General features: G+C 41.7%; 1 protein-coding gene and 2 non-coding genes across 7 annotated transcripts; 1 reads left to right on the top strand and 2 right to left on the bottom strand.

Annotated features, from left to right (window-relative positions):
* Positions 1-37,019: 37,019 nt before the first annotated feature.
* LOC132657159 (centriole and centriolar satellite protein OFD1-like) lies at positions 37,020-121,525 on the bottom strand. 5 transcript variants are annotated; one of them, XM_060408671.1, is made up of 20 exons: positions 121,167-121,525; positions 120,772-120,870; positions 114,460-114,660; positions 112,015-112,083; positions 111,896-111,926; positions 103,962-104,069; positions 102,297-102,433; positions 101,814-101,987; positions 95,134-95,240; positions 92,911-93,027; positions 90,631-90,704; positions 89,320-89,411; positions 88,138-88,327; positions 81,064-81,194; positions 80,430-80,541; positions 51,515-52,111; positions 50,921-51,041; positions 45,017-45,117; positions 38,818-38,975; positions 37,020-38,195 (listed from the first exon to the last, which is right to left on the bottom strand). In XM_060408671.1, exons 2-20 carry the CDS (start codon positions 120,862-120,864, stop codon positions 37,932-37,934), a joined length of 2,877 nt encoding a protein of 958 aa, XP_060264654.1. In that variant the 5' UTR covers positions 120,865-120,870; positions 121,167-121,525; the 3' UTR covers positions 37,020-37,931. The 5 variants fall into 5 exon arrangements, with proteins under 5 accessions (XP_060264654.1, XP_060264653.1, XP_060264657.1 ...); XM_060408670.1 differs by having other exon boundaries at positions 121,359-121,525; XM_060408674.1 differs by lacking the exon at positions 45,017-45,117 and having other exon boundaries at positions 37,020-38,975; positions 121,359-121,525.
* LOC132659089 (U6 spliceosomal RNA) lies at positions 50,487-50,591 on the bottom strand. Its single transcript, XR_009599050.1, has one exon. It is a non-coding gene; the product is annotated as a U6 spliceosomal RNA (small nuclear RNA).
* LOC132659088 (U6 spliceosomal RNA) lies at positions 99,315-99,420 on the top strand. The gene has a single exon (XR_009599049.1). It is a non-coding gene; the product is annotated as a U6 spliceosomal RNA (small nuclear RNA).
* Positions 121,526-144,179: the final 22,654 nt, after the last annotated feature.

Genomic DNA, 144,179 nt, shown 5'->3' with positions numbered 1-144,179 from the left:
AAGAGGCTCCATAGTTCATCTTCACTTTCTGCCATAAGCGTGGTGTCATTTGAATATCTGAGGTTATTGATATTTCTTCTGGCAATCTTGATTCCAGCTTCTGCTTCCTCCAGCCAGCATTTCTCATGACATACTGTGCATGGAAGTTAAATAAGCAGTGTGGCAATATACAAATTGATGAAAGAGTTTTTTCCGTGTCCAGTTCTATTACTTCTTGACCTGCATACAGATTTCTCAGGAGGCAGGTAGCATGCTGTGGTATTCCCCTCTCTTTAAGAATTTTCCAGTTTGTTGTGATCCACGCAGTCAAATGTTTGGTATAGTCAATAAAGCAAAATATATGTTTTTCTGAAACACTCTTGCTTTTTCAATGGTCCAAGGGTTTTTGGCAATTTGACCTCAGGTTCCTCTGCCTTTTCTGAAACTGGGTTGAACATTTGGAAGTTCCTCATTCACAAACTGTTACTTAATGAAGCTTGGCTTGGCTAATTTTGAGCACTACTTTGCTAGCAAGTGAGATGAGTGTAACTGTATGGTAGTTTGAACATTCATTGGCATTGCCTTTCTTTGGGATTGGAATAAAAATTGGACTTTTCCAGTCGTGTGGCCATAACTGAATTTTCCAAATTTGCTGGCCTATTGAGTGCAGCACTTTCACAGAATCATCTTTTAGAACTTGAAATAGTTCAGCTAGAATTCCATCACTTCCACTAGCTTTGTTTGCATGATGTTTCCTAAGGCCCACTCATTCTCATTCCAGGATGTCTGGCTCTGGATGAGTGATCACGCCATCATGGTTATCTGGGTCATGAAGATCTTTTCCATATAGTTCTTCTGTGTATTGTTGCCACTTGTTCTTAATATCTTCCTCTTCTGTTATGTCCATGCCATTTCTGCCCTTTATTGTGCCCATATTTTCATGAAACATTCCCTTGGTATCTCTAATTTTCTTGAAGAGATCTCTAGATCTCTTCTACTGTTTTCCTCTATTTCTTTGCATTGATCACTGAGGAAGGCTTTCTTATCACTCCTTGCTAGTTTCGTAACTCTGCATTCAAATTGGTATACCTTTCCTTTTCTTCTTTGCCTTTCACTTCTCTTCTTTTCTCAGCCATTTGTAAGGCCTCTTCAGACAATCATTTTGCCTTTTTGCAATTCTTGTTCTTGGGTATGGTCTTGATCACTGACTCCTGTAAAATGTCACAAACCTCCGTCCATAATTCTTCAGGCACTGCCTATCAGATCTAATCCCTGAATCTGTTTATCACTTCCAGCGTATAATCATGAGGGATTTGTCTTAGGAACCTGAATGGTGTAGTAGTTTCCCCTACTTTCTTCAAGTTAAGTCTGAATATGTCAACAAGAAGTTCATGATCAGCCATAGTCAGTTCCCAGTCTTGTTTTTTCTGACTGTATAGAACTTCTCCATCTTCGACTGCAAAGAATATAATCAATCTGATTTTGATATTGATCGTCTGGTGATGTCCACGAGTAGAGTCATCTCTTGTGTTGTTGAAAGAGGGTGTTTGTTATGACCAGTTCATTGTCTTGGCAAAACAGTTACCCTTTGCCCTGCTTCATTTTGTTCTCCAAGACGAAACTTGCCTGTTACTCCAGGCATCACTTGACTTCCTACTTTTGCACACCAGTCCCCTATTATGACTCCTCTACCTTCTAGGTGTTTCATCACCTCTTCTTCTGTGAAGCCTCAGGATCCTCTATGCAGTTTATTCTGCCACCTCTTCCTTTTGGAACACCAGTCCCCTCTCTCTGGTGGGTATCGTGCTGGCTCATCTTCCATAGAACCCCAGGATCCTCCACCTTCTAGGCAGGATCTTCCATCCTATCATTACTTCTTATGTGGAGTATAAGAGCATCCTGGAGCTTCTTCCATGGAGCCTCAGGCTCTGCTGTTTATCATGCAACCACTTTTTAATTTGTTGCCTCAAACTCCTTTACTTGCTGCGTATCCTGCCACCCTCTTTGCCTGTGGAGCCCCAGATTCCTCTATCTGTTTTTTATTCTGCCCCCATTTTTTCTTTGTTGCCTAAAGGTTCTCTACCTGCTGTGTATCTTGCCCACCTACTATGCTATCTCAGACCCCCTCTAAATGCTGGATACAATCGCCAGTCTATGTCTGACGCAGGATGCAGCATGCTTGGGGCTGGTGCATGGGGATGACCCAGAAAGATGTTATGGGGAGGGAGGTGGGAGGGGGGTTCATGTTTGGGAATGCATGTAAGAATTAAAGATTTTAAAATTTAAAAAATAAAAAACTAATAAAAAAAAAATAAATGCTGGATACCTTGCTGACCTTTCCTTTGTGCATTCTCAGGCTCCTCTGCCTTCTGGGTATCCTGTTGATTATTCTGGGGAGCCTAAGGTTCCCCTCCCTGCTGGGTTTCCTTATGAGTCGACTGCTGTGATGTGTCAGGCTCGTCGACCTTGGGGGCACCATGTTGCCTCTGCTTCCAAAGAGTTTCAGACTCCTGTACCTGCTGAGTATCTTGTCACCTCTGCTTCTGTGGAGACTCAAACTTCTCTACCTGCTGGATATCCAGCTGCCTCTTATTCTGTGGAGTTTCAGGCTCTTCTTTTCACCGGGTGTATTATTGTCTCTACTTGTTTAACTCCTACTCCTCTCTCTGCTATATATCCTGTTGCCCCTTCTTCTGGGGGCTTCCACCGTGGCTCATCTGGTGAAGAATCTGCCTGCAATGCAGGAGACCTCGGTTCAATCTCTGGGTTGGGAAGACACCCTGGAGAAGGGAAAGGCTACCCAATCTAGTATTCTGACTGGAAAATTCCATGTATTGTATAGTCCAAGGGATTGCAAAGAGTCGGACATGTCTGAGTGACTTTCACTCACTCACTCTTCTTTTGTTGCACTTCAGGATTTTCTACCCCCTGGATATCCTACTGCCTCCACTTACGTGGTTCTCAGAATCCTGTACCTTCTAGGTATTCTGCAGCCTCTTCTATGTTGCTGTAGTGGTCTATCAGCTCAGCTCAGTTCAGTCACTCAGTTGTGTCCAGCTATTTGGATCCTATGGACTGCAGTGCGCCAGACCTCCCTATCCAATACCAGATCCTGGAGCTTGCTCAAACTCAGGTCCATTGAGTCAATGATGCCATCCACCATCTCATCCTCTGTCACTCCTTTCTCCTCCTGCCTTCAATCTTTCCAAGCACCAGGGTTTTCCCCATTGATTCAGTTCTTTGCATCAGGTGGCCAAAATATTAGAGCTTCAGCTTTAGAATTGGCTGGTTTGATCTTCTTGCAGTCCACGGGATTCTCAAGAGTCTTCTCCAACTCAGTTCAAAAGCACCAGTTCTTCAGTACTCAGTTTTCTTTATGATCCCACTCTCACATCCATACATGACTACTGGAAAAACCACAACTTTGATTAGACAGACTTTTGTTGGCAAAGAAGTATCTTTGCTTTTTAATATGCTGTCTAGGTTAGTCATAGCTTTTCTTCCAAAGAGCAAGTGACTTTTAATTCCATGGCTGAAGTTATCATCTGCAGTGATTTTGGAGCCCAGAAAATAAAGTCTGTCACTGTTTTCCTTATTTTCTCACCTATTGGCCATGAAGTGATGGGACCAGATGCTGTGATCTTTGTCTTTTGAATGTTGAATCTCTTGATGAAAGTGAAAGAGGAGAGTGAAAAAGTTGGCTTAAAGCTCAACATTCACTTGACTAGCCAGACCTTTGTTGTTTCTCCTTAGTCTCCTATTTTGAGTAACCTTAGTCTATCTTTCTTGATAGACTATCTTTCTTTCTTTCTCCAGTCTATTCTCCTGAGTCTCCTGTCCACGTTTTTTTCTGCAAAGATTCCAGGGTCTCCTCTCCTGGTTCTCCATGATTTAAATTCCAGATTCTTGTCTCCTAGTCCCCAAGATTTCATCTCCAGGGTCTTATTTCCTGAGACTGCAGGGTCCAGTCTCCTGAGACTCTGGGGTCTCATATGAATGTTCTCCCAAGTTTTAGGCTCTCCTCTCCTGAGTAGGCTAAGTTTCATCTCCTTTCCTGTGCCTCCTTTCCTGAGTCTTCTAAGTCACCTCTCCTGAGTCTCCTGTACAGATTATTGGTTCCTAAGTCTCAAGGGACTTTTCTCCTGAGTTTGCAGGTTCTTGTTCCCTCAGTCTCTATGGTCTCATCTCCTGAGTCTTCAGAGTCTCATTTCCTGAGTTGCCAGGGTCTCATCTCAGAGTCTCATCTCCTGATTCCCCATGTTCTCATCTCCTGAGTCCTCTGGGTCTTGTCTCCTTAGTCCCCAGGGCTTCTTCTCAAAGATACCATCTTCTCAGTCCCCAAGGTCTCATCTCCTTTGTCTTTCCTATTGAGAATCTGGGATCTGAGAAAGTGAGATCCCAGGGTTTCCTCTTCTTTGTCTCTGTTTTCTTGTCTCTTGAATCTCCAAAGTCTTCTCTCCTGAGTAGCCTAATCTCATTTGGTCTCCTGAGTTCACTAAGTCTCCTTTCCTTAGTCTACTCTCCTGAGTCTTCAGAGTACCCTTTTCACAGTCTCACCTCCTGAGTCCAGAGTTTCATCTCCAAGGTCTCATCTACTGAGACGTTGTGATCTCCTCTCCTGAGTCTCAGGAGTCTCATCTCCTGAAACTCCCTGGTCTCATTTCCTGAGTAACCTGTCTCATATCCTCTTCTGAGTCTCCCTTCCTGAGACTACTATCTGGAGTCTCCAGAGTTTCCTGTACAGGATTTAATTCTCAGTCTCCAACTCTCAATTCTTGAGATTCCAGAATCTCTTCTCCAAAGTCTCCTGGGTATTATCTCCTAAGCTCCAGATTCTTGTCTCCAGGATTTCATCTCCTGAGTCCAGGGTTTTGTCCCCTGATTCACCAAGGTCTCATCTCCAAGGTTTCAGTGACTGAAACCCTTGAGATTTTCTCCTGAGTCTTTGGAGTTTTGTCTTGAGAGACTCCAAAATCTCATTTCTTGAGTATCAGTGGTGTTGTCTTGAGTCTCTGGGGTCTCATCTCCTGAGACTCCAGTGTCTTGTATAGTCTCCATGATCTTATCCTTAGTGTTGCATCTCCTGAGATTCTGGGGTCTGGTTTCCTGAGACTCCTGGGCTTTGTCTCTTCAGATTCAGGGGTTTCATCTACTCAGATTATAAGGTGTGGTCTTCATGTGTTGAGACTCCTTAGACTTGTTTCCTGAACCTCCAGGGTCTTGTGTCACTGACGTGTGTTTCTTTTCCTGAGTCTCTGTGGTCTCATCTTGAATCTCAACTATATTGTCTCCTAAGTCTCCACCTAAGCTCCAAATTCTCATCTCCAGAGTCTCCAGGATTTCATCTGTCTCAGAGTCCCATGTCCTGATTATCCAGGGCCTCATCTCTATGGTCTAGTTGCCTGAGACTATGGCCTAAGCTCCAGATTTTAATCTCCAGTGTCTCTAGGGTTTCATCTCCTGAGTATCTAGAGTCCTGTGTCCTGTATCCTGATTCTTAAGGGTCTCATCTCTATGGTTTAATTGCCTGAGAACTTCCAGATGTTCGAGCTCATTTTAGAAAAGGCAGAGGAACCAGAGATCAAATCAAATCCAACATCTGTTGGATCATCAAAAAATCAAGAGAGTTCCAGAAAAACATCTATTTCTGCTTTATTGACTATGCCAAAGCCTTTGACTGTGAGGATCACAATAAACTGTGGAAAATTCTGAAAGCGATGGGAATACTAGGCCTATTGACCTGCCTCTTGAGAAACCTATATGCAAGTCAGGAAGCAACAGTTAGAACTGGACATGGAACAACAGACTGGTTCCAAATAGGAAAAGGAGTATGTCAAGGCTGTATATGGTCACCCTGCTTATTTAACTTCTATGCACAGTACATCATGAGAAATGCTGGACTGGAAGAAGCACACGCTGGAATCAACATTGCTCGGAGAAATATCAATAACCTCAGATATGTGCATGACACAACCCTTGCCGGAAGCCAGTGTGAGGAATCCCGCCTGTGACAAGGTCATGAGGAAGGAAGCTGACATATGCAAAGTGTGCTCAGACTTCAGGGGCCCCTCTGGAAATTCCAAAGCTTGTACCCCAACAAAAATCTGCCGGTTTTTGTGCTCTGCTTTTCCACTCTTCTGACATTCTCTGGAAAAAGTCAATTCAGGGCTTTAGTCTTCTGCATTTGAAAGAGTGTTTCAATCCACAAAAACCCTCTGATGGCTTTCTAGCCTGCCTGCAGGACTCGTACAGCTGCGCCTGTGATTGTTTGAGGCCTCCTGACCGCAGGAGGCACAGGAAGCTTAAAACATCCTAGGAATGTAGGGGCTTCCAAGGAGTCAAAATCTTTAGAATAGGACTGATTAAAAGTTTCATTTGTTGAGTCAATACTTGCTGCCAAATTTTCATATCCTTCATTTTTAGATATAGTTGGTATATAGAAAAACAAGTAGTAGACCTGGTATTAGAAACGTTAGATCTTTGAGTTAAGTACCTTCTTTGTTATAACCCACTGCACCTTTGTTCTATAGAGATGTAACTTTAATGTTTTAAGGAGATGCAGATTAAAGAAAAACACTTCAGGGGAAATGAAATTAACATTCATTAAGGAAGAGAGCCAAAAAGTGTTAACAAGCCTCTTGGCCAGAAGATAATGTAAATTACCTGAGACATTTTGTATACAAAAAGGTACACAGAAAGAGTCTGGGCTGCGAACACTACATAATTTTGTGTTACCCATTGATCTCCATGTTTTATCAAAAGTATAAAAGGCCTTCTGAACAATAAAGGATTGGACCTGTTTCTCAGACTAGTCTCTCGGCCTGGTTTCTTGGGAGTCTGGCTACCCCCGTGTCTCTCTCTCTCTCCTTTTCCCTCCCTTTGCTGTTTACTTTAATTTCAGGCTGAATTTCCATCTGGGGCTCGGAGGCTCACCAGGTCTACTTACTTGCCCTGGCTGTTAAGACCTGCGTGAAAGGGAGCCTAAGGTGAGGCACCCTTAGATATTCAAGCGAGCAGCGGTGGCCCAACATAGATGGTGCAAATTCCTTGTCTGGAATTTTATTGGTCTTCCGTGTAATCCAAGCTATTCAGCCCTCTTCCTCCACTTAATTCTCCTACTACACTATATCATCCTAATCTAATCTTATATCAATCAATAAATAAGTTTTTCTCACGCCAACACCATCCACCCTTTGAATTCCCTGGATCCACCGGGGCTGGACCCCGGCACACCGTTATGGCAGAAAATGATGAGGAACTGAAAAGCCTCTTGATGAAAGTGAAAGAGGAGCATGAAAAAGTTGGCTTAAAGCTCAACGTTCAGAAAACGAAGATCATGGCATCTGGTCCCATCACTTCATGGAAAATAGATGGGGAAACAGTGAAAACAGTGTCAGACTTTATTTTTTGGGCCCCAAAATCACTGCAGATGGTGACTGCAGCCCTGAAATTAAAAGACGCTTACTCCTTGGAAGAAAAGTTATGACCAAACTAGATAGCATATTCAAAAGCAGAGACATTACTTTGCCGACTCAGGTCCGTCTAGTCAAGGCTATGGTATTTCCCTTGGTCATGCATGGATGTGAGAGTTGGACTGTGAAGAAGGCTGAACGCCAAAGAATTGATGCTTTAGAACTGTGGTGTTGGAGAAGACTCTTGAGAGTCCCTTGGACTGCAAGGAGATCCGACCAGTCCATTCTGAAGGAGATCAACCCTGGGATATCTTTGGAAGGAATGATGTTAAAGCTGAAACTCCAGTACTTTGGCCACATCATGAGAAGAGCTGACTCACTGGAAATGACTCTGATGCTGGGAGGGATTGGGGGCAGGAGGAGAAGGGGGCGACCGAGGATGAGATGGCTTGATGACATCACAGACTCAATGGACGTCAGTCTGAGTGAACTCCAGGAGATGGTGATGGACAGGGAGGCCTGGCGTGCTGCGATTCATGGGGTCGCAAAGAGTTGGACACGACTGAGCGACTGAAATGAACTGAACATGCTACATTCCTCAGTTTATTTATCTTTCTAAATCCTGTTTGCCCCTAGCATCTTAAGATGACTATCTCCTAAAAAGGCGTCTAGCTATTCTTAATTATTCCTAAACCCTAAACTCAGTAAACAAAGATCATGGCACCTGGTCCCATCAATTCATGGGAAATAGATGGGGAAACAGTGGAAACAGTGTCAGACTTTATTTTTGTGGGCTCCAAAATCACTGCAGCCATGAAATTAGAAGACACTTACTCCTTGGAAGAAAAGTTATGACCAACCTAGATAGCATATTGAAAAGCAGAGACATTGCTTTGCCAACAAAGGTCCATCTAGTCAAGGCTTGGACTGCAAGGAGATTTAATCAGTCCATTGTGAAGGAGATCAGCTCTGGGATTTCTTCGGAAGGGATGATGCTAAAGCTGAAACTCCAGTACTCTGGCTACCTCATGTGAAGAGTTGACTCTTTGGAAAAGACTCTGATGCTGGGAGGGGCTTGGGGGCAGGAGCAGAAGGGGACAACAGAGGATGAGATGGCTGGATGGCAACACCGACTCGATGGATGTGAGTGTGAGTGAACTCCGGGAGTTGGTGATGGACAGGGAGGCCTGGTGTGCTGTGATTCATGGGGTCACAAAGAGTCGGACATGACTAAGGGAGTGAAGTGAAGTGAAGTGAACTGAACTGAACTGAAACTCAGCAAACTACTTTTGGCATAAATATTTCCCTCACAAACAGGTCTCAGAAAACAATCCTTCCCAAGGCCTCAAGCTGTGGCCTATATGCTCATCCTGACATTCTTTGTAAAGATTCTTGAACAAATGTCAATGGTTACTTCATTTTTTTTTAAATTTTTATTTTTACTTTAGTTTACTTAACAAAACTGTATTGGTTTTGCCATATATTGACATGAATCCGCCACGGTTGTACCTGAGTTCCCAATCCTGAACCCCCCTTCCACCTTCCACCCCATATCCTCTCTGGATCATCCCTGTGCACCAGCCCCAAGCATCCTGTATCCTGTATCAAACATAGACTGGCGATTCGTTTCTTACGTGATAGTATACATGTTTCAATGCCATTCTCCCAATTCATCCCACCCTCTCCCTCTCCATCAGAGTCCAAAAGTCCGTTCTATACATCTGTGTCTCTTTTGCTGTCTCGCATACAGGGTTATCCTTACCATCTTTCTAAATTCCATATATATGTGTTAGTATACTGTCTTGGTGTTTTCCTTTCTGGCTTACTTCACTCTTTATAATCGGCTCCAGTTTCATCCATCTCATTAGAACTGATTCAAACGTATTCTTTTTAATGGCTGAGTAATACTCCATTGTGTAAATATACCACTGCTTTCTTATCCATTCATCTGCTGATGGACATCTAGGTTGTTTCCATGTCCTGGCTATTATAAACAGTGCTGCAAGGAACATTGGGGTACATGTGTCTCTTTCAATTCTGTTTCCTTGGAGTGTATGCCCAGCAATGGGATTGCTGGGTCATAAGGCAGTTCTATTTGCAATTTTTAAAGGAATCTCCACACTGTTCTCTATAGTGGCTGTCCTAGTTTGCATTCCCACCAACAGTGTAAGAGGGTTCCCTTTTCTCCACACCCTCTCCAGCATTTATTGCTTGTAGAATTTTGGATCGCAGCCATTCTGACTGGTGTGAAATGATACCTCTAATGGTTAGTTTTTAGAGTATTTTTCTGGGCACAGCTAAAGAAGGCTTTGTTCTTTCTCTCAAGCACCTTAATATTCTTTCCAGCCAACCTAACCGAAGAAAGGAAAGAACAAGTCAGAATCACAGGGCCTAACTCCTCCATCCTGGGCCGTGCCTGCAAGATGAGAAGAGGGGGTTGGGGCCATGCTTCCATTTTGTCAATAATGCCTAACGTACCTGTAGGAGATTTCTGGAGATTACGAGTGAAATGACATAAAACATACAAGACATACAAAAGACAGACAGGACACCACTCTGGCCAGAGGAACAACTGGGCAAACTAATTGCCATTTATTATTATAAAGCCCCCTAGGCAGAATTCCAGACTGTATGAATTAAGCCTTTTCAGTACAGTGCAGGTGCATACATGTTATCATACAGCAAAGGGGAGTGAAATCCCTGTCTACTGCAAAGTCAGTCCAGAGCCCTATCACAAGAAGGAAAGGTTCCCTTGTTAGCAAGGGACCATTAATCTCAAGGCTATGTCTGTCTCCTTGGCAGAACATCTTGTTTGTAAGCAGCACATCTCCACTTTCCCTATTGCGGCTGCATTAACCCTTCAGTACCTCCCGACAAGAAACAGCTAGAACTGGACATGGAACAACAGACCTGTTCCAAATAGGAAAAGGAGTATATTGAGGCTGTATATTGTCACTCTGCTTATTTAACTTATATGCAGAGTACATCATGAGAAACTCTGGCCTGGAAGAAGCACAAGCTGGAATCAAGATTGCCTGGAGAAATACCAATGACCAAGATATGCAGATGCCACCACCCTTATGGCAGAAGGTGAAGAAGATCTAAAGAGCCTCTTGATGAAAGTGAAATAGGAGAATGAAATGTTGGCTTAAAGCTCCATGTTCAGAAAACTGAGATCATGGCATCCAGTCTCATCATTCATGACAAATAGATGGGGAAACAGTGGAAGCAGTGGCTAACTGTATTTTTGAGGGGTCCAAAATCACTTCAGATGGTGACTGCTGCCATGAAATTAAAAGACACTTACTCCTTTGAAGAAAAGTTATGACCAACCTTGACAGCATATTAAAAAGCAGAGACACTACTTTATCAATTAAGGTCCTTCTAGTCAAGGCTATGGTGTTTCCAGTAGTCATGTATGGATGTGACAGTTGGACTGTAAAGAAAGCTGAGCTCAAAAGTATCAATGCTTTAGAACTGTGGTGTTGGAGAAGACTTTTCAGAGTCCCATGGACTGCAAGGAGATCCAGCCAGTCCATCCTAAAGGAGATCAGTCCTGAATATTCATTGGAAGGACCAATGTTGAAGCTGAAACTCCAATCCTTTGGCCACCTGATGCGAAGAGCTGACTCATTTGAAAAGGCTCTGATCCTGCGAAACATTGAAGGCAGGAGGAGAAGGGGCTTTTGAGGATAAGATGGTTGGATGGCACCACTGACTCAATGGACAAGAGTTTGAGTAAACTCCAAGAGTAGATGATGGACTAGGAAGCCTGGCATCTGTGGTTCATGGGGTTGCAAAGAGTTGGACATGACTGAACTGAACTGAACTGATTGCTTCATGGTTACGTCCGCATCTCTTTCACACACATTTGCACAAACAGACACACTGAGTTAGTAAAGAAGAAAAATCTGTTTATCTGCAGGAGAAAAATATCTAGAGCTCTGTCCATTGTTACCTTGTCCTGAAGAATGTGGGTGAGTCCCCAAGATAAAAGATTACAGCTGCCGGTATACAATGTTCGGATTCATGGCCTCCAGGGGTGGAAACTTGATATGGGCTTGATTACTCTGAGCTTTTGTGGAGCAGAGTTTTATTAAACTATTAAAAGAGCCAAATAATGCTTCAGACATAGACATCAGAAGGTGACAGAAAAGAAAGAGTGCCCCTTGCTAGTTTTTAGTAAGGCTTTATATATCTATTTACAAACTGCTACTCATATTGAGGTCATGGGCAGTGGCCCAGAGCAGCAACCCCACTTCCAAGGAGCAGTGGCTGTGTGGGCACAGGAGGGCCGAGAGGAGCCACTCCACGTTCAAGGTCAGGAGGAGTGGGAATGAGCAGATGTCCCTCGTCCAGGTAAGGAGCAGGTAAGTGGCTGCCCTTTGCTGGAGCAGCTGTGAAGAGATACCCCACATCCAAGGTAAAAGAAACCCAAATAAGACAGAAAGTGTTGCAACAGGGCATCAGAGGGCAGACACACTGAAACCATAATCACAGAAAACTAAGGAATCTAATCACATGGACCACAGCCTGGTCTAACTCAATGAAAGTAAGCCATGCCCGTGGGGCCACCTAAGAAGGACGGGTCATGGTGGAGAGGTCTGACAGAATGTGGTCCACTGAAGAAGGGAATGGCAAACCACTTTAGTATTCTTGCCTTGAGAACCCCATGAACAGTGTGAAAAGGCAAAATGATAGGATACTAGAAGAGGAAGTCCACAGGTCAGCAGGGGCCCAATATGCTATTGGAGATCAGTGGAGAAATAACTCAGAAAGAATGAAGGGATGGAGCCAAAGCAAAAACAAAACCCAGTTGTGGTTGTGACTGGTGATAGAAGGAAGGTCTGATGCTGTAAAGAGCAATATTGCATAGGAACCTGAAATGTTAGGTCCACGAAACAAGGAAAATTGGAAGTGGCCAAACAGGAGATGGCAAGAGTGAACGTCAACATTCTAGGAATCAGTGAACTAAAATGGACTGGAATTAGTGAATTTAACTAAGATGACCATTATATCTACTACCGGGGGCAGGAATCCCTTAGAAGAAATGGAGTAACCATCATAGTCAACAAAAGAGTCTGAAATGGAGTACTTGGATGCAATCTCAAAAACAACAGAATGATCTGTGTTCGTCTCCAAGGCAAACATTCAATATCACAGTTATCCAAGTCAATAATGCTGAAGAAACTGAAGTTGAACAGTTCTATAAAGGTCTACAAGACCTTTTAGAGCTAACACCCCCAAAAGATGTCCTTTTAATTATAGGGGACTGGAATGCAAAAGTAGGAAGTCAAGAAACACCTGGAGTAACAGGCAAATTTGGCCTTGGAATACAGAATGAAGCAAGGCAAAGGCTAATAGAGTTTTGACAAGAGAACGCACTGGTCATAGGAAACACCCTCTTCCAACAACACAAGAGAAGACTCTACACATGGACATCACCAGATGCTCAACACTGAAATCAGGTTGATTATATTCTTTGCAACCAAAGATGGAGAAACTCTACACAGTCAGCAAAAACAAGACTGGGCGCTGACTGTGGCTCAGATCATGAACTCCTTATTGCCAAATTCGGACTTATTGAAGAAACTAGGGAAAACCACTAGACCATTCAGGTATGACTAAATCAAATCCCTTATGATTATACAGTGGAAGTGACAAATAGATTTAAGGGACTGATCTGATAGAGTGCCTGATGAACTATGGACGGAGGTACAATGATGAACATTGTACAGAAGACAGGAATCAAGACCATCCCCATGGAAAAGAAATGCAAAAAAGCAAAATGGTTGTCTGGGAGGGTCTTACAAATAGCGGTGAAAAGAAGAGAAGTGAAAGCAAAGGAGAAAAGGAAAGATATAAGCATCCTAATTCAGAGTTCCAAAACATAGCAAGAAGAGATAAGAAAGCCTTCCTCAGTGTTCAATGTAAAGCAATAGAGGAAAACAACAGAATGGGAAAGACTAGCGATCTCTTCAAGAGAATTAGAGATACCAAGGGAACATTTCATGCAAAGATGGGCTTGATAAAGGACTGAAGTGGTCTGGACCTAACAGAAGCAGAAGATATTAAGAAGAGGTGGTAAGAATACATAGAAGAACTGTACAAAAAAGATCTTCACGACCCAGATAATCATGATGGTGTGATCACTCACCTAGAGCCAAATATCCTGGAATGTGAAGTCAAATGGGCCTTAGAAAGCATCACTATGAACAAAGCTAGTGGAGGTGATGGAATTCCAGTTGAGCTATTTCAAATTCTGAAAGATGATGCTGTGAAAAGTGCTGCACTCAATATGCCAGCAAATTTGGAAAACTCAGCAGTGGCCACAGGACTGGAAAAGGTCAGTTTTCATTCTAATCCCAAAGAAAGGCAATGCCAAAGAATGCTCAAACTACCACACAATTGCACTCATCTCACATGCTAGTAAAATAATGCTCAAAATGCTCCAAGCCAAGCTTCAGCAATACGTGAACCGTGAATTTCCTGATGTTCAAGCCAGTTTTAGAAAAGGCAGAGGAACCAGAGATCAAATTGCCAACATCCGCTGGATCATGGAAAAAGCAAGAGAATTCCAGAAAAACGTCCATTTCTGCTTTATTGACTATGCTAAAGCCTTTGACTGCATGAATCACAATAAACTGTGGAAAATTCTGAAAGGATAGGAATACCAGACCACCTGACCTGCCTCTTCAGAAGTTTGTATGCAGATCAGGAAGCAACAGTTAGAACTGGACATGAAACAACAAACTGGTTCCAAATAGGAAGAGGACCAAGTCAAGGCTGTATATTGTCACCCTGCTTATTTAACTTCTATGCAGAGTACATCATGAGAAATGCTGGGCTGGAAGAAGCACAACCTGGCATTAAGATTGCCAGGAGAAATATCAATAACCTCAGATATGCAGATAACACCGTCCTTATGGCAGAAAGTGAAGAGGAACTAAAAAGCCTCTTGATGAAGGTGAAAGTGGAGAGTGAGAAAGTTGGCTTAAAGCTTAACATTCAGAAAACAAAGATCATGGCATCATTTCATGGTAAACAGATGGGGAAACAGTGGAAACAGTGTCAGACTTTATTTTGGGGGGCTCCAAAATCACTGCAGATGGTGATTGCAGCCATGAAATTAAAAGACACTCTTTGGAAGAAAAGTTATGAACAACATAGATAGTGTATTCAAAAGCAGAGACATTACTTTGCCAATAAAGGTCCATCTAATCAAGGGTGTGGTTTTTCCATTGGTCACGTATGGATGTGAGAGTTGGACTGTGAAGAAGGCTGAGCGCCGAAGAATTGATGCTTTTGAACTGTGGTGTTGGAGAAGACTCTTGAGAGTCCCTTGGACTACAAGGAGATCTAACCAGTCCATTCTGAAGGAGATCAACCCTGGGATTTCTTTGGAAGGAATGAAGCTAAAGCTGAAGCTCCAGTACTTGGCCACCTCATGTGAAGAGTTGACTCATTGGAAAAGACCCTGATGCTGAGAGGGATTGGGGGCAGGAGAAGAAAGGGACGGCAGAGGATGAAATGGCTGGATGGCATCACTGACTCAATGCACGTGAGTTTGAGTGAACTCCGGGAGTTGCTGATGGACAGGGAGGCCTGGTTTGTTGCAATTCATGGGGTTGCAAGAAGTGGACACGACTGAGCAACTGAACTGACCTGAACTCATATTGCAGTTAAAACAAATACCTCAAGACTGAGAGAGTTGCAATAGGCCCCTCTCCCACAATAAGAATTTTGAAAAAGCATTGACAGAAAGTGAGTTTTCCATGGCCATAAATCAATTGACATGAGTCTTGAAGAAAGGCACGTATTCAAGCAAATGCATAGTTTCATGAACATAGGTTAAGAAAAACATTTCCATTAGAAAACTGCACTGGTTTGCTAAACCATTAGCAGGTTTAAGTTGGTTTCAGGAGGAGCTAAGTGTTGCCATGGTGATATAGCCTTAAAAGAAATCTCCTTTAATTTTATGTAGAGAAAGAAAAAACAATCTTTCACTTGCAGTTTATTTCCTACTGCTATTTGGGAACATCTGGCCTCCCTATCAAGTCTGTTAACCTCTTCAGAGTCTCAGAAGATGAGACCATGGAGATGTGACCTAGACTCATGAGCCAAAACTCTGGAAAGTATACTCTGGTGGTAGTAGACTAAGGAGATGAGACATATGAGACTCAGAAGAAGAGGAGAGACAGGCTACTCAGGAGAAGAGACTTCAGAAACTTGGGAAACAAGACAGTGGATACTCAAGGGATGGTACAGAGGCAGCAGAGAGCTCAAGAGATGAGATCCTGGAGTATCAGTAGATGCAACCCTGTATTATGAGACTGGAGGCTCAGGTGAAGAGACTCTGGAAAGTTACAGTATGACAGTCTGGAGACTCAGGAGACATGGTTCTGGAAATGAGACCATGGACTCAAAAGAAAAGACTCTGGAGACTTGGGAGACAAGACTCTGGAGACTCATGAGATGACACAGTGGACATACAGGAGATTAGACCACGAACTCTGTGGAGACAAGACTCTTCAGATTTATGAGACAAGACCAAAGTCTCAGGAGATGAGACCTTGTAGATGGGATCCTGGAGAAGTGGGAGACGAGACCCTGGGGACTCTGCAGATGAAATCCTGGACATGAGAACCTAGAGCTAAGGAGATGACAATATCCAGGACACTCTGGATATGAGACCTTGGAACCTCAGGAGATGAGAGTCTGGAGACTCAGAAGCTGGACAGGAGACTCTAGGACACCAGATACTAGACTCAGGAAAGGAGATTTAGGGGAACAGGGGAAGAGACATGACTTAGGAGGCTACTCAGGAGATGAGAACTGGAAGTTTCATGAGATGAGACTCCTGAGATTCAGGAGGTGAGACAACAGAGTCTCAGGAGACAAGATCCTGGAGACTCAGGAAAAGAGATCCTAGAGACTCAGGATATGACATGCTGAAAATGAGACCCTGGAGACACAAGAGAAGAGAGCCCTAAGAATCAGGAGACTAGACCTCAGAGACTGAGGAGATGAGATTAAGGAATATTAGGAGATGAAACCCAGGAGTCTCGGGAGATGATACCTTGGAAATGAAACCCTGGAAACTCAGGAGTAGAGATCCTGGAGATGAGATCCTGGAGACTTGTAGATGAGACCCCAGAGAATCCGGATATGAGACCCAGGAGTTTTAGGAGTCAAGCCCTAGGTGTCTTCAGGAGATAAGACTCCAGAATCTCAGGAGATTAGACCCAAAAGTCTCAGGAGGTGAGATCCAAGAGATTTAAGAGTCAAGACTCAGGAAATGAGACCCTGGAGACTCAGAAGAGACCATGCTGATGAGACCATGAAGAACTGGAGACAAGACTCCAGAGACTAGACAGATGAGACCCCAGAGTATAAAAGGATCAGTTCAGTTCAGTTCAGTCGCTCAGTCATGTCCAACTCCTTGCAACCCCATGAATCGCAGCACTCCAGGCCTCCCTGTCCATCACCATCTCCTGGAGTTCACTCAGACTCACGTTCATTGAGTCCATGATGCCATCCAGCCATCTCATCCTTGGTCATCCCCTTCTCCTCCTGCCCTCAATCCCTCCCAGCATCACAGTCTTTTCCAATGAGTCAACTCTTCGCAGGAGGTGTCCAAAGTACTGGAGCTTCAGCTTTAGCATCATTCCTTCCAAAGATATCCCAGGGTTGATCTCCTTCAGAATGGACTGGTTGGATCTCCTTGCAGTCCAAGGGACTCTCAAGAGTCTTCTTCAACACCACAGTTCAAAAGCATCAATTCTTTGGTGCTCAGCCTTCTTCACAGTCCAACTCTCACATCCGTGCATGACCACAGGAAAAACCATAGCCTTGACTAGACGGATCTTAGTTGGCAAAGTAATGTCTCTGCTTTTGAATATACCATCTATGTTGGTCATAACTTTTCTTCCAAGGAGTAAGTGTCTTTTAGTTTCAGGGCTGCAGTCACAATCTGCAGTGATTTTGGAGCCCCCCAAAATAAACTCTGACACTGTTTCTACTGTTTCCCCATCTATTTCCCATGAAGTGATGGGACCAGATGCCATGATCTTCATTTTCTGATTGTTGAGCTTTAAGCCAAATTTTTCGCTCTCCTCTTTCACTTTCATCAAGAGGCTTTTTAGTTCCTCTTCACTTTCTGCCATAAGGGTGGTGTCATCTGCATATCTGAAGTTATTGATATTTCTCCCAGCAATCTTGATTCCAGCTTGTGTTTCTTCCAGTGCAGCATTTCTCATGATGTGCTCTGCATATAAGTTAAATAAGCAGGGTGACAATATATAGCTTTGATGTACTCCTGTTCCTATTTGGAACCAGTCTGTTGTTCCATGTCCAGTTCTAACAGTTGCTTCCTGGCCTGCATACAGATTTCTCAAGAGGCAGGTTAGGTGGTCTGGTATTCCCATCTCTTTCAGAATTTTCCACAGTTTATTGTGATCCACACAGTCCAAGGCTTTGGCATAGTCAATAAAGCAGAAATGGATGTTTTCCTGGAACTCTCTTGCTTTTTCCATGATCCAGCGATTGTTGGCAATTTGATCTCTTGTTCCTCTGCCTTTTCTAAAACCAGCTTGAACATCAGGGAGTTCACAGTTCACGTATTGCTGGATAAAACTCCGGAAATGAGACCCTAGAGGTTCAAGTGAAGGGACCCTGGAGACTCAGTAGATAAGAAACTGCAGATATGTCCGTGGAGACTCAGGAGACGAGACCTTGCAAAATCAGGGGATGAGATGATGGAGACTCAGGAGATGAGTACTTGGAGATGATCTCCTGGAGACTCAGGAGACTAGATCCTAAAGATGCAGAAGACTATACTGTGGGGACTCAGGTGATGAGACCCAGGAAAGGATACTCTGGAGACCTGGGAAAGGAGACTTATGAGAGTAAAGTTAGGGGACTTGGAAGAGAAAATGAGAGTTAGACTTCTCAGGAGAAGAGAGTCCAGAGACTCAGAAGATGAAACAGTGGACACTCAAGATATGAGATCCCAGGGTCTTGGTGTTCTAGACCCAGGAAATTAGATTTAGTAGATAAGAACACGCTGATGTGTTCCTGGAAACTCAGGAGACTATATCTTGGAGAATCAGAGGATGAGATGCTGGAGACTCAGAAAACAAGTAGCAGGAGATGAGATCCTGGACACTCAGGAGACTAGACTCTAAAGTTTCAGGAGATGAGTTCTCAGAGGGTCAGGGTACAAGAACTAAGAGTCTCATGAGTCAAAACCTTGGAGACGAGACTCTGCAGACCTATCAAACCTTCAGGGGATGAAAGCCTGAGACCACAGAGATGAGAACCTTGAGACTCAGGAGAAGAGACCCTGGATATGAGATTGTGGAGATTCAGGAGACAAGACCCTGAAGACTCAGAAAATGAGAACATGGAGGTTCATGGAACAAGAACCTGAAGACTCAGGAGACTAGTCTCTGCACAGGAAACTCAGGAGAGGAGACATAGGAGATTCAACAGATGAGACCACGGTGTCTCAGAGGACAAGATCCTGGAACTAAGAACATAAAGACTCAGGAGAAGAGACCTTAAAGACTCAGGAGAGAGACCCTGTAGATGAGTCCCTGAAGACTCAGGAGATGAGGCCCTGGAGAATCAGGAGATGAGACCATGGAAACTCAGGAAATGAGAACCTGGAAATTCAGAGGATGATTCCACGGAGATTTAAGAGATGAGACCCTGGACAGGAGACTCAGGAGAGGAGAGCCTGGAGACTGTGGACACTTGGGGAATGAGATCCCAAGGTCTCATGGGAACAGACACTGGTGTGTCAGGAGACTAGACCCACGGATTCTCAGGAAACAAGACCCTGGAGATGAGATGCTTGAGACCTAGGATACGAGATCCTGGAGATGATATACTGGAGACTCGGGAGTGGAAACACGGGAATATTTGGAGTCTGATGAAAGTAAAAGAGGAGAGTGAAAAAGTTGGCTTAAAGCTCAACAATCAGAAAATGAAGATCATGGCATCTGGTCTCATCACTTCATGGGAAATAGATGGGGAAACAGTAGAAACAGTGTCAGAGATTATTTTGGGGGGCTCCAAAATCACTGCAGATGGTGACTGCTGCCATGAAACTATAAGACGCTTACTCCTTGGAAGATAAGTTATGACCAACATAGATGGTATATTCAAAAGCAGAGACATTACTTTGCCAACAAAGGTCTGACTAGTCAAGGCTATGGTTTTTCCAGTAGTCATGTGTGGATGTGAGAGTTGGATTGTGAAGAAGGCTGAGCGCCAAAGAATTGATGCTTTTGAACTGTGGTGTTGGAGAAAACTCTTGAGAGTCCCTTGGACTGAAAGGAGATCCGACCAGTCCATTCTGAAGGAGATCAACCCTGGGATTTCTTTGGAAGGAATGATGCTAAAGCTGAAGCTCTGGTACTCTGGACACCTCCTGTGAAGAGTTGACTCATTGGAAAAGACTCTGATGCTGGGAGGGATTGGGGGCAGGAGGAGAAGGCGATGACCAAGGATGAGATGGCTGGATGGCATCACTGACTCGATGGACGCGAGTCTGAGTGAACTCCGGGAGTTGGTGATGGACAGGGAGGCCTGGCGTCCTGAGATTCATGGGGTTGCAAGGCATTGGACATGACTGAGCGACTGAACTGAACTGAACTGAACTGAAGTGACAGGAGACTCAGAAGAGATGAGATTAAGGTGAGTCAATATAAGAGACTCAGGACATGAGACCATGGAAACTCAAGAGAAGAGACAGTGGAGAATCAGGAGTTGAGATCCCGGAGACTCAGGAAATGGGACCCTGGTTTGAGGAAATGAATCTCTGGAGGTTAGAAGACATGACCTGGGAACATTTGGAAACCAAAACATGGAGTCTGAGGAAACAGGACTCCTGAGTCTGAATAGACGAGATTCTGGAGTTTCAGGTGACCAGACACCAGAGTGTCAGGATATAAGACACTGGATTAAGATGAGATTCTGGAGGCTCAAGTTATGAGACCCCAGAGTCTCAAGAGATGCTTTGGTTACAGTTTTTAAGTTTGGTTTTGGCATTCACTTAATTTTTCCACGCTAAATATGCAGTTGTATACTTACTCAAAATGAACACTGATTACATGTTCTGGCCTTTGGGGTAACTGTATTTGTCCATAGAGAAGAAAGATCTTTACATTCCAAAATAACTACACAGTGTGTTTCTGAAATTATGCCTTCATTTTTATTTTCTATTTATTTTTAAAAGCTAAATTATTTTAATTGGAGGCTAATTACTTTATAGTACTGTGGTGGTTTTTGCCATACATTGACATGAATCAGCCATGAGGGTACATGTGTACCACCATTCTGAGGCCCCCTAACACCTCCCTCCCCACCCCATCCTTTTGGGTTGTCAGAGCACCAGCTTTTGGTGCCCTGCTTCATGCACTGAATTTGCACTGGTCACATATGTTACATATGGTAGTATACATGTTTCAATGCTATTCTCTCATATCATCCCACCCTCACCTTCTCCTACTTAGCCCAAAAGTCTGTTCTTCACATCTGTTTCTCTTTTGCTGTCTTGCATATACAGTCGTTGTTAATATACTGTATTGGTATTTCTATTTCTGACTTACCTCACTGTTTATAATAGGCTCCAGTTTCATCCACCTTATTAGTACTGACTCAAATGCATTCATTTTTTAGACCTGACTGATATTCCATTGGGTATATGTACCAGAACTTCCTTATCCATTCATCTGCTGATAGATATCTAGGTTGCTTTCCCAGGAAGCTACTTTCCAGGACATAGCTATCCCATGTTCTAGATATTGTAAACAGTGCTGCAATGAACATTGGGGGTACACATGTCTCTTTCAGTTCTGGTTTCTTCAGTGTGTATGCCCAGCAGTGGGACTGCTGGGTTGTATGGCACATGGACATCACCATATGGTCAACACCAGAATCAGATTGATTATATTCTTTGTGGTGAAAGATGGAGAAACACTATATGTTCAGCAAAAACAAGAGAGGGAGCTGACTATAGCTCAGATCATGAACTCCTTACAGCCAAATTCATACTTAATTGAAGAAAGTAGGGAAAACCACTAGACCACTCAGGGATGACCTAAATCAAATCCCTTACAATTATACAGTGGAAGTGAGAAATAGATTTAAGGTACTAGATCTGATACACAGAGTACCTAATGAACTGTGGACGGAGGTTTGTGACAGTGTACAGGAGACAGGGATCAAAACCATCTCCAAGAAAAAGAAATGAAAAAAAAGTAAAAGGGCTGTCTAAGGAGGCCTTACAAATAGCTCTGAAAAGAACAGAAGTGAAAAGCAAGGAGAAAAGGAAAGATATACCCATTTGAATGCAGAGTTCCAAAGAATAGCAAGAAGAGATAAGAAAGCCTTCCTCAGTGATCAGTGCAAGGAAATAGAGGAAAACAATAGAATGGGAAAGACTAGCGATCTCTTTAAGAAAATTAGAGGTACCAAGGGAATATTTCATGCAAAGATGGGTTCAATAATGGACAGAAATGGTATGGACCTAACAGAAGCAGAAGATACTAAGAAGAAGTGGCAAGATTATACAGAAGAACTGTACAAAAAGACCTTCACGACCCAGATAATCATGATGGTGTGATCACTCACCTAGAGTGAGACATCCTGGAATGTGAAGTCAAGTGGGCCTTAGGAAGCATCACTAGGAGCAAAACTAGTGGAGGTGATGAAATTCCAGTGAGCTATTTCAAGTCCTAAAAGATGATGCTATGAAAGTGCTGCACTCAATATGTCAACAAATTTGGAAAACAACAGAACTGGGAAAAGGTCAGTTTTCATTCCAATACCGAAGAAAGGCAATGCCAAAGAATGCTCAAACTACCTGAAATTGCACTTATCTCACATGATAGCAAAGTAATGCTCAAAATTCTCCAGGCCAGGCTTCAACAATACGTGAACTGTGAAATTCCAGATGTTCAAGTTGGTTTTAGAAAAGGCAGAGGAACCAGAGATCACATTGCCAACATCTGCTGGATCATCAAAAAAGCAAGAGAGTTTCAGAAAAACTTCTATTTCTGTTTTATTGACTATGCCAAAGTCTTCGAATGTGTGGATCACAACAAACTGTAAAATTCTGAAAGAGATGGAATTCCAGATCACCTGACCTGCCTCTTGAGAAATCTGTAGGCAGGCTGGGAAGCAACAGCTAGAACTGGACATGGATCAACAGACCTGTTCCAAATAGGAAAGGGAGTACGTCAAGGCAGTATATTGTCACCCTGCTTATTTAACTTCTCTGCAGAGTACACTATGAGAAAAGCTGGGCTGGATGAAGCACAAGTTTGAATCAAGACAGCCAGAAGAAATATCAATAACCTCAAATGTGCAGATGACACCACCCTTATGGCAGAAAATGAAGAACTAAAGTGCCTCTGGATGAAAGTGAAAGAGGAGAGTGAAGAAGTTGGCTTAAAGCTCAGCATTCAGAGAACTAAGAATATGGCATCTGGCCTCATCACTTCATGGGAAATAGATGGGGAAACAGTGGAAGCAGTGGCTGACTTTATTTCTTCAGTGTCCAAAATCACTGCAGACGGTGAGTGCTGCCATGTAATTAAAGGATGGTTACTCCTTGGAAGAAAAGTTATGACCAACCTAGACAGCATATTAAATAGCAGAGACATTACTTTGCCAACAAAGGTCTGTCTGGTCAACGCTCTTTCCATTAGGCTCTTTCCAACACTTTTTCCATTAGGCTTGTATGGATGTGAGAGTTGGATTTCTAAGAAAGCTGAGGGCCAAGAATTGATGCTGTTGTACTGTGGAATTGGAGAAGACTTTTGAGAGTCCCCTGGACTGCAAGGAGATCCAATCAGTTCATCCTAAAGGAGATCAGTCCTGAGTGTTCATTGGAAGGACTGATGTTGAAGCTGAAACTCCAATACTTTGGCCACCTGATGCGAATAACTGACTCATTGGAAAAGAGCCTGATGCTGGGAAAGATTGAGGGCAGGAGAAGAAGGAGGCGACAGAGGATGAGTTGGTTGGATGGCACTACTGACTCAGTCAAGATGAGTTTGAATAAACTCCAGGAGTTGGTGATGGACAAGGAGGACTTGTGTGCTGCGGTCCATGGGGTTGCCAAGATTCAGAATAGACTGAGACTGAATTGAACTGACTGAACTGATGGCAGTTCTAGTTCCAGATTTTTAAGGAATTGTTACACTGTTCTCAATAGTAGCTGTGCTAGGTTTCATTCACACCAATCGTATAAGAGTGTTCCCTTTTCTCCACACTCTCTCCAGTATTTGTTTGTAGACTTTTTTTATGGCAACTTTTCTGACCAGCATGAGATGGTATCTCATTATGATCTTGATTTTCATTTCTCTGATAATTAGTTATGTTGAACATCTTTTCGTGTGTTTGTTACCTATCTGTATGTCTTCTTCATAATAATGTCTAGTTAGTTCCTTGGCCCACTTTTTGATTGGGTCATTGCATTTACCAGTATTGAACTGCATGAGTTGCTTATATATTATGGAGATTAATTCTTTGGCAGTTTTTTTCATTTGCTCTTATTTTATCCCATTCTGAAGGCTCTCTTTTTACCTTGCTTATAGTTTCCTTCATTGTGCAAAAGCTTTTAAATTTAATTAGGTCCTTTTTATTTTTGTTTTTTATTTCCATTACTCTGAGAGGTGGCTCATACAGGATCTTGCTGTGATTAATGTCATGGAGTGTTCTGCCTATGATTTCCTCTAAAGTTTTATAGTTTCTGGTCATATTTTAGATCTTCAATCCATTTTGAGTTCATCTTTGTGTATGGTGTTAGAAAATGTTAGTTTCATTCTTTTATAGGTGGTTGATCCATTTTCCCAGCACCACCTGTTAAAGAGATTGTCTTTTCTCCATTGTATATTTTTGTTTTCTTTGTCAAAGATAAGGTGTCCATCAGTGTGTAGATTTATCTTTGTCCCTTCTATTTTGTTCCATTGGCCTATCTTTTTGTCTGTGTCATATCATACTATCTTGATGACTGTACTTTTGTAGCATAGTCTAAAGTTAGGCAGGTTGATTCCTCCAGTTTCATCATTCTTCTCAAGATTGCTTTGGCTATTTGAGTATTTTTGTGTTTCCATACAAATTGTGGAATTAATTGTTCTAGTTCCGTGAAAAATATCACTGGTGGCTTGACAGGGATTGCATTGTATCTATAGATTGCTTTGGGTAGTATACTCATTTTCACTATAGTGATTCTTCTGATCCATGAGCATGGTGTATTTCTCCATTTATTTGTATCATCTTTGATTTCTTTCAGCAGTGTTTTATAGTTTTCTATACATAGGTCTTTTGTTGCTTTAGAGATATTTATTCCTAAGTATTTTATTCTATTCCCCGTAATTGTGAATTGGGATTGTTTCCTTAATTTCTCTTTCTTCTCGTTCATTGTTAGTGTATAGGATTACAGGGGATTTTCTGTGTATTAATTTTATATCCTGCAACTTTACCATATTCATTGATTAGCTCTAGTCATTTTCTGTGGTGTCTTTAGGGTTTTCTGTGTAGAGGATCATGTTATCTGCAAACAGAGGTTTACTTCTTTTCCAATCTGCATTCCTTTTATTTAGTTTTCTTCTCTGATTGCTGCGGCTAGGACTTCCAAAACTATGCTGAATAGCAGTTGCGAGAGTTGGCACCCTTCTTGTTTCTGATTTTAGAGGAAATACTTTCAATTTCTTGTCAGTGAGGATACTGTTTGCCTTTTTTGATTTCCCTTTTGATTTATTCATTAACCTTCTGTTTATTTAGAAATGTATTTTTTAATCTACACGTTTTTGTGATTTTTACCCCCACCCCGACCTTTTAATTGATATCTAGTCTCATATCATTGTGGTCAGAAAGGTGCTTGATATGATTTCAATACTCCTAAGTTTACTGAGATTTAATTTGTGACCCAAGATGTGGTCTATCCTGGAGAATGTTCCATGGACACGTGAGAAGGTGTATTCTTCTGCATTTGGATGGAATGTCCTGAAGGTTATCAGTGAGATCTATCTCCTCTAATGTATGTTTTAAGACTCATGTTTCCTTATTAATTTTCTGTTTTGATGATCTGTCCTTTTAATGTGTGTAGGGGTGTTAAGGTCTCTAACTATTATTGAGTTATTGTCAATCTCTCCTTTTATGTCTGTTAGGTTTTGTATTATGTATTGAGGTACTCCTATGTTCAGTGCATAGATATTTACAACTGTTTTGTCTTCCTCTCAGACTGATCCCTTGATCATTATGTCATGTCCTTCCTTCTCTCTTGTAATATTATTTAAGGGCTATTTTGTCTGATATGAGGATTGCTACTGTAGCTTTCTTTAGATTTATATTTACTGGAATATATTTTTCCATTCTCTCACTTTCAGTCTACATGTGTCTTTAGGTCTGAAGTGGGTAGGCAGTATATGTATGGGTCTTGTTTTTTAAATCCATTCAGCCAATCTGTGTCTTTTGGTTGGAGTCTTTAATCTGTTTACGTTTAAAATAATTATTGATATATATGTTCCTATTGCTAATTTCTTAATTGTTTGGGGTTTGATTTTATAGATCCTTTACTTCTCTTGTATTTCTCGACTGTATAAGTCCCTTTGACATTTGTTACAAAGCTGGTTTGGTGGTACTGAATTCACTTCACTTTTGTTTGTCTGAAAATCTTTTGATTTCTCCATCAATTTTGAATGAGAACCTTGTGCATTCAGTAATCTTGGTGATAGCTTTTTCCCTTTCAGTACTTTCAAAATATCCTGACATTCTCTTTTGGTCTGCAGAGTTTCTGTTGAAAGATCAGCTGTTAAGCATATGGGGTTTCCCTTGTATGTTACTTATTGCTTCTCCTTGCTGCTTTTAATATTCTTTAAAAAATCTTTGTTAGCTTGATTAGTATATGTCCTGGCATACTTCTCCTTGGATTTATCCTGTATTGGACTCTTTGCACCTCTTGGAATTGACTATGTCCTTTTCCATGTTGGGGAAAATTTCGATTATAATCTCTTCAAAAATTTTCTCATACCCTTTCTTTTTCTCTTCTTCTGGGACCCCTATAAGGCGAATGTTGATATGTTTAATATTGTCTCAGATGTCTCTGAGACTATCCTTGGTTCTTTCTGTTCTTTTTTACTTTATTCTGCTCTTCAGAAGTTATTTCCATTTTATCTTCCAGCTTGCTGATTCTTTCTTCGGCTTCAGAAATTCTGCTATTGATTACTTTGCATGTTTTTAATTTAGTAATTGTTTTGTTTCTCTCTGTATGCTTACTCTTTAATTCTTCTAGGTCTTCATTAATTGATACTTACATTTTCTCCATTCTGTTTTCAAGGTTTTTGATCACCTTTCCTATCATTATCCTGAATTCTTTTTCAGGTAGTTTGCCTATTTCCTCTTCATTATTCAGACTTCTGTGTTTCTAGTTTGTTCCTTCATTTGTACAGTATTTCTCTGTCTCATTATTTTTTTAACCTTACTATGTTTGAGGTCTTTTCCGTATTCAAGGTTTTTTCTTCCTTTTGGTTTCTCACCGATGGTTTGTGCAAGCTTCATGTAGGGTGAGATTTATGCTAAGATTTTTTTCCCCCTCATAGGAAAAGGAGTATGTCAAGGCTGTATATTGTCACCCTGCTTATTTAACTTCTATGCAGGGTACATCATGAGAAACGCTGGACTGGAAGAAACAAAAGCTGGAATCAAGATTGCCGGGAGAAATATCAATAACCTCAGATATGCAGATAACACCACCCTTATGGCAGAAAGTAAAGAAGAGCTAAAAAGCCTCTTGATGAAAGTGAAAGAGAAGAGTGAAAAAGTTGGCTTAAAGCTCAACATTCAGAAAATGAAGATCATGGCATCTGGTCCCATCACTTCATGGGAAATAGATGGGGAAACAGTAGAAACAGTGTCAGACTTTAATTTTGGGGGCTCCGAAATCACTGCAGATGGTGACTGCAGCCCTAAAATTAAAAGACGCTTACTCCTTGGAAGAAAATTTATGACCAACCTAGATAGTATATTCAAAAGCAGAGACATTACTTTGCCAACTAAAGTCCGTCTAGTCAAGGCTATGGTTTTTCCAGCAGTCATGTATGGATGTGAGAGTTGGACTGTGAAGAAGGCTGAGCGCCAAAGAATTGATGCGTTTGAGCTGTGGTGTTGGAGAAGAGTCTTGAGAGTCCCTTGGACTGCAAGGAGATCCAACCAGTCCATTCTGAAGGAGATAAGCCCTGGGATTTCTTTGGAAGGAATGAAGCTAAAGCTGAAGCTCCAGTACTTTGGCCACCTCACACGAAGAGCTGACTCATTGGAAAAGACTGATGCTGGGAGGGATTGTGGGCAGGAGGAGAAGGGGACGACAGAGGATGAGATGGCTGGATGGCATCATGGACTCAATGGACATGTGTCTGAGTGAACTCCGGGAGATGGTGATAGACAGGGAGGCCTGGCGTGCTGTGATTCATGGGGTCACAAAGAGTCAGACACAACTGAGTGACTGAACTGAACTGAAATGATGTGAAAGGTTAAATGAGGTGGTAATCCTGTCTGTTGATGATTGGGTTTGTATTTTTGTTTTGTTTGTTGTTTTGGTTAGCTGTCCTGAACAAGATGCTACTGGTGGTTGGGCGATGCCAGGTTTGTATCCAAGTGGTTTCCTTTGTGGGAGTCTCACTATTTGATATTCCCTATGATTAATTCTCTGGTAGTCTACATCTTGGAGTCAATTCTTCCACTCCAAAGGCTCAGGGCTTCCCCTCTGGTCAGGAACGAAGATTCCTCAAGTGGTTTGTTATGGCATTAAGTGAGATTAAAACACATATCCGAAAATGAGAAACCAAAGAGGAACCCCACACAAATGGCAGTTACAAAATTGGGCAAATAATAATTAAAATAATGGAATACACATATATACATACATATCCTTAAGCAAAATCAAATAAGCCCAACAAAAGTATAGTACAATATGTTGACCCAACAAACAAAGGAAACGAAAAATTATGTCTACCAGCTGAAAACAAAACTGACTAAAGCACAAACTGGAAAGAAATACTAAAGCAAGGTATCAAGTGGAGAATAAAGCAATGAAAACAAAACTAGCAAATATGCTGAGAGGAAAGGAAGGAAAGAAATAAAGAATAGATATGCAAATGAAGATTTATATACATTAAAGATGAACTGCAAGGGGAAAGGACAGTAGGACACAAACAAAGGAATAAATGTAGATTACATGATAATAGGCTTAAAAGTTAAAAAAAAATTTTTTTTAAAGGAAAGCTACACAAAACTACAAATCTCAACATAGAGACAGGTTTATTTCAAAAACAAGTGTGATTAAAAAAAAAAACACCTCAAAAACTTAATTAGATTTCATAGTGCCAATGAAATTGACAGCTACAAAAGTGGGGAGTTTCTTGAGTCACTGCTGTCTGGGATCTTTCTCTTGCTCAGAGTCACAGTTCAACTCATCTCCCTCAGTTCAGTCGCTCAGTCGTGTCTGACTGTTTGTGACCCCATGAACCACAGCATGCCAGGCCTTGCTGTCCATCAGCAACACCCGGAATCTACCCAAATCCATGTTCATTGAGTTGATGATGCCATCCAACCATCTCATCCTCGGTCAGCCCCTTCTCCTGCCTTTAGTCTTTCCCAGCATCAGGGTCTTTTCCAATGAGTCAACCCTTCACATCAGGTGGCCAAAGTATTGGAGTTTCAGCTTCAACATCAGTCCTTCCAATGAACACCCAGGACTGATCTCCTTTAAGATGGACTGGTTGGATCTCCTTGCAGTCCAAGGAGTTCTCAAGAATCTTCTCCAACACCACACTTCAAAAGGGTCAATTCTTTGGTGCTCAGCTTTCTTTATAGTTCAATTCTCACATCCACACATGACTACTGGAAAAACCATAGCCTTGACTAGACTGAACTTTGTGGACAAAGTAATGTCTCTGCTTTTTAATATGCTGTCTAGGTTGGTCATAACTTTCCTTCCAAGGAGTAAGCATTCACCATCTTCAGTGACTTTGGAGCACCCCCCTCCCCTGCCCCCTCCCGCAAGTAGAGTCAGCCACTGTTTCTCCACCTATTTGCCATGACGTGATGGGACCAGATGCCATGATCTTAGTTTTCTAAATGTTGAGCTTTAAGCCAACTTTTTCACTCTTCTCTTTCACTTTCAACAAGAGGCTCTTTAGTTCTTCAGTTTCTGCCATAAGCGTGCTGACATCGGCATAGCTGAGGTTATTGATATTTCTCCTGGCAATCTTGATTCCAGCTTGTGCTTCCTCCAGTCCAGCATTTCTCATGATGTACTTTGCATATAAGTTAAATAAGCAGGGTGACAATATACAGCCTTGATGTAGTCCTTTTCCTATATGGAACCAGTTTTTTGTTCCATGTCCAGTTCTGTATTATCTTGTCCTAAATGGTGGCATTTTTTCTAGCCAGTACAGGGTTAATTTGTTCTTGGGAGTGTGAAAAATCAAAGATTTTACTAAGGTAATTTTTCAAAGTGACTATTAGTATGAACAAAACAACAGAAAGTTTTTAGGAAAAAAAAAATACAAAAAGAGGTCAGTCAGGTTTGGTACAGAACACTGTTTTTCTAAACTGTCCCTCTATCTTCCTGTGGAGCTGTCTATACTTATATACTTAGCCACCTGGGGAGGACTTGAACAGATTCCATTTGGGGGGTCTCTGGGAGGAAGGAGAAGGCAGCCTGCAGGGGAGCCTGTCACATTTCACAGACTGTATTCATATGCAGGGGAGATGATGTGATCACCTGACATACTGCACAAAGAGATGACTTACTGTTGTTTAAACAGACCCTAATCTCATCTGCAGTATTAAGAATACTATTTAGAACTTAAGTTGAGTGACAAGACCAAAAAAAAAAAAAAAAAAAGGAAAGAAAGAAAGGAAAGAAATGAAGCTACCTAACTCCACACTAGAAAACTGAAAGAACAAATATTCAGACAAGGGCTTTAAAAACAGAGGGCTTCTCTGGTGGCTCTGCTGGTAAAGAATCCACCTGCAATGTGGGAGACCTGGGTTCAGTCCCTGGGTTGGGAAGAACTCCTGGAGAAGGGAAAGCGTACCTACTCCAGTATCTTGGCCTGGAGAATTCCATCGACTCTATAGTCCATAGGGTTTCAAAGAGTCGGACAGGTCTGAGCAACTTTCACTTTGAAAAAATAGAATGGTAGGGGAAGAGTAATGTTACAATGTATTAAAAGTTATCTGAGGGCTGACGACTAAGAGAGTGACATAGCAGGCTCCTGAACCTCCCCTCCTGCCATGGACACACTGCAAAGACCAAAACACATCAAGGGTTTTTTTGTTTTTGTTTTTTTGAAAGAAAAGACTGAGATACTCTTACACATCTAGTGGACAAGAGAATATCCACATTGAAACAAGCAGAGAAGGCTCAGATTTCCCATAAACCCTAACTCTGGCATAACACCCCACAATCCAGTGGGCATGCCCACCTCCAGAGTTCACTCTGAAGAGGAAGGTGTTCAGACCCTATAGCTAGCACCCCATTTTTTATGACATCCACTTCTGGAGCAGACTGGGTCCTAGACACCCAGTTTTAGGACTTGGGTCCAAGAAATCCACAAGACTGTGACAGCCAGTTCTTACCCAGCCCTAGAGGATTCACGAACTCCTAGTCTTTCCCTGAAAAGGGTCTATATATATGTTAAAAGGCTACCTACAGTTACTCTTCTAATTTAGGACAGAGGGAACTGTCATCTTCCCAGGGTCCAAGGATCCTCTGCATCCTTGCTTGGCCTGTTTCACTTACCATTGTTTCCAGGGAGAAGACGGTACACACATCTGTGGCCTAGAATCAGCACCTGCCACCTAGGGGAAACATCCCCAGACTGTCTGGCTCTGACAGCCACCAGGGCTGGCATTCACAAGGGCCTACAGGATGTAACAGCAATTCTCACCAGGCAATGGAGCACCCCTGCAGCTATACATCCAGGCCAAGTGCAGAGGGAGCAGGCAAAACTCCTTAGCTCCCAGTTTATTCAAGGAAAGGGCCTGACTGCCCACTTTTCGAGCTGCCATCTGAGGGTTCAGTTTCTCAGTCAGCCTGTATCTACGTGCTGACTGTGGTCTTTCCAACTGCCATACTTCCATACAGTCTTGACAACAAACTTAACTATTAAGAAGCACCAAGAACAAAGAAGGTAGCTTGTACTATCATGAAGGTTTGAGAAGCAAACAAAAGCTTGGGCTGGGCTGACTGAAAAAGTTCTTCTGCAGTAGACCTTCTGCAGAAGACCACTCTGTTGAGACTGGGAGAGGTGGCGGTTTTATCTAATGTACAGAAACCAACACAGACAAGGAAACTGAAGAAACAACACACTATGTTTCAAATGACTCAAATTCCAGAAATAGGTTTTAATGATATGGAAGTAAATGACTCACCTGAGAGTTCAGGGTAACAGGCATACAGGGGCTCACTGAAATCAGAAAAATGATGCATGAACAAAGTGAGAATTTCAAAGAAAATATCAAAAAGCACCAAACAAATCACATAGCTGAAGAATAACAAAAATTCGACAGAATGATTCAACAACACACTAGATCAAGCAAGTCGATAAGTAAATTTGAAGACAGGCTCATTGGAATTTATACAGTTAGAGGAGTAGAAAAAGAATAAAGAAAATTTAAGGAACTTACAAGACACCATCAGGTAAAACATTTATACACATTATAAAGGTTGATGAAGGAGACTAGAAAGGGGCAGAACATTTATTGAACAAATAATGGCTGAAAACTTCCCTAACATGGAGAAGGAAATAATTATCCAGATTCAGAAAGTCCATGTATTCCGCCCCCCCCCCCCCCCCCGCCCCACCAAATGAATCCCAAGACAGAAACACTGAGACACAATATATTTTGTTCATTTGACTGCAGCAAAGTGCATGCAGGATCTTATTTCATGGAACAGGGATTGAACCCGCACTCTCTGAAGTAGAAGCATGTAATCTTAACCTCTGGACTTCCAGGGAAGTCACCAATAATTTTGTATTGTCAAAACTACAGACCAGAGAATCTGAAAAGCACCAAGAGAAAACTTGGTATAGACAATGGAATTCCTATAAGATGATAGCAGAAACTGTACAAGTCAGAGGATACTGAAATGACATATCAAACTGTTCAAAGAGAAAAACTTCCAACCAAGGACACTATACCCAGTGAAGTTGTCCCTCACAGCTAAAGTTGAGAGAGATTTCCTGATAAGAAAATCTCAGTTCAGTTCAGTCGCTTAGTTGTGTTTGACTGTTTGCAACCCCATGAATCGCAGCATGCCAGGCCTCACTCAGACTCACATCCATCGAGTCAGTGATGCCATCCAGCCATCTCATCCTCTGTTGTCCCCTTCTTCTCCTGCCCACAATCCCTCCCAGCATCAGAGTCTTTTCCAGTGAGTCAACTCTTCACATGAGATAGCCACAGTACTGGAGTTTCAGCTTAATCATTCCTTCCAAAGAACACCCAGGACTGATCTCTAATGGACTGGTTTGATCTCCTTGCAGTCCAAGGGACTCTTAAGAGTCTTCCCCAACACCACAGTTTAAAATTTCTTCACAGTCCAACTCTTACATCCATACACCACCACTGGAAAAACCATAGCCTTGACTAGATGGACTTTAGTTGGCAAAGTAATGTCTCTGCTTTTGAATATGCTATCTAGGTTGGTCATAACTTTCCTTCCAAGGAGTAAGCATCTCTTAATTTCATGGCTAAAGGGAGTTAGTCACCACCAGAGCAATCTTACAAGAAATGTTAAAGGAAGATCTTCAAGCTAAAATGAAAAGATGCTAATTATTGACTGGAAAACCTACCAAAGTACACAACTCTTTGGTAAAGGTAAATACATAGTTAAACTCAAAATGCTCTAATGTTGTAATTTAGTTCAGTTAAGTCACTCAGTCACGTCCTACTCTTTGTGACCCCATATACTGCAGCACACCAGGCCTCTATGTCCATCACCAACTCCTGGAGTTCACCCAAACTCATGTCCTTTGAGTCGGTGATGCCATCCAGCCATCTCATCCTCTGTCGTCCTCTTCTCCTCCTGCCCTCAGTCTTTCCCAGCATCAGGGTCTTTTCCAATGAGTCAGCTCTTTGCACCAAGTGGCCAAAGTACTGGGGTTTCAGCTTCAATGTCAGTCCTTCCAGTGAACACCCAGGACTGATCTCCTTTAGGATGGACTGATTGGATTTCCTTGCAGTCCAAGGGACTCTCAAAAGTCTTCTCCAACACCATACTTCAAAAGCTTCAATTCTTCTGCGCTCAGCTTTCTTTATAGCCTAACCCTCACATCCATACTTGCCTACTGGAAAAACCATAGCCTTGACGAGACGGACCTTTGTTGGCAAAGTAATGTCTCTGCTTTTTAATATGCTGTCTAGGTTGGTCATAACTTTTCTTCCAAAGAATAAGTGTCTTCTAATTTCATGGCTGCAGTCACCATCTGCAGTGATTTTGGAGTGACCCAAAAGAAAGTCAGTCACTGTTTTCCCGTCTATTTGCCATGAACTGATGGGACCGGATGCCATGATCTTCGTTTTCTGAATGTTGAGCATTAAGCCAACTTCTTCACTTTCTTCTTTCACCTTCATCAAGAGGCTCTTTAGTTCTTCTTCACTCTCTCCCGTAAGGGTGGTGTCATCGGCATATCTGACGTTATTGATGTTTCTCCTGTCAATCTTGATTCCAGATTGTGCCTCCTCCAGCCCAGTATTTCTCATAATGTACTGTGCATAGAAGTTAAATAAGCAGGGTGACAATATACAGCCTTGATGTAGTCCTTTTCCTATAGGGAACTAGTCTATTTTTCCATGTTTTGTTCTAACTGTTGCTTCCTGACCTGCATACAGATTTCTCAAGAGACAGGTCAGGTTGTCTGGTATTACTCTCTCTTTCAGAATTGTCCACAGTATATTGTGATTTACACAATCAAAGGCTCTGACATAGTCAATAAAGCAGAAATAGATGTTTTTCTGGAACTCTCTTGCTTTTTCCATGATCCAGCAGATGTTGGCAACTTGATCTCTGGTTCCTCTGCCTTTTCTAAAGCCAACCTGAACATATGGAAGTTCACAGTTTACATATTGCTGAAGCCTGGCTTGGAGAATTTTGAGCATTACTTTGCTAGTGTGTCAGATGAGTACAATTTCCGGTAGTTTGAACGGTCTTTGGCATTTCCTTTCTTTGGGATAGGAATGAAAACTTACCTTTTCCAGTCCTGTGGCCACTGCTGAGTCTTCCAAATTTGCTGGCATATTGAGTGCAGCACTTTCACAGCATCATCTTTAAGGATCTGAAATAGCTCAACTGGAATTCCATCACCTCCACTAGCTTTGTTGATAGTGATGCTAAGGCCCACTTGACTTCACATTCCAGGATGTCTGGCTCTAGGTGAGTGATCACATCATCATGATTATCTGGGTCATGAAGATCTTTTTTTGTACAGTTCTTCTGTGTATTCCTGCCACCTCTTCTTAATATCTTCTGCTTCTGTTAGGTCCATACCATTTCTGTCCTTTATCAAGTCCATCTTTGCATGAAATGTTCCCTTGCTATTTCTAATTTTCTTGAAGAAATTTCTAGTCTTTCCCATTCTATTATTTTCCTCTGTTTCTTTGCACTGATCACTGAGAAAGGCTTTCTTATTTCTCCCTACTATTCTTTGGAAAGCCCCCTAAATAACAGAGAGCTCTAAATGTGCTACCAAAACATGAGATGATGCTTTCTACACTGAGTGATAGAAGGATGAAGAACAGGGAATGAAGAGGAAAAGTTAAAATTTTATCTCCTTTTTCTTCTGCCTCTGAAACTCAGCTTGCTTCTTGCAAAGTCTAGATCACATAGGTCTCAGAAAGTGGGGACTCACAATACTAGCAACGGGAGCTTATCTCACTCATCCTTGTCCTGCTCTTTGCATTTGCCCTAGCCCCTGCTAACCTGCTTAATTATGCCTGTCCATGTATAAAACCTGTGTAACTCCTTTGTTCGGGGCTCAGAGCTTAGAGTGTTAACTGCTCTGGGATCATCAGTGTTAATAAATCTGAGTTCTCCAACTCTCTGGGTGTGGTACTTGGTTTCTCAGTAGTGGTTTCTGCAACCTTACCACCAGCACCACCTGGGAGGCCCTAAACCATTTTATGAGAATATGTGTGTGCTAAGTCAATTCAGAAAGAATAATAAACACCCTGGAATATCCTTCCTGCTTTAGTATGAAGTTTAGTGACAAAACACACTTCACCAGCAGAAAGAACTAGCCCAATCTGAATGTGTAAAGAGAAATGAAACCTCTAGGGTTTCACAGGAAAGACAGAGCAGACCAACCCTGCCTGTGTTATGCTCTGGGTGACCTTCAGTTAGCACTGAAAGTCTAAAAAAGAAAAACATGTGTTTGTATTTTCAGGGACAAACCATGAGGAGAGTGTCAAGGAAGATGGCCTCTTGTTTGACAGGTGTGAGCCCAGTCCTGAAGAGGAAGGAACACAATGGAAAGTTTAAAAAGGCAGGCCTTGGACTTGAGCAACGAGGGAAGTTTTCAAGTAGATATACCTAAGACAATAATGGAGATTTTAAAAAAACACACACGCAAAAAAACAGCAGCTCCTTTCATTATAATGAAAGGCCTAAGAATGAGAAACACTGAAGAGGGGTCACTTGACTATTTTTCATTTATACACTATTGAAAGGTTGCTGCTATGAGCTGAATGTTACATGTGACCCCCAGAGGAGATGATTTCAATCTGGGGTCAGAGACAAGGCTTGACTACTTGGAGCTTTTTGTATAGCAAAATTTTATTAAAGATTAACAGAGACAGGGAAAGCTTCTGAGACAGACATCAGAAGGGGACAGAAAGAGTGCCCCCTTGATAGTTTTTAGCAGGTGTTTTATGTCTGTTGAGTGAGTGAGTGAAAGTCGTTCAGTGGTGTCTGACTCTTTGTGACCCCACGGACTGTCCATGGAATTCTCTAGGCCAGAGTACTGGAGTGGATAGCCTTTCTCTTCTCCAGGGGATCTTTCCAACCCAGGGATTGAACCCAGGTTCACTGTACTGCAGGCAGATTGTTTACCAGCTGAGCCACAAGAGAATACCAAAGCTATTAATCAGATAAGAGAGACACCTCAAGGATGAGGCAGTTTCACCAGCACCCTCTCTCACGATATGTATTTTTGAGATTGGATGGCACAAACTGTGTCATTTCCCGGCCATAAAACAATCGACAGTAATATTGGTTTGTTGAGCCATTATCAGCCCAAGGTTTGAGAAAAGAAAAAAAGTTAGTCTTGGGGAACCACTTTGAAGAAAGGCAGATTCCAAAGCAAATACATAGTTTCATTAACACAGTTTAAGAAAAATGTTTCCATAAGAAAAATGCATTGGTTAGCTCAAGGCAGAAAAAGATATTTTCAACATAGAATTAAAAGAAGTCTGTGTGCAAAAAAGGAAAAAAAGATCCGCCACTTGCAGTTTATTTCTGCCTTCTACCTGGGGACCTTTGGCCTTCCTATCTGTTACCCTCCCACAGTAGTAGCAAGTAGAACTAGGAATAAAAATCACACTGGATTACATATGAATTTTTATTGAGCAGGTTTTCTCACTACAGAGAATTCACAGGCCACTATTTACAATCTCAGAGTAAGAAGCTGGGCAGCAAATGTGGTTACCAAATGTCATCTGGTTCTTCATGAGAAAAGCCCACAAAACTAAATTAGGGAAAGAGAAAAATTTTTTTAATCTGCTACATTCTTATCAAGTTTATTCTGTGATTTCTATCATATTCACATTCCTTTTCTGTGGGGTTTCTACCCCTGTTCATGATTTTTATCAGTAATTTTACAGGTTAATAAAATGTACTAGTTTTTTTTTTTTTTAAGTCAGTCATTTTGACTGTTTGTTATAGGCAGGCTCAAATATCTGAATGTTTCCCTGTTTGAGAATGAACTAGCAATATGCTAAATGGTTTGCATAAGAACACAAAATGCTGGGGACACCACACCTTTTGTCTTTGTCACTAGATGGCAGTATGTCCACTTCTGAGCTCTCTCTGACCACCTTTTTGGAACAATGACACAACACGGAGGTAGAGATGAGAATTTTGCAATTAGGTTTGCATTCATTTTATTAAACACTTTATGATTTCTCTAGGAACTATTTTTGAAATAAGTGTGTAACTGAAGATTCTATAAAGGCAGTGACTTTTAAACATGATATTCTGCAAGCACACCAGAATAAATTGCATGGAAAGCATTCTCAACATAGTATATTAGACTCAGATAAAATATTATTCTTAGGACTAACACATTTGTCATTTCATCATAGAGCTTCCAATATATTTAGTTCTTGTTCTTAAGTTATTAAGACATATCTCAACTTCTACAAACTTTGACAAATCATTTACTCAAACAAAAGCCATGACATTTTGTCAGGAGTTACAGATATTGAGAAGGCTGGAGCTCTATGTGACCTTCAGATTTTCTATACTTCTCCCTTTGTCTCTAACAGACAAGGCAGATCGTTATCCCCAGGTTTCAAGTAAACCACAGAAGCCCTCAGTACTCCCCACCCACAGACGCCTGTCCACAGCTTCCACACCTTATCTGTAGTGTCCTGGTCTTGATTCTGTCGTAGGATTTTCATGTATTTCTCTAGAGGATTTTCATCACTAATAGATATAGATTTGTCTTTCATTTCCTGAACACTCATTTTGAAGTTTTTTTCATTTCCAACTTCAATTAGCCTCTAAAATGGGGACCAAAACAGGAAGTATACATATTTTAGAACTTTTAAGTTGAAAACACACAGTAATATAATCCTGATCTTTTACCTACAACCCACATGAAAAGAATTGTTTTTTAATCGAAGTCATCGGTATCATTAAAGTGGGGACAAAAATATGACATCTCAATGAAGAAAGGGATTAATATGCCTCAACTGGGATTCTCTGGTGGCTCAGACGGTAAAGAATTCACATGCAATGCAGGAAACCTGGGTTCAATCCCTGGGTCAGGAAGATCCCCTGGAGAAGGAAATGGCAACCCACTCTAATATTCTTGCCTGGAGAATCCCATGGACAGAGGAGCCTGGCAGGCTAAAGTCCCCGGGGTAGCGAAGAGTCAGACATGACTAAGCAAACACACAGAGAGTGAGAAAATCAACCACAACAGAAGGTCCTGTTTCATGAGCCTGTTTTGAGGACCAGATGAGGATGCATGGGAGCAGGCTGGCCTTGCTATTCTGAACCAGGAGATATGAGGCCTGTGTGCTCTGCAGCTGTCCTTAGGTCATCCAAGGCTGGTTCACTTCCCCACTCCTCCTAGGACTTGGAGACACAGGGGACTCCCTCTCCCACCACCATGATTACCCTTTCCCGATCCAGCATTTCAGGTTCTCCCCACTCTGTCTGCAGAGTTTCCTGCTGTTTGGTCTGCCTCTGCTCTTCTTCCTGCCTTTGTTGCTTGGCCTGCTGTTCCCAAAGTTTATCTTCTTTCTTCCATTCTTCAGGTGGTTTCTGGATGTCATCTAATGGGATAGAAAATGAAGAACCAATAGTTTTCAGAAGCAAATTTTTCAAACAGGGAATAGGTGTGCAGGGCAGAGGATGGGGGAGGGGGATTGCGAAGCCCCAGGTAGATAGTGTGATTCTCAGCTGCCACTGTGCACTTGCTTCAAGGGGCTGCTCTATCCTTACTGTCCTCAGAGCCTCTAAACCCACCCTGAGCAGCGCACCCTACCCACTTCTCAACTGTGCCCTCCAGTCCCACCCTGACTGCAGAGGTGAGCCCTGCATTTGCACCCCTGCATTTGGTTTCAAGCCTGCCGCATTCTTAGGATTCTTTTTTCTGTAGCTTGCACATGCAGATATGTTTTGTCTTTATTTTTTTTAAATTTATTTTAATTGGAGGCTAATTACAATATTGTAGTGGTTTTTGCCATACATTGACATGAATCCACCATGGATGTACATGTGTTCCACATCCTGAACCCCCTCCCACCTCCCTCCCCATCCTCATCCCATCCCTCAGAGTCATCCAAGTGCACCAGCCCTGAGCACACTAGGATTCCTTTGTCGCCATTTATTCCCACAGCACTTTGGTCATTCCCCTCACCCTACTCCCACGAGGGCATGCGAATCTCCTGCCCAAAGGAGGACAAAATCACCACCCTCCCCTTCCTACTCAAGCTACCTGGCGAACACTCCATTCCTTCCAGGCAGATCCCTCCCTGGGGTTTGGGACTGCCTCTGTTCCCATCATTCCCCCATAATTCCTCTTGTCCCTCTCTCTCCTCTCTGGCTTCATATCAATGCTTCTATGGGGCAGTTCCCTGCCATCTGCATATGGCAATCCAACAACGGTGGTTTCCCTCTGGTCCCTGTGACCAAGTTCACTCTATGCTCTGTCTACCAACTCCCAGGGCTTTGGGCTCCCTCCTCCTCATCCTGCTGCTACAGTGAGGGTCCTGATCACCCTTCACCGACAGCACCAACACCACAGTCTCTGTGCTCCCTGACACCAATCTCTCAGCCTTCAAGTCAGCTTGCTTCCTTAGCACCTGTCACCTCCTGAAGAGAAGGAAAGGAAGCACTGCGTGCCGTCTCTGCTCTGGTAGATTCCAGACCACCGCAGCCAAGGCCCTGTCAACTGGCCTTTTTAATTCCTCCACTTTTGCACATCTAACCTCCACCAGCACATTCACTGTCACTTGACTCCAGCTGCTCTTCTCTGCCACCTTTGCTCCCACAGTCTCCCTAATTGATAAGTTCCTTCCCCACCTCTCCCCACAAAACCAGCTAGCCTGTAAACCCCATCTGTGTATACACCCAGTACCCCCCATAGGGATGGGGACCTCTCCAGTGCCTGTTGTGTCCACAATCATGTGTTATCTACTTTCTGTTCCTTCAGGATGAATCTCAGGCTTCCTTTGCCCACTCCAGAGAGCCCACAGCATCTCATAGGTTGAATTACATTCCAAATCTGCTGCTTATGCTTTTTCCTCCAGTTTTGACTGAAAAACCTCAGTACCCACCCCCCAACAGTGCTGAAAAACAGACAAATTCACTGCTTCAACACAGGACTGTGAACCTCTGTGCCAGGACCTGTTTCATATCACCAGTGGAACTGAGCTTGTTCTCCTCACAGGAAGAGAGGCAACACAGGCTTGTCTTACCCTTGATCCTGGCTGTTAACCTGACTACCAGGAGGCAGGCTCTATTTATTTTCATGGGCAGAAAGGCAACCTTCTGCTCCTTGCTGGAGACAAGGGTCACCCCTGAAGGGTGCAGCCACGGTTCTGAACGCTCATTTTAGAAGACATTATTCAGTTCAGCTCATTCAGTAGTGCATGCCTCTTTGCGACTGCATGGACTACAGCACTCCAGGTCTCCCTGTCTATCACCAACTCTTGGAGCCTCCCAAATTCATGTCCATTGAGTCGGTGATGCCATCTAACCCTCTCATCCTCTGTCATCCCCTTCTTCTCCTGCCCTCAATCTTTCCCAGCATTAGGGTGTTTTCTAATGAGTCAGTTCTTTGTATCAGGTGGCCAAAATACTGAATTTCAGCTTCAGCATCAGGCCTTTCAATGAATATTCAGGACTGATTTCCTTTAGGACTGACTGGTTTGATCTTGCAGTCCAAGGGACTCTCAAGAGTCTTCTCCAGCACCACAGTTCAAAAGCATCAGTTCTTCCATGCTCAGTTTTCTTTATGGTGCAACTCTCACATCCACATTTGGTTACTGGAAAAATCATAGCTTTGACTAGACAGACCTCTGTTGGCAAAGTAATGCTCTGCTTTTATATACACTGTCTAGGTTTGTCACAGGTTTTCTTCCAAGGAGTAAGCATCTTTTAATTTCATGGCTGCAATTGCAATCTGCAGTGATTTTAGAGCCCCCCAAAATAAAGTCTGTCACTGTTTCCATTGTTTCCCCATCTATTTGGGATGAAGTGATGGGTGCCATGATCTCAGTTTTCTGAGTGTTGAGCTTTAAGCCAACTTTTTCACTCTCCTCTTTCACTTTCATGAAGAGGTTCTTTAATTTCTTTTCATTTTTTGCCATATGGGTGGTGTCATCTGCATATTGGAGGTTATTGATATTTCTCTCAGCAATCTTGATTTCAGCTTGTTTCACTTTTCATGATATACTCTGCATATAAGTTAAATAAGCAGGGTGACAATATACAGTCTTGACATATTCCTTTCCCAGTTTGGAAACAGTCCATTATTTCATGCCTGGTTCTAACCATGCCTGGTTGCTTCTTGACCTGCATACAGATTTCTCAGGAGGCAGGTGAGGTGGTCTCTTATTCCCATCTCTTTAAGAATTTTCCACAGTTTGTGTGATTCACACAAAGGTTTTGCTGTAGTCAATAAAGCAGAAGTAGATATTTTTCTGAAACTCTCTTGCTTTTTTGATGGTCCAGTGGATGGTGGCCATTTGATCTCTAGTTCCTTTGCCTTTTTAAGATCCAGCTTGAATATCTGGAATTTCATGGTTCATATATTGTTGAAGCCTCACTTGGAGAATTTTGAGCATTACTTGGCTAGCATGTGAGATGAGTGCAATCATCAAGTAATTTGAACAATCTTTGCATTGTCTTTCTTTGGGATTAGAACAAAAACTGACCTTTTCTAGTCCTGAGGCCTCTGATGAGTTTTCCAAATTTGCTGGCATATTGAGTGCAACACTTTCACAGCCTTTTAGGATTTGAAATAGCTCATCTGGAGTTCCATCACTTCCATTAGCTTTGTTCACAGTGATGATTTCTAAGACCTACTTTGACTTTGCATTCCAGGATGAGTGATCACACCATCATGATTATCAGTGTCATTAAGATGTTTTTTGTACAGTTCTGTGTATTTTTGCCAACTCTTCTTAATATCTTCTGCTTCTCTTAGGTCCATACTATTTCTGTCCTTTATTTTGCATGAAATGTTCTCTTGATGTTATTACAATGAATTATATAATGATACAATAATTATAATGAACATAATAGAAGACATTATTATAAGAATTATTACCTCTCACAGGTGGAACACTAATGTCCTCAGTTGGTTTCTTTTATTTTGTTATTTCTATTCCCATCTCTGTCAGAAGGCTCCCACCATTGTTGCTGAGTATCCATCTGAATGGGGCTCCCTGGTGATGGGTTTCTGATCATACCTCACCCCCAACCCAGAAAAGCTCCACAAAGCAGGGACTGCTTGACTGCAAAATGCCCAGCCCCCAGCAAAGTCCCCAGCATAGAAAAGGCTCTGATCAAGCCACCCTAAATGAATGCTTTCCACAATGATTTACAGTGGAATCAGCAAAATCATCCCTCTCACAATCTTCCTTCTGACAGCAATTCTTCCTCTTCCTGAGTATGGTGACTTCATACTGCCTATAAGAGTCTTTGCACAGCTTTGGGGGAGGATGTTTCCCCAAGGTTTGGAAAACACCAGTAGAGGGTTTTACTTGAGGAAGGGCACTCTGGTCAAGGAAAAAAGGACCTGTCCACTGGGCAATGCATGGACAGCCTCTACATGGTGGTGAGGGAAGGGGGAGCCTACAGAAGAGAAAGAGAGAGAAAGGGGGCCACAGGAGGGATTTAATGACCACTATTCCTTCAATATCATCACTGTTCTGAAGACTGAAATAAAACAGATTAACTGTCCTAATTTTTAAAGCATGAAGGAAGCAAAGCGATAGAAAGAAAAATAATACTGAGTTTTATTACTGACATATCTCGTTAGTTAATGAGAGGGAAACTCATCCAGGTACTGAAAGGAGATGGGCCTGGCAGGCACACAGGCTGTGGCACTGTCCATGAGAGGCATGTCACCGGCCTGATGGATACTGTGTTTCTTAAACAGCCTTGGCACACTCCATCCATCATAAGAGGTACAAAAGAGTCTCCCCTAGCCCTCAGCAGCAGCAAGAGAAGGTGGGGATAACCGCTTGCTAAGCACTGAAGTTTTAGAAAAAACAGCTGGGTCATCCTTTTCCTTACAGGGTTCCAGGAACTCACTGGAGCCACTTGCCAATGTATCTGCTTCTCCAAGCATTCTTAGGCAATTCATTTACAAATATTATTTGCTACCCAGTAGGGAAACTGGTCCAGCAACAGCAGAATTCATCTGACGTGGTGAAAGCATCTGAATTCTATTTCAATAGCAGTGATTTAACAGTTAATGAAGTTGGTTCAAAGATTTCATAAACTATTCTAAGCTCTTTATTTCACCTGTTCAAAGTACTAGATATTTAGACTTGAGGATGAAGTTCTCAAGGCAAAGTAATAGGTTAACACACAAATACAAAGACTTTCTGGGGGATGGGATCAAGATGGTGCAGGAGTAGGTCATGGAGCTCACCTTCTCCCACAAACACATCTCAAAACATCTGCACATGGAACAATTCTCACAAAACATTACAGAACACTGGAAGACCACATGAGAGTTAACAAGAGGGCAACACAAGTCTAGGTAACTAGGTAGGATGAAAGAAAAAAGAAAAACCAAAAAGAGAAAGGAACTGAGAAGGTATCTGCAACCATGGGAGGGGCCTGTGAAAAAGGAAAGGTTTCTTCACCCTGGGAGCTGAGGCTCAGGCTTTAGAAGTCAGAACCAGGGAGACAGCCTGAGAGGTTACAGTGTGCAGGAGTGTGGTAATAAGCCTGGACCAGCCAGGTAGTTCAGGGGTTGCAAAGAGTTGCATGTGACTTAGTGACTGAACAACAGCTGACAGATACTTAGGTTATTTTAAGTTTCTGGCTATTATGAATAAAGCTGATATAAAGGATATACCATACATAAAGAAACTCAGAGCTGGTTGACGCTACATCTCTATTGTTTAGTGAAGTAGGCTCTGAGGTTGAAAATCTAAGGCAAGGTCAAAGCCAAGAAAACAATTTCTAGTCTCTTAAGCTAATACTCTTAAATCTCCATTCTGTAACTAAGAAAGTGTTTTCTAAATCTGAGGCAATTGATGGAATCAGTATAGTCCAAGAGTCACTTAACAGTTTCACATTCTACAAAAGTGGGGGGAAAAAGCAAATTTTAAGAAGTCACTTATTTTAAATCTGAGGCAATCCTAACCTTCATAAATTAAAGATTCATTTTGGGGCTTAGCTCTGACTTTGCAGTTATTGTTGTTCAACAGTCACTAAGTAGTGTTCAGTTCTTTGGGCCCCACGGACTACAGCACACCAGGCTTCTCTTTCCTTCACTATCTCCTTAAGTTTGCTCAAACTCATGTCCATTGAGTGGCAAGGTCATTCAACCATCTCATCCTCTGCTGCCCTCTTCTCTTCTGGCCTGGATCATTTCCTAAGTTTGAAACTAGTTATCCTGAAATTAAAAAAAAAAAAAAAGGAACTCAGAACTTAAAAAAATCTTTGTGAAAAAAAAAAATACAACCTGGCACTATATCTGTATCAGTGGCTTTATAAGAGAGCGAAACTGTGTTAATTTGTAGCTGCATCACTTTTTATAACAACTGGTATGTTTTGCCAAAACTGAATGTTCTATATTTTGAAACAAGTTCTACATATAAAAATAAGAATTAATATTTAAACTTACATTCAAAAGATGGTTTAAATTCCTCATTATCCTTAAAAGTTAGCTTGTGAGGATTTGAAAATTCACTTTTGTCTAGAAGCTCTGGTTGTCTCTGATGAAGACTGGATGGGAAGAATAAAATACAAAAATGTGAAGCTTTAATAAAGTAAGAAACAAGAGCAAAGGGTGATAAAGCCTTTTGTGACTCAAGAAAATGCTTTAGAAAATTAATTTTTTGTGGATTCACAGTGATTAGGAGCTACCCTGAACTGGTTGCTTTCCATGCACCAGACATCATTCCAAACTGTTACTGCATATTAACTCAGTCACTCTTTCACATTGCCTCATTCCATGAGGTGGGTATTAATAAAGAATATGCTGGCACTCTCAAAGCTGTTCCGAGGAGGAATTTTTTTAAAAAAATTCTTTTATTTTAAAATTTATGTATTTAAATTGGAGGCTAATTACTTTACAATATTGTGGTGGTTTTTGCCATACACAGACATGAAGCAGCCATGGGTGCACATGTGTCTCATATCCTGAAGCCCAACCCCACATCATTCCACACTCCATCCCTCTAGGTTTTCCCAGTGCATCAGCTTTGAGGGCCTTCCTTCATGCATTGAACTTGCACTGGTCATCTATTCTATATATGGTGATATATATATATCAACATTGCCAGGAGAAATATCAATAACCTCAGATATGCAGAAGACACCACCCTTAGGGCAGAAAGTGAAGAGGAACTAAAAAGCCTCTTGAGGAAAGTGAAAGCAGACAGTGGAAAGTTGGCTTAAAGCTCAACATTCAGAAAACAAACATCATGTCATCTGGTCCCATCACTTCATGGGAAATAGATGGGGAAACAGTGGAAACAGTGTCAGACTTTCTTTTGGGGGGCTCCAAGATCACTGCAGATGGTGACTGCAGCCATGAAATGAAAAGACATTTACTCCTTGGAAGGAAAGTTATGACCAACCTAGAGAGCATATTCAAAAGCAGAGACATTACTTTGCCAACAAAGGTCCGTCTAGTCAAGGCTATGGTTTTTCCAGTGGTCATGTATGGATGTGAGAATTGGACTATAAAGAAAGCTAAGCACCAAAGAATTGATGCTTTTGAACTGTGGTGTTGGAGAAGACTCTTAAGAGTCCCCTGGACTGCAAGGAGATCCAACCAGTCCATTCTGAAGGAGATCAGCCCTGGGTGTTCTTTGGAAGGAATGATGCTAAAGCTGAAACTCCGGTACTATGGCCACCTCATGCGAAGAGTTGACTCATTGGAAAAGACTCTAATGTTGGGAGGGATTGGGGGCAGGAGGAGAAGGGGGCAAGAGAGGATGAGATGGCTGGATGGCATCACCGACTCAATGGATGTCAGCCTTGAGTGAACTCCAGGAGTTGGTGATGGACAGGGAGGCCTGGTGTACTGCTATTCATGGGGTCACAAAGAGTCAGACACGGCTGAGTGACTGAACTGAACTGAACTGAACTGAATATATGTTTCAGCTATTTTCTCATATCATCCCACCTTGTCTTCTTCCACATAGTCCAAAAGTCCCTTCTTTACATCTGTGTCTCTTTGTGGTCTTGCATATAGGGTCATTATTATCATCTTTCTAATTCCATATATATGCATTAGTATACTGTATTGGCATTTCTCTTTCTGACTTACTATGTATAATAGGCTCCAGTTTTATCCACCTCATTAGAACTGACTCAAATGCATTCTTTTTTACATCGATAGTAATATTCCATTGTGTACATGTGCCACAACTTCCTTATCCATTTGTCTGCCAATGCACATCTAGGTTGCTTCCATGTCCTAGCTATTGTAAACACTGCTGTCATGAACACCAGGGCACATGTGTCTCCTTCAATTCTGATTTCCTTGGTGTGTAGGCCCAGAAGTGGGATTGCTGGGTCATATGGCAGTTCTAGTTCCAGTTTTTAAAGGAATCTCCACAGTTTTCCATAGTGGCTATACTATTTTGCATTCCCACCAAAAGGGTAACAGGGTTCCCTTTTCTCCATACCCTCTCCAGGGTTTATTGTCTATAGACTTTTTGATGGCAGTATCTCATTGTTGGATTTTTAAAATTAATTTATTTTTAATTGAAGAATAATTGAAGAATATTGTTGTTTCTGTCAAAACTCAACATGAATCAACCATCAGTTCAGTTCAGTTCAGTTGCTCAGTCGTGTCTGACTCTTTGAGATCCCATGAGTCATAGCACGCCAGGCCTCCCCGTCCATCACTGCCGGGGTCCAGACCCGGTGGATCCAGGGAATTTGAAGGGGAGATGGAGTTGGCGAGGAGAGGTTTATTTATTTAGAAATATAAAGAGAGATTAGGAAATAATAGTATAGTAGGAAAATTAGTAGAGAAAAGAGGCTGAATAACTTGGTTTATGCAGAGAACCAATAAAACTCCGAGATAAGGAGTTTGCACCGTCTACATAGGCCACTGGTGCCCGCTTGAATAGTGGAGGGTGCCCTGCCTTGGGCTCCCTCTTGCATGGGTCTTAAAAGCCAGGGCAAATAAGTAGACACGGTGAGCCTCCACACTCCAGATAGGAATTAAGCCAGAAAAGGGAGAAAAGAATGACATGGGGGAGCCAAGCATCGGTGCCAGACCCACACCTTTATTTTCAAAAGCAGCTTATATACCCCAAGTTGTACATAAAGAAATAATGGAATGTGCAGAGTTATGCAGGGGCAGCAGTCCTGACCCTTATTGACATCAGGCTTTCTTTTTGCATACCTTCCCATATATAAAAGGTCTTAGGTTGTTTTACATCATCTTCTGGCCAGGGGGCCTGTTAACATTTTTATGGCTCTTTTCCTAGACAAATGTCTATCAAGCAAAAAGCTCTTTTTCCCTTGAAGTGTTTTTTCTTAATCTGCATCACCCTCAAAGTACTAAATAAAGTTACATTCCTGCAGAACAAAGGTGCAGTGGGTTATAACAAAGTACTCAACTCAAAGATCTAATGTTGCTAATACCAGGCCTACTACCTGTTTTTTTCTATATGCCAAGTATATCTAAAATAAAAGATATGAAAATTTGGCAGCAAGTATTGGCTCAACAAATGAAACCCTTAATCAGTCCTATTTTAATGATTTTGACTCCTCAGAAGCCCCTACATTCCTAGGATGTTTTAAGCTTCCTGTGCCTCTCACAGTCGGGAGGCCTCAAACAATCACATGTGCAGCTGTATGAGTCCTGCAGGCAGGCTAGAAAGCCATCACAGGGGTTTTTGGATTGAAACACTCTTATTATGCCCAGGAGATTTATAATCTAAAAGCTCTAAATTAACTTTTTCCAGAAAAAGGTGGTTGGGGGACAGCCCCCTGTTAATGTCAGAGGAGTTGGTGAAAGCATAATGCAGTAAGGTAGGCAGACTCTGGCTTTGGGGGTAGATGCTCGAGAATTTCCAGGGGGACCCCTGAGGCTAAATCCCGCCTTTGCATATGCCAAGGCTCCTTCCTCATGACCTTTGCCATGGGTGGGGTTCCTCACGCTGGCTCCCGGCACATCACCAACTCCCAGAGTTTACTCAAACTTGTGTCCATTGAATCAGTGATGCCATCCAGCCATCTTATCCTCTGTCGTCCCCTTCTTCTCCTGCCCCCAATCCTTCTCAGCATCAGGGTCTTTTCCAATGAGCCAGCTCTTCACATCAGGTGGCCAAAGTACTGGAGTTTCATGTTTAGCATCAGTTTTTCCAATGAACACTCAGAATTGATCTCCTTTAGGATGGACTGGTTGGACCTCCTGCAGTCCAAGGGACTCTCAAGAGTCTTCTCCAAAACCGCACTTCAAAAGCATCAATTCTTTGGTGTTTAGCTTTCTTCACAGTCCAACTCTCACATCCATACATGACCAGTGGAAAAACCAGAGCTTGACTAGATGTCTAGGTTGGCTATAACTTTCCTTCCAAGGAGTAAGTGTTAATTTCATGGCTGCAATCACCATCTGCAGTGATTTTGGAGCCCGAAAACATGAAGTCCCACACTATTTCCACTGTTTCCCCATCTATTTCCCATGAAGTGATGGGACCGGATGCCATGATCTTCATTTTCTGAATGCTGAGCTTTAAGCCAACTTTTTCACTGTGCTCTTTCACTTTCATCACGAGGCTTTTTAGTTCCTCTTCACTTTCTGCCCTAAGGGTGGTGTCATCTGCATATCTGAGGTTATTGATATTTATCCCAGCAATCTTGACTCCAGCTGGTGCTTCTTCCAGCCCAGCATTTCTCATTATGTACTCTGCATATAAGTTAAATAAGGAGGGTGACAATATGCAGCCTTTATGTACTCCTTTTCCTATTTGGAACCAATCTCTTGTTCCATGTCCACTTTAAATATTGCTTCCTGACGTGCACACATGTTTCTCAAGAAGCAGGTCAAGTGGTCTGGCATTCCCATCTCTTTCAGAATTAGGTATACACATATCCCCTCCCTCTTGAACCTCCCTCCCATTTCCCTCTCATCCCACCCCTCTAGCTGGATACAGAACTCCTGTTTGAGTTTACTGACACATACAGCAAATTACTGTTGTCTATCTATTTTACATATGACAATGTAAGTTTCCAAGTTACTTTCTACACATATCTCAATCTCTCCTCTGCTCTTTGCATGTCCGTATGTTCTCCATGTCTGTTTCTCCATTCTGCTGCCCTACAAGCAAATTCTTCAGTGCCATCTTTCTAGATTCTGCATATGTGCTTTAGTATATGATATCTATCCTTCTCTTTCTGAGTTACTACACTTATAATTGGCTCTAGGTTCATCTACCTCATTAGAACTGTCTCACATTATTTACGTGAGTAATTGCTGTTTATGGCTGAGTAATATTCCATTGTGTATATGTACTACAACTTCTTTATCCTTTTATCTGTCAGTGGACATCTAGGTTGCTTAAATGTTCTAACTATTGTAAACAGTGCTGCAATGAACAATGGGATACATTTGTCTTTTTCAGTTTTGGTTTCCTCAGGGTATATGCCTAGAAGTGGGATTGCTAGGTCATTTAGTGGTTTTATTCCTAGTTTTTTAAAGAATCTCCATACTGTCTTACATAGTGGCTGTATGAATTTACAGCCTTAAGTGCAAGAGTGTTCCCTTCTCTTCACCCTGCCTTCAGCATTTATTTGTAGACTTTTTGATGATGGCCATTATGACCAGTGTGAGGTGATAACTCATTGTAGTTTTGATTTGGTGTTTCTTTAATAATAAGTGGTGTTGAGCATCTTTTCAACCATAGTCATCTGTATGTCATCTTTGGAAAAAATGTCTGTTTAGGTCTTTTTCCCACTTTTTGATTGACTTCTTTGTTTTTCTGGCATTGGGTTATATAAGCTGTTTGTATATTTTGGAACTTAATTGTTTGTCAGTTGTTTAATTTGCTATTATTTTCTCCCATTCTGAGAACTGTCTTCTCACCTTGGTTATAGTTTCCTTTGCTGTGCAAAAGCTTTTAAGTTTAAAAAACATGGAGTGATTCATGAATTTGCATGACATCCTTGTGTAGGGGCAATTAATCTTCTCTGTACCATTTCAATTTTAGCATACGTGCTGCTGAAGTGAGCACTGCATTTGCAGATTTAGTACAGCTGCTTTATCTTTAATACTAAGTCTATTCATGAAACTATGAAGATGCTTATTAATACCTGAGTACATACACTATACATCATGTTTAGCAAACAAAAAGGAATTATTCATTCACTAAAAGCAGTCTTTTTTTTCCTACAGCCAATAATTCAGATGATTCTCAGAGATTACACATCCTATAATCTGACTGCATATTCTATCCTGCCAGGTGGTTACTAACATCACTTAAAAATGTGGAGCCAGCCATGGCTGAGAACAGAGGAAGCTAATCAGCTTTGGCAGAGGCCAGGCAGAGAATGAGGTACTTACCAGGCTTTCTGCTCTGGAGGGCTGGAGTATGAGTGCACGGAAAGGCTGCACTTGGACTCAGCAAGTGATGGCTGTGACTTTCTGTCAGGACAGGGAGCAGCGACTGGGGACCGGCTCAGACCTACGGGGCAGGAGGATCCACGACAATCATGTTACAGATTGCATGGAGAAGATGGCAGTGCAACTTCTAAGGATTTCTACCACTTTGAAAATGCATTCTATCATCCTTGCAAGAAGTGCAGTAAGTGAAAATCATCCACAGATGATTTTATAGGAAATTAGAACAGTTCAGGTATGAAAATGGAAGTGCAGTGATAATAAGAGAACACATGAAACTAACCAGCAGCCCAGAAAAAGCCACAGTCACTCTCTGAAAACCTCCATGTGCCAAGCAAAATGCCAGCACTTGACTCTCCATCCCACAGCCTCCACACCTCCTGTGACCTGGGGGAGATGACCTGCTCCCCAGTAGCCTGCAGTTCGGAGGCTCCCATGACTCCTCATACTTCCAGCTGCACTCTTATGCAGAGAGGGGGGACAAGGAGCAAAATTACCCCTGTCCAGAGTATCCACAGGCCTGTGTCCATAGCTCACCTTCCAGGTACATTTCACTATCATGGCTTCTTGCGCTGGGGAGTGGCGTAGAGGAGAGCCATCTGGAGACTGCACTCTTGCATGACCTTGAGGCAATACTGCTGGGCACCTCGGACACCACACTTTTGTCCCCTTCACATGTGCTTACCGGAGGCTGCTGAGAGGTGACTCGGTTGTCCACAAAAACACACCTCTCGGGAGCAGCTGCAGTGATGTTCTTGAGAGTCCCTGGCAGGTACAGGGTAGGTGGGCTTCTGACTGCCAACAGGCTCTTGGCAGGGCACCAACGGACCCTTTGATGGTAGTTCTGGAAAGCTTTTTCCAGGTTCTCTGCCTCCTGCTCCAGCTTTCTCACCCTATCCTTGGCACTGGCTACAAACTCAAGGTCAGAATCAGGGGAACTGACCTCTCTGCTGGCATTTGGGTAACTGGGGATCTGTGATGTAACTGGACTTGCTGTTGCCTCCTCTTTTTTCAGAGGGTGTTTCAAGAAATCTCCGTTGATGTTACTCTCAGGAGCCCTGGTGCTCAGTAATGTGCTGATGGAGCAATTTTGAAGAGAGTGCTTCGGGTTGTAGTATACTTCATTCTCTAGTGCTATGGATTACAAACAAATAGTGTGAGACAGGAGGGGAAAAAGTAGGGAACCAAACTGAAAGGTTTGGGGAATATTTTCATCAAAAAATCAATTAGCATGTTAAATAGTTTGTAGGAAGTGATCAAGATGGTGGAGTCATAAGACATGAACCCACTTCCACTCACAAATACGTCAACAATACATCTCTGTGTGGAATTCTGATTCTCACAGAATATCTACTGAACACTGGCAGAAGATCTCAGATCTCCAAAAGGGCAAAATAATCTCCATGGAACCAGGTTGGTTCCAAAATAGTACAACAAAAGAAAATGAAGAAGAATCTGGGACAGGATCTGTACCCTCAGGAAGGAGCTGTGAAAGAGGCAAGGTTCCTGCACTGCAGGAGATCAGTCAAGATGGGGGTGAGCTCCAGAGCCTTGGAGGAGAATGCAGACTCTGATGTGCAGCAGCTGGGAGAGAGACAGACCTGCACAAAAGGTCAGCTCCACTGCCCTGTATTCCCCACCCAGAGACATGTGTCCACCCATGCAGACAGGAGCTGGGTGTCGAAGCTTACACTTTGGAGATCAGACTCAGGGAGAGGGCTAGGGTGGGTTGTGTGGAAACAGCCTGAAGGGGCTGGAGTCTGGAGCAGTCACTTCTGAGGGTGTACATGGAGGAAGCTTGGGCCGCCTTAGAGGCCAGGTGCTACTGATGGTTGGGGTATGTGAGGGGAGTGGTGGGACACACCACTGCAGCCTTTTCTGCTGTGCATGCTGTCAGGCAGTATGACACAGCCTACAGAAGCTCCAGGAGGGATCATGGGCATGGCAACCGCCACCTGCATGCCACAGGCTTCAGGTCGGTTCTGAGCCTCTGCTGCTCTCCACCCCAAGTTACAAAAGCAATCTCGAACTGCTGCCATTGCCACTCTCCCAGGCTCCAGGAGTGGTCTCAAGCTGCCTGTGATCCCATCACATGCTCTAGGGGGTGTGTATGAGATCCTCCACCAATGCCAAGAACCTCAAGACTGGGCACCAGCCACCACATCTGCATACCTGGATTATAAGGGTATAATGATCATGGCCAGCACACATTGAGCAAAGAGGCCACAGGCATTCAAACCAAAAACAGCCCTCATGACAAACAAACATTAAACCCACAGAAGCTACACAGGGACGCTTCCACATATAAACAGTCCCCTGGGACCACAGTAGATATACTTCTTTTCTGTAAATTCAGGAGAGAAAATTAAGTAAAATGAAGCAGAGGAAGCACCCCTAGTTAAGGGTGATTAAACCAAGAAAACTCCTCTGAAAGAACAATGAAACAGACCTCTTCAGTTTAACAGCACAGATTTCAAAAAAGGATGGAAATACTAAAGAAATTAAGAACAAGTTATCAGTATAAGTTCAAAGTACTATAAAAATGGACTAGAAACTATAAAGAGGAAGCAAGAAAATTACAAAACTCATTTGCTGAGATGAAAACCAAACTAAAGGCAATGAACAGGAATGAATAATGCAGAAAAACAGGCAATTCCCTAGTATTGCAGTGGTTAGGACCCCATGCTTTCACTGACAAAGGTGTGGATTCAATCCCTGGTCAGGGAATGAAGATCTTGCAATTCATGTGGCATGGCTAAAACAAAACAAATGATTCAGAAGAATCAGTAAGTGCCCCAGAAGATAGAATAATGAAGATCACTCATTCAAGACAGTAAACAGAAAGCCAAATTAAAAAAAAAAGAGAAAGAAATCTATATACAAGACCTATGGAACAATAAAAAGCATGCCAATCTATACATAATAGGGATTCCAGGTGGGGAAGAAAGAGAAAAGCTTAAAAAAAAGTATTTGAAGAAATTATGGCTGAAAACTTCCCAAACCTGAAGATGTAAACAGATATCCAAGTGCAGGAAACAGAGAGGGTTCCACACAAGATAAACCCAAAGAGACCTACATCAAGACATACTATAAAAATGGCAAAAGTTAAAGATAGTGTGCTAATAACAGCAAGAGAAAGACAGAATTAATTATAAGAGAACCCCCATAAAGCAATCAGCTGATTTCCCTACAGAAATGTTGCAGACCCAAACGGCTTGGCAAGAGATATTCAAAGCACTAAAAAGGAAAAATCTGCAACCCAGGATACTTGGCATGCATGCATGCTCAGTTGCTCAGTCAAATCTAACTCTTTGAGCCCTCATGGGTTGTAGCCTATGATCATTATACTAGACTCCTCTGTCCATGGAGTTTCCCAGGCAAGAATACTGGAGTGGGTTGTCATTTCCTCCTCCTGGGGATCTTCCCAAACCAGGGACTGAACCTATATCTCCTGCACTGCAGGCAGACTTTTTTTTACTACTGAACCATCTGGGAAGCCCCAAATTAACCAGTATAGATATTTTTTAAAAAATCTAAGAAAGTGATGATAATCACAATGAATGTCAGAGAAATGAACATGAAGATGTAAAAGAGGACATAAAAATCATAAAATTTGAGGGAAGAGAGTAAGAAAATGTAGATTGCCCCTACTTCCTAGAATTGTTTGAGTCTATATGGCTACCAGTCTAAGGCAAGTAGATAAAGGATGAAAACAGGGTAACTATAAAACAAAAAAACATACAACAGATTCACAAAAAAACAAAAAGAAGACAATGTAACTATAATAAAAAAAATTCATCAAGTCACACAAAGTAAAACAAAAAGAAATGGACAAAGAAATATAAAATCAATGGGAAAATATTTCTTAAAATGGCAATAAACTATTTCTTTTCAGTCTTCCAACTCTGTCCAACATTCTGTGACCCCCATGGACTGCAGCACATCAGTTGCTCAAATTCACGTCCATTGAGTGAGTCAGTGATGCCATCCAACTGACACTGTCTCTCATCCTCTGTTGTTCCCTTCTCCTCCTGCCTTCAATCTTTCAAGCATCAGGCCTTTTCGAATAAGTCAGCCATTCGCATTTGGTGACTGAAGTACTGAGCTTCAGCTTCAGTATCAGTCTTCCAATACATATGCAGGTTGATTTACTTTAGGAATGACTGCTTTGATCTTCTTGCAAGGGACTCTCAAAAATCTTCTCCAACACCACAGTACAAAAGTCAGTTCTTCAGCCTTCTTGATGGTTCAACTCTCACATTCATACATGACTAGTGGAAAAGCCATAGCTTTGACTAGACAAATGGACCTTTGTTGGCAAAGTGCTGTCTCTGCTTTTATAAATGCTGTCTAGGTTTGTCATAGCTTTTCTTCCAAGGAGCAAGTGTCTTTTAATTTCATGGCTGTAGTCAAATCTACAGTGATTCTGGAGTCCAGGAAAATAAAGTGTCACTGTTTCAATTGTTTCCCCAACTATTTGCAATGAAGGATGGCACTGGATACCATGATCTTTGTTTTTTGAACGTTGAGTTTTAAGCCAGCTTTTTCATTCTCCTCTTTCACTTTCGACAAGAGATTCTTTAGCTCCTCTTTGCTTTCCACCATATGGGTGGTGTCATCTGCATATCTGAGGTTACTGATATTTCTCCCAGCAATCTTGATTCCAGCTTGTGTTTCTTCCAGTCCAGCATTTCTCATGATATACTCTGCATACAAGTTAAATAAGCAGGGTAACAATATATAGTCTTGACATACTCCTTTCCAATTTGGAAACAGCTCATTGTTACATGCCTGGTTCTAACTGTTGCTCCTTGACCTGCATACAAATTTCTCGGAAGGCAGGTAGTCTGTATTCCCATTTCTTTGAGAATTTTCCACAGTTTGTTCTGATCCACAAAGTCAAAGGCTTTAGCATAGTCAGTCAGTTCAGTCGCTCAGCTGTGTCTGACTCTGCAACCCCATGAACCGCAGCACGCCAGGCCTTCCTGTCCATCACCAACTCCCGGAGTTCACTCAAACCCATGTCCATTGAGTCGGTGATGCCACCCAACCATCTCATCCTCTGTGGTCCCCTTCTCCTTCTGCCCTCAATCTTTCCCAGAATCAGGTTCTTTTCAAATGAGTCAGCTGTTCACATCAGGTGGCCAAAGTATTGGAGTTTCAGCTTCAACATCAGTCCTTCCAGTGAACACCCAGGACTGATCTCCTTTAGGATGGACTGGCTGGATCTCCTTGCCGTCCAAGGGACTCTCAAGAGTCTTCTCCAACACCAACTTCAAAAGTATCAATTCTTCGGTGCTCAGCTTTCTTTATAGTCCAACTCTCACATCCATACATGGTGTAGTCAATGAAGCAGAAATAGATGTTTTTCTGGAACTCTCTTGCTTTTTCAATGATCTAGTGGATGCTGGCAATTTGATCTCTGGTTCCTCTGCCTTTTCTAAAACCAGCTTGAATATCTGGAAGTTCACGGTTCATGTATTACTGAAGCCTGGCTTGGAGAATTTTGAGCATTACTTTACTAGAGTGTGAGATGAGTGCAACTGTGTTTGAGCATTCTTTGGCATTGCCTTTCCTAGCGATTCGAATCAAAAATGACCTTTCCCAGTCCCATGGCCACTGCTGAGTTTTCCAAATTTCCTGGCATATGAGTGCAACACTTTCACAGCATCATCTTTTAGGATGTGAAACAGCTTATCTGGAATTCCATCACCTCCACTAGCTTTGTTTGTAGTGATGTGTCCTAAGATCCACTTGACCTCTCATGCCAAGATATCTGGTTCAAATTAAGTCTGAATTTTGCAAAAAGGAGTTCACAATCTGAGCCACACTCAGCCGCAGGTCTTTTTTATGCTGATTATATAGAGCTTCTCCATCTTTGGCTGCAAAGAATATAATAATAGGATTTCAGTAATGACCATCTGCTTATGTCCAAGTGTAGAGTCATCTCTTGTGTTGCTGGAAGATGGTGTTTGCTATGACCAGTGCATTCTCTTGGCAGAACTCTGTTAGTCTTTCCTTTTCCTCATTTTGTACTCCAAGACCAACTTGCCTACTACTCCAAGTACCTCTTGACTTCCTATTTTTGCATTCTAGTCCCCTATGAGGAAAAGGACTTTTTTTTTTGGGGGGGGGGTGTTAGTTCTAGAAGATCTTGTAGGTCTTCATAGAACTGTTCAACTTCAGCTTCTTTGGCATTAGTGATTGGGGCATAGATGGATTACTGTGTATTACAGTTGGATTACTGTGATATTGAACGGTTTGCCTTGGAAACGAGATGACATCACTTGGTCATTTTTGAGATTGTACCTATGTACTGCATTTCAGGCTCTTTCTGTTGACTATGAGAGCCATTCCATTTCTTCTAAGGGATTCTGGCCCACAGTAGTACATATAAAATGAACATCTGAATTAAATTTGCCCATTCCAATCCATTTTAGTTCACTGATTCCTAAAATTTCAATGTTCACACTTGCCATCTTCTGTTTGACCACTTCCAATTACCTTGATTCATGGAGCTATCATTCCAAGTTCCTATGCAATACTGCTCTTTACAGCATTAGGCTTCACTTTAACCACCAGGCACATCCACAACTGGGCACCGTTTCCAAATTGGCTCAGACTCTTCATTCCTTTTGGAGTTATTACTCAGCTCTTCTCCAGTATCATACTGGGCACCAACCAACCGGGGGACTTTATTTTTCAGTATCATATCTTTTTGCCTTTTCGTATTGTTCATGGGTTCTAAGGCAAGAATGCTGAGTTTGTTTGCCATTCCCTTCTCCAGTGGACCCAGGACTCTCCACCATGACTCCTCCATCTTAGGTAGCCCTACATGGGATGGCTCATAGTTTCACTGAGTTAAACAACATTGTGATCCATGTCATCACTTTGGATTTGTTTCTGTGATTATGGTTTTCATTCTGATAAAATCTAAACAACCAGTTCAGTGCAGTTCAGTCACTCAGACTTATGTCTGACTCTTTGAACCCCATGGATTACAGGATGCCATGCCTCCTTGTCCATCACCAACTCTGGGAGTTAACTCAAACTAATGCCCATTGAGTCAGTGATGCCATCCAACCGTCTCACCCTCGGTCAGGCCCTTCTCCTTTCACCTACAACCTTTCTCAGCATCAGGGTCTTTACAAATGAGTTAGCCATTCACATCAAGTGACCAAAGTATTAGAATTTCAGCTTCAGCATCAGTCCTTCCAATAATATTCAGGACTTATTTCCTTTAGGATGGACTGGTTGGATCTCCTTGCTATCCAAGGGACTCTCATGAGTTTTCTCCAATACCACAGTTCAAAAGAATCACTTCTTTGGCACTCAGCTTTCTTTACAGTCCAACTCTCACATCAATACATGACTACTGGAAAAACCATACTCTTTTTAAAAATATAAATTTATTTTAATTGGAGGTTAATTACTTTACACTGAGACAGACCTTTGTTGGCAAAGTAATGTCTCTGCTTTTTAATATGCTGTCTAGTTTAGTATTAACTTTTTATTCCAAGAAGTAAATGTCTTTTAATTTCATAGCTGCAGTCATCATACACAGTGATTTTGGAGCCCCCCAAAATAAAGTCTGCCACTGTTTCTACTATTTCTGCATCTATTTGCCATGAAGTGATGGGACTAGGTGCCATGATCTTTGCTTTCTGAATGTTGAGCTTTAAGCCAACTTTTTCACTCTTCTCTTTCACTTTCATCAAGAGGCTCTTTAGTTCTTCACTAGTTCTTCACTTTCTGCCATAAGGGTGGTGTCATCTGCATATCTGAGGTTATCGATATTTCTCCTGGCAATCTTGATTCCAGCTTGTGTTTCTTCCAGTCCAGCGTTTCTCATGATGTACTCTGCATAGAAGTTTAAATAAGCAGGGTGACAATATACAGCCTTGATGTACTCCTTTCCTGATTTGGAACCAGTCTGTTGTTCCATGTCCAGTTCTAACTGTTGCTTCCTGACCTGCATACAGGTTTCTCAAGAGGCAGGTCAGGTGGTCTGGTATTCTCATCTCTTTCAGAATTTTCCACAGTTTATTGTGATTCACATAGTCAAGGCTTTGGCATAGTCAATAAAGCAGAAAAAGGTGTTTTTCTGGAACTCTCTTGCTTTTTCCATGATCCAGCAGATGTTGGCAATTTGATCTCTGGTTCCTCTGCCTTTTCCAGCTTGAACATCTGGAAGTTAACGGTTCATGTATTGGTGAAGCCTGGCTTGGAGAATTTTGAGCATTACTTTACTAGCATGTGAGATGAGTGCAACTGTGCAGTAGTCTGAGCATTCTCTGGCATTGCCTTTCTTTGGGATTGGAATGAAAACCGACCTTTTCCAGTCCCGTGGCCACTGCTGAGTTTTCCAAATTTGCTGGCATATTGAGTGCAGCACTTTCACAGCATCATTTTTTAGGAAATGAAACAGCTCAACTAGAATTCCATCACCCTCACTGGCTTTGTTCATAGTGATGCTTCCTAAGGCCCAGCTGACTTCAAATTCAAGGATGTCTGGCTCTAGGTGAGTGGTCACACCATCATGATTATCTGGGTTTTGAAGATCTTTTTTGTACAACTTTTTCTTAATATCTTCTGCTTCTGTTAGGCCCATAGCATTTTTGTCCTTTATTGAGCCCATCTTTGCATGAAATATTCCCTTGGTATCTCTACTTTTTTGAAGATATCTCAAGTTTTCCCATTCTATTGTTTTTCTCTATTTCTTTGCACTGATCACTGGGGAAGGCTTTATCTATCCTTGCTATTCTTTGGAACTCTGCATTTGAATGGGTATATCTTTCCTTTTCTCCTTCCTTTTTGCTTTTTCTTTTCATAGCTATTTGTAAGTCCTCCTCAGACAGCCCTTTTGCTTTTTTGCCTTTCTTTTTCTTGGGGATGGTCTTGCTCTCTGTTTCCTGTACACTGTACAATCTAACAATAAAGACATTTAATGTAAAAGGAATGAATGGTCCAAACAATAGACAGACAGTAGTAGATTGGATAAAAAAGAAAAAAGAGCTTACAATATGCTGCTATTAGAGACCCACTTTAGGGCAAGGAACACAGACTGAAAATGGGAAGATACAAAAAAGCTATTTCATCCAAAACAAAATGACAAGAAAGTAAGGGGTCACAATACTTATATCAAACAACACATGCTTTAAAACAAATGTCAAAAAGAAAGGTCATGAATGACACTTTATAATGATAAAAGGATCAATACAAGAAGCGTATTTCACACCAGTTAAAATATATACACCTAATATAGGAGCATCTAAGTATGTAAAACAAACACTAACAGATATAAAGAGAGAAATTCACAAGAATACAATAATGATAGGAGAGTTTAACACCCTAGTCCTATCAATTGACTGAACTGCTAGGCAAGAGAATAGTAAGGCAACAGATCTTAAATAGTACAATAGAACAGTTAGATCTAATTGGTATTTTCAGCACACTGTATCCAACCAACCAACCAACAACAAAAAACCAATAGACATTTCTTTTAGCTGCAAATGGCACAGTCTCTACAACTGACCACATATTGGAGCACAAAACAAGCCTGAACAATGTAAGGATACAGAAATTATTTCACATATCTTTTCTGACTACAAAGGCAGGAAAAAAAGAAAACAACCACAGAAAAAGAAATGGGAAAAAAAAATGACCACATGCAGACTAAACAATATACTAATGGAAAACCAATGGATCCAGGAAACCAAAGAGGAAATTTAAAAATACCTTTAGACAAATGACAATGAAAACAGAACCACAGAAAAAATTTATGGGATGTAGCAAAAGCAGTTCTTGGAGATTCACAATAATATACACTTTCGTCAAAAAACAAGGAAAACCTTAATAAAAATGTAATATACCACTTAAAATAACCAGAAAAAGAACAAACAAAACCTAAAGTTAGCAGAAAGAAGGAATTAATAAAGATAATAGAAAATAAAGTAGAAATTAAAAAAAGAATAAGTCAATAAAACCAAGAGCTGAGTCTTTGAAAGAGTAATAAAATTGATAACCTCTGGTCAGGCTCACCAAGAAAAGAAACAGATTCAAATAAACAAAATAAGGAATGAAAAGGAGATATAAAAGCCAATTACAAATAACTAAAAAAATCCTAAGAAAATACTATGAACAATTATACACCAACAAATTCAAAACCCAGAACAAATGGACAATTTTCTAAAAACACATAGCTCACCAAAACTGAATAAAAAAAGAAAAACAACTAAGTAATTTGAACAGACTGATCATTAGAAGTGAAAAAGAATATGTAATAATAATCATAATGGGGGGCAGTCCTAAGATGGTAGAGAAATAGGATGGGGAGACCACTTTCTCCCCCAAAAATTCATTGAAAGATCATTTGAACTCTGAGCAAATTCCAAGAAACAACTTATGAACACTGGCAGAGGACACCAGGCACCCAAAGAGGCAGCCCATTGTCTTCAAAAGGAGGTAGGACAAAATATAAAAGATAAAAAGAAAGACAAATGAGTTAGAGACAGAGACCTGTCCCAGAGAGGGAGCTGTGAAAGGGGAGAAGTTTCCAAACACCAGGAAACCCTCTCACCAGCGGGTCTGTGGGGGAGTGTTGGAATCTCAGAGGGCAACATAACCAGCAGGAGAAAAAGTTAATAATAATAAACCCCACATATTATGTGCCTAACCGCAACTCCCAGTGGAGAAATAGCCCAGAAGCTTGCTTCTGCCACTACCAAGTGGAGGCTGAACAGGGAGGCGTGGGCTGCATTGCTTAGGGTAAGGACCAGGCCTGAATGCCCTGAAGACAATCTAAGGGAGCTAACCCGAGATAGCAACCCAAACTGTGGTATAGCCAGAGAGAGAGAGAGAGAGGACAAAAAAAAAAAAAGAAAGAAAGAAAGAAAGAAAGAAAGAGAACTTTCCTATGAAAAGCTCTAACCTAGTCAGAGCCTGGCCTGCTCACAAAACGAAGGACTGAGCAAATACCAGAGGAGAGCTAGTCAGTTGCAGACCAGCCCCTCCCCATGCCAGAGGCGATAGCCAGAGCCAGAAGCCAAGGGGAAAACTCGTCCCCAGAGACTGTATCCTCTACCAAACTGCGAGCAGTGTCCCAGTAGCTAACCAAAGTTTTCCTGAGATCCTGTACAGTTGACATCTGCCAGGAAGGTCATAGCCAGAGGAGACACACAGCACACCTGAGATGGCATTCCCGCTGTGCACTCAGGAGACTGAGAGCCTGGGATGGGGGAGGTGATAAGATGCATCACCTGGGGAGAGTGTGCTCACCAAGCACCTGTTCACCTGAGCTGCTTGGACCTGTGAAGGGTACAAAACGCAGGCCCAACCAAGTCTGTGAAATAGATATTTTTCTGGAACTCTCTTGCTTTATCAATGATGTAGCAGATGGTGGCAATTTAATCTCTGGTTTCTCTGCCTTTTCTAAATCCAGCTTGAACATCTGGAAGTTCACGGTTCATGTATTGCTGAAGCCTGGCTTGGTGAATTTTGAGCATTACTCTATTAGTGTGTGAGATGAGTGCAATTGTGCAGTAGTTTGATCATTGTTTGGCATTGCCTCTGGGATTGGATGAAAACGCACTCTGTGAGCGGGGACAACCCAGTTTGACCCAGACACTGCGAGCACTCCCCACACATGCCAGTGATATTTGTTTGTAGTGTTCCTCTCTCACCACAGCACAGCAACCCTAAATAAGTGACCACCTTCGCCCCCTTGTGTCAGCATGGAAATTAGACACTGAAGAAGAGACTTGCAAACAGAGGAAGCTAAAATAAAGAGGGAACTGCTTTGGAAGTGACAGCTGCAACTGATTAAAACCCTGCGGTTAGCAACAACTACATTGGAAAGGGCCTATATACTGTTACCCTGCTTATTTAACTTACATGCAGAGCACATCATGAGAAATGCTGGACTGGAAGAAACACAAGCTGGAATCAAGATTGCTGCGAGAAATATCAATAATCTCAGATATGCAGATGACACCACCCTTATGGCAGAAAGTGAAGAGGAACGAAAAAGCCTCTTTATCAAAGTGAAAGAGGAGAGTGAAAAAGTTGGCTTAAAGCTCAACATTCAGAAAACGAAGATCATGGCTTCTGGTCCAATCACTTCATGGGAAATAGATGGGGAAACAGTGGAAACAGTGTCAGAATTTATATTTTTGGGCTCCATCTCACTGGAGATGGTGACTGCAGCCATGAAATTAAGACACTTATTCCTTGGAAGGAAAGTTATGACCAACCTAAACAGCATATTTAAAAAAGCAGAGACATTACTTTGTCCACAAGGGTCTGTCTAGTCAAAGCTATTAGTCATGTATGGATGTGAGAGTTGGACTATAAAGAAAGCTGAGTGCAGAATAATTGATGCTTTTGAACTGTGGTGTTGGAGAGGACTCTTGAGAGCCCCCTGGACTGCAAAGAGCTCCAACCAGTCCATCCTAAAGGAGATCAGTCCTGGATGTTCATTGGAAGGACTGATGCTGAAGTTGAAATTTTCAATACTTTGGCCACCTCATGAAAAGAGTTGACTCACTGGAAAAGACCCTGATGTTGGGAGGAACTGAGGGCAGGAGGAGAAGGGGATGACACTGGATGAGATGGCTGGATGGCATCACCAATTTGATGGACACGAGTCTGGGTAAACTCAGGGAGTTAGTGATGAACAAGGAGGCCTGGTGTGCTGCGATTCATGGGATCGCGAAGAGTTGGACTCGACTGAGCAACTGAACTGATAGACCTAGAGAAGAAGTATAAGCTGGAACAGGAACTATCTGAAACTGAACTGACCACAAAATTCCTAGATATATTTTATATTATCATTTTTAAAGTTTTATTTTTTATTTTTAAGTCCTTTATTATTCCTTAATTTTCAATTTTATAACCTAAATTGCCTTGCCCAGAAAAAGACCCTATATTTAACACAAATTTCATATATATTTTTAATGATTTTTGTGATTTTTTTTGGCTTTTTAAAAAATATTGTATTTTTGAGAGTCTAACCTCTACTCTAGATTTTCAACCTTTGCTTTTTGGTATTTGTTATCAATTTTGTACCTTTAAGAATATAATCTTCAGTACCCATTTTTAATTAGGAATGTCATTACTGGCTTGATTGCCTTCTTCCCCTTTTAACTCTCCTTTTCCTCCCCCAGTAACCTCTAACTCATCTCTCCCACTTCTCTTCTCTACCCAGCTCTGTGAATCTCTTTGGGTATTGTGGTGAACACATAGGGAACTGATTACTGGCTAGATCTGTCTCTCTCCTTTTGATTCCCCCTCTTCTCCTCCTGGTCACCTCTATCTCCTGCCTCTCTCTTCTCTTGTGTAACTCTATGACCTCTGTGGGTGTTTCAGGCTGTGGAGAGCACACAGGGATTTGATTACTGGCTAGACTGCTCTCTCCCCTTTTGATTCCCCTTCTTTTCCTCCTAGTCACCTTTATCTCTCTCCTCCCTCTTCTCTTGTCCATGTAACTCAGCGAACCTCTCTGGGTGTCCCTCACTGTGGAAAATCTTTTCTCCAATAACCTAGATGTTTTATCATCAGTGCAGTACAGATGAAGTCTTGAGGCTACTGTAAGAATATGACTGAAAACCAGAGGCAGGAGGCTTAAATCCAAAACTTGAGAACAGAGAACTCCTGACTAGAAGGACATTAATTGACAAAAGCTCAACCAAAAGCCTCCATACCTACACTGAAGCCAAGCTCCACCCAAGAGCCAACAAGTTCCAGAGCAAGACATACCATGCAAATTCTCCAGAACTCAGGAACACAGCCCTGAGCATTAATATACAGGCTGCCCAAAGTCACACCAGTCATAGATACCTCAAAACTCACTACTAGACACTTCATTGCACTCCAGAGAGAAAAGATCCAGCTTTACCCCCAGAACACAGACATAAGCTTCCCTAACCAGGAAACCTTGACAAGCCACTCATCCAATCCCACCCTTGGGGAGGAACCTCCACAATAAAGAGGAACCAAAAATTTCCAGCATACAGAAATGTCACCCCAAGCATAACAATCTAAACAAGATGAAAAGGCAGAGAAATATTCAACAGGAAAAGAAACATGATAAATGCTGACCAAACCAAACCAAAGAGGAGGAGATAGGGAGTATACCTGAAGAAGAATTCAGAATAATGATAGTAAAAATGATCCAAAATCTTGAAACCAAAATGAAGTTACAGAAAAATAGTCTGGAGACAAGGATTGAGAAGATGCAAGAAATATTTAAAGAGGACCTAGAAGAAAGTCAGTTCAGTTCAGTTCAGTTGCTTAGTCATATTCAACTTTTTGCAACCCCACGAATCGCAGCGTGCCAGGCCTTCCTGTCCATCACCATCTCCCAGGGTTCACTCAAACTCACGTCCATCAAGTTGGTGATGCCATCCAGCCATCTCATTCTCTGTTGTCCCCTTTTTCTCCTGCCCCCAATCCCTCCCAGCATCACAGTCTTTTCCAATGAGTCAACTCTTCGCATGAGGTGGCCAGAGTACTGGAGTTTCAGCTTTAGCATCATTCCTTCCAAAGAACACCCAGGACCGATCTCCTTTAGAATGGACTGGTTGGATCTCCTTGCAGTCCAAGGGACTCTCAAGAATCTTTTGCAATACCACAGTTCAAAAGCATCAGTTCTTCAGTGCTCAGCTTTCCTCACAGTCCAGCTCTCAATGAGATCAAAACCACTCTGGAGTGAACCACAGTAGATTGAAGCAGAAGTTAGGATAAGTGAGGTGGAAGATAGAATGGTGTAAATAAATGAAGCAGAGAGGAAAAAAGGAAAAAAGAATTAAAAGAAATGAGGACAATCTCAGAGAATTCTGGGAAAATATTAAATGCCCCAACATTGGAATCACAGGAGTCCCAGAAGAATAAGATGAAAAGAAAGACTATGAGAAAATACTTGAGGAAAAAAAAAGCCTCCATACCTACACTGAAGCGAGTATAGTTGAAAACGTCCCTAAAATGGGTAAGAGAATTCCAATACCAATTCCAAGATACTCAGAGAGTCCCAAACAGGACAAACCCAAGGAGAAACACCCCGAGACACATTAATCAAATTAACAAAGATCAAACATAAAGAACAAATATTAAAAGCAGCAAGGGAAAAACAACAAATAACACACAACGGGACTCCCATAAGGATAACAGCTGATCTTTCAATAGAAATTCTTTAGGCCAGAAAGGAATGGCAGGACATAAAAGTGATGAAAGTGAAAAACCTACAGCCCAGATTACGGTACCCAGCAAGGATCTCATTCAAATATGAAGAAGAAATCAAAAGCTTTACAGACAAGCAAAAGCTGAGAGAATTCAACATCACCAAACCAGCTCTCCAGCAAATGCTAAAGGATCTTCTCTAGACAGGAAACACAGAAAGGGTATATAAACTCGAACCCAAAACAACAATGGAAATGGGATCATACTTATAATTAATTACCTTAAATGTAAATGGGTTGAATGCCCCAGGCAGAAGACAAAGACTGGCTGAATGGATACAAAACCAAGACCCCTATATATGTGTGTGTGTGTATATATATATATATATATATACACACACACACACTGTCTATAAGAGACCCACCTCAATATAAGAGACACATACAGACTGAAAATATATTTCACACAAATGGAGACCAAAAGAAAGCAGGACTAGCAATACTCATGTCAGATAAAACAGACTTTGAAATAAATGCTGTGAAAACAGACAAAGGAGGACACTAGATAATGATCACAGGATCAATCCATGAAGAAGATATAACAGTTATAAATATACATGCACCCAACATAGGAGCACTGCAATATATAAGGCAAATGTTAACAAGTATGAAAGGGCAAATTAACAGTAACACTATAATAGTGGGAGCCTTTAATACCCCACTCACACCTATGGATAGATCAACTAAACAGAAAATTAGCAAGGAAACACAAACTTTAATGATACAATGGACTAGTTAGACCTAACTGATATCTACAGGACATTTCACCCCAAACAATGAATTTCACCCCCAAACAATGAATTTTACCTTTTCCTCAAGTGCACATGGAAACTGCTCCAGGATAGATCACATCCTGGGCCATAAATGTAGCCTTGATAAATTCAAAAAAACTGAAATCATTCCAAGCATCTTTTCTGATTACAATGTGGTTAAGACTGGATGTCAATACAGGGAAAAAACTATTAAGAGGCCCCGACATGCACTTTGTATCAGCGTCCCAGCTCCTCTGCACTGCCCCTCCCCACCGGTCTTCCACGGTGTTGGTCCCTCGCTGTCTTCCCACCTCCCTCTCTGCTTCCTCCTGCAGCCCCCCTTGGGTTTTCTTTTGATACCAACTTGTAGCCTTTTTTATAAAAGTGTTTGATTTTTGTAACGGGCGGAGCCCAGCCCCACCCCACATCTCCCTCTGCCCTGCCAGGGTCCCCACAGAAACTAATAATGTTTTGCCACTTGAAACAATAAAAATTTTTGGAAGAAAAAAGTACGAACATATGGAGGCTAAACAACACGTTTAGCCTGTATAACAAACGAATCTCAAATGAAATAAAAAAAGAAATCAAAATATGCATAGAAATGAATGAAAATGAAAACACAACCCCAAACCTACGGCACTCAGTAAAAGCAGTCCTAAGGGGAAGGTTCACAGCAATACAAGCTTACCTCAAGAATCAAGAGAAAAATCAAATAAATAACCTAACTGTACATCTAAAGCAATGAGGAAAGGAAGAAATAAAGAACCCCAGGGTGAGGAGAAGGAAAGAAATAATAAAAATTAGGGCAAAATAAATGAAAAAGTAACAAAGCAAAAGTAACCACAGCAAAAATCAATAAAGTTAAAAGCTGGTTCTTTGAAGAGATAAATAAAATAGACAAACCATTAACCAGACTCACCAAGAAAAGAGAGAAGAATCAAATCAAGAAAATTAGAAATGGAAATGGAGAGATCACAACAGAAAACACAGAAATACAACAGATCCTAACAGACTACTATCAGCAACTATATACCAATAAAGCAGACAACTTGGAAGAAATGGACAAATTCCTAGAAGAGTATAACTTTCCAAACCTGAACCAGGAAGAAACAGAAAATCTTAACAGACCCATCACAAGCATAGAAATCCAAACTGTAATCAGAAATCTTCCAGCAAACAAAAGCCAGACAGCTTCACAGATGAATTCTATCAAAAATTTAGAAAAGAGCTAACACCTATCCTACTCAAACTCTTCCAGAAAATTTCAGGGGAAGGTAAACTTCCAAACTCATTCCATGAGGCTACAATCATCCTAATACCAAACCAGACAAAGATGCCACACAAAAGGAAAACTATAGGCCAATATCACTGATGAACATAGATGAAAAAATTCTTAACAAAATTCTAGCAAACAGAAACCAACAACTTATTAAAAAGATAAAACATCATGACCAACTAGGCTTTACTCCAGGGATGCAAGGATTCCTTAATGTCCAAAAGTCAATCAATGTGATAAACTACATTAACAAATTGAAAGATAAAAACCACATGAATATTTCAAAAGATACAGAGAAAGCCTTTGACAAAATCCAACATCCATTTGTAATAAAAAAAACCTCCAGAAAGCAGGAATAGAGGAACATACTTCAACATAATAAAAGCCATATATGATAAATCCATAGAAACATTCTCCTCAATGGTGAAAAACTGAAAGCATTTCCCCTAAAGTCAGGAACAAGACAAGGGTGCCCACTCTCATCACTACTAATCAAGAACAAGACAAGGGTGCCCACTCTCATCACTACTAATCAACATAGTTTTGGAAGTTTTAGCCCCAGCAATTAGAGAAAAAAAAGAAATAAAAGGAATCCAGATTGGAAAAGAACTAAAACTTTCATTGTTTGCTAATGACATGATCCTCTACATAAAAACCCTAAAGACTCCACCAGAAAATTACTAGAGCTAATCAATGAATACAGTAAAGTTGTAGGATATAAAATTAACACACAGAAATCCCTTGCCTCTGTACACTAACAATGAGAAAACAGAAAGAGAAATTAAGGAAACAATTCCATTTACCACTGTAACAAATAAAATACCCAGGAATACATCTACTTAAAGAAAAAGACCTATACATAGAAAAGTATAAAACACTGATGAAAGAAATCAAAGAGGATACACATAGATGCAGAACTATACCATGTTTATGCATTGGAAGAAGCAACATAGTGAAAATGAGTATACAACCCAAAGCAGTCTATAGATTCAATGCAGTCTGTATCAAGCTACCAATGGTATTTTTCAGAGAAGTAGAACAAATATTTTCACAATTTGTACAGAAATACAAAAAACCTAGAATGGCCAAAGCAATCTTGAGAAAGAAGAAGGAAACAGGAGTAATCAACCTGCCTGATTTTAGACTATACTACAAAGCTGTATTCAAGAGAGTATGGTACTGGCACAAAGACAAATATAGATCAATGGAACAAAACAGAAAGCCCAGAGATAAATTGATGCACCTATGGATACTTTATCTTTGCCACCTCCTTTGACAAAGGAGGTATGGATATACAATGGAGAAAAGACAATACCTTTAACAAGTGGTGCTGGGAAAACTGGCCAGCCACTTATAAAAGAATGAAACTACACTTTCTAACATCGGACAGAAAAATAAATTCAAAATAGATTAAAGATCTAAACATAAGACCAGAAACTAGAGGAAAACATAAGTAAAACATTCTCTGACATAAATCACAGCATGATCCTCTATGACCCATCTCCCAGAGTAATGGAAATAAAAGCAAAAATAAGCAAATGGGACCTAATTAAACTTAAAAGCTTTTGCACAACGAAGAAAACTATAAGCAAGGTGAAAAGATGGCCTTCTGATTGGGAGAAAGTAATAGCAAACGAAGCATCTGACAAAGAATTAATCTCAAAAATATATAACCAGCTCCTGAAGCTCAATTTCAGAAAAATAAGTGATCCCATCAAAACATGGGCCAAATATCTAAACAGATAGTTCTCCAAAGAAGGCATACAGATGGCTAACAAACACTTGAAAAGATGCTCAACAACACTCATCGTCAGAGAAATGAAAATCAAAACCATCATGAGGTACCTCTCATGCCAGTCAGAATGGTTACTATCAAAAAGTCTACAGACAGTAAGTGGTGGAGAGGGTATGGAGAAAAGGGAACTCTCTTACATTGCTGGTGGGAAAGCAAACTAGTAGAGCAACTATGGAGAACAGGGTGGAGATTCCTTAAAAAACTGGAAATACAACTGCCTTGTGACCCAGCAATCCCACTGTGGGGCATACATACCGAGAAACCAGAATTGAAAGAGACACGTGTACCCCAATGTTCATTGCAGCACTGTTTATAATAGCGAGAACACGGAAGCAACCTAGATGTCCATCAGCAGACGAATGGATAAGAAAGCTGTAGTACATATACACAACGGAATATTCCTAAGCCATGAAAAAGAATTCATTTGAATCAACTCTAATGAGGTGGATGAAACTGGACCCTATTATACAGAGTGAAGTAAATCAGAGAGAAAAACATCAATATAGAATACTAAAAATGAAATGCAGAAAAGCAAACGGCTGTCTGTGAGGCCTTACAAATAGCTGTGACAAGAAGAGAGGTGAAAAACAAAGGAGAAAAGGAAAGATATAAGCATTTGAATGCAAGGTTCCAAAGAATAGCAAGAAGAGATAAGAAAGCCTTCTTCAGCGATCAATGCAAAGAAATAGAGGAAAACAACAGAACGGGAAAGACTAGAGATTTCTTCAAGAAAATTAGAGATACCAAGGGAACATTTCATGCAAAGATGGGCTTGATAAAGGACAGAAATGGTATGGATCTAACAGAAGCAGAAGATATTAAGAAGAAGTGGCAGGAATACACAGAAGAACTGTACAAAAAAGATCTTCATGACCCAGATAATCATGATGGTGTGATCACTCACCTAGAGCCAGACATCCTGGAATGCGAAGTCAAGTGGGCCTTAGAAAGCATCACTACGAACAAAGCTAGTGGAGGTGATGGAATTCCAGTTGAGCTATTTCAAATCCTGAAAGATGATGCTGTGAAAGTGCTGCACTCAATATGCCAGCAAATTTAGAAGACTCAGCAGTGGCCACAAGACTGGAAAAGGTCAGTTTTCACTGCAATCCCAAAGAAAGGCAATGCCAAAGAATCCTCAAACTACCACACAATTGCACTCATCTCACATGCTACTAAAGTAATGCTCAAAATTCTCCAAGCCAGGCTTCAGCAATACATGAACCATGAACTTCCTGATGTTGAAGCTGGTTTTAGAAAAGGCAGAGGAACCAGAGATCAAATTGCCAACATCAGCTGGATCATGGAAAAAGCAAGAGAGTTCCAGAAAAACATCTACTTCTGCTTTACTGACTATGCTAAAGCCTTTGACTGTGTAGATCACAATAAACTGTGGAAAATTCTGAAAGAGATGGGAATACCAGACCACCTGACCTGCCTCTTGAGAAACCTGTATGCAGGTCAGGAAGCAACAGCTAGAACTGGACATGGAACAACAGACTGGTTCCAAATAGGAAAAGGAGTATGTCAAGGCTGTATATTGTCACCCTGCTTATTTAACTTCTATGCAGAGTACATCATGAGAAACGCTGGACTGGAAGAAACGCAAGCTGGAATTAAGATTGCCAGTAGAAATATCAATAAACTCAGATATGCAGATGACACCACCCTTATGGCAGAAAGTGATGAGGAACTAAAAAGCCTCTTGATGAAAGTGAAAGAGAAGAGTGAAAAAGTTGGCTTAAAGCTCAATATTCAGAAAACGAAGATCATGGCATCCGGTTCCATCACTTCATGGGAAATAGATGGAGAAACAGTGGAAGCAGTGTCAGACTTTATTTTTGGGGGCTCCAAAATCGCTGCCGATGGTGACTGCAGCCCTGAAATTAAAAGATGCTTACTCCTTGGAAGAAGTTATGACCAACCTAGATAGCATATTCAAAAGCAGAGACATTATTTTGTAGACTAAGGTCCATCTAGTCAATGGTGTGGTTTTTCCAGTGGTCATGTATTGATGTGAGAGTTGGACTGTGAAGAAGGCTGAGTGCCGAAGAATTGATGCTTTTGAACTGTGGTGTTGGAAAAGGCTCTTGAGAGTCCCTTGGACTGCAAGGAGATCCAACCAGTCCATTCTGAGGAGACCAGCCCTGGGATTTCTTTGGAAGGAATGATGCTAAAGCTGAAGCTCCAGTATTTTGGCCACCTCATGCGAAGAGTTGACTCATTGGAAAAGACTGATGCTGGGAGGGGTTGGGGGCAGGAGGAGAAGGGGATGACAGAGGATGAGATGGCTGGATGGCACCACTGACTCGATGGACATGAATATGAGTGAACTCCGGGAGTTGGTGATGGACAGGGAGGCCTGGCATGCTGCAATTCATGGGGTCGCAAAGAGTCGTACACGACTGAGCGATTGAACTGAACTGGATGTATATATATAGAATTTATAAAGATGGTAACGATGACCCTATGTGTGAGTCAGCAAAAGAGACACAGATGTAAAGAACAGACTTTTGGACTCCGGGAGAAGGCGAGGGTGGGATGATTTGAGAGAATAGCACTGAGATATGTATATTATCATATGTGAAACAGATAGCCAGTGCAGGTTTGATTCATGAGATAGGATGCTCAGGGCTAGAGCAATGGGATGACCTTGAGGGATGGGATGGGGAGGAACAGGGATTTGGGAGGGAGGTTTAGGATGGGGAACACGTGTACAACCAAGGTTGATTCATGTCAATGTATGGCAAAAACCACTACAATACTGTAAAGTAGTTAGCCTCCAATTAAAATAAATTAATTAAGAAAATCATAATAAAAAAAGCTCTGTACAAAAGTACAGGACCAGATAGCTTCAGAGGTGAATTCTACGAAACATGAAAAGAAGAATTTATAGAGATCCTTCTCAAACTTTTCCGAAAAACTGAGGAGGAGGAAACACTCTCAGATATCTTCATGAATCCACTATCACTGTGATGATACCAAACCAGAGAAATACACTAACATAAACAAAAAAATTACAGGTCAATATCTTTAATGAATATAGATGAAAAAATTCCTCAGCAAACTGTTATCAAGCTTAATTCAATAAGACATACAATAGATCATATACTACAACCATGTGAGATTCATCCCAAGTTCATAAAAAAGATTCTACGCATGCAAATCAACATGAAACACCACAAGAAGAAAAGAAAAAAACCACATCATCATCTTAATAGATGTAGAAAAAGCATCTAAGAAAACTCAACATCCAGTCAAGGCCAACTCTTACTAACCTGGGAACTGGGGGGAAACATCTCAACATAATAATAATCATTTATTAAAAACCCACAGTGAATCTAATACTCAATGGTGAAACCTGAAAGCCTTTCTGGTAAAATCTAGAACAAGATAAGGAAGTCCACCCTCACATCTTCTATTCAATACAGTAATGGATGCTCTAGCTACAACAATCAGACAAGAAAAAGAAACAACAGGTATTCAGATTGGAAGGGAAGAGGTATAATTGTCACTATATGCAAGTGACATGAAACTACATACAGAGAAAACTCTAAGGACTCTACACAAAAACTGACTATATCTAAGAAATGAATTCAGCAAAGTAGAAGGATATAAGATTACAGAGCCTACCTGCATTTCTTTACAATAATAATGAAATATTAGAAAAGAATGTTAAAAAAAAAAACAAACCCAAAACAGTTCAGTTCAGTCACTCAGTTATGTCTAACTCTTTATGACCCCAGGGACCACAGCATGCCAGGCATTACTACCCGTCACCAACTCCTGGAGTTTACTTAAACTCATGGCCACTGAATTGGTTATGCCCTCCAACCATCCTCTGTCCTCCCCTTCTCCTTCAGCCTTCAATCTTTCTCAGCATTAGGGTCTTTTCAGATGAATAAGTTCTTTGCATCAGGTGGCCAAAGTACTGGAATTTCAGCTTCAGCATCAGTCCTTCCAGTGAGTATTCAGAACTGATCCCCTTTAGGATGGACTGACTGGATCTCCTTGCAGTCCAAGGGACTCTCAAGAGTCTTCTCCAATACCACAGTTCAAAAGCATCAATTCTTTGGCACTCAGCTTTCTTTATGGTCCAACTCTCACATCCACACACAACTACTGGTAAGACTATAGTCCTGATGATACAGATCTTTGCTGGCAAAGTAAAGTCTCTGCTTTTTTAATATGCTGTCTCGTTTGGTCATAATGTTTCTTCTAAGGAGGACGTGTCTTTTAATTTTATAGCTGCAGTCACCATGTGCAGTGATTTTGGAGGCCCCCCCCAAAAAAAGTCTCTCACTGTTTCCATTGTTTCCCCTTTTGATTGCCATGAAGTGATGGGGCGAGATGCTATGATCTTCGTGGGTTTTTTTAAAATATAAATTTATTTATTTTAATTGGAGGCTAATTACTTTACAATAATGTATTGGTTTTGCCATACATCAAGATGAATCCACCATGAGTGTACACGTGTTCCCCATCCTGAACCCCCCTCCCACCCTCCTCCCTTGATCTTAGTTTTCTGAATGTTGAGTCTTAAGCCAACTTTTTCACTCTCTTCTCTCACTTTCAACCAGAGGCTCTTTAGTTCTTCTTCGATCTCTGCCATTAGGGTGGTGCCATATGCATATCTGAGGTTATTTATATTTCTCCTGGCAATCTTGAGTCCAGCTTAGCTTCATTCAGCCCAGCGTTTCTCATGATGTACTGTGCACAGAAGTTAAATAAGCTGGGTGACAGTATATAATCTTGATGTGCTCCTTTCCTGATTTGGAACCAGTCTGTTGTTCCATGTCCAGTTCTAACTGTTGCTTCCTTACTTGCATACAGATTTCTCAGGAGGCAGGTCTGGGGTCTGGAATTCCCATCTCTTTGAGAATTTTCAACAGTTTGTTGTGATCCACACAAAAGCTTTGGCATAGTCAATAAAGCAGAAGTAGATGTTTTTCTGGAACTCTCTTGCATTTTCAATGATCCAGTGGATCTTTGTAATCTGATCTCTGGTTCCCCTGCCTTTTCTAAATCCAGCTTGAATGTCTCGAAGTTCACGGTTCATGTACTGTTGAAAGCCTGGCTTGGAGAATTTTGAGCATAGATTTGCTTGAGTGTGACATGAGTGCAACTGTGTGGTACTTTGAGCATTCTTTGGCATTGCTGTCGTTGGGACTGGAATGAAAATTGATCTTTTCCAGGATCTTTAAAAATTACTTTCCCCATCCCAAAACATAAAAAATACCCATGAATGAAGAGATGAAAGATTTATATATTGAGAACTATAAAATATTAATAAAGGAAATTAAAGAGGATTCAAAGAAATGAAAAGATAGCCCATGCTGTTGGACTATAAGCATACTGTTAAAATGGCAGTATACCTAAAGAAATCTATAGATTTAATGTGATTTCTATTAAATTACCCATGATACTTCCTCACAAAACTAGAATAATCAATCTTAAAATTTATATGTACAAAAGACCCAGAATTGCCAAAGAAATCCTGAGGGCAAAAAACACAAGGCAGGAGCCATAACCCTTTCAGACTTCAGAAAATACTAGAAAGGTATAGTAATCAAAACATCATGGTACTGGCACAAAAACAGATAAATGAATCAATGGAATAGAATAGAGAGCCCACAAATAAACCCCCATACCCAAAGTCAATTAATCTTGGACAATGAAGGCAATGATGTACAATGGGAAAAACACAATTTGCTCAACAAGAGGTGTTGGGAAAGCTGAAGAGCTGCATATAAAGCAGTGAAGTGAGAACATACTCTATCATCACACACAAACTCAAAATAGCTTAAAGACTCAAACAGAAGACATGATTCCACAAAACTCTGAGAAGAGATCATAGGATAACATTCTATGACATAAATCATACCAGTGTTTTCTTAGGTCAGTCTCCCAAGATAATAGAAATAAAAACAAAAATAAACATTTATCTCGTAAATCTAAGAAAATCGGTATAAGCTTTTGTATAGCAAAAGAAACCATAAACAAAAAATAAAGAGACAGCTTATGCATGGGACAAAATATTTGGTAACAACACTTAATTTGTTAGCTTAATTTCCAAAATATACACAATCAAGAGCAAAAAATTAAACAACCCAAAATGGGCAGAAGACCTAAGTAGACGTTTCTCTGAAGAAGAAATACAAGTGGCCAATAGGCACATGATAAGATACTTAGTATCACTAGTTATCAGAGAAACACAAGTCAAAACTATAATGAGGGATGACCTCACACTGGATCAGAATGGTCATTATTAAAGACTCTACAAATGCTGGACAGAGTGTGTAGAAAATGGAACCCTCCTACACTGTTGGTGAATATGGTTGATACAGCCACCATGGAACAGAGGTTCCTCAGAAAAGCTAAAAGAGGAATTACCATACGATCTACCAATCCTATTCCTGGGCATATATACGGACAAAACTCTTAATCTAAAAAGATACATGCACCTGTATGTTAATAGCAGCACTATTCACAACAGCCAAGACATAAAAACAACCTACACATTCATCAGTATATGAATGGATAAAGATGTGGTGTGTATATACATACATACACACACAGACACAATGGAACCAGCCAAAAAAAAGGACAACAAAAATAATGCCATTTGCAGCAACATGCCTGTAAGTAGAGTTACCATACTAGGTGAAGTAAGTCTGAAAGAAAAACAAATACCATGTGATATTACTTATATGTGAAATCTAAAATATGACACAAATGAGTATGTCTATGAAACAGAAACACTCATGGATGGTGAGAAGAGACTTGGGGTGGCTAAGTGGGAAGGATTTGTGTAGGGATGGAGTGGGATGGGAGGCTGGATTTGACAGATGAAAGCTATTACATACGTAATGGATAAACAACAAAGTTATGTAATATCCTCTGACAAAGAAAAGAAAGTGAAGTCACTCAGTCGTGTCTGACTCTTTGCGATCCCATGGACTGTATGTAGCCTACCAAGTTCCTCTGTCCATGGGATTTTTCAGGTAAGAGTACCAGGGTGGGTTGCCATTTCCTTCTCCAGGGGATCTTCCCAACCCAGGGACTGAACCCAGGTCTCCCACATTGTAGGCAGACGCTTTACTGTCTAAGCCACCAGGGAAGTTCATCTTGTGATAAACTGTAATGGATAAGAATATCAGAAGCAATCTATATATGTGTAACTGACTCACTGCTGTATAGCAGAAATCAATACAATAGAGTAAATCTACTAAACTTCAATCAAATAATAGCTTGTAAAACCACAGTCATAACAGTAATTAACATTTGAGAGTTTATGTGTACCAACTTTTGCTTCATATGGTTTCTTCTGTAATGCATGTTACAATTTCACAATCGATCACACACAACCGTGAAATCCAACAAGCTTGGAGAACTGAAAATGCATTCACAATGTGTTTGGAGACAAAGCCTAACCAGACTTGAACACAGATGGCTGAAAAATCTGACCTGAGCTAATATAAATCCATTTATAATCTTTGTTTATTTTACCCAGCAGGAACATTCACACACTTGACTTTAAAATAATGAATGTGTCTCATTACAGAATGAGACCCCAAACTCCCAGGGCTGCAGCAAAATCTACTGCATACAGCTTGAGTCTCAGCGAAGGGAAGAAGGCTGTGTGGTCAGGGCACCACTGTTGGCCCCAAACTCTCACTGCTCCCACATCATGGAGGGGAGACTGCAGCTGAATCACCCAGCAGCAAGGCACCAAGTCACTGGGCTGGCCTAATGCAAAGCCACCACATGTAACCACTCCCCTCCTGCAAGGCCACCTTGATGATGCCAGGGACAGATGCATGCGAGGCCCATGCTCATGAAGCTTCCATCCTCACTGAACTATTTCTAATGATTTGAGTTTGAGACAGTTCGAGCAGTGGGCAGTTTGGCAAATGCAGAGCTATGGAGAGAAAATGAGGAACAGGCAAGAGTAGAGATGAGCAAAGAGATGGAAATAAAAGTGATGTGGGGAGAAGGGGCCAAGGGAGAAGAAGTGCAAATAGGAACTGAAGAAGGCTCAGAATCACAGTCTCGTGAACTTCCATTGGGCTTGAAAGCAGCTCAACAAAGCGTCTAAGCCTCAGCACTTGATAGGAAGGAGGAAGGGCAGATGTCATGCATCCACAGGAAGACACAGTAGTAAAATGATAGCACTGGCCATTTCTCCAATGTTTTATATGCCCCATGCACTGCACTGGAGCTGCTCACATTTCCCCTTTGTCTTCCAGAGAATGGAAAGTATTATCCTCATCACAAAGGGGTAAACTGAGGCCCAAGGAAGTTAAAAGAATGTATCCAAGGCTAAACAACTAGCTTCAAAACTGGTGTTCACGCCCAATTTTCCGATTTCAGTGGCAGTACTCTTTCTGCCAAGCTATGCTGCCTCTCTCACTGACGTACTCCTCAGTCAGGGAGTATATAAAACTATTCAAGAGTTCACTGGTCTTATTATCAGGATGTGCATTAGTCACTCAGTCATGTCTGACTCTTTGAGACTCCATGGACTATAGATTACCAGGCTCCTCTGTCCATGGAAATCTCCAGGGAAGAACACTGAAGTGGGTTACCATTCCTTTCTTCAGCAAATCTTCCTGACCCAGGGGTCGAATCTGGGTCTCATTCATTGCAGGTGGAGTTTTCACTATTTGAGTCACTAGATACCAAATAAAAAGGGAAAGGCTAGGTCCAGGATGAATTTGGGGGCATCTATGTCACTATCACCATAGATCATTGCCAACATTCGCCGGATTATTGAAAAGGGAAGAGAGTTCAAGAAAAAAACATCTATGTTTGCTTTATTGACTATGCCAAACTTTTTGACTGTGTGGATCACAATAAATTGTGGGAAATTCTGAAAGAGATGGGAATACCAGACCACCTGACCTGCCTCTTGAGAAACCTGTATGCAGGTCAGGAAGCAATAGTTAGAACTGGACATGGAACAACAGACTGGTGCCAAATAGGAAAAGGAGTTCATCAAAACTGTATATTGTCACCCAGCTTATTTAACTTCTGTGCAGAGAACATCATGAGAAACACTGGGCTGGAGGAAACACAGCTGGAATCAAGATTACTGGGAGAAATATCAATAACCTCAGATATGGAGATGACACTAACCTTATGGCAGAAAATGAAGAACTAAAGAGCCACTTGATGAAAGTGAAAGAGGAGCATGAAAAAGTTGGCTTAAAGCTCAACATTCAGAAAACTAAGATCATGGCATCTGGTCCCATCACTTCATGGCAAATAGATGGGGAAACAGTGGAAAGAGTGGCTGACTTTATTTTTTCTGGGCTCCAAAATCACTGCATATGGTGACTGCAGCCCTGAAATTAAAAGACACTTACTCCTTGGAAGAAAAGTTATGACCAACCTAGACAGCATATTAAAAAGTAGAGATATTACTTTGTCCACAAAGGTCTCTCTAGTTAAGGCTATGGTTTTTTCAGTAGTCATGTATGGATGTGAGAGTTGGACTATAAAGAAAGCTGAGCACCAAAGAATTGATGCTTTTGAACTGTGGTGTTGGAGAAGACACTTGATGGCAAGAAGTCCCTTGGATTGCAAGAATATCCAACCAGTCCATCCTAAAGGAGATCAGTCCTGGGTGTTCATTGATTGGAAGGACTGACTTTGAAGCTGAAACTCCAATATTTTGGCCACCTGATGTGAAGAGCTGACTCATTTGAAAAGACCCTGATGTTGCGAAAGATTGAGGGCAGGGGGAGAAGGGGACAACAGAGGATAAGATGGTTAGATAGCATCACTGACTCAATGGACATGAGTTTGGGTAAATTATAGGAGCTGGTGATGGACATGGAGGCCTGGCGTGCTACAGTTTACGGGGTTGCAAAGAGCTGGACATGACTGAGCGACTGAACTGAACTGAACTGATGTCACCTATCTGTGGTATGAGGCTCCCCCAATCCCGGGGCACCTGTGAAAACAAGTCCCGTTAGCTGACCACCTGGATGGTACCCCTGAAATGGACATGGAGTTTGACTTCTGAGATGGCACATCTCTATGACTTTTCCCTATGATCTGCTGTGAGCTCAGTCATGTCTGATTATCTGTGATCCTACAGACTAGCCCCCTAGGCTCTTCTGTCCTTTGGATTTTCCAACAAGAATACTGGAGTGGGTTGCCATTTCCTCCTCCAGGGATCCTTCTGACCCAAGGCTCAAACCTGTGTCTCCTGCACTGATAGGAGGTTTATTTACCACTGAGCCATGTGGAGAGCTTTCCCCTACTATGAGAATTAGTAGAAATTCAATGAGTAACAGTCATTAAATGTCCATAAATGTCAGAAGTTTTACACACACACACACACACACACACACACACACACACACACACAGATTAAAATGTCTCTAACCTATCTGAGTTTGTTTCAGTTGCGATTTTAAATCGGTAACCTGCACAGTTAACCTCTTGAAAGAAGCATCATATTCTAATATCTGGGCCTTCAGCTGGGTGGAGTGCTCAATCTGCAGAGAATCAGAGAAGAAAAGAAATCAATGCAGAGGAAATCACAGCTCACTCCAAAGGGAGCAATACTCTCATTGGGCTTATTCTCTTTTTCTGTTTTGCCAATTCTGAGCAGCAATCTACCCTTAATCCTTAATACACATGGTCCCTACAAAATGACAAGAATAAAACAAAATTTCACCTCTTGTTACATGCATGTTAAAGCAGCTACTCCAGGGCATGGGTAGACACCAGAGAGATGGCAGCAGTACTTCCAAGGCCCTGCCACTGTGGGCACCACCAGGATTTGTAGAATTGTGTGTTTCAATGAGTTTGCTTGCCTCTGGATTTGCGACTATTATGAATGTAAAGTCACATGATCACTGGAGAGTTCTCTCAGATGAGAAAGCACACCCTTTAGTACCTTAGGGGAGCTCTAATTTTAAAGTAAACCCCATTTACACCAATGTGGCATGAGCCAAGTTTGCACGTTTATGCAGCAGACTGGCCCAATCCCTGGCTGCACAAGAAGCAATACTCACTTCGTTTTGAAGCTGTTTTTGCAGAGCTTGTTTGTGGGTTTCGAACTCCTTATGCTCAGATGCAATAGCTTGTGTTGCTTTCTTTAATTCTTTCTGAAAAATTAGTAGCTCTGGAGATGGCTGAGCTAGGCCTAGGAAGGTAGAAGAGCCTGGTTGTTATCAACCTGAAATTTTCTAATTGTACTCTACTTTTAAAAGCAGCTTAAGAAGTTTCAAATTGTTATTCCTTTTTGTGCATGCACACTATTTTTATCAGCTCTATCACATGGACAACGAGCAGTTCTGCCACAGAAATTTCAAAACAAAATAATTTAATATACATAAAAGCAAATTTTACTATTTGTTGAGTCCTTCTCCATGTAACAGAGTTCTTTCAAATTCTTAAATTAACTTGAATGTCTGTCTCTCCCCTATACCAAGCATAGAGGTAGAGAAGGAACACTATCAAAACCTACCCATGAATGCTCTGAGGTCCAATCAATCTGTGTATCTCTCAGCAGCTCTTAGGGTCCAGGCAGAAAGCAGATAGCATTCCCAATTTGGATCATCAGAGAGGCCTTCAATGTAGACTGACTTAGGCTGGTCCCTAGCCACAAAGGATGATGTAGTTCCCTAGACTGCTAATGGGGCCAGGCTGTTTGCTACCAGCCCTAGGGCCTGGAAAGTCAGGGAGGCAGGAACTCCCAGAATTGAGAAGAGAGAGCTTTAAGTCCTAGCCATGGCAATCATTGAAGAAAAAGAGATGAAAAGAATTCAAACTGGAAAAGAAGAAGTAAAACTCTGTTTGCACATGCTATTATACTATACATAGAAAATCCTAAAGATGCCACCAGAAAAGTAATCAGTTCAGTTCAGTCACTCAGTCATGTCCGACTCTTTGCGACCCCACGAACCACAGCACACCAGGCCTTCCTGTCCATCACCAACTCCTGGAGTCTACCCAAACCTATGTCCATCAAGTCAGTGATGCCATCCAACCATCTCATCCTCTGTCATCCTCTTCTCCTCTTGCCCTCAATCTTTCCCAACATCAGCGTCTTTTCAAATGAGTCAGCTCTCTGCATCAGGTGGCCAAAGTATTGGAGTTTCAGCTTCAACGTCATTCCCTTCAATGAACACTCAGGACTGATAGAGCTCATCAATAAATTTGGCAAACTTACATGATATAAAATTAATACAGATAAATCATTTATATTTCTATACGCTAACAATGAAAGATGAGAAAGAGGAATTAAGGAAATAATCATATCTACCACTGCAATAAAAAGAATAAATACCTAGCCACAGTAGTTCCCTAGACTGCTAATGGGGCCAGGCTGTTTGCTACCAGCCCTTGGGCCTGGAGGGTCAGGGAAGCAGGAACTCCTAGAACTCCCAGTAGGAATAAACCTATTGATGGAGCAAAAGATCTGTATGGAGGTTAGCTGAAAATGAATGACAAGACAAATGGAGAGGTTTACTATATTCTTGGATTGGAAGATTCAATACTGTGAAAATGACTATACTACCCAAGGCAATTAGCAGGCGGTGGCGGCGGCCGGTGCACTAAGAGCGGGTGGTGGCAGCAGCCGGCGCACTAAGCATGGCAGAGAGCTACCCCACGTCGGAGACCAGGGACGGCGGCCAGGAGGAACTACCGCGCGTCCGAGGTCAAGGGCGACGGCTGGGAGGAGCAACCCCACACCCGAGGTCAGGGAGGCGACCGGGAGGAATAACCCCACACCCAAGGAGTGGTGGCTGTGTGGGCGCAGGAAGGCCTAGAGGAGCCATCCCATGTTGAAGGTCAGGAAGGGCGGCGGTGAGGAGATACCCCTCATCCAAGGTTAAGGAGTAGCGGCTGTGCTTTACTGGAGCAGCTGTAAAGAGATACCCGACGCCCAAGGTAAGAGAAACCCAAGTAAGATGGTAGGTGTTGCAAGAGGGCATCAGAGGGCAGACACACTGAAACCATACTCACAGAAAAACTACTCATTTTAATCACACTACGACCACAGCATTGTCTAACTCAATGAAACTAAGCCATGCCCATGGGCAACCCAAGATGGGCAGGTCATGGTGGAGAGGTCTGACAGAATGTGGTCCACTGGAGAAGGGAATGGCAAACCACTTCAGTATTCTTGCCTTGAGAATCCCATGAACAGTATGAAAAGGCAAAATGATAGGATAATGAAAGATGTACTCCCAAGGTCAGTAGGTGCCCAATATGCTACTGGAGGTCAGTGGAGAAATAACTCCAGAAAGAATGAAGGGATGGAGCCAAAGCAAAAACAATACCCAGTTGTGGATGTGACTGGTGATAGAAGCAAGGTCCGATGCTGTAAAGAGCAATATTGCATAGGAACCTGGAATGTCAGGTCCATGAATCAAGGCAAATTGGAAGTGGTCAAACAGGAGACAGCAAGAGTAAACGTTGACATTCTAGGAATCAGCGAACTAAAATGGACTGGAATGGGTGAATTTAACTGAGATGACCATTATACCTACTACTGCGGGCAGGAAACCCTCAGAAGAAATGGAGTAGCCATCATGGTCAACAAAAGAGTCTGAAATGCAGTACTTGGATGCAATCTCAAAAACGACAGAATGATCTCTGTTCGTTTCCAAGGCAAACCATTCAATACAGTAATCCAAGTCTATGCCCCAACCAGTAATGCTGAAAAAGCTGAAGTTGAACGGTTCTATGAAGACCTACAAGACCTTTTAGACTAACACCCAGAAAAAGATGTCCTTTTAATTATAGGGGACTGGAATGCAAAAGTAGGAAGTCAAGAAACACCTGGAGCAACAGGCAAATTTGGCCTTGGAATGTGGATTGAAGCAGGGCAAAGATTATTAGAGTTTTGCCGAGAAAATGCACTGGTCATAGCAAACTACACATGGAATCACCAGATGGTCAACACCGAAATCAGATTGATTATATTCTCTGCAGCAAAAGATGGAGAAGCTCTATACAGTCCACAAAAACAAGACCAGGAGGTGACTGTGGTTCGGATCATCAACTCCTTATTACCAAATTCAGACTTAAATTGACGAAAGCAGGGAAAACCGCTAGACCATTCAGGTATGACTAAATCAAATCCCTTATGATTATACAGTGGAAGTGAGAAATAGATTTAATGGCCTAGATCTGATAGATAGAGTGCCTGATGAACTATGGACGAAGGTTCATGACATTGTACAGGAGACAGGAATCAAGACCAACCCTAAGAAAAAGAAATGCAAAAAAGCAAAAGGGCTGTCTGGGGAAGCCTTACAAATAGCTCTGAAAAGAAGACAAAAAGCCAAGGAGAAAAGGAAAGATATAAGCACCTGAATGCAAGGTTCCAAAGAATAGCAAGGAGAGATAAGAAAGCCTTCTTCAGTGATCAATTCAAAGAAACAGAGGAAAACAACAGAACGGGAAAGACTAGAGATTTCTTCAAGAAAATTAGAGATACCAAGGGAACATTTCATGCAAAGATGGGCTTGATAAAGGACAGAAATGGTATGGATCTAACAGAAGCAGAAGATATTAAGAAGAAGTGGCAGGAATACACAGAAGAACTGTACAAAAAAGATCTTCACGACCTGGATAATCATGACGGTGTGATCACTCATCTAGAGCCAGACATCCTGGAATGTGAAGTCAAGGGGGCCTTAGAAAGTATCACTACGAACAAAGCTAGTGGAGGTGATGGAATTCCAGTTGAGCTATTTCAAATCCTTCAAGATGATGCTGTGAAAGTGCTGCACTCAATATGCCAACAAATTTGGAAACTCAGCAGTGGTCACAGGACCGGAAAAGGTCAGTTTTCATTGCAATCCCAAAGAAAGGCAATGCCAAAGAATCCTCAAACTACCACACAATTGCACTCATCTCACACGCTAATAAAGTAATGCTCAAAATTCTCCAAGCCAGGCTTCAGCAATATGTGAACCGTGAACTTCCTAATGTTCAAGCTGGTTTTAGAAAAGGCAGAGGAACCAGAGATCAAATTGCCAACATCTGCTGGATCATGGAAAAAGCAAGAGAGTTCCAGAAAAACATCTATTTCTGCTTTATTGACTATGCCAAAGCCTTTGACTATGTGGATCACAATAAACTGTGGAAAATTCTGAAAGAGATGGGAATATCAGACCACCTGACCTGCCTTTTGAAAAATCTGTATGCAGGTCAGGAAGCAACAGTTAGAACTGGACATGGAACAACAGACTGGTTCCAAATAGGAAAAGGAGTATGTCAAGGCTGTATATTGTCACCCTGCTTATTTAACTTCTATGCAGAGTACATCATGAGAAACACTGGACTGGAAGAAACACAAGCTGGAATCAAGATTGCGGGGAGAAATATCAATAACCTCAGATATGCAGATGACACCACCCTTATGGCAGAAAGTGAAGAGAAGCTAAAAAGCCTCTTGATGAAAGTGAAAGAGGAGAGCAAAAGAGTTGGCTTAAAGCTCAACATTCAGAAAACGAAGATCATGGCATCTGGTCCCATCACTTCATGGAAAATAGATGGGGAAACAGTGGAAATAGCGTCAGAGTTTATTTTGGGGGGCTCCAAAATCGCTGCAGATGGTGATTGCAGCCATGAAATTAAAAGACGCTTACTCCTTGGAAGAAAAGTTATGACCAACCTAGATAGTATATTCAAAAGCAGAGACATTACTTTGCCAACAAAGGTCCATCTAGTCAAGGCTATGGTTTTTCCAGTAGTCATGTATGGATGTGAGAGTTGGACTGTGAAGAAGGCTTAGCACCGAAGAATTGATGCTTTTGAACTATGGTGTTGGAGAAGACTCTTGAGAGTCCCTTGGAATGCAAGGAGATCCAACCAGTCCATTCTGAAGGAGATCAGCCCTGGGATTTCTTTGGAAGGAAGGATGCTGAAGCTGAAACTCCAGTACTCTGGCTACTTCATGCGAAGAGTTGACTCATTGGAAAAGACTCTGATACTGGGAGGGATTGGGGGCAGGGGGATTTGGGGACGACAGAGGATGAGACGGCTGGCTGGCATCACGGACTTGATGGGTGTGAGTCTGAGTGAACTCCGGGAGTTGGTAATGGACAGGGAGGCCTGGCATGCTGTGATTCATGGGGTCACAAAGAGTTGGACACGACTGAGCGAGTGAACTGACTGACTGACCCAAGGCAATTTAGATGCAGTGTAAACCCTATGAAATTACCAACCACATTTTTCACAGAACTAGAACAATTAGCAATTTCTTGTTGAAGACCCAGAGTAGCCAAGATAATTTTGAGAAAGAAGAATGCAGCTGGAGGAATCAGCCTCCCTGACTTCAGACTATATTATAAAGCTACAGTCATCAAGACAGTATGGTAGTGGCACAAAGACAGAAATATAGATCAATGGAACAAAATAGAAGTCCAGAGATAAACCTATGTCCATATGGTCAATTAATTCATGACAAGAGGCAAGAATATACAACAGAGAAAAGACAATCTCTTCAAGTGGTACTGGGAAAACTACACAACAACATGTAAAAGAATGAAATCAGAACATTTTTTAATATGATACACCAAATAAACCACAAATGGATTAAAAGGCCTAGATGTACATTAATCCCAGATATTATAAAAACACTTAGAGGAAAACACAGGCAAACACACAATACTGGTATCAACTGTAGAATTATCTTTTTGGATCCACCTCTGACAGCAATGAAAATAAAAATAAAAAGAAACAGACAGGACTGAATTAAACTTCAAAGCTTTTGCACAGTAAAGGAAACCATAATAGAATGAAAAGACCACTCAGAGAATGGGAGAAAACATTTTCAAATAAAGTGACAGACAAGGGATTAAGCTCCAAAATATACAAACAGCTCATGCAGTTCAAATAACCCAATTGAAAAATGGGCAAAAGATTTAGACATTTCTCCAAAAAGCCATCCTGAAAGCCAAGAAGCAATCCAGAAAGCCAAAAAGCACATGAAAAGATGTTCAATACCATGAATATTAAAAAATGCAAATGAAAACTATAATAAGATATAACCTAACACCAATTAGAATGGCTATCATCAAAAAGTCTACAAAATATAAATGCTGGAGAGGGCATGGAGAAAGGGGAACTATCCTACACTGATGGTAGGAATGTAAACTGGTACAACCATTAAAGAGTACAGCATGGAGGTTCATTACAAAACTAAACAGAGAAGTATCATATGATCTAGCAATCCCACTGCCAGGCATATATCTGGTGAAAACCATAATCTGAAAAGATACATGCACTCCAATGTTCACTGCAGCACTATTTACAATAGCCAGGACATGGAAGCAACCAAATGTCTACTGACAAATGAATGGATAAAGAAGATGTGGTACATATATACAATAGAATATTATGCAGCTACAAAAAAGGAATAATGCCATTTGTAGCAACATGGATGCAACTAGAGAATACCATACTAAGTGAAGCAATTCAGACAGAAAAAGACAAACATCTTATGATATCACTTATATGTGGAAGCGAAAAAAGTAATACAATTGAACTTATTTACAAAATACAGCAGGCATATAGCCTTCAAAAAAAAGTTATGATTAGCACAGGGGAAAGGCAGGGCAAAGGATAAAATGAGGAGTTTGGAATTAACAGACACACAGTATCATATATGAAATAGATAACTTATAAGGGAACTTGACTCAATAATCTAATGATCTATATGAGAAAAGAATCTGAGAAGAAAGGATATGTGCATATGTATAACAGAATCTCTTTGCTCTAGTCTTGATACTGATACAATACTGTAAATCAACTATATTGTAATATAAAGATTAAGTTTTAAAAACATTCTTCTTAGGACACTATGAATTACGGAATAGCAAGCAAAAAAGATGGAATTTCAATCTGAGAATTTTAATTTTATAAAATCTTCCCAATTGAAGCCTCCCGTAGAGCAGTTTCCTGGGACTTTCCTGGTGGTTCAGTGGTTAGCACTTTCACATGGGACATGGGTTTAATTTTTGGTTGGGGATCTAAGATTCTATGTTCTCATGGTGTAGCCAAGAAAGCAGTTTCCTAATATGAATCTAACATGAATTACAAATCATATATTAAAAAAAAAGACTTACGGTTTAGGAGATGCAAGTTTTCACTTTTCATGTCTTCCACTTGTTGTTTAAGTAGTTTATTTTGTGCCTGAAGCTCCAGTATTCCTTCTTTCAGTAGTGAATAGTTGCTCATATCTTTAACCTTCTCACTTAGCATGTGGTTTTGCTTTGTTAATGCCAAACAGTGAGCTCTAACAGACTCCATCTCAAGCTGGAATTGGAAAAGGAAAACTTATATTGGAACAGCGATTCTATAGGACTGAGTAGGTAAACACTCACAGTCTGCTCTCAGGTCTGTGGCATAATTTAATCATGGTCAGTTTGCTGGTCTGGTTCTCTGTAACAAGATGATCCTGACTATAACAACTTCTGTTCTGGAACTGAGGCAAGTTCATACAACTCGATTTATGCAGAACCCTGTCCTACATAGCAAATCCTTCAGATTATCATCCCATTTTCCAAATGCAACTAAGGACCCAAAAGCCATCACAGATTTAATAACATGTCTGTGTTTCAACACAAAAAGGTGAGACAGATACCACTAAGGTGTTGGGAGGTGCTCTCCTTCCCTCAGTCTGATATATCTCTTGTTTGAAGACAAGAAACTATAAAGTGCTCAAATAAAACATTTCAGTTGCAGAAACAAATTTTATATACAGAACCTATTTTTATCATCTGAAGTTCCAGTTTTGTCCTTTATATAGCAAGTACAGAAAAAAAAAAAACAGAAAAAAAGTAACTGTGTGAAAAATGCCTCTCAGTTTGATTTAGTCTGTGAGATCCTGATGTAGGGATAGAAATTTTTACCTGGTGCTGAGAAGAGAGAAGAAACTGAATAGAATGCAAACACCTGCTATGGAAAAGGCACAGAAATCAGCTGAAGTCCCTCCCATGAGATGTGAACCATATCCCAGAGTTTATGGATAAAGGATCTGAGGTCACAAATCTTGCCCAAAGGCACACAGTGAAGGAGATTCAAGGATGACTCTGGGCCCTAAAGGACATGCTTTGTCTATGCTTCTCTAGGAGACAAAGATTTAAATGAAGAACTACTGAATTAAGTTCAGTCATCGCCCTCTTGAGTCATATAATAAACAGTCCAAACACACCAAGATCACTGGAGATAAATTATGTGTGACTGAAGATAAAATTTCCTGTGTTGTCCAACATCTATTTCAAAAAATCAGTATGGTTAACAATTACCTCAAGTTCTTTTACACAGTTTACAGAATGATTGAGTTCTTCCTTTTTACAATTAAGAGCTGCAAGTTCCTCTTGCAAATGTATAGCTTTTTCTGAAAGACAGAACCAAGCAACTAAACATCATAAAGTTTTACCAGTGAATACAAAAGTCATTTAATCATTTATAGCCAGTATGCCAGAGCTAATGAGCATTACATCTCATCATCTAAAATAGCAGCAGAAATTCCCTGGTGGTCCACTCATTAATACTCCATGCATTCACTGCCGGGAGTGGAGGTTCAGTCATTAATGAAGGAATAAAATCTCACAAGACAAGTGGCACAGCCCAAACGCACCCCCCACCCCCCGCCACCAAAAAAACATATAAAGTAGCAGATACTGGGCCAGAAAAACATTAGTGAGCAAGTAAGTCCTATTACTCAATGGGTGATTGGAAGGTAGCATACATATGGTGCACTTCCTGCTACACACAAGTCACCAGAGTTATACCACCTATGTGGAATGTGGGGTCCTCATGCCAACAGCTATGAATTTCCTTAAAGACAGACTGCTTTGGTAAGATTTTGCAGTTATTATTTTGTCATTTTCACTTCATCTAACATAAGCATATATACAATGCATCATCAAAAAGTCACAAGCTAACTACCTGGCAAAACCAAATTGCTAAAGTATTACTATTAGTCTGAGTGACCTTCTGATAAGGACCAACTACTCAGCCCTGGTTTACCCTCTGAAATCCATTTGAAATAACCCAAAACTCTTGTCTTAGGCTAGTTCCTAGAAAGTCACTGCAATGTAAAATACTTGAAAGATCAAAAAATTACCCAAATTTCCTGGTCTTGGAGTAATGTATACAACAGTTTAGGAGGTTATATGTGAAAATAAAATATCTTAAGCATCAATATTATGTTAGAAGCTAAGAAAAATAAGTAACAAGGTCACTAGGGACAAATAAAATAAAATTTCTCCTAGGTTAAAAAAAATAAAATCTCATGGTTCAGAGTAATATTAAGTAGCGGCAGCAAGTTGCTGCCACTTTCTTGACATCACAGATCTATTCATCAAAATATATTGAAATAAAGTTGAATAAAATTCTACCAATAAAACTCTGATCTTTATGAATATACAAAAATTAGAAAAGGTTTACAAAAACATAGGGAAAGACTGATTTTTTTCATTGTGTAAAAGTAAAAGGACAAAAACTGTGTCAGTTTATAGTAACAATGATGTAGAAGGGGTACCCAACTTAGGAAGCTAATAACCTATGTTAAAAATGAAAAATACAGAATTGTGCCCCAGCCAGAGAATCACCTTTATTCTTCCTTTCACTTTCCATCAGTCTGTTAGTTCCAGTGATGTAGTCCTCCTTCAGTTCAAGCTGATACCTGAGAATCAGAAGGATGAAAATGAGTTCCTGATCACTTCCCTGGGCAGACTGCTGTCAATGATGAGCTTATCTATGGTACCAGGGCACAGAAGAACACTGAACAGGACAATGAATGAACTTCAAGAGCACTCAGTACTAAGGCCAGGGGTCTAAATTCTGGCTATAAAAAGTCCAGGAAAATCTGCTGTAGTCCTGTAAATTGGGTCTGAAAACTCAAGCACAAAATGATGGGTTGTTATTGAGCTTATAGAGGGCACTGTTTCTCAGCTGGAGTCCAGTGACACACACACACACAAACACACACACACAAAAAAAACACCAAAGATGACAACTAAAAAAACAAACTAAATTTACTTACTTTACACTGTATACTGCAGACTCTAAACCTCAAATGATAAGTCAGTCACTTCCAATCCATCTGTCCTACCTTCCCACTCTCAAGCAGAAGACCTTTTGCCCTAAGGAACTGAAAACAGTACTGAGAACCACTGTCAATAGCATTATATTAAGACTGGTGATACCAAAGTCATATTTTCATGGAATTTTACCATCTCCAACAGCTGCTAGCAGCTAACTTTCTGGTTCAGAGATTAGAGAAATGAAAGAAGTACTACAGTGGTGAATATCCTTAGCACCTCAACACCTGCCAAAGTCATATGAGGACACCCACAGCAAGACAAAGAGACCTAACAGTTCCCTATTCCCCAGCTCTATCAAGCTAACATACACACTTATTTTCTTATTCCTAAAATTTAACAACTATAGATTCTTTAGAGTTTATCTCTAAAGTATGTGGAAAAATCCATAAAATATGTGGATGTCATGTCAAAAGTGATCCACAGAAAAGGACTGTATTTTATTAGAATTATATTTAAGCATAACCTAAAAGACATTTGAAGGTATTGTATCATGGACTATAATGACAAATTATGGACAAGTGAGGCCAATGATTAAGAAACATCCAGAGCTACTATGTTGAGTCATCACTACACTACGAATTCACGGTGCCAATAAATATTAAGTGAACACTTACTTTGTGCCAGACATTACACTGAGCACTGGAGAGACAAGTTACTACCTATACACTTAATGCCTCTGCAATAAGATACTAACCATAAAAACACAACGAAACTCAGACTAGAGGAAAGCCAACCATCTAAAAGCAGAGACACTGCTTTGTTAACAAAGGTCTGTCATAGTTAAGACTACGGTTTTTCCAGTGGTCATGTATGGATGTGAGAGTTCAACTGTAAAAAATGCTGAGCACCAAAGAATTGACACTTTTGAACTGTGGTGTTGGAGATGAGCCTTGAGAGTCCTTTGGACTGCAAGGAGATCCAACCAGTCTATTCTAAAGGAGATCAGTTCTGGGTGTTCACTGGAAGGAGTGAGGTAAGAACTGAAACTCCAATACTTTGGCCACCTGATGCAAAGAGCTGACTCATTTGAAAAGACCTTGATGCTCAAAAAGATTGAGGGCAGGAGAAGGGGACAACAGAGGATGAGGGGGCTGGGTGGCATCATTGACTCAAGGAACATGAGTTTGGGTGGACTCTGGGAGCTGGTGGTGGATAAGGAGGCCTGGCACGATGCAGTCTCTGGGGTCACAAAGAGTCAGACATGATTGAGCGACTGAACTGAACTGAGTTGAACTGAGAGGAAAGCCACTGTATCATAGTGATTCATATTTTCTTTTCTTTCTATCATTTTTTGTTTTACATAGTTAATTCCATTTGTTTCTTTGATTCTGGCTTTGCAGAATCTTGAAAGAATACAGATTAACAAATACTATAACAAATAAGCAGCATAATTTACATATCATTAGATAGTCCATCTCAATGGCAGTATGAGTGGGGTAGAGGAAAAGATAAAAATAACCATAATTCCCATTTTATAGCTTCTCAGAAAGTTACAAGGTGCCCTAAGAAATTCAAGCAAAATCACAGGCCTTCAATAAACACTTGAGAAGTGACAAAAGTGAGCAGAGGATGCTATTCCTTGTACTGTATCTTTTTAAAACCATCTTAACTCAAATATTCATGGGAAAAACTTGACTGTCAATGAAAACATGTATTTTTTTTTAAGAAACACTGGATTTTGCTCTAAAATACTAGTTTTATCTACTTCATTAATGTTGCTGTGTTTCCATCAACTTAATTCAAACACAATACTTTTTTTTCTGTTTTAAGATGCCCAACAATTACTTAAGAAGTTTGTTCTTCAGCTTCTGGTCATAGGTCTCCTCAAGGCTCTTTATATTCATCTCTTGCCTCGTCAGTCCATCAGTCATGCATTTGTTTTTTTCTGGTAGCTTCTGGGCCCTGAAATTAGCAAAAACATATAAGTCAAATTAGAAAAATATTAACATTGGGGAAAAGATACCATGTGTTTTTAGTTCCACAGACTAAAAACTGTTCTGTGAATGTCTTGGCTGGTGAGTTAAAAACCAAGAACTAGAAGTCACCCATTATTTTAGGGGCTGACCTAGTGATGATGGATCTGAAGTACAGGCTGAACTCCATAGTCCTCTGACTGGGGAGTGTGGAAAAAATGCCATCACCAAAGTGGTTCCTCATAGGAGACGGTTTACATTAAAAAAAATGATCACAAGTGACAAGTAATTGTAATTAAAGGGTAAAAGATTGTTTTAAGTTACAAAACTACAAGCCAAACTTTAGTTACAACATTCAAGTGCTTGTTTCTTTTATAATATTGTTTCTAACTGTGAGGTTTAATTTACTAGTCCATAGCTATTAAAGACAGACGATTTAATTTTGATGCTTGATAATCTACTAAATCAATACTAGTTCAATACCAGTGAACTTATTCAATACTAAAAGTAAATACTGAAAAGAGAGCAAAAGATAGATGGATCAATCAAAACGTAGCAACACTGAAGAAACGAATAGCTGTGATGGTGAAACCTCAAGTCAAGCACAAAATCAGTTCCAAAGCCAGGGAACTGGGTTCACAATAACTCAGATCAAGTGAAGAAACAGAAATGCTAGGGAACAGAGACTGCCAAGCAAAGGATAAAAGGTCTCTGTGTTAGCTCCCTCTGCTGGTTAATCTGTACACTGGTATAGTTGTTTAGTTTGTATGATATGCTTCTGTGATGGCTCAGAGGGTAAACAATCTGCCTGTGATGCAGGAGACCTGGGTTTGATCCCTGGTTGGGAAGATCCCTTGGAGAAAGAAATAACAACTCACTCCAGTATCCTTGCCTGCAGAATTTCATGGACAGAAGAGGCTGGTGGGCTACAGTCCATGGGGTTGCAAAGAGTCAGACATGACTGACGACTAACCCTTTCCCTTTCAGTATACTTACAAAGGAGGAGGAGGGGAAGTGGAGGTAAATAAGTGATTACATAACCACCAACTATCAATGCCCAAATTGATTTCCTTTTCTCACTTATGGTCAATTTATCTCTTCAGTATTGCCAAAAAGAGTAAGGTTGGCATAGAGAAGAAATCAAATGAACTGAGCCTATGTAGATGAGAAAACAACATTCATGAAAATGAAGGCAAATCTTTTAAGGAAAGAAGATTTCTGGTGTATCTATGAGTGCCGATTAATGGCAGATACCAAACTGGAAAGAAGGCTTATTACATAACCTATACAACTGCTGAGGCTGTTATTAATCCCTGGTAAGATATGAAGAATGAAACACTAGTAAGCACTTAAAAAAGCAACACACACATTACATGAAACAGTTTCTCCCAGTACAAGTAAACTCAGAGCCATTGTGTTGCCCTTTTTTGCCAGCAGAGTATGTCAATATGACAGGTTTTGCTGTCTGGAATTCAGATACTATACACACATTAAACTGTGAGATCTGAATGTTTAACACTAATAGGAAACATATGATCTGTTAAAGTGTTATTTGCTTCTCCAAATTATCTGTCAGGTCCCACTCTAACCTGATGATGGTATCTCCTTCTGCTTTCATCCCAGTGACCAATATTTCAAAAACAAAATGCTCATCTTCATTTAACCTGAAGTGCGCCTTGAAGCTAGGTGATAACACCTTTACAATCAAGAACTCTACTCTGCAGTTATTATTAGAATATGCAGACATATTTCAGAGAAGGCAATGGAAACCCACTTCAGTACTCTTGCCTGGAAAATCTCATGAATGGAGGAGCCTGGTGGGCTGTGGTCCATGGGGTCACTACGAGTCAGGCATGACTGGGCAACTTCACTTTCACTTTTCATTTTCCTACATTGGGGAAGGAAATCGTAATCCACTCCAGTGGTCTTGCCTAGAGAATCCCAGGGACGGAGGACCCTGGTGGGCTTCCATCTATGGGGTCGCACAGAGTCAGACATGACTGAAGTAACTTAGCACCAACAGCAGCAGCAGACATATTTAGTTCTTTTTAGTCTCATTCATTTTAAAAGTCCAAAATGGACACACATTACTTACAATTCAAAGGCTTCAATTCTTTGCTTCAGCTCAGCTTCTCTGCCTCTCAGCAAATCTATATCTTTTAGTAGAAGCTGCCTTTGGGCATAGATTTCTTTTGTTTCATTCTGCAGAGCAAAGCATTAACTTTTACCAAGCAAGCTAAAGAAAACAAAGGAGATGAACAAATACATTGCTTCCTAAATTCTAGAAAACAAAGGATGGACATTTAGGGGAACAATTTTCAAGAGGTTCCAATACAGGGTGTATGTTTTGCCTTTTTATCCCCACAAAACTGTACTTCCTTATCTCCCAAGGACTGTTAAGCTACATTACCCTGTATTTCTAGCATCCTTTGTCTATAGTTATTTTATTACTTCATTAACATCTCTCAGATACTGAAGAAAATTCATTAAGTTCTTCAGCCAGAGAAAAAAATGAAACTAAATGTTCATTCAGTAATAAAATGAAACTTAAAAGATGATGCCCCAAACAAATAACCACACTTCCATGTATGTGTTCCCTGAATACCTATCACATATTCAAGGCCACACTGGGTGTTGCATACATAAAGATGTATAGATACAGGTCAGTCTTCACCTTAAAAACAACAACAACAACAACTCAGTTTATTCACAACTCAGTTTATTCAGGGAGAGAAAGACAAACCAAACATGATGATTTCACAACTAAAGTAAATCGAGACTCCACAGGATGAATGATGCCTGGAGGAGTACATCAGTGAGGGGTCAGGAGAGGCATCATGAGGACCTGACATTCCAGCTGGATTTTGAAGACTGGACAATTTTATCAGGTCAAGAAGGGAAGGGGCATTCCAGGTGGCGGAATAAAGGGATGGTGCTCTTCATAAACGGCAACCTTCTCATGAGTCTTCGTAGATCAGTTGACTAAACCAGAGTTCAAGTCTGTGAAGTGACTGATCTGATCTAATCAGTCATCAATCTTCTTTTTGAACAGTATTGAAGTTTAGATGATTTACCATGCTATGTTAATTTCTGAGGTAGAGCAGCAACTCAGTTATACAAATGTATTTTTTAATATATTTTTTCCATTATGGTTTATCACAGGATACCAAATATAGTTCCATGCCCTATACAGGAGCCCCTTGTTGTATATCCATCCTATATATTAAAGTTTGAACTTGCTAATCCCAAGCTTCCAGTCCATTCCCAGCCTCTGCAACCTTGGAAACAAATCTGTTCTCTTGTGCCCATGAATATGTCTCACCGACATGTCCATTTGTGTTGACTGGTGACAGAAGCAAGGTCCGACGCTGTAAAGAGCAGTATTGCATAGGAACCTGGAATGTTAGGTCCATGAATCAAGGTAAATTGGAAGTGGTCAAACAAGAAATGGCAAGAGTGAACATCGACATTCTAGGAATCAGCGAACTAAAATGGACTGGAATGGGTGAATTTAACTCAGACGACCATTGTATCTAATATTGTGGGCAGGAATCCCTTATAAAAAAATGGAATAGCCATCATAGTCAAAAGAGAGTCCGAAATACAGTACTTGGATGCAATCTCTGAAAGGACAGAATGATCTCTGTTCGTTTCCAAGGCAAACCATTCAATATCATGGTAATCCAAGTCTATGCCTGAACCAGTAATGCTGAAGAAGCTGAAGTTGAATGGTTCTATGAAGACCTACAAGACCTTTTAGACTAACATCCCCAAAATATGTCCTTTTCATTATAGGGGACTGGGATGCAAAAAGTAGGAAGTCAAGAAACACCTGGAGTGACAGGCAAATTTGGCCTTGGAGTATAGAATGAAGCAGAACAAAGGCGAAGAGAGTTCTGCCAAGAGAATGCACTAGTCACAGCAAACACCCTCTTCCAACAACACAAGAGAAGACTCTATACATGGACATTACCAGATGGTCAACACCAAAATAAGGTTGATCATATTCTTTGCAGCCAAAGATGAAGAAGTTCTACACAGTCACCAAAAATAAGACCAGGAGCTGGCTGTGGCTTAGATCATGAACTCCTTATTGCCAAATCCAGATTTGAATTGAAGAAAGTAGGGAAAACCATGAGACGATTCAGGTATGACTTAAATCAAATCCCTTATGATTACACAGTGAAAGTAAGAACTAGATTTAAGGGACTAGATCTGATAGACAGAATGCCCGATGCACTGTGTATGGAGGTTCATGACACTGTATAAGAGACAGGATCAGGACCATCCTTAAGAAAAAGAAATGCAAAAAAGCAAAAGGGCTGTCTGAGGAGGCCTTACAAATAGCTCTGAAAAGAACAGAAGTGAAAAGCAAAGGAGAAAAGGAAAGATATACCTATTTGAATGCAGAGTTCCAAAGAATAGTAAGGAGAGATAAGAAAGCCTTCCTCAGTGATCAGTGCAAAGAAACAGAGGAAAACAATAGAATGGGAAAGACTAGTGATCTCTCCAAGAAAATTAGAGATACCAAGGGAATATTTCATGCAAAGATGGGCTCAATAAAGGACAGAAATGCTATGGACCTAACAGAGCAGAAGATATTAAGAAGAGGTGGTAAGAATATACAGAAGAACTGTACAAAAAAGATTTCACAATCCATATAATCAGGATAGTGTGATCACTCACCTAGAGGCAGACATACTGGAATGTGAAGTCAAGTGGGCCTTAGAAAGCATGACTACAAACAAAGCTATGGAGGTGATGGAATTCCAGTTGGGCTATTTCATATCCTAAAATGTGATGCTGTGAAGGTGCTGCACTCAGTATATCAGCAAATTTGGAAAACTCAGCAGTGGCCACAGACTGGAAAAGGTCAGTATTCATTCCAATCCCAAAGAAAGGCAATGTCAAAAAATGATCAAACTACTGCACAATTGCACTTATCTCACATGCTAGTAAATTACTGCTCAAAATTCTCCAAGCCAGGCTTTAGTAATACGTGAACCGTGAACTTCCTGATGTTCAAGCTGGTTTTAGAAAAGGCAGAGGAACCAGAGATCAAATTGCCAAAATCTGCTGGATCATAAAGAAACAAGAGAGTTCCAGAAAAACATCTATTTCTGCTTTAGTGACTATGCCAAAGCCTTTGATTGTGTGGGTCACAATAAACTATGGAAAATTCTGAAAGAGATGGGAATACCAGACCACCTGACCTGCCTTTTGAGTGACCTGTATACAGGTTAGGAAACAACAGTTAGAACTGGACATGAAACGATGGACTGGTTCCAAATGGGAAAAGGAGCACATCAAGGCTGTATATTGTCACCCTGCTTATTTAACTTGCATGCAGAGTATATCATGAGAAACACTGGGCTGGATGAAGCACAAGCTGGGATTAAGTTTGCTGGGAGAAATGTCAATAACCTCAGATATGCAGATGATACCACCATTATGGCAGAAAGTGAAGAACTAAAGAGCCACTTGATGATAGTGAAACAGGAGAGTGAAACAGTTAGCTTAAAAATCAACATTCAGAAAACTAAGATCATGACATCCAGTCCTGTCACTTTCTGGCAAATAGATGGGGAAACAGTGGCTGACTTTATTTTGGGGGGCTCCAGAATCACTGCAGATGGTGACTGCACCCATGGAAATTACAAGACGCTTACTCCTTGGAAGGAAAGTTATAACCAACCTAGATAGCATATTAAAAAAGCAGAGACATTACTTTGCCAACAAAGGTCCATGTAGTCAGGGCTATGGTTTTTCCAGTGGTCATGTATGGATGTCAGAGTTGGACTATAAACAAGGCTGAGCACTGAAGAATTGATGCTTTCGAACTGTGTTTTTGGAGAAGAGTCTTGAGAGTCCCTTGGAATGCAAGGAGATCCAACCAGTCCATCCTAAAACAGATCAATCCTAGGTGATCATTGGAAAGGCTGATGTTGAAGCTGAAACTCCAATATTTTGGCTACCTGATGTGAAGAACTGACTCATCTGAAAAGACTCTGATGCTGGGAAAGATTAAGGGCAGGAGAAGGGGATGACAGAGGATGAGATGGCTGGATGGCATCACTGACTCAACAGACATGAGTTTGGGTAAACTGTGTAAGTTAGTGATGAACAGGGAGGCCTGGCATGCTGAGAGGTTTATGGGGTTGCAAAGAGTCAGACACGACTGAGCAACTGAACTGAACTACATTTCTCATTTAAATGATATCATGTGGTATATTTCTCTTCCTGACTTCATCACATATCTTAAAGATGACATTGTTAGTACTCACTTTAACAGCATATATACAAAAGTAGAATGACACAGAGAAGATTAGCATGGCCCCTGCAAAAGGATGACTCACAAATTAGTGAAACATTTCATATTTTTCCTAGTTTAGACAGCAGTTCAGTCGCTTTGTTCATAGTGATGCTTCTAAAGTCCAATTGACTTCGTATTCCAGAACGTCTGGCTCTAGGTGGGTGATCACACTATTGTGGTTATCAGGATTATCGAGACGTTTTCTGTACAGATCTTCTGTGTATTGTTGCCACCTCTTCTTAATATGTTTTGCTTCTGTAAGGTGTTTGCCATCGCTCTTTATTGTGACCATCTTTGCATGAAATGTTCCCTGGTATCTCATTTTCTTGAAGAAATGTCTTCAAGATGTCTATTCTTTGCATGTAAGTGAGGCCAATTCCCAGAACTGCTTATACAAAACTTGCAGAGGGTTGTAATTACCCTTCAATAACCAGGTCTTCTTTGGAGAAATGCCTGTTTAGTTATACAGATGGCTAACAAACACATGAAAAGATGTTCAGCATCACTCATTATCAGAGAAATGCAAATCAAACCACAATGAGGTACCATCTCAGGACCACCAGTCAGAATGGCTGCTATTCAAAAGTCTACAAGCAATAAATGCTGGAGAGAGTGTGGAGAAAAGGGAACCCTCTTACACTGTTGGTGGGAATGCAAACTAGGACAGCCACTATGGAGAACAGTGTGGAGATTCCTTAAAAAACTGGAAATAGAACTGTCATATGACCCAGCAATCCCACTGCTGGGCATACACACCGAGGAAACCAGAATTGAAAGAGACACATGTACCCCAATGTTCACTGCCGCACTGTTTATAATAGCCAGGACATGGAAGCAACCTAGATGTCCATCAGCAGACGAATGGATAAGAAAGCTGCGGTACATATACACAATGGAGTATTACTCAGCCATTAAAAAGAATACATTTGAATCAGTTCTAATTAGGTGGATGAAACTGGAGCCAATTAAACAGAGTGAAGTAAGCCAGAAAGAAAAACACCAATACAGTATACTAACACATATATATGGAATTTAGAAAGATGGCAATGATGACCCTGTATGCAAGACAGCTAAAGAGACATAGATGTGTGGAAGACTCTTTTGGAGTCTGTGGGAGAGGGAGAGGGTGGGATGATTTTTGGAGAATGGCACTGAAACATGTATAATATCATATGTGAAACGAATCGCTAGACCAGGTTCAATGCATGATACAGGATGCTCAGGGCTGGTGCACTGGGATGACCCAGAGGGATATGGGGAGGGAGGTGGGAGGGGGGTTCAGGATGGGGAACACTTGTACACCCGTGGCAGATTCATCTGATGTATGGCAAAGCCAATACAATATTGTAATGTGATTAGCCTCCAATTAAAATAAATAAATTTATATTAAAAAAATAAAATGGATAACCAACAACAGACAAAACAAAACAACAACAACAAAAAGGGTCTTTTTGAGAAGCTCTAAGCAAGGGTGGACACTGGGAGCAAGCCTCTCACTTTCAAGAGAATTTCCTGACGGAAGCACCCCCCTGTCCACAGTAAGCAGGGTCCCAGATCTAGTCTGGTGTAAGATAGGCTCTTAACAAAGAAAACTGTTTTTTTTCTAAAGAAATGGGTCATATCCCTCCCCACATGCCCTCCTGCTACTGGGCAACCTCTGTATCTCCTGTCCAGCCACCAGCCTGGAAGATAGGATCAAATGGCCACTGGCAACGTTGGATGCCTCCATGCTAGAGACCTCATCTCTGCTCCCATGGCAGCACATTGTGTTTTGTGCCCATTCATGACCTCAAATCTCCATTTGCAACTCTGTTGTCTTGGCCCATCTTCTTCTGGTCATCAGAATCCCCAGAGTTGCTTCTCAGTATCTTTTAGGCAGCCACTAACCAATCCCATTGCCCTAGATTAGCAGCCACCTGCCATCTTGAGCTCCCTTCCACACTCTACTCAACCCAAGTCATCCATGAAATGGGCTGCCTTTCTGAAGCCAAGGAGTTTCAACTCTCTCAAGTTCCTCTACCTGAGCACCTCCATCTCTCCAGCTTTGCCAACACTACACACCCTCCTGAGAGCTGTACAAGGGCCCTCACCTGGAAGCCCTGAACTTGGTGTACTGTCAGTCCACACAGCCCACCTCAGCTGAGTCCTTTACACAGCTCAGTAGGCCTATCAGTTTTCCAGGGCTTTGTTTCATTTAGTGACAGCAGCCATTTCATATCTCTGATCCTCTCCTTCCTGCTGTTAATGAAGTCTCAAAGCTGCTGCTTCTTTGGTGTGAGTTTCTTCCATTCCCAGCATTCCCAGACCATACCATCTGCAGTCCCTTCCCTCCAGCCATCTCACAGAAAGGGTGTCTGCATATCCTTTTCAAGTCCCCTGCTTCCATTTGCATTCTTGACCCCAAGAACTACTAGAGAGGTAGCCCAGTGATGGCCAACCAGTAAATGATTTTAGAATATTACCTCCTGGTGCTTTTGAATTCTCTCAAGGGTCATCTTTTCACGAGATAAAAGGGTCTCAGATTTTGCTCGATAAGCTCTTTCCAATTCATTCCGGAACTCAGCTAATTCCTTCTCACACTTACTTTTCTCTTCTGTTTTAATTTTCTTTATTTCATTATCTTTAAAGTACTTCAACTGTCAGTTGATGAGAAAAAATTGTAAATATCAATAACTGTAGTAGAGAAACAACAAATGTTCTCTATTAACAGTGTCTAAATATATTTAGCTTATTTCATCTTCATGTTCCATCTCATTCATTATAATTCTAGGGTGTGCTTGGAAGTCATAAAGAAATGATGTTATCTGGAAAGATAAATAATATCCACAACAGTATAGTACCACATTCATTAGTAAAGATTTTTGCTATTTCTCCATATACCGAAGGTGAAGACATTAAAATTTGAGGAAAAATACCACTCTTGATGATAACAAGATGAATCTTACCTCCTGATTCATTTCTGCCTGTAGCTGCTGTTCTATTTTCCTCTTACATTCATTCAACTTAATTTCTAAGGATTCTAACTTTGGATGTTGAGGGCAAGCACCAGCAAACTCATTGTCAATAAGCTGAAGCTTCTCCACTACCAAAAAATAACACAGTATATGGGGTCAGAGACACATGTGCAGGTAAGCAAACAGAGCCACAGCTCTGTTCAAACACAGAGTATACTTAGGGAAAAGTGTAAGGATGTCTGCCATTTTACTTATTAATAGAAATGCATCCAAAAAAGTGAGAGTCCTTAATGGACAGACAGATAAGTGATGAAGCAAGTATAACAAACTTCATGGCAGACTCAAGATGTAAAAGTGTTTGCTGTAAAGCTTTCAACTTTTCTGAATATTTGAGAATCCTCATTATAAAATATCAGGGGAAAAGAAAACAAAAAATATACTTTAAGTCAGAGAACAATGGCTTTTCTTTCTTATGTCAAAGTGCCATGGGAGAAAGCTCTTTCACTGCACTTTGGTTAGAGCTAATTCACACTTTCAAAACTTTGACCCTAAGAGGAATCAAAGATGTTGTGTTTCACTTCCTCTACTTCACAGAGGAAGAAACTGATGCTCATCCAGGTGAAGGGACTTCCAGGAGGCTATGCAGCTACATAATGGCACCAATGGGGCTAAGGCCAGGTTGTCTCACATTCCAGCAGTCTTTTCAGGAGACCCCCAGCCCTCAAAACAACTGCGGATTTGAAACCAACCACACCACACACTGCAAACCTGGCCCTCTCATACAGTCTTAATCAGTGTTAACACCAATATTGCCAAAAAGTAGGCAGAGAAAAAAATAGCTGGCACAAGCAGATTAAAATATGTGCTCAGTTATGTCCGACTCTTTGCAACCCATGGACTATAGCCTGCCAGGCTCCTCTGTCCATGGGATTCTGTAGGCAAGGATACTGGAGTGGGCTGCCATTTCCTCCTCCGGAGAATCTTCCACACCCAGGGAACGAACCCATATCTCCTCTGTTTCCTGCACTGCAGGCAGATTCTTTATCACCTGAGTCATCAGAAATCAAACTATTGACAGGTATGTCTCTGACTGGCAAAATGTTACACATAGTTTCCATCTACTTTTTTGTATTCTACAGAAGGCTTATAACTCAGAAAAGGCTCTGGCTCACAGACCAGAAAATGTGGACTCTAATATCCCCTCTGATCCAGACAGGGCATTGCCAAGTTGTCCTTCCTCAAATGATCTTAGGTTTTTAAACTATAAAATGAAAGGATGGCCCACTGACTTTTCTAGTTCCCTGCAAAGTAAGTAGTCTAAGATCTTCCCACTTTAGTGGCTATAAAATAAAGCAAGATGAGACACAGGGAAGAACTTCCCAGTCAAAAGAGATTCAACTGAACAAACAAGGAAGTGGGCCTCTGGATCCACATGTGGAAAGCGTAGCCCTGGTGGTCATGAACGGAGAAGCAGCCCTGGAAAGCACCTTCTAGTCCCTCTGAGAGAAAATGAGCAATGATTCCAGAAAACATGTCACCAGCAGCCTGTATCCCTCTCAGTGAAGTAACAAATACATAATACAGTACATCAGGTCATCACCGTCACTGAAAATAGAAAATGGAAGAAGTGTAATTACGGAAGAAGATCACAATTACCAAGAGAGTCTTCGATGGGAAATGTTGAACTTGTCTGAGTTTCCATATTGCAACTCTCTTTATTTTGATGAAATTCTGCCAATTCTTTCAGAAACATAATGAGAAAATCTGAAAAGCACAAAGCATGTATTTTTGTTTTACAACTTTCTTTCATTCAACCATTCATTGTTCAATCACTGTTTATGCAATCTTGAACTTAACATTATCTTTCTCACATCATGTATCCTTTAAGAATAATTTCTGAGAAAAGTCCTTTCCAGACATGGAACAACAGACTGGTTCCAAATAGGAAAAGGAGTATGTCAAGGCTGTATATTGTCACCCTGCTTATTTAACTTGCATGCAGAGTACATCATGAGAAACGCTGGGCTGGAAGAAGCACAAGCTGAAATCAAGGTTGCTGGGAAAAACATCAATAACCTCAGATATGCAGATGACACCACCCTTATGGCAGAAAGTGAAGAACTAAAAAGCCTGTTGATGAAAGTGAAAGAGGAGAGTGAAAAGGTTGGTTTAAAGCGCCACATTCAGAAAATGAAGATCATGGCATCTGGTCCCATCACTTCATGACAAATAGATGGGGAAACAGTGGAAACAGTTGCTGACTTTATTTTTTGGGGCTCCAAAATCACTGCAGATGGTGACTGCAGCCGTGAAATTAAAAGATGCTTACTCCCTGGAAGGAAAGTTATGACTAACCTAGATAGCATATTCAAAAGCAGAGACATTATTTTGCTAACAAAGGTCCGTCTAGTTAAGACTATGGTTTGTCCACTGATCAGGTATGGATGTGAGAGTTGGACTGTGAAGAAAGCTGAGTGCCAAAGAATTGATGTTTTTGAACTGTGGTGTTGGAAAAGACTCTTGAGAGTCTCTTAGACTGCAAGGAGATCCAATCAGTCCATTCTAAAGGAGATCAGTCCTAGGTGTTCATTGAAAGGACTGATGCTAAAGCTGAAACTCCAGTACTTTGGCCTTGTCATGAGAAGAGCTGACTCATTGGAAAAGACTTTGATGCTGGGAGGGATTGGAGGCAGGAGGAAAAGGGGACAACAGAGGATGAGATGGCTGGATGGCATCACCGACTCAATGGACCTGAGTCTGAGTTAACTCTGGGAGTTGGTGATGGACAGGGAGGCCTGGCATGCTGTGATTCATGGGGTTGCAAAGAGTCAGACATGACCGAGTGACTGAACTGAACTGAAGCATGATATCAGACATGAAAATAAGAACTTATATATGGCATGAAAGAACAAAGTCAAAAGACAAATGACATATTGGAAACAAGTATCTACCATAATATGAACACAGAGGATTAATTTTCACAGTATCAAAAAGCTTTTACAAATCAGTACAAAAATATAAAAATCGCACAAGGACAAACTTTACAGGAAACAATTTTAATGTCAAATGCTGCTGCTGCTGCTAAGTCACTTCAGTCATGTCCGGCTCTGTGAGACCCAATAGATAGCACCCCACCAGACTCCCCCGTCCCCCTGGAGTGGGTTGCCATTTCCTAACATGAACAAAATCATAAATAAATGTGAATTAACACTATGACAGAAAGGTATTTTTTCCTCAACAGATATATTATCAAAGTTTTTATTTTATTTTATTTTTTTAATTTTAAAATCTTTAATTCTTACATGCGTTCCCAAACATGAACCCTCCTCCCACCTCCCTCCCCATAACATCTCTGTGGGTCATCCCCATGCACCAGCCCCAAGCATGCTGTATCCTGCCACTAAAAGTGTTGGCAAGAGAGCAGGAAAGCAGGCATGCTCTTTCACTCAGGAGGGGAATGGTCAGTATTTATCGATATTCAAAATGCAAGTGCCTTTAACCCAGTCATTCCACCTCTCTGAATTTATAGAATTAGACTTTCTCAAAAGTGTGTACCGCTGTACACCACACACTTCTAATGGCAAACCCCTATCAACAAGGGTTAATTAAATACATTAAAAAATATAATTAGTCTAAGTACATAGCTAGATAAAGATATACTGGCGGATAAAGGAAGCAAATTGCACTACAGTACAATGATTTCCTTCATGAACATATGTGCTTTAATTACATATAGACTTTGATCCCCATAAAATAATGCTGGTAGGATACACAAGACATTCTTCATTCTAGTTATCAGCAGAAAATGAAATTAGACTGTTGAGACTATTTTTCTTTGACTTTATACCTTTCTGAATAGTTCGAAGCTTTTTTTTTTTAAGCCATGCCATGTGGCTTGTGAGTTCTTAGGCACCTAACCAGGGGTTGAACCCAGGTCCCCAGCAATGGAGTCCTAACCAGTGGACCACCAAGGAATTCCCTGAAACTTGTTTTTTTTCTTAAGTTCTGAGCATAAATCTTGTAAGTTTTCAGTTTCTTAGAACAGGTGAATGGATTTCTGTATCAATCAAGGGCCTTTTTTTCTCTTGTCTTGACGATATTACAGTATACTTGTTCTTTTTAACTGAAGAATAGTAGATTGATAATGCTAATTTCTGCTGCATAGCAAAGTGATTCAATTATACATATACACTTTTAAAAATATTCTTTTCCATTGTGATTTATCATAGGCTACCAAATTTCTGGCAATTGTAAATAAAGTTGCTATAAACATTTGTGTGCAGTTTAAGTCATTTGGGTAAATACCTAGGACAATTATTGGTGGGTCACCTGGTAAGTCTATGTTTAGTTATACCACCAAACTGCGCCCTGCCCCCAAGCAACTATACCATTTGTCCCACCAGCAATGAGTAATAGCCCCTGTTGCTTCACATCCTTCCAGCATTTAATATTGTAGGTGAGTTGGACATTAGCCATTCCAATAGGTACAGAATATTACCTCATTTGTTTTAATTTCCATATTATTTGTCTAACAACAAACAATATGGAGCATCTTTTGATATGCTTACTTGCTGTTTGCATTTTCTTTGGAGAGTTATTTTTCAGACCTTTGCTAATTTTTTAACTGATTTGTCTTTGTTGAGTTTTCAGAGTTCTCTGTATATTTTTGACACAAGTCCTTTATTGGATGTCTTTTGGCAATACCATCATAATTTGTCTTTTCACTCTCACAGACATGCAATTTTAACTTTTTAACAAAATCTAACTGGTCTATTTTTTTCTTTCATTTAATTACACTTTTGATGTCATATCTCATCACCAAAACCAAGGTCACAAAGATCTTCCACTAATGTTTTCTTCAAGAAATTGTATCATTTTGTGTTTTACATTTAGAAATATAATTCATTTTCATCTAATTTTGTATAAGGTGTAAGGTCTAAGTTCATTTTTGTGCATATGAATGTCCAATTGCTCCAATACCACTTGTTGAAAAGACTAATTTTCTTCCACTAAATTGCTTTTCCTTTTGTCAAAAACTAGTTGACTGTATTGAGATCAGTTTAGTCACTCAGTTGTGTCTGACTCTTTCAGATTCCACAAACTGCATCATGCCAGGCCTCCCTGTCCATCAACAACTCCCAGAGTTTACCCAAACCTATGTCCATTGAGTTGGTGAAGCCATTCAACTATCTCATCCTCTGTCATCCCCTTCTCCTACTGCCCTCAACTGTTCCGAGCATCAGGGTTTTTTCAAATGAGTCAGCTGTTCGCATCAGATGCCCAAAGTACTGGAGTTACAGTTCCAACATCAGTTCTTCCAATGAACACCTAGGACTGATCTCCTCTAGAATGGACTGGTTGAATCTCCTTGCAGTCCAAGGGACTCTCAAGTCTTCTCCAGCACCACAGTTCAAAAGCATCAATTTTTCGGTGCTCAGCTTTCTTTATAGTCCAACTCTCACATCCATACATGACTACTGGAAAAACCATAGCCTTGACTAGATGGACCACTGTTAGCAAAGTAATGTCTCTGCTTTTTTAATATGCTGTCTAGGTTGGTCATAACTTTCCTTCCAAGGAGTCTTTTAATTTCATGGTTGCAATCACCATCTGCAGTGATTCTGGAGCCCCCCCCCAAATAAAGTCTGACACTGTTTCCACTGTTTCCCCATCTATTTGCCATGAAGTGATGGGACCAGATGCCATGATCTTAGTTTTCTGAATGTTGAGCTTTAAGTCAACTTTTTCACTCTCCTGTTTCACTTTTATTTGGTTCTCTATTCTATCCCACTGATCTATCTATCCTTTTGTCAATCACAGGTATGGACTTTAACTTCCAGAAAGAAAAGAGCCAGTGTCCAAATTCTCCACCCAGCTATTTTCTCTATACTATTTATCTCTGAAAGGAACAACTAGGTGTGGAAAGGATGTGCGAATGGCATCTAGGGGAAAGTACCAACAGATACAGTACCAACATCCAACAGATCAGCATCCCTGAAGAATAGATACAGTTAGATAAGACCAAAGATCTCTGTCAGGAAATATACAGCAGTCAGGTACATCTTCCTACATGTTTTCTGATGGTCTCAATTTTCTTGAGACTGAAGAAGCTCTAGTGCTTTGTCCATCTGATGCAAAGAGCTGATTCACTGAGAAGACCCTGATGCTGGGAAAAACTGAAGGCAAAAGGAGAAGAGAGGGGCAAAGGAAGAGATGATTGGATGGCATCACTGATTCAATGGACATGAATTTGAGCTAACTTCAGAAGACAGAAGACACAGGAGACTTGTGTGCTGTAGTCCATGGGGTCGCAAAGTGTCACACATGACTTAGTGACTGAAACAATAACAATGTCTTAATTAGAAGTCATCAATTTAAAAATAATTTCATTGTAAGAGTAGCTATTTTACAGTTGTTGCTGCTGCGTTGCTTCAGTCATATCCGACTCTGTGCGACCCCATAGACGGCAGCCCACCAGGCTCCCCTGTCCCTGGGATTCTCCGGACAAGAATACTAGAGTGGGTTGCCATTTCCTTCTCCAATTCACACATGCTAGTGGCATAATTTTCATAAAACTCTTGGCTAACAGTAAAATTGGAGAAGGAAATGGAAACCTACTCCAGTGTTCTTGCCTGGAGAATTCCAGGGACAGGGGAGCCTGGTGGGCTGCCATCTATGGCGTCACACAGATTCAGACATGACTGAAGCGACGCAGCAGCAGCATGTGTGATGTGTCTGCAACTCAGTTTTTCTGACTTTCAGGGATTTTACTAGGATGCTGGGTGAAGCTGACCAGATGTCTTTCTGAACTAGAGTCAAAGAGCATGTTTAAAAGTCAAAAGCTATTTTTAATAATACAAATACCTAGAAATAAATGGATTATTTAAACCCCTTAAAGCATCTAATTTCTTTCTGAGATAGTTACACTATAGATAGCAGCTAATTACTTTGATGTGTGCTGTCCAACGTGTAGCTATTTAAATTATAATTTCAGTTCCTTACACTAACCACATTTGCTCAATAACGTAGCTAGTGGCTACCATATCAGAAAACACAGATTCAAACATTCCCATCATCAGAGAGTTATACTAGATATCACTGCCTTAGAATCTACAACCTTGGATCAACTACCATCCTCAACTTCAGTAAGGGTGAGCTACTTTGCAGGTTATCTAGAGTGCCTTGTGATCTAAATATAATATACAGGATGGATAAGCAACAAGATCCTACTGTATAGCACAGGGAACAATATTCAATATCCTATAATACTGGGTATGTGGGAAAGAATATTAAACATAAAGTAAATGGCACCCTATTCCAGTATTCTTGACTGGAAAATCCCATGGATGGAGAAGCCTGGTGGGCTGCGGTCCATGGGGTCACTACGAGTCGGGCACGACTGAGTGACTTCACTTTCACTTTTTACTTTCCTGAATTGGAGAAGGAAACGGCAACCTACTCCAGTGTTCTTGCCTGGAGAATCCCAGGGACGGAGGAGCCTGGTGGGCTTCCGTCTGTGAGGTTGCACAGAGTCGGACACGACTGAAGCAACTTAGCAGCAGCAGCATGTATAACTGAATCACTTTTCTGTATAGCTGAAATCAATGGAATATTGTAAGCCACGTATACTCCAATAATACAATAAAATAAAACGGAAATAGAATGTCTTGTAATTCAATTTACTTATCCTCAGCTAACATTACTTCCAGGAGACCAGGAAGTTAAGTTACAGACTAATGACTGGCAGAAAGTACTCAAGTGTCTGCCAAACAGTGATGAATCAGTTTTAATGAGCATGGTAGCAATGCTGGCAAAATCCAGGAGCACACCAACATGAAAGGGCCACTACATAACATGTTACAGATTTTTCGAAAAGCTCTAAATAACAGTTATGCAACACAGGAAGGTTACCAGCTTATGTTCATACTACCAAGTCCATCAAGTCTAGGCCATGGCCTGGCAACCCACAGAAGTTGTAAAGGGAAAAAGAATCTCAGCTTTCCTCCTTATGTGTAGGCAAAAATCCACCTCTTTCACCTCTCCACTCCCTGTCAGCCTCCTTGGCTTTTACACAGAACAAGGCACCACACTTCACTCCCGGCAGCCTTCCTCACCTGGAGTCTGGGGGTTTCTCCCCACATCAAGCCATATTCTTATGAGGCCAGCTGGGTGTCCTACAGTTTAACTTAATTCTGACACTGTCTACCTGGAGCTAGGACCTGATGCCATGGGGGAGGGGCCTTACTCCCCCACCCCTCATAGATACACCAATACTCCTTCAGATGCCAGACCCAAGGCCAGATTGCCGCCTGTGTTTCTGAGCAATGGCTACTGATAGGAGGTGCCACCCTCCTCCATGGGCTTGCTGAATGTGTTAGAGCAGCTTACAAAACTCACTGAAGCTCTTAGACTTGGTAGTTTATTAAAGGACATAATAAACGAAACAGCTGAACAGCTGCATGGAAGTACTGCACAGGAGCCAAGCAGGAGCCTGGAGTTTCATACCTTCTCCAGGCATGCCACTCTTCCAGTACCTCCACCTGTTCACTAACCTGTAAGCTCTCTGAACTCTGTACTTTTGGGATTTATGAAGACTTCATCACAATGCATGATTCATTATTAACATCATTTTTAGTCCTTCTCCCTTCAACAGAATGGGGGGTAGGCAGGGCTGAAAATCCCAGGCTTCTAATCATGGCTTGGTCTTTTTGGTGACCAGTCGCCATCCAGGAGCACACCCAGGGCTGGCTCATTCAAACAAAAGATACCCCTATCCCCCTAGCAAACTACAAGGGTTTCAGGAGCCCTATGACAAGAACAGAGGTCAAAGACCAACATGAGAACAAGAGCTGCTCCATGTATTCCTAGGAGATTACATGGGTTTGGGGAGCTGTGTGCAGGGGTAGAGATCAATATATATATTTTTTCTATTATCTCAGAGTAGTTGGACTTCCCAGATGGTGCTAGAGGTAAAGAACCTACCTGCCAATTCAGGAGACTTCCCTGGGTCAGGAAGATTGCCTGGAGGAGGAAATGGCAACCCACTCTATTACTCTTTCCCAGGAAATCCCAAAAATAGATGAGTCTGGTGGGCTATGGTCCATACGGTCACAAAGAGTGATATATGACTAAAGCGACTTAGCATCAGATTTACATAAACATTTGATTACAAAAATAATATAAAACATACAGGTCATTCTTTAAGCAAATATGAATACAAAACTCAATATACTGCACTTGTGCTATGTCTAGGATACAAAGACACCTAAACATCGTTGTCTTTTTTTGGAAATGTTCCATACAGTGGATATCTTTAAAAAAACTAGCTTTCAAGCTGTTTGTAGGGCTTTTGATGCTATCTCTCGTTTTCTTATTTGAGTAAGAGCTATCTTAAAAGGTTGAAAACCAGGGGAAAATATCCATATTTGTCAAAACAGATGAATGATTCTATTTAAAAATGAACTGCTAGCAAGGAAAATCAAATGATTCAATGTAAATTCCCTATTTTTTTCACCTAAAAATTATTAGCTTCATACAAAAAACCACATAACAAAAATGTTCCTATTCTCCACAAAGATGAAGGCTCCTACCTTTTTGGTTTTCTTTATCAAATCCTGAAATCTGTTAAAAGAAAACAGTTAATTTTCATTCAACTATTCAGTTCTTATGAACAAACCAAAGCAGGTTATTAAAAACTAAACAATCCTACCAGTGATTTGTAGAGACTGGATTCAGGACTGATTTTAAAAAGATGTAATAGATTCTGCATAGTAAATACCTTTAAAAAAAGCACACATATTTTAACATCAATGATTAAGTGATGATCTGAGATGTTTCTGAATTTTAAACTAAAAATCATAGTTCAAGTTAAATAAGATTGTAACTATGCTAGTAACATAAAACGTAAGCTTCCTCCTACTATTAAATAAATTACACTAAACATTGAGGTCAAAAGGATAAAATTTCTGTTCATCATGTAATTAACCTCCAAATAATTCACATAAAGCATAATATGCCTAGAACTTGTCTGGTGGCTCAGCGGTGAAGAATCCACCTGCCAATGCAGGAGACACAAGTTCATCCCTGAACTGCTAAGATCCCACATGCTATGGAGCAGGTAAGCCTGAAGCACCACAACTACTAAGCCAGTGCTCTACAACTCACATGCCACAATCACTGAAGCCCACAGGCCATAAAGCCCATGCTCCACTAAAACTGAAGCCACTGCAATGAGAAGCCTTATGCCAAAACAAAGTAGCTGCCTCTTGCCACAACTAGAGAAAAGCCAGTGCAGCAATGAAAACACAGCATGGCCAAAAACAAACTTAAAATTATATATATACATATATATATTTAAAAAATGATATGCCTGACAGAAATAACAGAAATGGTTAATGTCTTACAGCTTACACCCAAATATCAGAGGCACCATGAACATATGCGTGTATTCCAGGGTCTCTCAATTGCAATGAAGTTTTAAAATTACTATTGCTTAAAAATGTAAATAAACTAAGTTTTTACTGTCTTTGAAACTATGAATGTTTAAAACTATTTTAGATATACCTATGCTCAAACATTTTGAGTAAATTTAAAAAATATATTTATTTTGGTTGTACTGCGTCTTCACTGCTGTACATGGGCTTTCTCTAGCGGTGGCCAGTGTGGGCTATTCTTCACTGCAGTGCACAGGCTTCTCATTGCAGTGGCTTCTCTTATTACAAAGCATAAGCTATAGGGCTTGGGGGCTTAGTTGCTCTGCATGTGGGATCTTCCCCAACCAAGGAAACGATTATGTGTCCTCTGTACTGGCAGATGGAGTCTTAGTCACTGCACCACCAGGGTAGTTCCTTGAGTAAATATTTTTCACATGTATTTCTATTACCGTATGTATTGCTTAGTATACCTACCCTGAGGACACTGACATAATCTTCAGTTGGTTTCCTTTAAAGAAAATATTTTATGGTATAGATACCTTTAAGTGTATGAACTAGATCAATGTTATAGCTATGTGATTATTATTCATTCAAGCAGCAAAATTGTAAAATATGAGAAATTTAGATGGAAGGATCAAAAAAGAATTCCTAATGCTGCTAAAATTTGGTTGTTAAATGTACTGTATTTATTCATTATTAATTTAGTACTTATTTATTTGGTGGTGCTAGTGTTAGCTGTGGTATGCGGGATCTAGTTCTTTGATCAAAGATTGAACCCAGGTCCCCTGCACTGGGAGCATGCAGGGGAACCACCAGGAAAGTGCCTATACAAGATATTTAAATTTTAAGTTTTTCCAATATTAACACTGCTGTTTTCTTACAACTTCTGAGTATCATACTTTTGGGCAATTATGGCCCAGATAAACAGCAAAAACACAGGGACGACCCCAAGACTGAACCCTAATGAAAACTATAGACTTCAGATGATAATGATGTGCCAAGGGTAGGTTCACTGAATGTAAAAATGTAGATAGTAGAAAATGTTGGGGTTGAGGGGGAGGTTGTGCTTGTATGGGGTCAGGAAGCAGATGCACAGCTTTTTTGTTGTAAACATAGACTGCTCTAAAAAATTTAAGTATATTTAAAAAAAAAAAAAACAGAGGAAATTTCCTACATCTGCCTTTAAAAAAAACAAAGTGTAACTACTATGTTCAGTGGTTGGTAGACAGCAGTTAAAATCATTAGGAAAAAGCTGTTTTACTATTGAAGAACTCCACAGTCTTTTAAAAGCATCTGACAAGACTGTAGCAGAGTCAAGAAAGCATATCGTAGACCTAAATTAATGCCCTGTTGCCACTTACTAATCATATGAACTTGAGTAAATCATTTCACTTTTCCAGAGGCTGGATCCCACTTAACCCATCTACCATCTGCAAAATGACCAGCAGTGCCAGTCTCATGACAGATGTTCAACATAAATGGCAGTTTGGGGGTCTCAGACTACATGGAATGTCAGGTCAATTCTAGCTCCAAAACACCACAATTTTATAAAGACAAAACAAGATACCAAGGAATTGGTAACAATGTTAGATTTCATACTCCTTTGTCACCTTATATTAAATACATGATGTAGTTTCAAAGATAAAAAAGAAACAGACCCAGCTATCCAGAGAGCACTTAGCAATTTTCTGAGGAAAGTTCAGAAAAGCAAAAGGCGTTACCTTTTCTTTTGCCAAACCACTTTCGGGAAGGAAGACAGAAAGCGAATACTCATAGCCACATCTCTGTAAGTGACTGGCTACTAGAAAGTTGGAGGCTTCTATGAAGAGGCAGCTCTCTTCCACTGAAGTGGATGGGGACTGCACCTTGCCATTCAGTACAGGGTGCATCAGTTCATGAGTCAGCTGGTTTCTGACTTGCGTCTAGAACAAATACAAAAATGAAACAAGAGGGAAAACAATTTTAGCACGATTTTTTCCACTGGAGGTTCATAGATTTGTCACATAAATTAGAATCTTTCCTTTTATTGCCAGATCCATGGCCAAAATTTAGGAATCTTTTCCTGTACTCTGTCTTACACTGTGAGACAAACAGCCCAGTGGGTTCTGGAAAGAGTAGTTTCAACTGGTGATGAGCCACAACGTGGTGAAACTCACTTCACTTTTCAGTTCGGGAACTTTTCATTGTAGTTTCAAACACAGGAGAAAACTTGGCTACTCCCTCACCTCTTTGTGGATTATTGGAAGATATGAAATTAATATGTTTAAATATTAAATATTAATATGATTAAATATGTTAAAGTATGTTGATAAAAGTAAAATTAGTTTCCCCAAAGAAATAATACATGCAAGAGAGAAATCAGTAAAACCAAAAATACTTATTAAGATTCATTTTCACATGGACTATTTATAATTCAAGGCACTGTGAAACATAATTTCCCTCTATTTTACAATAAGAAAATTTTAGGCTAAAGGTGGTTAATTTTCTCAAGGTTATAATATGAGTATCATTATTTATCTGCATTTTAAGAAAAATCCCCTAAGTTATTCAAACTAGTGGGTTTTGCTTTAATTATTTTGCACATAATGTGAAAACATACAACTGGGCTGAGCTTAAGAGTACACACACTGCCTAGATTCATGGGGTTTAACAGTAAACAACACCTAAGAAATTGTTATTAATAGAATAAAAAGAATAAGCCAATGGAGTTCTTGTTACATCTCTTTCTTCTCTTCTTTAGTTAAAGAGTAGAAAGTATATGGTGAGTGTAAAACAAAATCTATTATATGTACATTTAAAATCCCATAGTAAACAACACTTTTACACAAAACAGAATATACACATTTTGCCTCATCTAATACTACGTTACAGCCTTTATCATCAATAAAATTTAATGGTCTAATTCAATTTGTAACATGGCAAGAAGAAATACATTTAGATCCAGCTTAATTAAAAGGATTTAAGGTGTCTTGCAAACAAGTACTGAAATGGTAAGAATTAAATGAAGGACATACACAGGGTAAAGGAAAAGAAGAGGTGCAAACAGTGGAATGACATTACAGATGAATTTCCATCTAGACAAACACAAAAGCACACCATATAGTACTTGGTAGAAGGAATCCAAAAAGTGGCTGGGAGGCTTTCCAGAAGGGAAATCTATGTGCAGAGGGAAATCTATTCAGAATTCACTGTGAAATGTCCCCAGAGCAGAAATAATGACAGGGTACTCACTAAAGATTTTGCCTATTAAAAACTTCTCCCCCCAAACCACTGGGGAATTCGGGGTTTTTGAGCATGTGTCACCTTTTCTTCTAACATGACCCTGCAATCAATCTTTCTCTGCTTTAAGAAAAAAAAAAAACAAAAAAACCCCAAAACCAACCACAACTATTCCCAACTATTGTGGGAAAGAGGGGAAGTGGGAGAAACAAGAGTTACAGACCCTAAGCACATCTCTCATGAGTTGACAGAGTACACAACCAAGATTACTCTACCCAGAAAGGATCTCATTCAGATTCAAGAGACAAATCAGAAGCTTTTCAGATGAGCAAAAGCTGAGAGAATTCAGAACCACCAAACCAGCTTTACAGCAAATGTTAAAGGAACTTCTCCAGGCAGAAAGCACAGGAGAAGAAAAAGACACACAAAAACAAACCCAAAACAATTAAGAAAATGGTAATAAGATTACACATATGAATAATTACTTTGAATGGAAATGAACTAAATGCTCCAATCAAAAGACATAGACAGGGCAAATGGATACAAAAAAAAGAGCTGACTCATTTGAAAAGACTCTGATGCTGGGAAAGACTGAGGGCAGGAGGAGAAGGGGACAACAGAGGATAAGATGGTTAGATGGTATCACTGACTCACTGGACATGATTTTGGGTAAATTCTGGGAGTTGGTGATAGACAGGGAGGCCTGGTATGCTGCAGTTCATGAGGTCACAAAGAGTCAGACACGACTGAAGAACTGAACTGAAATGAAATGAACTGAGAAACAAATAACAACAGAAACACAATGACCCAAAACTTACAGCACACAACAAAAAGCAGTTAAAAGAGGGAAGCTTATAGCAATTCAAATTACTTCAAAAAAGAAAAATCTCAATGATCTAAACTTACAACTAAAGCAACTAGAGAAAGAACAAAAAAATTCTAATGCTAGTAGAATAAATCATAAATTATCAGAGCAGAAATCCCTGAAGTAGCACCAAAATGACAATAGCAAAGATCAATTAAATAATAGCTAGTTTCTTGAGAAGACAAATAAAATTGATAAACCTTTACCCAGACTCATTGAGAGAAAAAGAAACAGGATTCAAATCAAAATTAGAAATGAAAAGAAGTTACAACTGACTCTACAGAAATACAAAGGATGAGAATATTACAAGCAATGACAACCTGGAAAAAAAAGACCAACTCTTAGAGAAGTACAAACTTCTTAGACTGAACCAGGAAGAAATAAATAGATCAATGACAAGTAATAAAACTGAAACTGTAAAATCTTCCAACAAACAAAAGTCTAGGATCAGATAGCTTCACATACGAATACTATCAAACATTTAGAGAAGAGTTAACACCTATCCTCAAACTCGTTCACAAAGTTTCAGAGGGAGGAACAGTCCCAAACTCATTCTACAAGGCCACTATCACTCTGATACTATAACCAAAGACATCACAAGAAAATTACAGAGCACTATAATGGATGAACACAGATTCAACAATTCTCAACAAAACACTAGGAAAAGAATCCAGCAACACATTAAAACAATCATACACAATGATCAAGTGGGATTTATCCCAGGGAGGCAAGAATTCTTCAACACACACAAATCACTGTGCTACACAATATTAACAAGCTGAGGAATAAAAAAGCATATGCTCATGTCCATAGATGCTGGAAAAGTTTGACAAATTTCAATACCGATTTATAATAAGAAAAATACTCTCCAGAAAGTGGGCATAAAGGGATCCTACGTCAACATAATAAAAGCCATATACAACAAATCCACAGTAAACATCATTCTCAGTGATGAAAACATGAAAGCATTTCCTCTAAGATAAGGAACAAGAAAGGGTGTGCACTCTTACCACTCTTATGCAACATAGTTTTGGAAGTCCTTGCCAAGGCAAATAGAGAAGAAGAAATACAAGGAATCCAAATTTTAAAAGAAGTTAAACTTTCACTGTTTGTAAATGTACTATACCTGAAAAATCTTAAAGATGCCACCATAAAACTTATTGATTATGAGAACTAATCAATGAATTTGGTAAAGTCATAAACACAAAATTAATATACAGAAATCTCTTGCATCTCTATACATTTACAATGAAATATCAAAAAGAGAAATTAAGGAAACAATCCCATTTACCAATGCAACAAAAAGAATAAAACACTTCAAAATAAATCTTTCTTAGGAGGCAAAAGGCCTGTACTCAGAAAACAGTGATGAAAGAAATCAAAGATGGCATAAGATCAGTTGGAAGAATCAATATTGTGAAAATGACTATAATACCCAAATAACTAGAGCAATCTTGAGAAAGAAAAAAAGAGTTGGAGGAATCAGGCCCCCCAGCTTCAGATAACACCACAAAACTACAGTAATTGAGACAGTACAAAACTGGCAGAAATACAGAATACAGATCAATGGCACAGGATAAAAAGTCCAGAGATAAACCCACACACCTATCACCACATAATCTGTAAAAAAAGAGACAAGAAAACACAGAAGAGAAAAGACAGTTTCTTCAAAAAGTGGTGCTGGGAAAACTGGACAGTTACATGTTTTTATACACAGAATTATAACATTCTATAACATGGTACAGAAAAATAAACTCAAAATGGGTCAAAGACATAGATGTTAATTAACACTATGTTAGTAAAACTCTTAGAGGAAAACGTAAGCAGAACACTCTTTGACATAAATCACAGCAAGATCTTTTTTGACCCACCACCTACAGTAATAGTTTTAAATTAACAAATGGGGCCTAATTAAGTGTAAAAACTTTTGCAAAGCAAAGGAAACCATAAACAAGATGAAAAGATAAATCTGGGAATGAGAGAAAATATTTGCAAATGGATGGGTTGTGCAGCTCAATATCAAAACAACAAACAACCCAAACAAAAAATGGATGAAGATCTACATAAACATTTCTCCAAAGAAGACACACAGATAGTTAAGAGGCACGTGAAAAGATACTCAATATGACTAATTATTAGAGAAATGCAAATCATAACTTCAGTGAGGAATAAGCTAACACCAGTCAGAATGACCATCTATGTATCAGCTTCTTCTGTTTTAGTGGCCGTGAAACAGACCTGGATTACTATGATGTTGAATGGTTTGCCCAGGAAATGAACAGAGATCATTTTGTTGTTTCTGAGATTGCACCCAAGTACTGCATTTCTTATACTTTTGTTGACTATGAGGGTTACTCCACTTCTTCTAAGGGATTCTTGTCCTCATTAGAAACAGATCCTGATGCTGGGAAAGAAAAGGCAGGAGGAGAGGGGGACATAGAGAATGATGGTTTGATGGCATCACCAACCTGATGGACATGAGTTTGAGTAAACTTCGGGACTTGGTGATGGACAGGGAAGCCTGGTGTGCTCCAGCTCATGCGGTTGCAAAGAGCTGGGCACAACCGAATGACTGAATTGAACTCACTGATGATGATATCAGTTTGCATCAGCCCTGGGATTATAAGTGTGAATCCCAAACTGCAGTCTTTGAAGTCTCACCCATGGAGCAGACTCACTGCCTGGGACCTCTTCCCAAATGGGACTCCAGAAGTGCTATGACACAGGACTTCCAAGCGCTGTTTAAGTCTGGATGTTGGTCAAAACCCAATTTGATGATGTATTCCCTGATCTTTCTATTTTGATTTTCTTTTAATGTTAGTATATTAAATGAAAGCTAGATAACTTTCTAATAAATATTTGTATTATTTACTTGTATATAACAAGTGTCTTATTTTGTTAACAAATCCTTTGAACCTGCGATGAAAGTGAAAACTTTCAGCAAAAGATATGTTCTTAAAAACAAAAAACACACACAGGAAAATGATCACTATTAAATAAGATATACAAATATTAAAGATATACAAATAGACACAACATCATGCCAATTAGTGCTTGTGTTAGAGATGACTTCTCTCCTGTATGCTTTTCAAATGAGCCTGAATTATTTCTAAGATACAAAAACAACAGAGGAGGCAGAACAAAAGATTTTTCCTTGAGGTTTACACTTAAAGAGGGAACTCAAGGAAAAACCTTTTGTTCTGCCTCCTGCACTGTTTTTGTATCTTAGAAATACTTCAGGTAGAAAACACATTTGAACTACTCCTACTCCCTGCTGTTAATCTATACATGAAATTTATTAAGAAATATTTGCTGTGCAAGGATTCATACCTTTCAATATCTTTTAAAGAAATTTCTCATTACTCAAACTTTTCTACAGTAATTAGTCCCTTAATGTTTTCTACATGCTGTCAATATCCTCCATTCAAATGTAACTATTACAAAACCATTTGACTCAGGAACCACTATGACTGATTTTTAAAACAAACCTAACCTTACTAAAGGAGAAGGCAGTGGCACCCCGACTCTAGTACTCTAGCCTGGAAAATCCATGGGAGGAGGAGCCAGGTGGGCTGCAGTCCATTGGGCCACTAAGAGTCGGACAGGACTGAGCGACTTCACTTTCACTTTCATGCATTGGAGAAGGAAATGGCAACCCGCTCCAGTGTTCTTGCCTGGAGAATCCCAGGGACAGGGAACCCTGGTGGGCTGCCGTCTATGGGGTCGCACAGAATCATACACGACTGAAGCGACTTAGCAGCAGCAGCAGCAACCTTACTAAAATGTATTTACTGTTTCACGATTAAAGAGTGAACAGAGCAATAAAAGTCACCAACACAACCTGTGTATCATGCTATTTTTAAACCCCAAGACAAGGATGTATTTACATGTGTACTACCTGTTACAGGTTACACTTGTAAAACTTACATAACAGGACTGTAACTGATACCTTGAGTGTGTCCAGTACACCTCTATCTGTAAACGTCTGGTACAGCTTTTTGCGAAGTTCATCTTGACTCAACACATCAGATTTAAGGGGCATGATGGACTAGAAAAGAAATGGTTATGGGTTACCCAGAGGGCAGAGGAGATGTTAACTTCTGCAAATAGACCATTGGTCTCCAAGGAAGCCTTCAGAAGTCCAAGAGGAAAAAGTGCTTTAACGGAAACAAGTTGGAGAAGGAAATGGCAACCCACTCCAGTATTCTTGCCTGGAGAATTCCATGGAGAGCGGGGCATGGCTACAGTTCACAGGGTGATAAAAGTCGGACACGACTAAGGAACTAACACACATAACAGAAACAAAGGCTTCACTTCCACCGAGGAAGCTGCCGCTGTATCTACCTGAACTGTCAGGAGTCGGCTTCCTCCGGTTCCCTCCCCACCGTGCCCTGAGGTACCCCGTTTGCGTCCGAATGTGGCTCTGGCTTACGGCACCTGCCTTCAGATCCCTGGCTCTGTCCCAGAGGATGGGGAGGAACAAGGTAAAGCCTCTGCCTTGCACTCCCAACTAGGAACTCAGACAGAAACGCGAACCTCTTGGCGGTTCTGGCCGGTGGGCTACCTGTGGCCCACGCGCCCCTCTAGCGGATAGAAACCGGAAGACAGAAGAATAGACAAAGTGCAGCAGCGGCCGGGGTTCGCGCTGCTTAGAACTGATTCCATCCTCCCCGGAAGTCCCGCGAGCATAGCCACCATAGTCTGGGGCTCTAATGTGCAGGCGCCAAGTTACCTAGCTGTGCTGCCGGAAGTTCCGCCCACTGGCGAAGGCGGTATCACGGAGTCTGGCGTGCTGTGCTTCCAGAGTCCACAGGGAAGCCGAGGAGTATGGGTTAATACCTGGGTAACTGACAGGTCATTTTAGTTGCCAGTGTCTCTAGGGGGATTGGAGAAGGCAATGGCAACCCGCTCCAGAACTCTTGCCTGGCAAATCCCATGGACGGAGGAGCCTGGTAGGCTGCAGTCCCTGGGGTCGCTGGGAGTCGGACACGACTGAGCGACTTCACTTTTCACTTTCATGCATTGGAGAAGGAAATGGCAACCCACTCCAGTGTTCTTGCCTGAAGAATGCCAGGGACCGGGGAGCCTGGTGGGCTGCCGTCTATGGGGTCGCACAGAGTCGGACAAGACTGAAGCGACTTAGCACCAGCAGCTAGGGGGATGGAGCTAGTAGGCGATTGGTGCTCTGGGACTCAGGGGAAGTGCTTTGTACCGCTTGTCAGCCTTTTCTCCCACTTCTGTCCCACCCATCCATTCCTCGTGGACATTCAGTCTGCAAACGTGCGACTGCTTAGGTGCTTTGCTTCTTATAATACCTTTCACTGGGTCACGCAGCCCAGGTTTTTAATTTGTTTTTAATTGAAGAATAATTGCTTTATAGAATTTTGTTGTTTTCTGTAAAACGTCAACATGAATCACCCATAGATATGTATGTTCTTCCATCTGGAACCTCCCTCCCATCCCCTTCACCGTTCTACCCCTCTAGATTGATACAGAGCCCCTGTTTGAGTTCCCTGAGGTATACAGCACGTTTCTGTTGGATATTTTAAATATGGTAATGTAAGTTTCTGTGTTATCTTTTCCATCTCCTAGCCTATCCTCTATGTCACTCCACCCTCTCCTCCACTCTCCGGCCATCCATAGGTCTTCTCTATGTCTGTTCTTTATGTCTGAGCTTCTTTTCATGTGTTTGTTAGACATCTGTATGTCATCTTTGATGAAATGTCTGTTTAGGTCGTTTCCCCACTTTTTGATTGGGTTGTTTGTTTTTTGGTATTGAGCTGTATGACCTAAAAATAAATCCGTCAGTACCATATTATTAGATTCCACATATAGGCATTAGTATACAATATTTATCTTTCTCTTGCTGACTTATATAACTGTATAATAAGCTCTAGGTTCATGCACCTCTTCCTATTTGTGGCTGAGTAATATTCCTTCCTGGGTATGTACTGCAACTTTCTTATTCATGTGTTTGTTGATGGATATCTAATGCATGTGTTTGTTGATGGATATCTAGGTCTCTTCCATGATCTAGCTATTGTAAATAGTGGTGCAATGAACAATGGGATACATGTGTCTCTTTCAATTTTGGCTTCCTAGGGCCTATGCCTAGGAGTGGGATTGCTGGGTCATATGGAGGTTTTATTTCTAGATTTTAAAGGAATCTCCATACTATCTTCCATAGTGGCTGTATCAATTTACATTCCCACCAACAGTGCAAGAGAGTTCCCTTTTCTCCACACCCTATCTAGCATTTGTTGTTTGTAGACTTTTTGATGAGGGCCATTCTGGCCCATGTGAGGTGATATCTGATTGTAGATTTGATTTGCATTTCTCTAATAATGAGCAGTGTTGGGCATCTTTTCATGTATTTGTTAGCCATCTGTATGTCATCTTTGGTGAAATGTCTGTTTGGATCTTTTCCCCACTTTTTGATTTGGTTGTTTGTTTTTCTGGAATTGAGTTATATGATCTGCTTGTATATTTTGGAAATTGATGTCTTTTGGGGGGAGGGCCTATTATTTTCTCCCATGCTGAGAGTTGTCTTTTCACTGTCTTTATAGTACCCACTTCATTATTCTTGCTGGAGAATCCCCATGGAAAGAGGAGTCTGGTGGCTACAGTCCATGGAGTCACAACAATTGGACACAACTAAGCAACTAAGTGTAAGAAACGCCGCAGGAAGAAGGAACCACCTCGATGGACCGTTGTTCAGGGCCTTTTATTGGGCGGTCACTCTTGGGCAGAACTCCCGGAGGCTTGGAGGTGGGTAAGCAAGGGGGTGGGGGGTGTCTGCGAAGCAAAGGGAGTCTGTGGGGTAAAGGGAGTCTGCAGAGTCTGCGAGGTGTGAGGGGTGGGGAAGGGGTTTTATAGCCCCAGCTGGGCTCCCATATAAGGAAGAAAACAAGGGCTCAGCAGTGATTGGTGTCCAAGGGCTCTGTGTCAGCTCCTGATTGGTCGGCTTTGTTGCCGGCCTATCTCTGGGGCTTGTCTGCAGCGCCCTCTGCCAGGACATGTCCTGACATGCCTGACCATGCCCTGACCTTTCATCCTGACCTTGCCCTGACCTCTCATCCTGACCTCGCCCTGACCTTTCATCCCGGCCTTTTTGATATAGGACAAGGGGCGCCGACTCTCTCTGGCTACTTCCTGCTGAACGGGGGCGACGAGGGTTAGGGTACGGCCGGGATGGGGTAGGGTACGGCCGGAATGACAGGGGGCGTCTGCCGTTAATCTTGCCACGGAGTGCTTGTCGGAAGCCCTTGGTACTGTTGTCGCATCACCATCAGCTGGACTGTGTTGAGCCGTTGTTTGATGAAGGCCAAAAGCCTACCTAGGATACAGGGCCCAAAAGTCAGGAGCAGTAGGAGAATGATGATCAGTCCCACTAGGGAAGTTAGCAAAGTTGTCAGCCAAGGGGAGCTCTGGAAGCTCTGGAACCAGGATTCGAACCAGCCCTGCTGGGCCTCTCTCTCTCTCGCCTTTTGCCTTCCTTCCTGGCAGTTTCTGCCTTCGTCTCTCTCTCTTTTCCTTCGATTCTGTCTCTCTTTTCTGCTTCTCTGCCTTGCTTTCTCCTTTCTCTCCTGTCTCACTCTCTAACTCCTTTCTGTCTCTCTTTCCTCTTTCTCTTTCTCTCTCTTCTACTTTCTGTTGCTTTCTCTCCTTTTCGCTCTTCAGCTCTTCTCTTTCCTTTCTCTGACTTTCTTTTGCTTTCTCTGACTTTCTCCTCTTTCCTTCTCTGGTTCCATTTCCCTTGGTTCTTTCCTTCCCTCATCTTCCTTCCTTTTTCTGAGTCTCCTCCTCTCTGTCTTATTCCCTCTGTCCTCTCTCTCTGTTGCTCTCCCTAATGTCTTTATCCCTCTCCTCTTAATAAAAGATTTGGATGGTGGTTTCTCAGTCACTCAGGAATCGGCAACAGAGGGGTTCGGGTAATGGTCAGTTTGGTCGGCCCCGTGAGGGTGGAGCGGTAGGAGTGACCGGGAGGAGGGGTCGGGGCCAGGGCCACCCCTGTTTCTGGGAGACCCAGGGGGGCTCATTTGAGTCGGGTCAGGTGGTACCAGGGCTCGTGTCCCAGGAGTTTGGCTGCTGTAGGAGTGGTGAGGATTACAGTATGGGGTCCCGTCCAGCAAGGCTGTAGTGGGTGGGGACTCAGGGTTTTTAGCAGTACCTGATCTCCTGGGGCTAGAGGCCGGGTGGGCCCCTCATCGTCTGTCGGTTGTGGCAGGACCCAATCTGCGTGTTCCCTCAGCAAGGATCGTAGGAGGGAGAAGAGGGGGAGGTACCCCGCGAGTGGGGGAGCCTCTCCCTCGGGGAGGTGAGTCAGGAGATAGGGCCTGCTGTAGAGCAGTTCAAAAGGGGTCAAACCTGTTTTGGAGTGTGTTGTGGTGCGAATGCGAGTAAGCGCCAGAGGAAGGAGGTCAACCCAAGATAGCCGCAGTTCTGAGGCTAGCTTGGTCAGATGTGTCTTGATGATGCCGTTCACCTGCTCTACCTTGCCTGACGATTGGGGCCGATAGGGGATGTGGAGATGCCAGCCGATACCTAGGGCTGTAGCTACCTGCTGAGAGATCTGTGAGATGAATGCAGGCCCATTGTCAGAGTTTGGCAACCCAAATCTGGGAATGAGATGGGCCGTCAAGACCTCCGCCACTGCCGCTGCCGTCTCCCGGGCTGTGGGGAAGGCCTTGACCCATCCTGAAAAGGTGTCCACCAAGACCAGCAGACAGCAGCAGGTTCGATGTCTGGGCATGTGGGTGAAGTCTATCTGCCAATCCTGCCCGGGCATATGTCCCCTCAACTGGTGAGTCTCCTGTGGGGGTCAGAGTCCTCCCTGAGGAGAGGTGGAGGCACATGTTAGGCAGGATCGGCATATATGGTCTGTCTGAGATGTGGGGGAGAAAAGACAGGGCTGAGAAAGGAAAAGAGAGCTCTTGGTCCGATGTGGAGGGTATTATAGATTTGGGATATTATGGCTTTAGCCTGGCGCTCAGGAAGCACCGGTTTATTATGGAGTAGTATCCATCCCAATGGGTACCTCTGAGCCCCTTCTTGCACCAGCAAGGCTCCGGCTTCCTTGCTCGAATAATCTGGGTTGAGGGTGGATCGCAAAGTCAGCAGGGGGTCGGGGGCTTGTTGTAAGGTAATTTGTCGAGCCACTTGATCTGCCATGTTGTTACCCAGAGCGACAATGTCATGAGTATTTTGGTGTCCCTTGCAGTGTATGATAGTGACCTCTTTGGGCAGGGATAAGGCATCCAACAGTCGAGTAATGTGGGGGCATTACAGATGAGGGATCCTTTAGTGGTCAGGAAGCCCCGTTCTTTCCAGATTGCCGCGTAAGAATGGGCAACCAAGAAGGCATATTTGGAGTCTGTGTAAATATTGGCCCTTTTTCCTTCTGCTAGGTGTAAGGCTCTAGTTAGGGCTGTTAGTTCAGCCTTCTGAGAAGTCGTCCCAGGCAGCAAGGGCTGAGCCTCCAGGACTTCCCGGGTGGTTACCACAGCATAGGCCGCTCTTCGGTTTCCACTGGGGTCTCGCTTTGAGCTCCCATCGACGAACAAAGTTAGCTCTGGATTTGGTAGAGGTTTGGAAAACAGGTTGTGGGGTGGTTGCATAAGGGACTCAAGGACCTCTGAGCATGAGTGGGTTGGGGGTCCTGAGGAGAGAGGGAGTGAGGGTAGCGAGGAAAGTGGGTTTAATTGTGGGGAGCGGCCCATGGAAACCTGAGGATTGTCCAGGAATACCAGGTGAAATTGTTGGAGTCTGGACTCGCTGAGTTCAGAAAGAAATCTAGAGGCTAAAAGGTCACCAAGACAGTGAGGTGAGAAGATGGTCAGGGGTTGGCCATGAATCAGCTTTTTTGCATCGGCATACAACGTTGTCGCTGCCACTAGTGCCCGCAGGCAGGGGAACCATCCCCTGGCTGTGGGGTCAAGTTGTTTGGATATGTAAGCGATAGGCAGCAATTCGGGGCCAGTCGGTTGCACCAAGGCTCCAAAGGCTATCCCTCCCTTTCCATCAGAGTATAGATGGTGCAGATGGTTGGGATTTGGGAGAAAGAGAGGGGGTGCAGCCAATAGAGTTGAGCGTAAAGCGTGGAAGGCCTGAGTCACTTCGGTGAGGGAAGACAGCGGCCCTGTAGGAGTCTCTTTGGCTGCCGCATATAGAGGTTTGGCCAGGATAGCATAATTTGGGACCCAGTGTCGGAAGAATCCCGTCAGTCCTAAGAAGGACAATATTTGGTCTCCGTCGGCCGGAGGGCAGATGGACCGGAGGAGGCTACACCGGTCAGCTGTCAGGGCTTTAGTGGTCGGAGTGATTTGGAGACCCAGATAGACGGCAGAAGTCTGAGTCAGTTGGGCTTTGGATTGTGAGGCTCTGTAACCCTGGGAACCAAGGAAATTGAGGAGAGTTGCAGTATGTTCTCGGGAGGTCTCTTCTGAGGGGCTGCAAAGGAGCAAGTCGTCTACGCATTGGAGGAGGGTGCTAGGGCGAAGCGAGCACCTAGCCAGATCCTGGGACAGAGCTTGCCCGAAGTAGTGGGGACTGTCTCTGAACCCCTGAGGGAGTACGGTCCATGTGAGTTGTGTGGTCAGCTGGGTGTCGGGGTCAGTCCAGGTGAACGCAAAGAGGAATTGGCAGTCAGGGTGGAGTGGGATGGTAAAAAAGGCATCCCTGAGGTCAATAACGGTGAAATGAGAAGTCTGAGGAGGTATGGAAGAAAGGAGGGTGTAGGGGTTAGGGACAAGTGGATGGGCAGGGATTACCACCGTGTTGATCAGGCGGAGATCCTGCACTAGCCGGTAGTCTCCTGAAGCCTTCCGAACAGGGAGGATGGGCGTGTTACAGGGGGAGGTCGTGGGGATCAGGAGACCCTGTCCCATGAGACGGTCGATGATGGGCTTTAGCCCTCTGAGGTTGTGAGTAGACAAAGGAAACTGGGACCGGGCTGGGAAACAGGTGGATCCCTTAGCTGGATGAGGACTGGAGGGTGGTGTCGAGCCACCACCGGGACTCGGGTGTCCCAGACCTCAGGATTAACAGAAGGGGTTGGAGGGTCAGCAAGTAGCATTAGGAAGGCCCCTGATGTGGGAGCCGACCCTGGAGCTAGCTGAAGAGTGGCCTTCAGCTTAGCAAGTATATCTCTTCCCAAGAGAGGAGTAGGGCAGGAGGGGATGACCAGAAAGGAGTGGGTAAACAGACAGGGATCTAACTGACAGGATAGTGGCTGGGTTTGGAGCGGACACGAGGGTTGGCCATCAATGCCCATAACCGAAACCTGGGAAGGACGTAAAGTGCTTCTGAAAGAGGGAAGGACCGAATAGGTAGGAAGTTGATGGACTTACCCGCTACCTGGAGCGTTACCCTGGGCTCGGCTTGGGTTATTGGGGTCCCCGAGTCTGGGTGGCATCAGTCACCGTTGAAGTTCAGCAGCTCCAGAGCCAAAGGAGGGCAGGAGGTCTCCCTGGGGCTCTCTGGTCCCCGACCCCTAGAGGTCGAGGCCTGAGAGGCCTGGGGACAGTCACTAGCCCAGTGTCCTCGTCGTTTGCACAACGGGCACGGCGTGGAAGGAGGTCGCGGATTGGGGCACATCCTGGCCGAGTGCCCTTCTTGACCGCACTTGAAGCAGGCCCCTGGAGGGGGGTTTTGGGGCCCCGAGCCCGCCGCCGGCCGCAGGGCCACTACCAAGGCCTGGGTTTGCTGGTTTAGGAGGCTTGCCTGAAATTCGGCCTTTTGCTTGAGCCTTGCCTTTCGGCTGGCCTCAGCAGTTTCCTTGCGGGCATGGTAGACCTTAAAAGCCATTTTCACCAGGTCTCGGATAGGGGTCTGAGGGCCGTCCTCAGCCTTGGCCAACTTTTTCCGGATATCGGGGGCAGACTGGGAGATAAAACGATTGGCCAAGGTGGCCGCCCCGATGGGGGACTCAGGTGACAGCCTGGTGTATTGGACGAGGGCCTCGGTCAGCCGATTAAGGAACATGGCTGGGTTTTCATCGGGCCCCTGGGTCACCTCATCTAGTTTGAGGAGGTTTACAACCTTATGGGAGGACGTTTCCATCCCATCGAGAATACACTCGATCATATAGCGTACTCGCAGCTGGCCGCCACCCCTCTCCTGGTAGTTCCAATCAGGGTCAGTGTCAGGAACCGCCTGAGCCCCTGAGGGGCGCTCTGGGGAGGGGTTGGCATAGTGCCTGTGGTCGGCCTGAGCCTTGGCTGCCGTCCAGATAGCCTGCCTTTCCTCGGGGGTGGTGGTAGACCCCAGGATGACATATAGGTCCTGCCATGTCAAGGTGTAGGCACGGGTCAGACCAGTAAACTGCTTAATTTACTGAGCGGGGTTGGAGGAGAAGGAACCCAGTTTGGCCTCAATCTGTGCTAAGTCTTGGAGGGAGAAGGGGACATGGACTTGGGCTAGACCCTCAGCTCCGGCTACTTGTCGGAGAGGGAGTAGCGGGGCTGGGGGAGGGGGAAGGGAGGCTCCCGGAGGGTTGCTGTGGGAGCGAGTGTGGGAGCTAACCAGGGAAGGGGAGGGAGTGACGGGGGGAAGAGGAGGATACAAGATAGGGTTAAGGGCAGGAGGATCCGGGACCGGTGGTGGAATCGCGGGGGCAGGAGCGGAGGTAGGAGAGTCCGGAGTGGAAGGGGAGGTAGCAGAAACCGGAGTGGAAGGGGTGAGGGCCGTGGGAGAGGTATAGGGAGGAGGGGCCACCAGATCTTCTGGGGGAACAGAGGAAGCAGAGGACTCAGAAACGGGAGGAGCTGGTTTGGCCCAGGAGGGTGGAATAGGGGGAGCCAGGATAAGCAGGATTTGGCGGGGAGTGCACGTGGTGCACAGGGTGGGGCGAGAGCGCAACGCCCAAAAGGCCTGAACGTAGGGGGCCTCAGACCATTTTCCCGTTCTCCGGCAGTAGTTATCTAAATCACAGAGAATGTCAAAGTCAAATGTCCCTGTGGCTGGCCATTGTGAGCCAATATGGCGGACGTATCCCTTTAATCTTAGGGTCCGCAGGTTAGCCAGCAGGCACTCTTAAGGGGGTGGAATATTGGGGATCGGGTCTGGAGGCCGTCAATCCCATGGCGATCACCAAACGGAGACTAACCCTCACTGCCCGAACGTCTTTAGGTGCCAAGGGAAGCCGGGGGTCCGCCCAGCCGTTCGGAACGTCTTCCTCCCGTACTGGGGGACTGAGGAAGGCCAAAGCCGGAGGGTCCGTACAGCCGTTCGGGACATCTCCCTCCCGAGCTGGGGACCGAGGAAGGCCGAAGCCGGAGGCCGAAGCCAGAGGCCTACACAGCCGTTCGGGACGTCTCCCTCACGAGCTGGTGACCGGGAGGGCCCAGTAAGTGGCCACTGGTTACTGGGTCCTAGGAAGTGGTCGCCAGGGAGGGCGGGCCCCAAAGCCGAAGGGACTTACCCTGTATCCTGCTGTCCGGGGGGGTTGGTCAGCCGCCTGGGTCCGGGGGGCTACCGCGGCGGTAGAGCTCGAGGGGACCTCTATGGCGAGTGCCGGAAGCCCTCACCTCGAGCCCCACGTTGGGCGCCAGATGTAAGAAATGCCGCGGGAAGAAGGAACCACCCCTATGGACCGTTGTTCAGGGCCTTTTATTGGGCGGTCGCTCTCGGGCAGAACTCCCATGGGTGGGTAAGCAAGGGAGCGAGGAAGTGGGGGGTGGTCTGCAAAGCAAACGGAGTCTGCAGGGTAAAGGGAGTCTGCGAGGTGTTAGGGGTGGGGAAGGGATTTTATAGCCTGGGCCAGGCTCCCATATAAGGAAGAAAACGTGGGCTCAGTGGTAATTGGTGTCCAAGGGCTCCGTGTCAGCTCCTGATTGGTCGGCTTGGTTGCCGGCCCGTCTCCGGGGCTTGTCTGCAGCGCCCTCTGCCAGGACATGTCCCGACATGCCTGACCTTGCCCTGACCTTTCATCCTGACCTCGCCCTGAACCTTTCATCGTGACCTCACCCTGACCTCTCATCCTGACCTCGCCCTGACCTTTCACTAAGTACATAGTTTCCTTTGTTATCTTGCATCCTTTGTAAAAAATAAGGTACCCATAAATTCATGGGCTTATTTCTTAACTTTCCATCTTGTTTTATTGGTCTATCTTTTGGTTTTTGTGCAAGTACTATACTGTTGTCAAACAATACAAGAGAACTCTACAAATGGACATTACCAGATGGTCAATGCCAAAATCAGATTGATTATATTCTTTGCAGGAAAAGATGGAGAAACTGTATACAGTCAGCAAAAAAGGAGACTGGGAGGTGATTGTGGCTAGGATCATGAAATCCTTATTGCAAAATTCAAATTTAAATTTAAGTTCATTTCAGTTCAGTTGCTCAGTCATGTCTGAATTTTTTCAACCCCATGAACCACAGCATCCCTGGCCTCTCTGTTCATCACCAGCTCCTGGAGTCCACCCAAACCCATGTTCATCGAGTCGATGATGCCATCCAATCATCTCATTCTTTGTCATCCCCTTCTCCTGCCCTCAATCTTTCCCAGCATCAGGGTCCTTTTAAATGAGTCCGCTCTTCATATCAGGTGGCCAAAATACTGGAGTTTCAGCTTAAACATCAGTCCTACCAATGAACACCCAGGACTGATCTCCTTTATGATGGACTGGTTGGATCTCCTTGCAGTCCAAGGGACTCTTAAGAGTCTTCTCCAACACAACAGCTCAAAAGCATCAATTCTTCAGCACTCAGCTTTCTTTATAGGCCAGCTCTCACATCCATACATGACTATGGGAAAAACCATACCCTTGACTAGACAGACCTTTGTTGACAAAGTAATGCCTCTGCTTTTCAATATGCTGTCTAAGTTGGTTATAACTTTCTTTCCAAGGAGTAAGCGTCTTTTCATTTCATGGTTGCAATCACCATCTACAGTGATTTTGGAGCACCCCCCCCCCAAAATAAAGTTAGACACTGTTTTCCCATCTACTTTCCATTAAGTGATGGGACCAGATGCCATGATCTTAGTTTTCTGAATGTTGAGCTTTAAGCCAACTTTTCCACCCTCTTCCACTTTTATCAAGAAGCTCTTTAAATAGTTCTCCTTCACTTTCTGCCATAAGGGTGGTGTCATAAATTGAGGAAAGTAAGGGAAATCACCAGGCTATTCAGGTATGACCTAAATCAAATCCCTTATCATGGAATTGACAAATAGATTCAAGGGATTAGATCTGATAGAGTACTTGAAGAATATGGGTGGAAGTTCATGGCATTGTACAGGAGGCACTAATGAAGACCACCCCAAAGAACAAGAAATGCAAGAAGGCAAAATGTTTGTTGCTTGAGGAGGTGTTACAAATAGCTGAGAAAAGAAGTGAAGCTTAAGCCAAAGAAGAAAAGGAAAGACATCCTTTTGAATGCAGATTTACAAAGAACAGCAAGGAGAGACAAGAAAGCCTTCCTCAGTGATCAGTGCAAAGAAACAGAGGAAAACAATAGAATGGGAAAGACTAGAGAGCTCTTCAAGAAAATTGGAGATACCAAAACAATATTTCATGCATTGATTGTGCTCAATAAACGACTGAAATGGTATGGACCTAACAGAAGCAGGAGTTTTTACGAAGAGGTGGCAATAATACATAGGATAACTATGCAAAAAAGATCTTCGTGACCACATAACCACGATGATGTGATCACTCACCTAGAGCCAGACATCCTGGAATGCAAAGTCAAGTGGGCCTTAGGAAGCATCACTATGAACAAAGCTAGTGGAGGCGATGGAATTCCAGCTGAGCTAGTTCAAGGCCTAAAAGATGATGTTGTTAAAGTGCTACACCCAGTTGCCAGCAAATTTGGAGAACCCAGCAGTGGCCACAGGACTGGGAAAGTCAGTATTCATTCCAATCCCAAAGAGAAGTGATGCCAAACAATGTTCAAACTACTGCATAGTTGCACTCATCTCACACTCTAGCAAAGTAATGCTCAAAATTCTCCAAATGGGGCTTCAACAGTACATGAACAGGAAACTTCCATATGTTCAAGCTGGATTTAGAAAAGTCAGAGAACACAGAAACCAAATGGCCAGCATCCAGGGAGAACAACATAGCAGAGGAGTAGGAGTAGGTGGAGGTGGAGTACATCTGTCTCCGTGGGTACATCAGGAATACACCTTCAGACACAGACGTGGATGCAGAACCCCAGCTGATGGTGGACAGAAGTACCTGACCAGTGGAAAAGGATATATAGAATGACGTAAAACTTGGTAGGATGAAGGAACTAGGGGGAGAAACAAGAGTGTTAGTGGGACTGGACTTGCCTTTGGTGGGCAGGGAAACTGAGGCAGGGGTCTGATCCCCACTGTGGGGCAGTTGTCTGAGTCAGAGGAGAAATATTTAAGGCTGAGACTGAAACAGATGATTTGTGACAGCCTAAATGGAATGAGAATCAGACAGTCCTTTCCACAGCCATACATACCCCAGACAGAAACGCTGATCTCTGGGAAAGCCCAATAGCTGGAAGCTGGAGTTTAGGGATTGTGGAGCAATCCCAGGGTGAGGGCTGTTGTTGACTACAGAGAGATGGATAGGATGTGAGGGAGGAGATCATGATGGGAAATACCATGGAGGAAAACCAGGCAGCCATAGAAGTAAGGCAGTACTGCTGAGTCATGCATAGGTGATGGAGCCATCACTACAGTCTCTTTCCCCACCAGCTGAACAATAGAGAGGCAGCTCATCAAACATCTGAAATACTGATCTACAGAGTAGGACCCCATCTAGAGTGCTCCTTTCAGTGACTTATGTGCCAAACTACAGAGTAGGACCCCAGCCAGTGTGCCCCTTCAAGTGCCTGATGCACCAGTCTACAGGGTAGGACTTCAGGCAGGGTGCCCCTTTAAGTGCCTGATGCACTGAACAACAGAGAAGAACCACAGGCAAGGGAGCCCTCTAAGTGCCTGAATGGGCAGAGCTATGGAGAAAGACTTGCCAAAGAACTATTCTGATCGCCAGCTACAAGAGGCTCAAAAAAAAAAAAAAAAAAAAAAAAAAAACCTCTGATAGGGCTTTAACTTGTGCAGCAGAGGCAGTCCGTGTCCTTTCACACTTGGCACACTTTGAAAGAAATCAAAGATGACATAAACAGATGGAGAGATATTCCATGTTCCTGCATAGGAAGAATCAATATTGTGAAAATGACTGTACTACCAAATGCAATCTACAGATTTAATGCAATCCCAATCAAATTACCCATCAGTAATTTTCCACAGAACTACAATAAAAAGTTTCACAATTCATATGGAAACAGAAGACACCCCAAATAGTAAAAGCAGTGTTGAGAAAGAAGAATTGGAGCTAAAAGAATCAACCTTCATTGATTTCTTGTTGGACTTTGCAAACAAAGGTTCATCTAGTCAAGGCTATGGTTTTTCCAGTGGTCATGTATGGATGTGAGAGTTGGACTGTGAAGAAGGCTGAGCACCAAAGAATTGATGCTTTTGAACTGCGGTGTTGGAGAAGACTCTTGAGAGTCCTTTGGACTGCAAGGAGATCCAACCAGTCCATTCTAGAGGAGATCAGCCCTCAGTGTTCTTTGGAAGGAATGATGCTGAAGCTGAAACTCCAGTACTTTGGCCACCTCATGTGAAGAGTTGACTCATTGGAAAAGACTCTGATGCTGGGAGGGATTGGGGGCAGGAGGAAAAGGGGATGACAGAGGATGAGATGGCTGGATGGCTTCACCAACTCAATGGTCATTAGTTTGAGTGAACTCTGGGAGATGGTGATGGACAGGGAGGCCTGGCATCCTGTGATTCATGGGGTCGCAGAGAGTCGGACAGGACTGAGTGACTGAACTGAACTGATGACCCAGCAATCCCACTCCTAGGCATATGCCCTAGGAAACCAAAAGTGAAAGAGACACATGTATCCCATTGTTCATTGCAGCACTATTTACAATAGCTAGAGCGTGGAAGCAACCTAGATGTCCATAGACAGATGAATGAATAAAGTTGTGGTACATATCATATACACAATGAAGTATTACTCAGTCATAAAAAGGAACACATTTGGGTGTATTCTAATAAGGTGGAAGAATGTAGAATGTATTACAGAGAGTGAAGTAAGTCAGAAAGAGAAAGATAAACATTGTGTTCTAACAAATATAGAATCTAGAAAAATAGTACTTAAGAATTTATTTACAGGGCAACAGTAGAGAAACAGACATAGAGAATAGACTTATGGACATGGGGAGAGGTGAGGAGAGGGTGAAATGTTTGGAAAGAGTAACACAGAAACTTGCATTACCATATGTAAAATAGAGAGCCAACAGGAATTTGCTGTGTTGCTCAGGAAACTCAAACAAGGGCTCTTTATCAACCTAGGGGAGTGGGATGGGGAAGGACTTGGGAGGGAGTTTTAAAAGGGAGGGGGTATATGTATACGTATGGCTGATTTATGTTGAGGTTTGACAGAAAACAGCAAGATTCTGTAAAGCAATTATCCTTCAATAAAAAATCAAACATAAGCATCGTTTGGGTCATTGAAAAGCAAGAGATTTTCTGAAAAACGTCTATTTATGCTTTATTGACTATGACAAAGCCTTTGGCTGTATGGATCACAAATTGTGGAAAATTCTTAAAGAGATGAGAACACTAAACCACTTTACCTGCCTCCCGAGAAATCTGTATGCAGGTCAAGTAACAACAGTTAGAACTGGACCTGGAACAACAGACTGGTTCCAAATTGGGGAAGTAGTACATCAAGACTATATATTGTCACGTTGCTTATTTAACTTATAGGCAGAGTACGTCATGTGAAATGACAGGCTGTATGAAGCTCAAGCTGGAATCAAGATTCCCAGAGGAATATCAATAACCTCAGATGTGCAGATGTCACAACACTTATGACAGAAAATAAAGAGGATCTAAAGAGCCTCTTGATGAAAGCGAAAGAGGATAGTGAAAAAGCTGGCTTAACCCAACATTCAAAAACTGAAGATCATGGCATCCGGTCCCATCACTTCATGGCCAATAGTTGGGGAAACATTGGAAACATTGACAGACTTTATTTTCTTGCGCTCCAAAGTCACTGCAGATGGTAACTGCAGTCACGAAATTAAAAGACTTTCGCTCCTTGGAAGAAAATCCACAATTAACCTAGACAGCATATTAAAAAGCAGAGACATTACTTTGCTGACAAAGGTCCATATTGTCGGAGCTAGGGTTTTTCCTGTAGGAATGTATGGATGTGAGTGTTGGGCTATAAAGAAAGCTGAGCACAAAAGAAATGATGCTTTTGACCTATGGTGCTTTAGAAGACTCTTGAGATTCCCTTAAACTTCGGGAAATCAAATCAATCAATCCTAAAGGAAATCAGTCCTGAATATTCATTGCAAGGACTGATGCTGAGGCTTAAGCTCCAGTACTCTGACCACTTGACAGGAAGAGCTGACACATTGGAGTAGACCCTGATTATGGGCCAGATTGAAGGCAAGAAGGGAAGGGGCCAACAGAGGGCAAGATGGTTGGTGATGTCACTGACTCAATGGACATGAGTTTGAGCAAGTTCCTGAAGTTGATGATGGACAGGGAAGCCTGGTGTGCTGCAGTCCTTAGAGTCTCAAAGAGTTGCACATGAGTGATCAGCTGAACTGAACTGAATTGTACTGTCTTGATGACTGTAGCATTGTAGTATAGTCTGAAGTCAGGAAGGTTGATTCCTCTAGCTCCATCCTTCTTTCTCAAGAATTCTTTGGCTCTTTGGGGTCTTTTCTGTTTACATATGAATTGCTATAGTTCTGTGAAAAATGCCATTGTTAATTTGATAGGGATCAGCATCTGTAGATTGCATTTTGTAGTATCGACATTTTCACAATATTTGTTCTTCCTATCCAGGAACATCGGATGTCTCTCTGCATGTTTATGCCATCTCTGATTTCTTTCATCAGTATCTTATAATTTCTGTATGCTGTTCTTTTGTGTTCTTAAGTAAGTTTGTTCCTAGATATTTTATTTATGTTGCAATGGTGAATGGGATTGATTCTTTAATTTCTCTTTCTGATTTTTCATTTTTAGTATATAGGAATTCAAGCGATTTCTGTGTATTGATTTTGTATCCTGCAACTCTGCTAAATTCACTGATGAGTTCTAGTTTTCACATTTTCTACATCATCTGCAAACAGAGATTTATTTCTCTTTTTCCAATCTGGATTCCTTTAATTTCTTTTTCTTCTCTGAATGCTGTAGTTAGTACTCCCAAAGCTATGTTGAATTTTCATGGTGAGAGTGAACACCTTTTTCTTGTTCCTGATCTTAGGAGAAATGCTTTCAATTTTTCACGATTGAGAATAAAGTTTGCTGTGGGCTTATCATATGGTTATATGGCATCACCGACTCAATGGACATGATTTTGGGTAAACTCTGGGAGTTGGTGGTGGACAGGGAGGCCTAGCATGCTGCACTTCATGGGGTTGCAAAGAGTTGGACATGACTGAGCAACTGAACTGAACTGAACTATCATATATGACTTTTACTATATTTAGATAGGTTCCTTTTATGCCCATTTAAAAAGGGTTTCAACTATAAATGTGCTGAATTATGTCAAAACCTTTTATGTGGAGGTGGTCCTAAGATGGTGGAGGAATAGGATGGGAAGACCACTTTCTCCCCCACAAATTCATCAAAAGAATATTTGAACGCTGAGTAAATTCCACAAAACAGCTTCTGAATGCTGGCAGAGGACATCAGGCACCCAGAAAAGTAGCCCATTGTCTTTGAAAGGAGGTAGGAAAAAATATGAAAGATAAAAAGAGAGACAAAAGAGGTAAGGATGGAGATCCATCCCTGGATGGGAGTCTTAAAAAAGAGAGAAGTTTCCAAACACCGGGAAACACTCTCACTGGTGAGTCTGTGGAAAGCCTTGGAATCTCAGAGGCAATATAACCGAGAGGAAAAATACATAAATAATTTACACCCATAGATTATGTGCCCAGTGGTAACTCCCAGTGGAGAAGCAGCTCAGACACCCGCGTCTGCCACTAGCAAATGGGGTCTTGGCAGGAAGGCGTGGGCTACATTGCTTAGAGTAAGGACCAGGCCTAAATGCCCCAAGGACAATCTGAGGGAACTAACTTGAGATAGCAAACCAGACTGTGGGATAGCTGTCCTGCAAAAAACCCTAACCTAAGACATTGCCAAAAGAACTGTACAAAAAGGATCTTCACAACCCGGACAATCACCATGGTGTGATCAGTCATCTAGAGCCAGACATCCTGGAATATGAAGTCAAGTGGGCCTTAGAAAGCATCACTACGAACAAAGCTAGTGGAGGTGGTGGAATTCCAGTAGAGCTATTTCAAATCCTGAAAGATGATGCTGTGAAAGTGCTACACTCAATATGCCAGCAAATTTGGAAAACTCAGCAGTGGCCACAGGACTGGAAAAGGTCAGTTTTCCTTCCAATCGCAAAGAAAGGCAATGCCAAAAAATGCTCAAACTGCCGCACAATTGCTGTCATCTCACATGCTAGTAATGCTCAAAATTCTCCAAGCCAGGCTTCAGCAATACATGAACTGTGAACTTCCTGATGTTCAAGCTGGTTTTAGAAAAGGCAGAGGAACCAGAGATCAAATTGCCACCATCCTCTGGATCATGGAAAAAGCAAGAGAGTTCCAGAAAAACATCTACTTTTGCTTTATTGACTATGCCAAAGCCTTTGACTGTGTGGATCACAATAAACTGTGGAAAATTCTGAAAGAGATGGGAATACCAGACCACCTGACCTGCCTCTTGAGAAATCTGTATGCAGGCCAGGAAGCAACAGTTAGAACTGGACATGGAACAACAGACTGGTTCCAAATACGAAAAGTAGTATGTCAAGGCTATATATTGTCACCCTGCTTATTTAACTTCTATGCAGAGCACATCATGAGAAACGCTGGGCTGAAAGAAACACAAGCTGGAATCAAGACTGCAGGGAGAAATCTCAATAACCTCAGATATGCAGATGACACGACCCTTATGGCAGAAACTGAAGACGAACTAAAAAGTCTCTTGATGAAAGTAAAAGAGGAGAGTGAGAAAGTTGGCTTAAAGCTCAACATTCAGAAAACGAAGATCATGGCATCCGGTCCCATCACTTCACCGGAAATAGATGGAGAAACAGTGGAAACAGTGTCAGAGTTTATTTTTTTGGGCTCCAAAATCACTGCAGATGGTGATTGCAGCCATGAAATTAAGACGCTTACTCCTTGGAAGAAAAGTTATGACCAACCTAGATAGTATATTCAAAAGCAGAGACATTACTTTACCGACTAAGGTCCATCTAATCAAGGCTATGGTTTTTCCAGTAGTCATGTATGGATGTGAGAGTTGGACTGTGGCGAAGGCTGAGCGCCGCAGAATTGATGCTTTTGAACTGTGGTGTTGGAGAAGACTCTTGAGAGTCTCTTGGACTGCAAGGAGATCCAGCCATTCCATTTTGAAGGAGATCAGCCCTGGGATGTCTTTGGAAAGAATGATGCTGAAACTGAAACTCCAGTACTTTGGCCACATCATGCTAAGAGTTGACTCATTGGTAAAGACTTTGATGCTGGAAGGGATTGGGGGCAGGCGGAGAAGGGGACGACAGAGGATGAGATGGCTGGATGGCATCACTGACTCGATGGACGCGACTCTGAGTGAACTCTCGGAGTTGGTGATGGACAGGGAGGCCTGGTGTGCTGTGATTCATGGGTTCGCAAAGAGTCAGACACGACTGAGCGACTGAACTGAACTGAAGACACCGCCAGGCGTGCTCACAGAACAAAGAACTGACTGAGCAGAGTTAGCCGGCTGCGGACTGGCCCATGCCCCGCCTGAGACAGGCAAGCAAGGGCAGCCAGAGAGGGAAGGAGAAAATTGTGGCCCCAGAGAGGCATCATCTACTGAACTGCAAGCAGGCTTTGTTGCTAACCAAGACTTCTTGAGATTGTGGGTAGTTGACATCCGCTGAGAGGGTCGCAGCCAAATATCAGCTCCCCAGAAGAGACACATGGCATAACTGAGAAGGTGTGCCAGTTGTACACCCAGGAAACTGAGGGGCAGAGACCCAGGAGGCGATAAGTCGCAGAGTCTACCCTCCTCAAACAACTGGTCACCTGAGCTGCTGGGATCTGGAAAGGTCACAAAACACAGGCCCAACTGAGTCTGTGCCTTTGTGGAGTGCCCTAGTACCTGAACCTGAGTGGCTTAAAGCTGGGAAGTGCATACAACCCAGGGCCAGCCTCAGATAGTTCCCGGCAGAGCAACCTAGAGCCTAAGCAGTGTAGACAGGGCAAGCACACACACCATGAGCGGGGGCAAACCCAGTGTGGCCAAGACACTGCAAGCACAAGCCAGTGTTGTTTGTTTCCAGTGTCCCTCCCTCCCCACAGCACGACTGAACAAGTGAGCCTAAAAAAGTGTCTACCACCGCCTCCTTGTGCCAGGGCGGAAATTAGACACTGAAAAGACCAGCAACAGAAAAAAGGTAAAACAGAGGGAACAGCCTTGGAAGTGACAGGTGCAATAGATTAAAACAGTGTAGTTAGCACCAAATACATAGGAAGGGGCCAATAGATCTTGAGAAGTATAAGCCGGATCAAGGAACTATCTGAAAAGGAACTGACCCCACACTGTCCACAACACCAGAGAAAGTCCTAGAAATAGTTTTACTATTATCATATTTTTAATTAAAAATTTTTTATTTTAAGTCCTCTATTATTCCTTTAGTTTTCATTTTTATAACCTACTATTACTTTGCAAAAAAAACCTCTTTATTAAAGCAAACTTCATCTATATATTTTTTTAATAATTTTTGTGACTTTGTTTTTTTCTTTAATCTTTGCTTTTTGGTATTTGTTATCAATTTTGTACCTTTAAGAACCCAATCTTCAGTACCTACTTTTACTTCAGAGTGAGATTACTGGCTTTTCAGGAGAGTCTGAATGAGTTGGTACAGCAAAGAATACTTATTGACTTTAGGGGAATATTTCTGTTTTAAGTTAATACGTTAGTTTGCTAGGACTGCAATACTAAATAATCCAGAATAACTAGGCTAAATAGCAGAAATATAGTTTTCACATTACTGAAGCCTAGAAGTTCAAGATCAAGATGGTTTCAGGCTTGGATACTTCTGAGGCTTCTGTCTGTGGCTTGCAGTAACCATCTTTTCCTTTTGTCCTCACAGGATCTTTCTTCTCTTCACACATGTACCTGGTCTCTCTGTGTCCAGTGAAAAGTGAAAGTGTTAGTTTCTCAGTGATGTCCAACTCTTTGAGACCCCATGGGCTGTAGCCTGCCAGGCTTCTCTGTCTTTGGGATTCTCTAGGCAAGAACACTGGAGTGAGTTGCCATGCCCTTGTCCCAGGGATCTTCCCAACTCAGGGATGGAACCAACATCTTCTGCGTTGGCTGGTGGACTCTTTAACACTGAGCTATCAGGGAGGCCCTAATTCTGTCTTTTTACAAGGACAGCAGTCTGATTGGATTAGAGCCCAGCCTGGTTGTCAGATTTTAACATAATTATGTCTTTAAAACACTATCTCCCTATCTACATTCTTAGATATCAGGGTTATGGCTTCATCATACAAATTTGGGGAAGAGGGGATACAATTCTGCCTGTTACAGTCAATGCGACTCTGGCTAAGTTAGGTTGCCAAATCATATTTGTTTACTAAAAGACCCAGTGTACTTTAAAATATCATTGTAATTATATGATAAAGACATAAGTTCCTAACCTTAAAATTGTATTGCTGCATCATATCTCTAATTGTTCCCTCTTTGTGTCTATTGCTTACTTTTACTTGTTTCAGTAATCTGGTAAAACTGAAGATCAAAGACATATCTGACCTACTAATTAGTTGCCAGTTGCTCCAGGGAACACCTGATGCAAAGAACTGACTCATGGGAAAAGACCTTCAGCTGGGAAAGACTGAAGGCAAGAGGAGAAGGGAGAGACAAAGGGTGAGATGGTTGAATGATATCGCCGACTAAATGAATGTAAGTTTTAGCAAACTCTGGGAGATAGTTAAGGACCAGGAAACAGCATGTTGCAGTTCATGGGGTTGCCAAGAGGAGATGACTTAGCAACTGAAAAACAATGGCATTAGTTAGAGTTGAATTCTTTTTTTTTTTTTTCCTCCTCCTTTCATACTGTTTTTTTTTGTTGTTGTTGTTTTGTTTGTTTGTTTGTTTTTACTTTATTTTACTTTACAATACTGTATTGGTTTTGCCATACATTGACATGAATCCACCACGGGTGTACATGCGTTCCCAAACATGAACCCCCCTCCCACCTCCCTCCCCATAACATCTCTCTGGGTCATCACCGTGCACCAGCCCCAAGCATGCTGCATCCTGCGTCGGACATAGACTGGTGATTCGATTCTTACATGATAGTATACGTTACACTGCCATTCTCCCAAATCATCCCACCCTCTCCCTCTGAGTCCAAAAGTCCATTATACACATCTGTGTCTTTTTTGCTGTCTTGCATACAGGGTCGTCATTGCCGTCTTTCTAAATTCCATATCTATGTGTTAGTATACTGTATTGGTGTTTTTCTTTCTGGCTTACTTCACTCTGTATAATTGGCTCCAGTTACATCCATCTCATTAGAATTGATTCAAATGTATTCTTTTTAACAGCTGAGTAACACTCCATTGTGTATATGTACCACAGCTTTCTTATCCATTCGTCTGCTGATGGACATCTAGGTTGTTTCCATGTCCTGGCTATTATAAACAGTGCTGCGATGAACATTGGGGTACGTGTGTCTCTTTCAATTCTGGTTTCCTCGGTGTGTATGCCCAGCAGTGGGATTGCTGGGTCATAAGGTAGTTCTATTTGCAATTTTTTAAGGAATCTCCACACTGTTCTCTATAGTGGCTGTACTAGTTTGCATTCCCACCAACAGTGTAGGAGGGTTCCCTTTTCTCCACACCCTCTCCAGCATTTATTGCTTGCAGATTTTTGGATTGCAGACATTTTGACTGGTGTGAAGTGGTACCTCATTGTGGTTTTGATTTACATTTCTCTAATAATGAGTGATGTTGAGCATCTTTTCATGTGTTTGTTAGCCATCCGTCTGTCTTCTTTGGAGAAATGTCTATTTAGTTCTTTGGCCCATTTTTTGATTGGGTCATTTATTTTTCTGGAATTGAGCTGCATAAGTTGCTTGTATATTTTTGAGATTAGTTGTTTGTCAGTTGCTTCATTTGCTATTATTTTCTCTCATTCAGAAGGCTGTCTTCTTTAATCAATAAACCTTCACTTATTAGCTATAAAATGTATATTATGAAGTCCAGATTACAGGAGATTTAAGATGCCATGTAGATACTCAGTGAAGAGTGGTTACTAATCTTATTATAGTCACAGCACTTCTAAATAAGCAAATAGATGTCAGTAGATGAGGAAGGAAATACACTATCAGATAACATGATTATAAAAGGACATGGGAATTCTTTGTCTGCCCTTCACGTTAAGGGGAGAGCAAAGGTGGAGTTGAAGAGGAAGATACAGTTATAAAGGTTTGGAATCATTGGCTTTTATGGTTCAAGATGACATGGTTTAGAAAAGATAAGGACTTCAACTGGAAAAATATCTATACTAACGGAGGTGGGAAGGGGGTTCAGGATTGGGAACACATGTACACCCATGGCAGATTCATGTTGATGTATGGCAAAAGCAATACAATATTGTAAAGTAAAATAAAGTAAAAAAAAAAACCTTATTATAAAAGTGAAATAAGTAGATTGAAGAATGTTAAAGCCTCATAAAACTGTTGTCAAAGTAGAATTTTTTTTTTCTCCCAAGGGCACTGACAGACAATATAGACCTGATAGAGGCAGTAATAAATGTGTTGGTTAGTAAATCCTGGCTAAAAATAAAAAGTTACCTTATGTCTGTAGTGAAATGTATAATACTATGCCAAGAAACTTCCCCAGTGGGCCTATTTCTTCTTCTTCTTCTTTTCTTTTTTTTTTTATAAAGATTTGAGTACTTGTTATTCCAACAGCAATTTTCTTGTTCTCCCAGTATCAGTTAGATGTCTACACTGATACTAACTAACCAGAGTTAGCAGTTTTGAGTACCTCAGGCCTATAAAAGTATATTCATTTCTGTCACTGTACAGAAGTTTCAGGCTACACACATTTCTTTCCAACTTGATTATAAATCAGAGGTTCCCACATGCTCCCCAACCCACATTCGCTAATTTGCTAGAATCACTCAGTAAAGGTTTGTACTTAAAGTTTTATAAAGATACAACTCAAGAACAGTTATACTCACTTAGCACATCATTATGGTAAACAATCTAGAAGCTCTGTGGCCTCCTTGTTTCAGAATTTTTATCAAAGTTTCATTAACATACACATGATTGAC

Source organism: Ovis aries, chromosome Y (assembly GCF_016772045.2).
Source record: "Ovis aries strain OAR_USU_Benz2616 breed Rambouillet chromosome Y, ARS-UI_Ramb_v3.0, whole genome shotgun sequence".
Classification (NCBI taxonomy): Eukaryota; Metazoa; Chordata; class Mammalia; order Artiodactyla; family Bovidae; genus Ovis; species Ovis aries.
Note: the sequence above shows the minus strand (reverse complement) of the source record. Positions and strands in the feature narration are given on the sequence as shown.

Bases quoted from the DNA above. Each gene is read 5' to 3' on its own strand.
- LOC132657159 (XM_060408671.1), bottom strand. From the start codon at position 120,864: ATGCCCCTTAAATCTGATGTGTTGAGTCAAGATGAACTTCGCAAAAAG. The intron at 95,241-101,813 runs GTAATATTCTAA...TTTGCTCTGCAG, and splicing joins GAATTCAAAAGCACCAGGAG to AATGAAACAAAAGAAATCTA. The intron at 45,118-50,920 runs GTAAGTACCTCA...CTTCCCATCCAG, and splicing joins CCTCCAGAGCAGAAAGCCTG to TCTTCATCAGAGACAACCAG.